The sequence below is a fragment of the Triturus cristatus genome, chromosome 2_1 (assembly GCF_964204655.1).
Source record: "Triturus cristatus chromosome 2_1, aTriCri1.1, whole genome shotgun sequence".
Classification (NCBI taxonomy): Eukaryota; Metazoa; Chordata; class Amphibia; order Caudata; family Salamandridae; genus Triturus; species Triturus cristatus.
This window is the reverse complement of record NC_140581.1, coordinates 1101789560-1101933738: the sequence shown is the minus strand read 5'-3', so window position 1 is coordinate 1101933738 and position 144179 is coordinate 1101789560.

The following is a 144179-nucleotide window of genomic DNA, read 5'->3' as shown; positions in this document are numbered from 1 at the left end:
CATTGGCAATTGCATTCTTGGATTTCTAGGCTGAATTTACATCATTTAATTGTCCTAGTGACTGCTGGCGAACAGCCTTGCACATTGTTTTCGTGCCATGATATTGTTAACCTTTACATGAGGATGACATGCACTTCTCCATGACATGCTTAATAATCTTGGCACTGTACATAACGTAAACTACCGCATAAATTCCTTTACAGGAGGCGACTGTGGCGTGATATGATACTGGAAGCAGAAAGGAAACGCATTATGGCCTGAACAATGTAGTTTGAGCAATACATATGTTGTGTTATGTTATGTTATCTAATATTGATTTGTATAGCACACTAATCACCCAAGAGGGTATCCAGGCGCTTAGGCAGGTGTGTAGCTTTGTGGTTACATACCATCACAATAACAAGTGTAGTAGCTCACTGTGGCTTGATGATGAGCAGCACGGTCCATCTGTTATCTTTCATGATATACATTATAACTTAATCATCATATTTTACTCAGTGGGTCTTCATAGTCCAATCTTCCCTCCCATTATCATCCGTCACACTTCTCTTCTGCCAGGCCTCCTGTATCTCTTTAATTTCAGCTGACGGTCACAGGTCACAATTTGAGTAGGAGAAGTAATGTGTAAGTATACATTTGAAGTAAGAGTCCACTGTGATGTTTAGGTAAACCAGAAACCTTTGATGAAAGTGTCACTACATGGGTTTCCCCATAACCTACTCTATGATCCCCCTCTATTTTTAAGATAGGGATCTCCCAAAAATTGCACACTCAGTGAATGTTGTCCGACAGGACTATACTAAACGGTACCATGCGGATGCATACTGATGGATGTATCAGAGTGCTGCAGTGTAACTAAAAAATAGAGAAAAAGACAGACTTCTTGGCAATGTAAAAACAGCTTTTTACTGTTGCGGTGACTGTCTTCAAACAAGCCAGTCTCAATTTGCTGCTTCTCAGGCAGGTATTTTTATACACAGTTAAACAATGCCAGTTACAGAAGTTCAAACAATGAATTACTAGGTAGTTACACATTGGTACACACAGTGGCGTAGCAAGGGAGGGCGGGTAGGTGGCCCGCCCTGGGTGGCACAACGTTTGGGGGTGGCGGCCTCAACCTCCCTCGGTCTTACTTGCAGCCGTCATAATGCAGAAATCACCTGCACCCCCCCGCTCTTACATGCTGTTGCCACTGGGCATCAAACGCAGGGGCAGCCACGGACGGCACACGGTCTAGCTAGGCCACTGGGTACCTATTAGTTATGGAAAAAACGAGGTCACACAAGGTCACCTGTGACCCTAGACTTTAACCTAATGCTCTACACATCCTTTAATGCAGTCATTGTACTTATAAGACCTCTAATTAGGTTCCATGTGCTCTTTGCTAATTCAATCTCCTGCTCCCATTTTTTAATCGTGTTTTAATCTATTTAAAGCACAAAATACATGACAGTGTGTCTGTGTGCTAAGGTCATAAATTCCTTCAAGCTTGTCAAACACAAGGTTCCCTTAGCTATGACCTTACAGGTCATGCACACTGTTCCCAAATGAACTCTTCACCTCTCTTTCATCAGTTTTTGGCCTGCACTGCTTTTTCATAACATATAGGGGTGTGAAGCACTGTGCTGATTCCCCCCTCTAGTTGATATTTCAACTACTGGATATAAACTTTAGTCTACACTTGGCACTAGGGGATATACATTGCCCTGAGCATCTGCGACTCGAGTTGGTGTCCTAACTGGAAACATTGCTCCAAACGTGGTACCAATCCTTCTACAACATGCTAAGACTAATTGGATAGCACAATACACAACTAGTAGGACCACAATAGCTGGCAACAAGGATCCCAACAGTCCGACATCCAGGATGGCAGAAAAGAAAACATCTGGTAAACCAATTCTCTGGGGCACCTCCTTCATCTACCATTTTTTTCTGTAGATTGTACAAAGTGTGTATAGCCTCTTAAAAAGTTCTGTCGTCTGCATCGCTTGCTGGGATAAAAGTACATCAAGCAGTTCCTATCTTGGCATAAACCCCTCCTGCCATGGCCATCATGAGATCAAGTGTATAACAGTGCTGCATCATCATCATTCTCATAGCATGCAGCACTTCTTTCATGGCATTGAATCCATCTTTTGTAGTGTTGATTCACTTGAGGAGCTCCCATTGAGTTATCTGCAGCCATTGAGCTGTTGCCTTTGCCTGAACAAATGGCAGAATGCTCCCAAAGAACAGCTATGCATCATTAAACAACCAATACACTTGAGGAATATCGTTCCACATGGTAGTGCCATAACACTCTGCAGTTCTCTTCCTTCGATGATTATGTATCAAAGTAATTGGACCGCTCATGAGGTTTTCATGTAGAGTTGATATATTCATTCCAGGAATTACCAAGACAGGGGCCTGCAAGGTGACCAATGTGCAGGGGACACCCCAGTTCGGTGGTAACTGGGCATACAGTAGTTCTCCACACTGACAATAATAGTCCATGAGGCTGGATGTTCCCCCTGCATGTCGGCGTTATTATCTATCGTGGTTCAAGATGTGGTGAGGGGGCTAGCAAACTTCAAGACATGAGGCCAAAAGCGGAGGTTGGGGGTATTTTGATGATGACCATCTTTTATCCCCTATTGTTCTATTCACATTGTCTATGATGCTTGGCGAGATGTTGGATTTCGACAAATATCTGCGAGGTGCAACCAAGGCTTTCTGACGTCTACCTTGAGAACAGTGGGGGTCACCATATTTACAGTGAATGGTCTGTCAAATATGGGTTCTCACTATTCCGTAAAAAAACAATTGATGGACAGAATGCAGAACAATGTCATACATTCACCCCAGTACAGAGATTTGGGCCTAAATCCATAGTGTTTTTTGCTCACCATGCCATTCCAGTTTGGACCCAACCATATGCAAATCAGTCTTGACCCTGTGCCCAATGGAAACAGTCCAGCCCGAACTTCCAGGCCAGGTCCTCCCTGGACTGGAAACAAGCGTCCTAGGACCGGTTTTGGGCTTTCAGCCCCCATCAGCTGGGATAGCTTGACCCCAGTGGCATGGAGAGCATGGGACCCACGTCTGGGCATACCCGTCCCACTCGGGGTGACAAATACAAAAAGAACAATTGATGGACAGAATGCCGATCAATGTTATACATTCACCCCAGCACAGAGATCTGGGCCTAAATCCATCGTTTTTTTACTCATCATGCCATTCCAGTTTGATCCAGCCATATGCAAACCAGTCTTGACCCTGCGCCCAATGGGAACAGTCCAGCCCGAACTGCCAGGCCAGGTCCTCCCTGGACTGGAAACAAGCATCCTAGGACTGGTTTCAGGCTTTCAGCCCTCATCAGCCAGGATAGCTTGACTACAGTGGCATGGAAAGCACAGGACCCATGTCTGGGCATACCCGTCCCACTCGGGGTGACAAATGCAAAAAGAACAATTAATGGACAGAATGCAGAACAATGTCATACATTCACCCCGGTACAGAGATCTGGGTCTGAATCCATCGTTTTTTGCTCACTCTCTAGTTCTGGACAAAATTGCGTAAAAACCCTTGTCACCTATGTGCATAATTAGGAGATCACTTTCAGCGGTGGCAAACTTCTCATTCCTTTGGGTTACCTGTTTAGAAATGAACTTTATAGTGTACAAGTCTGTAGGAGGAACATCTTCCCACTGGTAGGAACACTCCACAAACAAAAACAATATCAATTGTTATCAACAAATTAACTTAAATTGTAGTCCATTAAATCCATTGTGATTGTGACAATAGGTATAACCTAGAGTTCCCAAAACTGGATCATTGGTTATTGCAGTTTTCTGAAAATTCTCCCTCTTCTCTGGTGTCCATGTTATCTTGTCTTACCTGTCTTTTGCTTGTTTAATAGAAGCCAGCAAAGGTGCTTTAAAGTGTTGTAATCAAAACCCCATTGTCTCACATACTTACAGAGACCAAGAAACTTCTGCATTCCTTTAACAGCTTCTGGCGTGGTCATTTGACTAATTGATGTCACTCCTCAGCCACAAGCTACCAGCAATTGCCTTAAATGATGGACTTCCCCCTGGGAGTGTTGGACTTTGCCTCCCTCTACCTTGTAACCTTTCTGTGCAATAGTAACCAAAATGGATATAATATTTTTCCTACAACGCTTTCCTGTAGAATTGCAAGCTAGTATGTCGTCGACATACTGCAACAATGTGCTGTGACACTGAAAGTTTGGTAGGTCATTTTTACCATCTGCTGAAAATGCTAGGGGACTCACAATACCCTTTAGGTAAACAAGAGTACAAATTCTGAGTTCTGCGATAGAAGAACGCTGGAAAATAATGGCTGTCTGGATGGACAGTCATGCTGAAAAAGGCATTCTTCAGCTCTATAACAGAGAATTTATTTAGCATCTCACGGTATATTTGTTTGAATGATTGAGGTGTCAGGAAAAACTGGAAATTCTGGTTTCTGTACATCGTTCTTGGGTGTAGGTCTTGAACCATGCAGCAAGTATTGCCCTTGGAATTCTTAACTGGGTAAATCAGGGTGTTACAAGAATATACTCCAGGGTAAATCACTTCTTGCTCTAGAACTGGCTGTATAGTAGGGGCTATGCCCTCATCTGCTTCCTTAGAATGAGGATACTGCCTCACACTAGGTAAGATAGCATCTTCCTTTAATGTAATTCTGAGTGGTGTAGCAGTATGAATAAAGCCTACACCATAGAAACCCTTGATCCACAAGGTGCCTGGTACTTGAAAAAAATCTATTTCCCTACGAGAATCAAAAGCTTTACCTGGTTTGGGCGTCCTTACTTCTAATACTGCCCTCTACGGTATGTCATCCTTAAAGACTACAACAGTTTTCTTGGAATTGTTATCAAACAGTTGAGCATCCAATAATTCCCGAACCATTTTACCTGGCTCAATGAATATAATGCATGCCCATAAAACTTGGCTGATGTTACCTCTAAGGCCTCTATTTGCAATATTAATTCAGTGTCAGGTATCCAAGAATCTTGCCCTTGTCGTTGGAAAAGTAATTCTTTCGGTAACTTGGCCTCCTTTCCCAGTAACTCTGATGTCTCTGCTATAATTATATACACTACTGTGGTAAATGCCTCCACATCAGCAGGTCATGCACTAATTTGATCTGCAGTAGAGGAATCTACTGTTACTGCCATAATCCTTGAAGGTGAAATTCCATGGGTAGAACACATCATGGTAGCATCAGACTCAAAATGAATGGTCATATTCAACTTTACCATAAGAAAGTCTGGGTGAAAAAATCTCAGCTCCGCTCGCGGAGTTTACAGAGATTTCCGCACTCCCCGTTACACAGAGCTCACAGAGTTTCCCTCGCTCGCGTTTGTCAATGTCAAGTTGGCAAGCGCGAGCGTGGAAAATCACCCTCCCGGCGAGATTTTTCAATGCAGGCGGTCGGATTTCTCATTAAGAGTGGTCGCTTATGCTCGCGACCGCTTGCGTTGAGAAACTATCTGCTCGTGTTGAGAAAGCTGCTGCTCGAGTAAAGATCTACTCAAGCGGCAGAAAGGAAGCAGCGCCTGCTTGCACTGTGCATGGTGCCGTTCGCAATGATTGCACAGTGCAGACAAGCACCTGGCACTGCAAATCACCGCAAACAGCATTTATCCAACGCACTCTGCCCCTTGCGGTGGTCCGCGTAGCGGGGCAGAGGTTGTTTTTGCACTTCGCGGAGTTCGCCGTAGCAGAACTCAGCGAACTCTGCCCAGGCTTAGCCATAAGATCTCTCCCTAACTGATTAGCTGGGGCAGCTGGAGAAAACAGAAAACAGGCATCAATGTACCTCCCTCCTTCTCCATCTCCTCTGGTTCAGTAAATGGAACCCTCATTACTTCCCAAGAGAATCCTTGTGTGTCCATTGATCTATCAGAGATTGGAAAGTCTCCCACTCTATTACAGGATCGACTTGCTCCTGTATCTATGAGGAATGCATACCTCTTGTTATTGATAGCTACCCTCAGATTGGGTTCCTCACCTGGCCTGTGCATCACTAAGAATACTGGAGACATGGAAATACTCTGTGGGCACCTTCATTGTGTGTATCCTCCCACATAATTTGTCTGGAGATGATTTCCTCCTCTCACAATCACACTTCCCTCTTCACTTTGAGGTGGAGTCATCATTGGGGGTGCTTGGTAACTTTGCTGTGGCAGCACTTGTTGTGCTTGTAGCATTATTGATTGCTGCACGTTTTGTGGTGGTGTCTGAGGTATATATATTATTTGTGGTTTTGACTGTGGCTGTATTGCTGTATTTCCTGGCAGGTTGCAAACTCCTGTCCTGTCCAACTGAGAAATAGTCCTCGTTTGGCTGCAGTGATTGAGCTATGAGGGATCTGGCCTGTCAGAATGCATTTTCCTCAGATGATCCTAAACTACTATCCTAACTACGGTAAATGGAGATCCATCATATCTACTCTCAGTGAGAGTAACATTTGTCACTCCAGTTTTCTTGAAAGCAGTGTCTGTTTCATTTCCTGCAAGAGAGCAAAGCAAACATTTTATGTCTCCAACTGCTAATGTGATGCATGCCGTTGCTTTTCAAAAGCTCTAATCAATTTCCCTACTCCCTCTGTAAACGGCGGCAACAATTTCTTAAGATTCTCCTTGTCTATCTGTGTCCAAGGAACATAATGGGGTGCCCTAGGTCCCTTGTGTATCAGAGGGATCTGATATACGGGACTGGCAGAATGTTGGGGATTGTGCTACTTGGCATATTTGTGCCACACACGCAAACATTTCAGCAAGTAGGGATAATCTCTGTCTGGATCTCCCTCACCATAAAGAATGCAATCCTCAGAATTTGCCATGTCATGTGGATTAAAGGACCCTTATTGTGGCCATTGACTCATCTGTGGAGCTAACCCTTCAGTTCATTCTGCCAAATTATCAACATGAGGCACAACACTGTGTTAACTATTCTCTCCTTCCTCAACTAGCTCACTAGGGGTGAGATTAGCGCTGCACAAAATTGATTGAACACTCATCTGCTGCATTGGCCTATCATGTAGTGTCACTCCTCCCATAGCCTCACAAGATCGCATCCTGGGGTTTGGATGGCTATATGTTCTCTGGAATTTCAACTTCTTAAGCACTGTTGCTTGAGGTTTCCTAGCTTTAGAGAACATATCCTGTTCTCTTCTAGTATCAATGCGATTAGGCGTGATCTAAGTCGATAAGGGGCCTTTCTTGAGTGCTAATATCATAAGTAAAGTGCCTAGCCTTTAGGGATCTAAGTATATCACTCATATTACCTACACGCTGATGTACGGACTCTATTCTATTTGACATCCTCCCAAAACATCAATGGTTCTGAAAGGTTATCAAAATATCCTCATCTCTTCTCTCACATTTCTCCTTTACTCACTTTGTGACAACCATTCCTGAACACTCTCTGGTGAAACTATTTTGTTTCATTTCTCCTTCTGCCTTGGTGGTAGATTATCTTCAGTCTTATCTCTTTCTTGGGATACTGGCCATCGTGCCATACCAGCAGCCTTGTCCATATAGTTACGTTATCTAGCGCCATCTGTATTTCTTCAGTTTGGTGTAGACATTCGCTTCCTAACTATCCTTCCTGTTGTGTCTTTTTTCTGTAACAAGTGCGATGTGGCTGATGAAACATGTGACTGGTCATTACTGTCTCCTGGGCTTTGCTCCTCACCTCTCTACCCTTGGGGAGAGGCTGAATCTAAACTATGTGCACCAAGCTTTCTTTAAAATAGTTACAAAATTGCAGGATGGAAGGGGTTGCGGGTACTGCCATATTTGTTTTATCTCCCCTGCATCAAAAGAACAAATCTTAGGTGCAAATATGTAATTCTTAAGGCCCATAGGGTTGACCCTGCATGACAGGAAAATAATTGATTATTGACATAGGAGTTTGTGAGCAAATAGAAATGATTGTAGGAACTTTATCTCTGTAGGTCTTTTGTTCGAGAAAGATGGAAAATGCGTTTCTTTCAGACAGTCATAAATGAAGATTTTGAAATAAGCTAGTCCCAAGGGCATTCCATATTCAAATCATTAGGAAATTTAGCACGTTTTATGTGCCACAAGTACTTTTTGTAATATTGGACTATCAAACTCTTGGCGTAGGAAACCTCTAAGACGGCTGTGCTCTGCTTTCTTTCTATCAACCAGTATCTTGTCAGGGCACCATTTGCTCTCAGCTCTTGATCAATAAATCTGAATTCCAAATAGATTTGGGCTGGACTAGATGATTGTATAAGCTTAAAGATTTCTCTAAACTATTTCCTCTGCTCTATATTAAACCATTCATTAGACATGTCTGGAAAATCTTCGATGCCATAAGTTAATGATGGAATAAATTCTTTCTTGATACTATTTAAAAGTGGCAGGATTGAGGGCCCACCTACATTTTTAGATAGTTTTATCATATCTGATAGAAATCACCTATTTTTAGGCTTGCCAATTGCCTCTATTGGTGTGGAGGGTTAGACCAAAATAGGCTTAATTATGAACATGATCTAGTATTTGCCCTCCCAAACACCAAGTCTTTCACTTTTTTATGAGCCAAAGGACATTACTTTCCACTTATCATAATTACTTTCTATCTGGTTATCCTCACAGTATATACATAGATTTAGTAAGGTATACTGAAGCCCGATAATTGTATAATACATGGGAACTGTGCTGTCTGCAAATTAAATGATGGATGTTCGATGTCCGTTCAGTTTAGGGGGACACACCCTCGAATAATTCAGTGTCTCCTCGATGTCAGCAACATAGAAAGTTAAAAAGCAATGGGGCAAGAAAGCAGCCTTGTTGACTTCCAGTTTATATTGACTTGAATTTTGCCAGTGAGACTGCCAATTTACCCTAATTTAACTTGGACCCAAATTGAAAAATACAAATGTATAATTGTGTTCAATATTTTACACCATACACCCCACTGTGATCATTTTGCCTAAAGGAAGTCTCTTTTAGCAGAGTGAATGATTTTTAAAATAAATAACACATGCATATAATTTAGTCTGTGCCCACTTGCTTTGTAAATGACCAGACACAGTGCCATGATGTTAGTTTAAATGTATCTGTTTATAGGGAATCGACACATTTCAGTTTATATGTCTCTCAGAGCTTGAGTTAGCTCTTTTATCAGGCAAGGGTGTGTAACCAAACCTGGTTTCGGCTGTACTTAAATTTTTAACATAGTAAAACATGTTGACCATTGCTCAGCAGAGACACTATTTTTGCCTGGACGAGGATTATTTCCTGAAATTTTGTCAATATGCATCCACAGGCACCCCTTGTAGTTTTAGACAGGCAAGCTTTATGAAGATCGATCCACTGTGTTTTTTATATTTCTTCCTAAAAGATCTTATTTCAGTGTAAACTTTGTCTGTATTATTTGTTGTTTTTGTCTTTCTTGCTTTTATTTGATCATTCTCGTTTTTTGTTCCTCAGAACCAGGGAATACAAAGGGCATTTTAAATTCTCTGTTGGCTGAACTTAGATATTTTTTATTGCAATTCATTTTTTAAAAGTGTCTTCTTTGTGTCCTGTTGTGATAGGATTATTGACAAAGCGTTGTCTTTGTTGGAAATGGGAGTGGTACAGTTTTATGGGCTTGATCTTGGCAGTCACTTGTTTAATTGGAATTTGGACACAGCGGGCCATCTAATTCTTGATGACTTTTGGACCCTGGTAGATGTTCCTATGCTGAAGCTCTGGGTATGTGATAACTATTTATATCCAAGACTATCAATTGTGATCGATGGTCGCTCCCGAGTCAGTAGTGAATCTTGAAGTTGGAGACTTTACTCAGTAATTCAATGGAAGCCTTTGCACAATCTACAACTGCACACCTAATTGTGGCTATGAACATAAATGCCATAGGCATGTCTTCTGATATTTGTCCATTAAAAACTTTCAGTTTGTGAGCAGAGAGAGTTTTCAGTACTTTGTTTGCCAATCGCTCCTTTGCTGGAGCAGGGTTGCTTGTTCAGAGATTTTCAAAGTATAAGTTTGTACATAGAAGCAGTCATCTGCAGAGCCATCTGACTTAAGGTTGAGATTAAAATCTCTGGTGAGTAAAATCACACTTCATTCATTGCTGTTTGCAGTTGTAGAACAGATTTTGTTCACTTGGTCAATTTTTAATACCAAATTACTGGCTCTAGGTTAAAAATAGATGTTGAAAATTGTAATAGCCACATAATTTGAACGGAAAGTATATTTTCATTGGCAGTAGCCAAGGATGATTTATTTGAAATACTTCTATTTTTAGATGTGATTTTGTTGACAAACATCAGAGGATCTACCTGGATGCTGTCCTTGATGCCAGAATTTCATGGAATTCAATCCTAGAATGTTGGAGGCTTTGGTTCTCCACGATTCCTGAAGGCAAATTATATCATGCTTTGTAATGAATGATAAAGCACGTTCATGCTTGCTTAACTGGTCGCAGCCAGCTATACTTCCACATATCAAAATTTGACTAATATCCTCAAGTTCATTTCTTTTTAACAGCACTATGATACATTTTTCTCTTTGAAAAGGTCCTTGAATCATGAATCTTTGGTTAATTTCTTTGTGCAATGATGCAGTTAGCCAAGACCAGTCAACTTCTTGTTCTGGCTGGAGTTATTATAGTAGTGCCAAATTTTAGTTTTCGCTAATTCTATGAGAACGGGTGAATCGAAAGAGATTATATTGCAATATCCTTTCACCTCCTTAAGGGTCCCAAGTTGTACTTCATGGTGATTCTTTGTCGCTATTGTATTTTAATGCATGTGCAGAGAGGGCCCTTTAATGTCGCAAGTTGCAATCCTGGTTATACTTTGTCACTTTTGTATTTTCATGCATGGATGGTGGGGGGTGTATGTGGTTGCAACCCTTCTTTTCACTATTTACCATAATATATATTTAATTTTAATAGTAAATCAAAAACCTGTGTGTAGCATTGCAACTCTGGCACTTCTAGTGCAATTCTCCAGCTTTCTATTAGACTCTTGTTGGTTAAAAGATTTTTGTAATATTTCATATTAGAAAGAGTTCATTTCGTCGTTTTGTTTTGATCTTTTGATTTACTTGGAACAAATGACAGTCTATGGAAAATGTGTTAAAGTCATTCGGATGGGATAAACTTTCAAGCAATTTTAGAATGTTACCTTGATTAAGTATGTCATGTGATCCTTTTAAAAAATAACAAGGTGTAAAGTAAACAGCAAAATCTTTTGGAATTTTGAAGTTATGAAAAGTTTTTTTTGAGGTGCTTTCATAGTTTATGTTATTAGCAATTGTGAGAATTGGTCTCTTGAGTGACGTTCGGGTGGGAAGAGTGGTTAAGAATTTTCTGTGCTTTCCTCATACTTACTAACTTTTGGTGAATATGATCAATCATAGCAGGTGTTTAATATTCTATTTCTTGTGGAGGATTGCTTGGCCATCTCGTGTTCAAGGTATGTTTTTTTACAGGGGGTCCAGCATAAGACAGAGCTGTTTTTGTGGACTTTGATCGCGGTCTTGGTCCTCTATATTTGAAATTATGTTGGCTGAGAGACCTTTTGCATCTTATGTTCTCTCGCTGATGTTTATTTGATGTTGGTCAAATCCTTTTTAGACCTGGATACTCTCGATGTTAATTAATGGAGTGAGGTCTGGGTAGGAATCGAGCCTTGAAAAGGAGGAATTTTGTGATATAGAGCACTGCAACTTCATTCCTGTGCAACACTCGTTATATGGGGTCTTTCAGCTAATTTTTTTCCGATTTCTTGTTCCCATTGGGACCGGGACAAGAGGGAAATGTCATTCCCCTTCAAGTTGGAATTGGTTGTCTCGGCTAATGGTTCGCACTCTATTTTCTGATGAATGTGCCTTATTTTCCGCAGTAACTGTGTTCCTTCAGTTTTAGTGTTCTCTCATGTTTGCCTCTGGATTCAAAGGTTTTGAATCAATATGACTAACTATTGACAGACTTGATTTTGCTAAAGTGCTGTCATCCTTTGAATTAATGCCCCCAATAACTGACAACGTCGATTTTGTAGTCACCCTCATTATTTTGTCACGCTCTTCAAAGCACAACGCATACCAGAATTTAACAAGTGTAGCAGACATCATAACCCTTAAAACAACAAATCTAAAACAGCAAAGGGTGAGCATTGTTTGAAATAAAGTTATGTTATTGCCATGATGATGCTGATAGCAATTTATAATGTGCAAAGCTATTCCTAAGAGTGTCCCAGCTCGAAGCAGAGAGATCGCTATATGAAAGAGGCTTCGGCCTGCACAAAAACCCAAGTTTTAAGTTTCTTGGTAAACATCGCCGCATCACTTATCACCCTCAGCTCCAGAGGAAGCTGATTTCAAGCTGTCGAACCCAGGTATGCTAGAGACCTTCCTCCTGCTCTTGCACGTTGAATCCTGGGGATCTCTGCCAGCAATTTATTAGCGGATCTCAGCTGTCTTGTGTGGTTATAAAAATCAAATCTGGCTCTGAGGTAGGAGAGCCAGATTTATATAAGGCATCATGAACTAACACAAGAACCTTGATTTTGACTCTTTCCCTGAAGGGCAGCCAATGAAGTGCACATAAATGTGGCGAAATTCCTCTTCTCATTGGAACATTTAGCAGGAGAAGGGCTGTCGCATCCTGGATCACTTAGAGTATGTCCATCAGGTACTCCGATAACCCAAAATATAATGCATTACCATAGTCGAGTCTGGATGTTATCAGCACCTGAATGACAAGTGCCTACCAACACTTTTACTTGAAGCCTAAAAGATCGTCTGTTATCAAATTTGATGCCCAGATTTTTTAACTGAGTCTCTCTGGGGTCCTGGGAGAGAAGAATCATCTGGTCAAAAGGCTTGCCAGAAATAATTTGGATAGCATTTTCAGCCATTATCGTGGCTCCGTAGCACTATCATCCTCTGTGCAGAACTTAAGGAACCATCATTAAAAATGTGTGATGGGATTTGGCTGTTCCTAGTTAGTAGACATTTTACTCACTCTTTAGTTTTGAATAGGATAGTGTGAATTAGTGTAGTAGAAGACTATAGTGCTTTAAATGGACAGCAACTTACTGGTACTAGTTTTGATACTGGAACTCTCCTAGTCGAATGAGACCGAAGCGCTTCGCATGGGATTTCCAACGATGAGGGTTTTGGAGCAATGCTGAGATTTAATATCCTTTATTTGCCTCAGAAGTAAAGAAATTGTAAGGACCTTCTTTAACAGAAGCTTCTGTTTCTATTAGGGCCCATAATCATGTTTAATGACGCAACATTAGAAAAACAGGTTCCGAGATGTATCACTTAGCCTTTCATATAGTGAATACCCACATTCCGATTCGCTTCCTGTGAAATAAAAAATAAATACAGTTGGTCAAAGGCCAGATCTCTTAGTATTGTACAAAAGAGTAAAGCTATCGACTGATATGTGCATCTCAAAAAAATAATGCTCGCAATTGTCAGTCTTTCCTTTAGTATCCCAATCAAGGGGTATAATCTGGCCCCTGTTCAAAATAGTTTTTGTCTCTATCCACCCACCCACCGCTGCTTGTATAAAGGTAACTATACAAAAGAATGAAAATGTCACTCATTTCAGAAATAATCTATTATCAGTGCATGCAGAATTTATAAAGAAACTAACTCTTAGGCATGGATTAACACAAACAATAAAGACTTAATCTCCACAAAACTATAGTAAAATAGAGAAAGTGACAAAAAAAAGCAAAGGCGAGAGTTATTGGCTTTGCCAATCCTTGTTTCCACTTAATTCTACCTAAAAGTGATGTCCCATGACCTTAATGACATCACACCTATTGACATTGTAAAAGTTAACCACCCTTAATGAGAGCAATTATATAATAACACAACAGCTACTAACTGGGATCACCATTTCTCATTCCTTCACTGCATGAAAAGATAGGAGTTTGCTTAAAGGGGAAACACTGGGAACCCAAATTATTTAAACAGTCATGATTTATTGGTTCCTCTAGCGCATACCCCAAGAACATGTACTTGCAAATAGCATGAACACGCATAAAAAATATATCGGTTTTATCCACTGAAAATTAATTCATTTAGACCATATTTTGAGTGTAAACTATATTAACATTTTTTATCACAATTAACACATTTTCCTTGTGATCAGTTGTAAGGCATTCCCCAATCTGATAAATCACAGAGGTGACGTTATTTATTTAAACACATCATTTAGCATGTTTTTGCAATAATGAAACAGGGCCACATGTTGTATAAATCGTATTTCATTTTTATACATTCAGTAAAGAGTGGATTGCACTGCTGAATTTGATTATTTTACCGATTTAAAAGGTTAAATTCCCAAGTCGCATTGGCAGCTGCAGAAAGTAAACTATACCCATCAGGGCACTATTTACCTTCTGTTCTTGGTATTGCCTTTTCCACCACTGAGGCTACGAGTTGCAAAGACAGTGCCATGGGTGGCAAGGGACAAGCCAGGGGTCTGAATTGCGACCCGTGGCAACCCTTGAATAACGTCAATGCCAGTGCATTAATATCTCTTAAGATTGTATGGAGGAAAATGACTGAAAAAGAAACATTTTGCTTGATGTTTTGAAGACTGTTGTCTTCTTCCAGGGACTGAAGAATTATGGGTAGACTATCCAGAAGAGGGAGCTGGAGCAAGAAGCAAGAGAAATTGACTAAATCTACTTCTTTTTTTCCCCAATTCACCAGGGAATTTAGGTTTTCCATTTCCATATCTAATAGCTGCCAAGGCCGCATGAACATGGTCGAAAGTCTTGGCCAGTTTTTCTAGCATAAGTGTTTGCTTAGCTAATGCAGTTATCATTACATTAAAGGCCGCTGTCATCTCAAACCAATTCTCTAATTCCTCAGATTTAATAAGTTTCTAGGTGTTGTCATATTTATCAAATGTTTGACCCAGTGTTGTTCCCAGAATGCACCTAATTGGTCATTCATTGAGGCAGCGATGAGGTCCTCTTCGAGATTATTGTAATGTTTTGTCTCAAGTTGCATGGCTCCCTCAGGTGAGGCTTACATATGATTCTTGTAAGGGTCCTACATGTTAGACTTTTGTATAATTTCTGACTTTCACCCTGGTGCCTGATGGTCTTGCAGAATGTCTCTGGTCACAGGTAGTCAGATCTTTCTTGATGCTAATGAGAAAGTTCTCAATGTGGACACTGCTTTTAGCCTTAAATATTATGTTGTCTGGCAAGGTTGGGTGTGAGTTGAGCCTGGTTGTTCGGGCTGGAGCTATTGAACATTGTACAGTGTGGTATTTGACGTGCCATACCCCCATCCTGTACGAGTTGCTCGAGGCAGCTCATAGTCAATGTGATATTAAGTATGTCTTTATATCTGATAATGCTGCAATCTTCAATTATATTTGCTGTTTCTTGTATTTTGTTAAAAACTAATAAAAACAAGTTAAAAAAGATATAAATTGTGTTGCCTATTTGATGATTCGAGTTTGCAAGATTGGTGTTGCTGGGAATAGTGAGGATGGTTAGCTGCCTTTTAAATATTGATTTGGGTTTTGCAGTGGTTCGTCTGATAAATTGTTGTCTCAAGAGGGTGTAGCAGATTTTATCATGTATGCGCCAGCATCTCAGTGCACGTTGATGGTAAATTACCATTATCCTGTTTTGCCTGCTTTACCTAACTTTTATTATAGTTTCTGGTCACTGATCTGGACTATTTACCTTTTTATTTTTATCTTTCTTTTTTTTAAATTCTGATTGATGCAATCTTTGGGCTACTTGACATGGCGCTTGGCCTTCTTGTGACGATTGTGGCCTTGGCCCTGGATGCTTAATAATTTGCAATAAGTGATAGATACTCGTGAAACTTGAAGGCCCTTCCAATAATTTGAGCTTTTCTTCTTCCTTTACACTCCTTTGATGAACCAAATTAGAAAGGATGGCAACCAGCTTGCATTAGAAGGAGCTTGAAGTACAATCAGTGGGTATCAGCTCAAGCTCTGGGTGTGGGGGGGGGCATTAGCAACCTTTAGGGCCACATAAGAACTCCTATAGCTGTAGACAGCTGGATATAAGACTGAAGTTCAATCCATAGTTGGCTACATAGACTGACTTTTCACCTCTCAAAATGTCGCCCAGGCTTGCTCAGACCCACACCCGTGCCTAATTCAAAAGCTGCAGTTTGTGGAAATAGTGTTATCTGCTCTATTTCCACTGTGTTGCAATTCTATATTGGTTTGACGTGGCCCTGATCTGCAAACCTCACAGACGGCCGCCTCGCCCTCCCCCTTTAAATGTGCAGACCACCTACCTAGCCGCTTTGCTGCACTCACTATGCCAACTGGGTCTAACAGCTCTGCCCTGCCAATGCCGCACTTCCCCGCACACAGTGCACACACCATGTCCCAGCACATGACCGCTTACCATGGACCTTTACGCTTACCATGGACCTTTATCCTTACCATGGACCTTTGCCCCTGGAGCCTTGGAATGATGAGAAGCAAGGCAGGGCATGCCTATGGACAGGCAGCGAGCAGCAGACTGCGATTAAAAAGCGGCAGGCGAGCGATGAGCAGTGATGTTATTGGCTGCAGGACTGCCTTCTCAGCTGGTCAACAGTAGCGGTCTGCAGTTTGTGTTGGCCTTCAGGTGGCAGCGGAGGGCCTCCATGCACAAGCACACCAGGGCGCTTCCGCAGCTTCCATAATTTGGAATGGTACCTATAAGGACTGTCGCGACCGAGCTCCAATTTAGAAACAAGCTGATGACATACTACTTCCAATCTCAATTTATGGAAGCAGGCCTCACTTCTACTTTTACATCCATCTCAGGCTCTCACCAATATTAGGGATTTTTCCCTCTCCTTCTGTTGCCATGTTGGCTAAATTACAGCCAATATAGAATTTGGCAAAACACCTACTATGCAGGGCATATCATTTTGTCAATATTTTTCCTCTTCCTCAATGTATTCACTAGCTTCCAGTGATGAAGTATGTTCAGTTCAAGGTCTTGTGCAGTATTGTCACTCACTTTCTGAGGTCCAGGATTTCTTCTCCTAATACTAGGGTTGGTTGCATAATTCAACATCCACTGGTCTTTTCATGATAATCATTTAAGAGGCTGTTAAAAGCAGGAAGAACATGGTTAGTCCTGCCCCTAACCTGTGGTATGATCTTCTGACAAAGATTTGCCTTGTGGTTAATCTGTCGAGCTCCCAGAAAAAATCTGAAAAGGTGGTCATTCAGGTTCTTGTCTGCTGATTACTTTTACTAGTGTACGCTGGTCGCCTCCTAGCACCAGGACACTGCCTGACCATTGGGAGCTTTCCAAAGGGAAACGTTTTGTTATGAGGAGTTTCTCCCAGAGTATTGACATTTTTATGAAAAAGGATTGTTTTCGGGGACCCATTACAAGCGACCAGTAACCTGTATTTTTGGCTCAAAACTCTAGTTTCAGCTGAAATGAGAATACAAGTGACCCAGTATTTCTAGGCAATTATCCACCTACAAAAATTAGCTGGAAATATACCTGGAAAAAGGCCCAGAATGTGGGGAAATCAAACACTAAACAATAAACACTAAATAATGTGGTATTCACTGTTGCAGGTACCAAAACGTGTAATGGGTGTTAATTGCGTGAAAATACGTCCCGGTGTAAGTAATACCATCTGTGGTTTTGCTAAGCATTGTTAGCAGGGTCCTTGTAAAAGGGCCTATTGCTGGCTCTAATACAATGCAGCTACAGCAGGGCTTTCTGATGAGTACACTGGAGTCCCGGTGTTGTACATCACAGTAACACGTTTGACCAGCACGACGCAAGTATTGAACTGTTGCAAACACGTCACCACGTCACCCGTGGAGTGGCATTGAATCGGCCCCCTCAACTTGTAAATTGAGCTGAAGAATACAGATGGGCTTGCAGGTCTAGATGACACTTTCACGCTGACACCTGTAGCCCTTCACAGTGGCCTTTAATCTCAAAACTCACACCTAATCATCTAACTTGGCAAAAACTGATCATTAGCTCTCTATTGGATTTCCCATTGCGGCGCATCGTAACGTGTAGCTGCTGCACGAGGCATCTGACACACATGCACGGACAGAGAAAGAAGCATTGGCAAAGCCAATATGTTCTTGTTAGAATAACCCACTCCCACACCGGAAGGGTGGTGGTGGTGTTCTCCCAGACACGCTGTGGTAGCTTGGCTCAAGCGGTAAGGAAGGCACCGTGTTAAGCATACGCTATACCCATACAATAACCATGCGTGCATCCGTTCCAAAAACGACACTACACCTTAAAAATTTATGAAAATATCTCTGTGTTTATCTTCTTTTCTCTTAGTTGCTGATTAAATAAATAAATAATACAATCACAGTACACAAGCTTCTCCTTAGAAAGTGCAGGTCAAATAAATATTAACACTTTACAGGTGCAATAAATAGGATCAGGTCAGATAAATACTGTGAGGGAATAAATACTGTGCAGGAATAAGTTAGCTCAGGACAATAAATACATTACAGGAATAATTTAGATAAATACAATAAATACAGTACCCTCAATAAATAATATCAGCCAACAATGACATTTGTAAAATCAGATCACATTTAAAATACTATGGGCTGATTTGGCCCAGTCACAGCTTGTGGTTAGGTGGATGGCCTGAGGGTGTCTCACCTAGCTTGGGTAAGGCTGAGGCTAAAACTGAGGTAGATCAAGGGTAATCTAGGAATCTGGCTCTCCCAAACTACACAACCCCTCACACAGGTCACTGTATCAGTCTCAGTCCACCCCTAGCACTCCCAGGCTGGTTCTAACACCTCTTTATCCCTTAGGATGGTCTCTTAGAGCTCCACAGGGCCTTAGGCGCCCTCTATTCCACTTACTGCCCTTTTTATGAAGCTCCGACGCCGCTGGAGTCGTGTCGACGCCGTGAGGTGGTTCCGGTTCGATGTCGGCGGCCTCGGCTCGATGACAGTTCTTGACGACGCCGGTAGGCGGTTCCGGTTCGATGTCGGCGGCCTCGGCTCGATGACAGTTCTTGACGACGCCGGTAGGCGGTTCCGGTTCGATGTCGGCGGCCTTGGCTCGATGTCGACCTCCGGTTCGATGACGTCGGGCAGTCTTGGCTCGATTGTCGACTTCGGGCGGCTCCGGTTCGATGACGTCGTCCGGCCTTGGCTCGATGTCGACTTCCGTCGGCTCCGGAGTGCGATTTCCACTCCCGACCTCCGGTGCTCCTCTCCTCGGGTTCCGGCGACTCCGGAGTGCGACCTCCACTCCCGACCTCCGGCACGATTCTCTTCAGGTTCCGGCGGCTCCGGAGTGCGATCTCCACTCCCGACCTCCGGCACGCTTCACCTCGGTCTCCGGCGACTCCGGAGGGCGGACTTCACTCCCCCTTCGATGCCGCACACTCGACCTCAGGTGACTTCCTCCTCGACCTCTGGTACTCTCTACGACCTCCGTCGGCGCCCTCTCTCGACCTCTGGCGGCTCCGGGTACAACGTCTGCTTTCCAGTCAGCGCCGCTTCTCCACCTCGGGCTCCAGGTCTCTAGGCTTCTCGGCGTCGGACTTCAGGTAGTTACCAGTTACCAGGTCAGGAACTTGCTGTTCTTTGCTTTTAAGGCCTGTTCCTGCTGTCCAGGTCCTTAAGATGGTTTTTCTTGCTTTCTCCCACACAGGGCTCCAGGCTGGGCTCAGTCAGTAGGGACTAGTATCAAGGGTGGGTTTATGGACCCCACTCCAGGCACAAGTTTCCACCCCTGCTGCCTCACTCCTTCCTCCTTCAGGTTTCTGCTCCTCTCTCTTCACCAGTCAGGTGCCAACTGCCAGCTCCAACTGTCAACTCTGGCTTAACTTCCCAACATTCCAAACGGCCGCCAACTGTCACAGGGTTCCAGAATGTTGCAGAAGGTTCTAGTAGGTTCCAGTGAGTTCTGATGATGTCACAGGTGGCCACCATTTTGTGCTCCAGGCCCTCAGACAGAAGTTCCAGGGGTAGATAAAATGGCTCCCTGAATCTGCATCAATACGAAAAAGTCTGGTGGTTCCCAAAAAGGAAAAATACTAACAGGGTTTGAGGCAAAAGTGGGACAAAATAAATAATGATGAGGAGGGACCACCCAAAGGGCTGACAGGTCTAACACGCGTCCCCCCCAGCTGAAAGTGGGGAGAGCTACCCAACCCCTTGGGAGTTCTCATCACTAAGACGGAAATACCTTGAGAGACCGTCTGCATTGGCGTGGTCCACTCCACGCCGATGTTCCACCTGAAAGTCCATTCCCTGTAGGGAAATAGACCACCTCAACAACTTGGGATTCCCCCCCTTCATCTGCATCAGCCAACGAAGGGGTCTGTGGTCGGTCTGAACTAGGAAGTGCGAGCCAAACAGGTATGGCCGCAACTTCTTCAGAGCCCATACCACTGCAAAGGCTTCACGCTCTATTGCACTCCACTTCTGTTCCCTGGGAAGTAGTCTCCGGGATAGGAAGACCACGGGTTGATCCAGACCCTCTTCATTGAGTTGCGATAACACTGCCCCAATGCCATGTTCTGATGCATCCGTCTGGACAATGAACTCCTTGGAAAAGTCTGGGGCCCTTAAGACCGGGGCCTCGCACATGGCTTTCTTCAGTCTCACAAAGGCCTGCTGACAAGCCTCCGTCCAGACTACCCGTCGAGGTTGTTTCTTGGACGTGAGCTCCGTGAGGGGGGCTACGATGGTACCGTACCCCTTCACGAAGCGGCGGTAATATCCCGTGAGGCCCAGAAAAGCTCGGACCTCAGTCTGTGTCTTGGGGGGTTCCCAGGCCATGATGGCCTCGATCTTCGCCTGGAGGGGTTGCACCGCTCCCCTACCCACCAAGTGTCCAAGGTACACTACCGACCCCTGCCCGATCTGGCACTTGCTGGCCTTGATCGTCAATCCAGCTTGTCTCAGGGCCTGGAGAACAGCTTGCAGGTGACGCAAGTGATCCTCCCAGCTGTTACTGAAGACGGCTATGTCATCCAGATAAGCAGCAGAGAAACTCTCCATTCCGGTGAGGATCTGGTTTACCAGGCGCTGAAACGTGGCAGGTGCGTTCTTGAGCCCAAAGGGCATCACACAGAACTGGTAGTGGCCATTGGGCGTGGAGAAGGCTGACCTTTCCCTTGCTCCATCAGTCAAAGAGATCTGCCAGTACCCAGAAGTAAGGTCAAAGGTACTTGGATATTGGGTAGCTCCCAGCCGGTCAATTAATTCATCCGCCCTAGGGATCGGATGAGCATCAGTTTTGGTTACTGAATTCAGTCCCCGGTAGTCCACACAGAACCTCAGTTCCGGTTGGGCACCCGGTGGTGCAGCTTTTGGTACTAGTACCACCGGACTGGACCAGGGGCTGCTAGAAGGTTCGATCACTCCTAGCTCCAGCATCTTAGTGACTTCACTGTGAATGCTGGCCTTCACCTTGTCTGACATCCGGTAGATCTTGGACTTCACAGGTGGGCTGTCTCCTGTGTCCACGTCATGGACGCACAGGTGAGTCCTACCCGGGACAAGGGAGAACAACGAAGAGTACTGCCCCAGGACCTGGCGGCAGTCCTCCTGCTGTTCAGGAGTTAGAGATGGGGAGAGAATCACTCCCTCCACCGACCCATCCTTCTCTTGAGACGCAAACAAATCGGGGAGAGGCTCGCTTTCCACGTCCTCTCCTCCGTCAGTCACCATCATCAAGATGACTTTGGGCCTCTCGTGGTGGGGTTTGAGGCGGTTGGCGTGCAGCACCCGTAGGGGCTGACGAGGGGTTTTAAGGTCCACCAAGTAGGTAGCCTTACCCTTCTTCTCCAACACCTCAAAGGGTCCTGACCAGCGATCCTGGAGGGCGCTAAGCTCTCCTGGTTCGATCACCCACACCTTCTGGCCAGGCTCCAACTCCACCGGGTGAGCGTTGTGGTCATACCACGCCTTCATTACTGCTTGGCTGGCTTCCAAGTTGTCAGAAGCTTGCTTCCACAACTTAGCCATTTGGCTCCGGAAGGCCAGCATGTAGCTCACCACATCCTGGGGAAGCTTTCTGGGAGTTCTTTCCCATCCGTCTCTCACCAGGTTGAGAGGTCCACGTACAGGGTGCCCATACAAAAGCTTGAAGGGGCTGAAGCCCACTCCCTTCTGTGGCACTTCCCTGTAGGAAAACAATAAACAGGGTAGGAGGACGTCCCACTTCCTCCGCAGGCTTTCAGGCAGACTTCTGATCATACCTTTCAAGGTTTTGTTAAACCTCTCCACCAGACCATTGGTCTGGGGGTGGTAAGGAGTTGTGAACCGGTAGGTCACTCCACACTCCTTCCACATGGCCCGCATGTACGCTGACATGAAGTTGGTCCCCCTGTCGGACACAACTTCCTTGGGAAAACCCACTCGGGTAAAGATTCCCATTAGGGCCCTAGCCACAACAGGTGCTGTTATGGTCCTCAGAGGTATTGCCTCTGGGTTCCGTGTGGCATGATCCACCAGAACCAGGATAAACCTGTGACCAGCTGACGTAGGCGGATCTAACGGACCCACAATGTCGATGCCCACCCTTTCAAAGGGGGTGCTAACGACAGGAAGTGGTTCCAGGGGAGCTTTCAGCTTCACCCGTGTTTTCCCACTGGCTTGGCAAGACACACATGTCCGGCAGTAGGTATCGGACGACACTTTCATCTGAGGCCAATAAAAGTGTGGGACAAGACGGGCGAAGGTCTTGTCTTGCCCCAGGTGTCCTGCCAATGGGATCTCGTGAGCCAACTCCAGAAGGAAGGCTCGATAACGTTGAGGGACTACCAAGGCTCGTGACGATCCATGTAGGGGTGCCTTGGGTTCACTGTAGAGGAGGCCATCCTCCCAGTAAACACTGTAGTTCCCTTCAACGTTCCCTGCTGCCTGGGCTTGGGCCTGACGCCTTAGCCCCTCAAGGGTAGGGCACTCCCTCTGGCCCTGGCAGAGTTCCTCCCTGGACGGGCCTCCCTCCACGTGCCACTCGGCCGGGATGGGTAGGTCCTCCAGTTTGGTAACATCCCCCACCGCAGACTCCTGGCCCACCACCTCCGGTGGTCTATCCGTCCTACGGGGTGTGGACGCCGAGGCAGGCTCCTCCTGTCCTCAGTTCTTCCCTTGACTGGCAGCTGGCTGGGCCTTTGTTCCAGGCTCCAGCCGAAACGAACTCCCTCTCCGGGTAGTCGCGGACCTTGTGCTGACACAGGCCCAGTCAGGTGTACCCAGAATCTCGGCATGAGTCCGGTATTCCACCTCCTTCCAAGCTTTGTGCTCCATGTCATTCCCCAGCAGACAATCAACTGGCACGGCAGGGCTTACGGCAACTCGAAGTGAACCTGCAACCCCCTCCCATTCAAAGGGAACCTCGGCCACCGGATAGTGGCCTGTTCTGCCGTCAGCCATCGCGGCTGGGTGGAGTACATCGGGAAGTACCTGCTCTGGAGACACCAGTTGGCTACGTACCATAGTCATACTGGCTCCTGTGTCTCTCAGAGCCTCCCCTCTTTGGCCGTTGATGGTGACCCACTGCCCATACTTTACGGTATTTGCGGGCACCTGGATCTTAGGAACCATCTCCCGTTCTCCCAGGGACACTAAAGTGACACCCGCCCACTCCCTTCCCTTAGTTAAGGGCATCTCCTCCCCGAGCACTGCAATAGCTACTCCGGGGGTCTTTCCTCCAATGGGAGGGGGTGGTCGTTTCGGGCACTTTGGATCTCCCTTATAGTGTCCGACGCCACCGCACTCGTAGCAATGGACAACCCTTGGCTGCTGACTCTGGCCAGGATTAGGGTTTCTGGGTGGGTTAGCCCTAGGGGTGAATCCTGTTCCCTTTCCTTGGAAATTATTTTGGGGGCCTTTGGAGAACTCCTTTTTCTTTTCCCCTCCCTCTTTCTTCTGGGGGGCGCCCTGTCCGGCCTTTTGAGTATCCCCTCCAGTCCCCCTTGTGGACACCCGGGTACTAGCCCAAATGTCCGCCTCCTCAGCAAGCTTCCGGGGACTGGTCAGCTTGCTATCCACCAGGTGTTGACGCAGTTCAGGGAAACATTTTTCGAGCAGGTGTTCCTTCAGTACTAAATCAAACAACCCCTCGTAGTTCCTCACTTCACTGCCCTGAATCCAACCCTCTAATGCCTTCTTTGCATAGTCCAGGAAGTCCACCCAATTCTGTGTGCCCAGTTTGTGACTACCCCGGAACTTCTGTCTGTACTTTTCGGGTGTTAGTCCAAACTTTCTTATGAGCGCCAGTTTCATGGTGGGGTAGTGGTTCTGCTCATCCTCCTCGAGGGCCAATAATGCATCCCTACCAGCTGGAGGCATGTACTTGTACAATCCCCCTCCCCAGTACTTCTCTGGAACCCCATGGGCCCTTAACGAGACCTCATAGGCCGCTAGCCACTTGGCGATATCGTCACCCGCCCCATAGCTAGCTACTATGTCCTTCGGCAAGTAGGGTTTGGGTTCCCTAGTGAACTCTTGGTCTTTGCTGCCACCATTAGGAACAGTTTGTGCCCCGATTCTTAGGATCTGAAGATCTATTTCTTTCAGCCTTAACTCATGAGCCATCCTCTGTTCCTCCTTCTCTTTCTCCAGCCTTGCTAAGTCCCATGTGAGCTGTCTTTTCTCCCTCCGGTCGGTTAACTCCACTTCAGATAAGCCACCGCTAGAGACAGTGCTGCCCTTCCTGGAAATGGTTCTGGGCCCCGCTACTAGGTTCCCCACCTCAGGTTGGTACATCCCAGCCCCCTCGCTGTCAGGCTCTCCATCCCTGTCTTCCTCCTCAGCCTTGCTTTCTCGTCGTGTCTCCCCCCAAGCCCTTAAGCTGGTTTGTAATTCAGCCTTCTTGGCTCCTGGGGGACAATACACCCCCTCTCTCTGACAGAACTCTCTGAGTTGGGCCACAGTATAACTTTCCACATTTTCTAAGACAAATTCCATTTTGCCCACTCAGAACAGAAGACAGGTTTTGACAGAAGCAATGCAGGGGGGTACCTTATATAATACCTCCTCCCACCACCAGAGTAAATTTGGAAAAAACAAAAACTCACAATTAGGAAGGCCGCTTTGAGAAAACTCCAGGTGTAGGCCTATGGACTACCCACAGTTATTGTCGAGTATACGTAGGCACAGCTCAATCCCGCCGCTGAACACCAATCATGTTAGAAAAACCCACTCCCACACCGGAAGGGTGGTGGTGGTGTTCTCCCAGACACGCTGTGGTAGCTTGGCTCGAGCGGTAAGGAAGGCACCGTGTTAAGCATACGCTATACCCATACAATAACCATGCGTGCATCCGTTCCAAAAACGACACTACACCTTAAAAATTTATGAAAATATCTCTGTGTTTATCTTCTTTTCTCTTAGTTGCTGATTAAATAAATAAATAATACAATCACAGTGCACAAGCTTCTCCTTAGAAAGTGCAGGTCAAATAAATAATAACACTTTACAGGTGCAATAAATAGGATCAGGTCAGATAAATACTGTGAGGGAATAAATACTGTGCAGGAATAAGTTAGCTCAGGACAATAAATACATTACAGGAATAATTTAGATAAATACAATAAATACAGTACCCTCAATAAATAATATCAGCCAACAATGACATTTGTAAAATCAGATCACATTTAAAATACTATGGGCTGATTTTGCCCAGTCACAGCTTGTGGTTAGGTGGATGGCCTGAGGGTGTCTCACCTAGCTTGGGTAAGGCTGAGGCTAAAACTGAGGTAGATCAAGGGTAATCTAGGAATCTGGCTCTCCCAAACTACACAACCCCTCACACAGGTCACTGTATCAGTCTCAGTCCACCCCTGGCACTCCCAGGCTGGTTCTAACACCTCTTTATCCCTTAGGATGGTCTCTTAGAACTCCACAGGGCCTTAGGCGCCCTCTATTCCACTTACTGCCCTTTTTATGAAGCTCCGACGCCGCTGGAGTCGTGTCGACGCCGTGAGGCGGTTCCGGTTCGATGTCGGCGGCCTCGGCTCGATGACAGTTCTTGACGACGCCGGTAGGCGGTTCCGGTTCGATGTCGGCGGCCTCGGCTCGATGACAGTTCTTGACGACGCCGGTAGGCGGTTCCGGTTCGATGTCGGCGGCCTCGGCTCGATGTCGACCTCCGGTTCGATGACGTCGGGCAGTCTTGGCTCGATTGTCGACTTCGGGCGGCTCCGGTTCGATGATGTCGGCCGGCCTTGGCTCGATGTCGACTTCCGTCGGCTCCGGAGTGCGATCTCCACTCCCGACCTCCGGTGCTCCTCTCCTCGGGTTCCGGCGACTCCGGAGTGCGACCTCCACTCCCGACCTCCGGCACGCTTCACCTCGGTCTCCGGCGACTCCGGAGGGCGGACTTCACTCCCCCGTCGACGCCGCACACTCGACCGCAGGTGACTTCCTCCTCGACCTCTGGTACTCTCTACGACCTCCGTCGGCACCCTCTCTTGACCTCTGGCGGCTCCGGGTACGACGTCTGCTTTCCAGTCAGCGCCGCTTCTCCACCTCGGGCTTCAGGTCTCTAGGCTTCTCGACGTCGGACTTCAGGTAGTTACCAGTTACCAGGTCAGGAACTTGCTGTTCTTTGCTTTTAAAGCCTGTTCCTGCTGTCCAGGTCCTTAAGATGGTTTTTCTTGCTTTCTCCCACACAGGGCTCCAGGCTGGGCTCAGTCAGTAGGGACTAGTATCAAGGGTGGGTTTATGGACCCCACTCCAGGCACAAGTTTCCACCCCTGCTGCCTCACTCCTTCCTCCTTCAGGTTTCTGCTCCTCTCTCTTCACCAGTCAGGTGCCAACTGCTAGCTCCAACTGTCAACTCTGGCTTAACTTCCCAACATTCCAAACCGCCGCCAACTGTCACAGGGTTCCAGAATGTTGCAGAAGGTTCTAGTAGGTTCCAGTGAGTTCTGATGATGTCACAGGTGGCCACCATTTTGTGCTCCAGGCCCTCAGACAGAAGTTCCAGGGGTAGATAAAATGGCTCCCTGAATCTGCATCAATACGAAAAAGTCTGGTGGTTCCCAAAAAGGAAAAATACTAACAGGGTTTGAGGCAAAAGTGGGTCAAAATAAATAATGATGAGGAGGGACCACCCAAGGGCTGACAGGTCTAACAGTTCTGGCTTGCATTTTGCGTCCTGACTAAAATATTTTTGAAATGCCTTTTTCCTTTGAAAAACAAAGCACTAAGTGATTGCTTTCTGAATACAATGCATGTATGAAATACATAATTAAAAGTGTGATGATTCAGTGTATTTAGGTGCGAAATATTCGGATATGCATTGCAATACAATCAACGATACAGCAAGCAGGCAACAGCATGAGAGGCGGGGTATTACTCTTAAGGGTGAGCCCAAGCCATCTCTATGTATTTGTTGCAAGAATTGGTAGCAAAAGGACATTGGACAGCTGCACTCTCAGGCCAGGTGTAGAAATGGCAGCTGCTAAATGCACTCATTGGTTGCAAAGAGCTTTGCATCCTGTAACATGGTAAGGTAACAACAGGCATTGGCAAAACCAATAGGTCTGGCTTAAATGTGGCAGAACACGTACACAGAGGCATTCACAAATACTATTTACTTGTTGTTAGGCACACATACTGTTTATTACTTTCAAGCCTGACCTTTAGGCTTTGCCAGTGTTGGGGTTAAAGCAAACAAGGATTGCTTTCTGTATAAGATACATACAGGAGATAAAGAAATTAATTTGACAAATAATGTGATGGTTGAGTGTACTTTCAGGGTACACTCAGTCAAAATAGACCCTTGTGCATTTCAACGGAATCACTATCTGGGAGACAGAATGATACACTAAAAAACAACAGCATGAAGTGAAATACAGATACCCCTCTATGGAGCCAAATCCCCTTTCTATGTGTATTTTAAAGAGTGACTTTCAATATGTTATGCAGGCAGATGCGCTTTCAAGCCAGACCTACAAGAGCTGATTGTTGTCTTATAATCGAACACGTCTGGTAGGCAGCTACAAAATGTTTTAAAGTGCATGTTTAATTGTGAACAGGGAGAAAGTGTCCTAGTTTCTAATTGCCCGGTTACATACTTCATCATCCTTAGTCCTTCTCGTCCTCATCATAGTCATTAATTATGAGCTGCACCCACCTAATGACAGGAAAAAGAACAGAAAGTGTGACAGCCATAACCCCACCCATCCCATTGAGCACCCTAAAGGTATAGCCTCCTAGAATTCTCCCTGACTTTATCACACCCTAATGAAGGTCGGCAGCCAGGGTGGTAGGGTGATCATAGTGACTGGGATGATGACGGGTAATTCCAAGATAACCAGTAGATAATAAGGCTGTTATATCTACGTCCTTCATCTCAGTCATTACCTTCGAGTAGTAGTAAAGCTATTCTGGCCTTCTATTCTGAAGGAACACAACTTAATATATAGTCTTACCAATAATGCCAAACCAAAAACTAATAGAGAAAACAAAGTCAAAATAATACGCAAATGATGTAAAAACTTAAGTAAAAAAAAAAGTCGATACATTCAGGGCCTGATGTAAAGCATGGCAGACAGGGTACTACATCAAGAATGTGACAGAGTACCCTGTCCACAAAACCCTCGGTCCACCTGCCTCATTTAGAGTCAAGCAGCCCTTTAGTTTTCCATTGATGAAGCCCCTGTCAAAAACCTCCCTGATGGCCTACTGAAGTAGGAGGAAGGACAACTCACCATCTGCCCAGTGCAAAGTAGAAGCGTAATGTCTGTTTTTTTCCCTGTACGTTACCACCAGGAAAAATCTGGCGGTGAGGGTCCGAAAAATAATAATAACCTCTCACACCCTGGAAGGAAACTCACCCTGGGAGGGTCATTAGTTTTTTGTTTTTCAAAAATAAATCCACACTTTGAGAGTTTGTTTTTGAAAAACAAAAACTTTTCAAAAGTTTAGTGGATGGGTGTCAAAACAGATGGCAGCTGCCCACCAAACATTTTGTAAATTGAAAGGAATTGCTGTCATCGTGGTTCCTTTCAGTGGATAGAGATGATCGCTGTGCTGGACTTATCTCTAAATTTGATGGACATAATGTTCTCTTCCATCTGGTGGATAGAATACAATCCGTCAAACTCTAAGTCAGGACCTCTGTCTAAAAGAACAACATTTCATTCCCAATTCCTTAATTCTATAATAATTCTCAAATATGTGGAAGGAAGCTCATGTGACTATGCTACAAATTTCTGCTAAGGTGACCTCTTGAGAACTTCTGTCCAATATGCAGCAATCGCTAATGTGAATCTTCCAGAGTCATTTTAAGTAATAGACCTATCAGATAAACAATAGGTGATAGTAATTGTAGAACTGCTGCTAAAGGCATTTTAAGGCTGACCACATTGTCTTGCACCCAAAAGGTGACAAACAGTTGGTCATAGTTCCTAAAAGTGCTAGACTGTTCTAAATATTCCAGCATTGCCCTTTTCACATCCAACAAATACAACAAGCATTCTCAATAGGGAGAAAGAAAGAAAACTGGTAGCATACATCCTGATCTCTGTGAGTGATAGATGCCACATTGAGAATACTCTCATGATTCCGCTTCAAAATACCATGCTCAAGAATTGTTAAGTAAGGAGGGGTAAACCTTTGAACTCTGAAGGGGGTATTTTTGGTTGTGATCACTTAAACCAGAAGTATTGCTGAGCTATGTACTCTGAAATATCAAAAACGAAAACCCTTGAAGAGCTTTTAAAAGAAAAGGTAAATTACAGGGAGGTACAGAAAGTATAATTAAGAGTCTAGCAAAAGAAAATCCCTCAAGCATACTGAAAACCAGAATCTCTTTTTCTAAACCATCCCAAGGCTCACAAAATGCTTTTATTGCTCACTGAGACCTAAAGGCTGGCACTGCCACATTCTACTCAAAACCATCATATATAAATTGAAGAACAGAAGATAAATCACAGTCAATTGGAGAGAAATATTTCTTAAAACACCACCTCAGAAAGTTTTTCCAGTGTTTAGAATCAGCCTCAAAAGTAGAAGAATGTCAAGATCTTCAAATAGCATTGGCTAAGTGGATATGAATCCCTTTATTCTGAAGCCTGATACTTTCAATTTCCACACTAAAATAACCAGATTATGAAGAGAGAGATATTCCGATGTTTGAAGAGTAAAGGGACAGTGCAAAATTCTCTAGGGAGGTGACAGAGACATGGATTACAGAAGAGGAAACCAAGTTTTTCATGGCATGAATGTACCATTATTTCTGCTGCTTCTTCCTGAATTTTCAAAAGCAGTCAAGGTAGGAGATGAAAAGGAAGAAAGGTAGGACAGGGTATAGACAAGGCATCCACTCCCCACGTTTCTGGTGTTGAAAACCAAAACCAGATTTTTAAAAGATGAGCAGTCTCAGGGAAAAGCAAGCAGCTCTAGTTGAGGTTCTCTAAATCTCTGCCATATTTTTTCTGGAGATTACTGGACTAATAAATAGATTCTGAGAGGTTAGGAAGATTCTGCTCAATCTTTCTGTTTGTAGATTGTCCTTTCCCTGATATGAACAGTTCACTGGGAGAGTAGATGGCATTCTGTCTAAAGTCAACCTTCATTGCTAACAGATTGCGACTTGTGGATCTGGTAATCCCCTATATGTTTGTATCCATTCATGGCCTCCAGATTACCTGAACTTGAAAGGGAGCCAATGCCTGTAAAATTGTAGATAGCTGGCTCCAATTTGAAGAGTGTCAACTCACCTTATATGTCCATCTGCCATGAACTGACTAGTTTAACATAATTCTACCCCAACCTATTGCATTGTTTTTTATTGCCACCACCCAGGGAAGCCCTAAACGAACAAGAAACTCCCAGGTTAGTGACTCCAGTCTTAGCCACCACTGCAGATGCATGGAAATCTGGAGAGAAAGTGTAATTCTTCTCTTGTACTCGATAGAAGCTGGACTTGGGACTTGAATAGATGGACAAAGGTGGCGAATTGCCCATGGCATCAGAAATACACAGGTTGTCGTATGGCTCGGCACCTTCAGTCAAAGTCATCCTGAAGCCTGATGCCCGGATAACAAGGCAGAAATAATCTTCTTCAGTCTCTCCTCTCAGATCTAAAATGGGCTCCTATAAATATTCTATCCTTTGAAAGTAAAAATACAATTTCAGGTAATTGATGATCAACCCATGCAGAGTTAGACATTCGTGTACCGCACTCGGACCCTTCAAGACTTCTTCTCTTGATGAAACATGAAAAAGCCAACCATCTAAATATGGGATCATGTTTCACCCTGAAGATGTTCAAGGGAAACTAGAAGCGCGATCATCTTTTTACATACCACCAGCAAGATCTAATGCCAAAGGGCAGAACCTGGACCTGAAAGGGCTTCCCAAAAAAATGCAAACCGAAGCAATTGTGATTGCACAAGGCTAAAGGGATTTGGTAGTCTCATAACATATTATACCATAGTGTAAGGTTATCAAAAAATCTAAGGTTATTAAGGAAATAATCCTCTGAAGTGTCTCCATCTTGAACTGCATTTTCTGTATCCATGCATCTATCACTATTATGTATTCAGAACCAAGAAAATGATTGAATAAACTCTTCTCCCCTGTTAATGCAGTGTCACTGGTCTGATGTCTCTTTTTACTGTTACTGAATGTATGGTGGCTATTCCTGCCTCGTTTATTGGATTGAAAGGGCAAAGTCTATGAATGATCCTAATCTCTAAAGGAAGAGAAGAAAGTTTTATCTGATAGCCCTCAAGAGGTGAATTGTTTCCATGTTGATCTGAAATTCCTTAACCAGCCTCCTTCTTGCCTCTCTTGGCCATTTCCAGTCTAGTCCAGAGTGTTGTGATTTACTGGGTGAAGAGGGCTTCTGCTTATGGTTAAACTGACCTTTGAAATTCTTCATCTTCTGTCTTGTATTTGCAACATGGACCATGCTTCATTTGTTAGAACTAAGGGTCATGAAGATTAACAAAAAGAAGAATGCTTCTTTTTCTTAAGTAGAAACTAGAGTTTATTTTCCAGCTCTGGCCCAAACAACGTAACCCCTTCAAAGGTCATTTGGAAGACTGCAGATTCGGCAATCTCTTAAGTAGATATCCTTTCTTGTTGCAATCGCTGCACCTTCAGCCTGCGCAGATGCATGGGCCATGTTGAATGAAAATCTGACAAAGAACTCTGATATGTAGGGGTGCCAACAAAACTCCATGTAAGGTGAGGGAATAAGCAGTCATAAAGGCAAAGAGCCAGAGTGTGGTTTACCTGTAATTGGAAGGCAACACACTCAATGCCATATCCTTCTAAAATGCCTTTACACACAGTATGAAGTCCAAGTCCCCCATGTCTGGTACAGCGACGGCGACAGGCATAATGTTGGGTACCCGTGTCTGGCATGAAACCTAACCTCTGATCTATCTTTCGTTGTAAATATTTTATTGTGAACTAAACAATACAGTAAAATGAATAAGGTTTAGTACAAGTATGGTGCAGGGCAGTCAATGACCGATACACAGCAAGAATAATAAAGTATTCAAATTATGAATGCGATGTAAGGCTTCCATCATGAGATCTATGCTTGTATATATTTTGGTGGTTTAAATGTATCTTATTGTAGGAGCTGTGCAGGGGGCATATATGCTAACACTGTGACAAGAGTTTGATTGTCTGATATGTTCTGAAGGGTTTCCAGATGTCTTTTGGTTCTGACTGCGGGACTTGGGTAGTTTAGCAAATATTTCCGCAGTTTCAGGGAGTAAGCAGAATATGTGACCAGTCCTTCATGGTGGGGCTAGGTATTTGAATCCAGGTAAGGAGCAATGCTGTTTAGCCATCAGTAGCAGTTATTCACCTGATATGTTTCTGGAGTGACTTGACATACTCCAGTAATGGGGAGCATACTATAGGTTGGTCAACAATCTGGCCAATCATGCTGGTTATCTCTGCCCACTATGTCCTTATCGGCAGGCATTCCCAGGCCATTTGGAAGAAACCAGCCGGATCAGCAGAGCAGTGGGCACAATGGGTCATGGAGCTGGGGTCTTTAGAAGAATATAAGGGTACAGTAAATCCTATTTATGAACTTAATATGCAGGAGCTTCTGTCAACGCTGTACAGAAATGAATTTAGTTTGTGTGCAGCAGTACCGCTATTCAGTGTCGCTGAGGTCCTCTCCAATGTCCTGTGCCCATTTGCCTTTTGTGGAGGTGTAGAGTTTTGGAAGAATCTCCCTATTCAGTTTATACACCATGTAGTAAAATATGAAAATGACTAGGGAATTGGCCCGTATTTTTTGTTTAAAGTGGTCTAGGGACAAAAAGACTCCTTCTTTATATAATTTGGCCACTTGTGTGATACCCAGTCTGTGATTACTGTCTGTAATATTGGAATCAAGCATTGGAGTATCAGCAGGATTTAACAACTGACCCTTATCCAGTTACAAAACATGAATAAACACAGGAAGAATTCTCGGAAGCTAAACCTTTGTAGCCACCCAGCAGAACGGGCAGGGTAATCTCCTGCTGACTTCCAGTCCTTTTTTAGGTCTCGGCTCTAGGCAGCGCATGCGCTGTCTCAAGAGATACATGTTGTATCTACTTTGTGGGTTTCAGCCAGCCCAGAGGCTTCCCATTTGCTGGCTCCATCATTTCCCTTCTATTCTTTATTCCCATTTGTCTATAGCATGCATGCGCCATTCCACTTCCTGTGTTAAGCACTCTCCGAGGGCAAGGACCAATTATTAATATCCATACACAGCGGGCATCTTAGGAAATATTTTTCGGGGCTACTTTTTTATTGGTTAACAGCACTTTTTACAAACACTTGTGCTTACACTTGCTCTGAGCGACTCTCTAAACAGGCCTGTAAATCTTGTTCTTATCTTCTCATATGCTGTGTTTTTCAGTTTTGCTTGCTGGTCGCCCAACCCCTTCCCGATTTGCAGCTTCACCCATCCCCTACCTCATTGCTGTTTGCTTTGTGCACGAGTGCTTGTGAATAGGGTTCCCAGCTTTCATTTACTAGAACATATATTGGGCGATGGAAAAGCTAGTCAATTGGAATACATTATCTAACAAATGGTTTAATGAACGTGGCACCCATATCTCGACGGCTGACATGCTCCCCGCACGCACCTTTATTCACTTCGCAGAAATGGCGTCTGTGAAGGAAGTGCACTACATACAGAAAGCTGTTCATCAACATGACTAACATTCAGGAACGTGTAGACTGATATATTTTCTAAATTACACAAAATTTTAAACAAAGAGAATGCTAATGGATTTCGGATGGTGGGATGTACGCAGGATCAGCACCTGCGGTCACTAACTTGCGACTCGTGTCACATTCGCTATGCATGCTTTACAACAAACTCTTCCGGTGCAATGGATGTTCCAGCAGCGGGTGCACTAGAATGGTCCCTGCAACGCACAAGTGAACTGCTCCATGTCTACCATAAAATTAGATGTGCCATGCAAATGGAAGAAATACTCCAAGGCAGGGTTGTGAAAACAATTTGAATAACAATAACAATGACAAACGCTATGCAACACACAGGGGTGACATAACGGGCAACACCAGCTTCAGGGTCATACACAAATGCAGTAACGTTGCCAATGCCTATAGCCCTCAGATTGCTGAGACTTACAGGCTTTCCCAATAGTTGTCCTGTTATGAGGTGAGTCATCCTCAAAACTAATGATTTGGATGAGTACACAGGACATTAGAATAATGTAGTTTACCACACAAACTCTCACTCTAAAGATTCTCCCAATCTGCCATCCCAAAACGTTTCGTACTCTGTGAAAACTAATCATGGACATCGTATTATAACTCATCAGATCTAAACTTGTAAAAAAAAAATATTTTTGCAGAATAAGAACTCCCCAAATTACGCAGATGCACATGTGCGTTGTATAGAGTGAAACTGCAATTTCAAAAGTACAGTCGATTACAAACATTTTTTTCAGCGAGTTAAAGTATTTAACTTAATTATTTGGCCAAGTGTAATGTTCTGACTTTGGTGCCTCAGTTTGATGTCAACTCCATTATGGCCTGGTACTCCATAAGTCCCCTATTTCCTTTTTGGACCCTCAGCAGTCCTTGTACGGATGGGGTACCCCTCCCTCCTTCAAGGCAAGTAATAAGACCACACCATCTTACCCCCAGCCGTATTTATTACAAAATTAAAAAACATCACTTATTCACATTAAGTATAATTACACAGAAAGTCCAGATACATTGTTAGACGGATGACATAAAGTGGCTAACCTTAAACTCTAATTCACACAACACTCATTACAGGCTGCTGGTGACCCGGGTGCTGTGCCTGTGGGGAGCGATGGAACAAGAGACTGTTCTGCTCCCAGCACCCCTTTTTAAGGAGGGGGGGGCGGCACGGGCCCGACCGGTCTAAACCGATCGGACCCCAAAGTTGGACACCCCCGTGAACCGGAAGCACTAAAGTGCTTCTGGTTCACGCCCCTCCTCATGCCGTCTATTGGCCTCCTCCTTGCCCTCGGGGACCGGTGCGACCGCCATAATGGCGGCACACGCTAATTTAGCGCTCGGCCTTGCCCAGAATCTGCCCTCAAATGCATATAGCCATTATACATCACTATTTCCCTATGAAATTCAAGAATTTTAAGTTAAGTCAATGCAAAACAGAGGAACTGGTTTACGAGTTTAAGCATGAAGGTGCTCCTGTACTCTCAACCAAAATACTTTTTGCAGTGTCTCTATTGGTGTCAGTGTGGTTTTATTTTATGAAAGGAGAGGGAGGACACAGGCTTTGCTCTCACTCAGTGGGCTTCACTTCTATGACAGGGCTGGAGGTGAGGATTATGATCTGCTTTCTTTCATTTATTTCATTCGAGAAGACTTTAAAAACAATCAAAAAACGAACCTTCTCATTGGGCAAAGGGCGAAAACTACAAACGGTACAGCAAATCAGCATTCAGTTCCTCCCATATAGGTGGACATCTCTTGTATATCCTCCTCTTTCCTGCTTCCAGCAGCCAAGAACCACTGATGTATTTCTCTCTCATCTGGTAACTGTAATGGTGTATTTCTACATATTGTTTGCTGTTTTACTGTGCTAAGACGTACGGCTGCTTGCTGTGTTAAGGGTTTCCACATTCGTGCATTTCAACACTCTATTTGCAGCAGTGTGAGAGCCTCCGGGCTACGTAACTGTGGTGAGGATAGGTGCACGTCCATCAGGATGCCTTTCACTGCTCCATGGGAGACGGGCTGCAGTCAGAATCAGGTAACGTCCCTGCGGCCTTCCCCAAGCCACTTGAAAGCACTGATGCCCATAATACAGGTCTGTAAAATAATAATTTTTAAAAACACCTGATGCCCACAACAGGGGTCCCAACATCAGCGTACATAGCGCTCACATCGTGCTGTTTCAGGGGCTGGGCCCAGGCGTTAATCTCACCCTCAAGACATTCGGGCACCACACCCAAAACCTAGACTGGCTAACCCAGTGCCATAATAACCCAGTGCTGCCTTAAAGGTTTTGCATCCAAGGTGAACCAAAAGTTTCTGGCAGGCCTCTCTCTTTGATTGCCCTTTGGCAGTCCAGCACCCTTTTCTCTTGGCAAGCCCCACATAGGGCACTTCATAGATTATGGAGGAGGTGTATATAGAGGAAGGTCATGTCCTTCCCGTAGATGACAAATTTGCGAGGTGGTAGACGCCTCCATTCATCAAGCAGTGGCATCCTCTAGGGAGCCTCTGGAAAGCCATATGATGGAGTTAGCTTATGCCTGGCTGGTCCCTCTAAACTTGTCGGATGACTCCCACCCTATACTGGGGGCTCCCCTCATGCATAAGCATGCAGCTAAGTGCAACAGCAACGCTGGAGTGGATTTGGGTGCTTTTAAGCACCTTAAGAAGGGTTTCCTTTTGCGCTCCATGCCCCCAGGCATGGGTGACCCATTTGAAGCACCTTACGAACCACCCTTTTTCCCTGCCCACAACTATGGTAGGTACTCACCTGATGAAGCAAGGCTCCCACAACCTTGGTGCTCTTCCCTTATACCGATCCCCTCAGGCCCCTCAGGCCATCAAGACACCAAGTAAACCTCGGATATGTTGGTTCCAGAGGATTTAGTTCATCTCCGCTCAGCGGAGTTGGTTCCATTGGACTAAGTCACTAAGTATGTGGTGAGCCGTCTTCAGAAACCCCTATATAAGGAGGTCCGGGTGTGTCTGCGGGCTGAATGTCCCAATTCCTTTCTTCTTCTTCTTGGCAAGGTAGCTCTCACTCCAGAGCTAGATACCCGGATTGCCACCTTCTTGCAAAAACATATTAGGGATCTCAAGAAAGGGATAGATAGGTCCTGGCGCTCCTGCCGGGACAAACTCCTAGATATAAGTGGACTCCACCAAAAATACTTGACCTGGTGGAAGAGGCTAAGGTCTCGGTCAACCCAGTTTCCTCAGATGCCCTCTCAAGTTGGGCACAGGGCGCAGTGATCTTCCTAGGGAATGAGAACTACACCTTGCCCGCAGAGAGGCGCTGCTCCCTTTTGCTGAATGCCATTTATCAAAGAGCTCAGCCCTCCTGGTTTATGATGCCAAAGCTGTGAGAACAGCTCTCAGTAGAGCAGAGCTATGGGGATTCAACAAGGTCGATGATTTCTGTTGATCCGAGGACAAGTTTCTTTGGGATCTGGTGATGCTGCCCCAAAACTTTCCCCTTACTCCCTTAATGCTCGATATGGGCAGGCGGTCGATCGGCTACACCGCTAGGCTGCGTCCATTGCTTTTTTGGGCTCGCATAAGGCGGACACCCAAACTCTCTAACTATGCTGAAGCACTCACTGAAGTTACACGGATAGACACTGGCCGCAAAATAGGATGGATCTCAAATGTCAGGAAAATCATGTCAGCCTTGGGGCTCCAAGCGTATTGGGATAGGGAGGAACCGCCAAGGAAAGATGAGCACAAATGTTTGCAATGGGAATGGGTGGACCATCAGGAAATCTGCAAACCCAATGTGGGTAGACTAACAGCAGACTTTTATTTACATAAGCAGACTAGATACCTGGAGCCCTTTTTAGACACGATTCAGGTCTCTAGGTACACTTCCAGTTTGCGAGACAACAGCGAAATGGCACCCATCCAATCAGACACTAAAGGATTGCCCGTGTTGCAGGGTCTCGATGGAAAGTGTTGCCCATGTCATGTTTGCTTGGTCGGCATATAACATCCCGAGGGCCAAGTGGCTAAAACCGATCTGCCGGCAATTGACCATCAGGCTGCCTTACACATTCTTAGGTCTGATTCCAGACCTTTTTTTGCATGCTGCGTGGCAAAGTTCTTTAGCCATGCATGGCTAATCAGACAGAAAGCCCTGTCAGGAGTGGCTCAGCACTCCACCAAATGAAACTGAGATGAAACTGCCGCAGGGCTTTAAGCCCGCCCATTTAAGCTTCAAAACAACACTTTATGCACTAGCACTTTACATTTTAACCCTCCGTGCTGTTTTCTCAAGGATGGTTGGAACCATTTTGAACAAGTCTGATCGGGGTTTTGACCTGAGCCCATAACAAGGTTTTTAACAAGATGGATTGTCATGTTGCTCCCTCTTTTCTTTTTTTTCCTTTTTTTATCGTATTTAATGTGTGTGCTTATTGATGTAATGTATATTAACTTTCATAATTAGCTGGTCCTGGCAACTGCACCTCTCACAGAGGGTGCAACAGTGTATCACTATGGATTACCTGTGTACATTACTTCTTACTATGTTGGTGCTCATCTTTTGTTTCTTTTATAAAATGTCTTTTATAGCTTTTATGACTCTAGTTGTCAAAATAAAGCTTATACAACAACAACAAAGAGCTCAGCAAGTTTGTGGCCATATTTACCTCCTTGATTAAGGCGCAAGTGGTCATTAAGAAAATCTTAGATCCCTGTTTTTGTGTTGAGGCCGGCCGTGGCAGAGGGTGCTCGGCTGGCTGCTTCTGTACCAATGGCCCTCCCGAGGCTTCAAGAAGACCCAGGATCAGTCCTGTTAGTGAGAGTTTTTCACCTTGCACAGAGGACACCAAGTATGTAACTCCAGAGGCTATTCCAGAGGGCAATTCCAAACAGGTAAGAGTTTGCCATTCTTCCCAACTAAGGTTGGGAGGCATATAGTCATGGTTTAATAACTGGCAGAATATAACTTCCAACGCATGGATTCTGCAAACTGTCATAAGTGTCCACAAAACGTTTTATGGGACCCCAGTTCAGGATTCACTGCCAGGTATACCTGTATTTGCAGAGGATTAAGCGGCACTGTTAGATCAGGAGGTTGTGGATTTGCTGCAAAAAGAGGTGATTGCCCGGCACCACCTCCACTTCCGGGCTTTCCTCAGCAACATCTTTTAGATTGAGAAAAGAGATGGTGGACAACAGACAGTGATCAACCTCAGGGAGTTTAATGGGTTACTGGTATATTGCTACTTCAAGATGAAAGGAATCCATCTCTTACAAAATCTGCTCCACCAAGACAATCGAATAGTGCACTTAGACTTAAAGGACGCATACCTCACAGTACCCATATTTCCTCCTCATCACAGGTTCCTCCAATTCCAGTGGTGAGAGCTGGTGTACGAGTTTACAGCCCTTCCGTTCAGTCTATCATCTTCCCCCTGGTGTTTCACCAAGGTGGTAAAACCAGTAATGGAGAACCTAAGGTCTCAGGGATTTCGTCTGACAATATACTTAGATGATCTCCTCCTTCTAGACCAATAATCAACAAGCTTGACGGAACAGCTGCAGGCGTCGGTCCATTTACTGAAAAGTCTGGGCTTCATCATCAATGAACAGAAATCCCTTCTGTTTCCATTCAAACCGACCACATTTCTTGGTTTCATCATCAACTCAGTGGAAATGACCTTAAGCCTTCCCTCCCGGAAGATAGTCAAGATTCACAGAGAATTGAGAAGGACATTGTCTTGACCAACAACATCCCTCCAGCAGGTGGCCCGGGTGGTAGACCTAGTGTCTTCGTCCATACAGATCATATTTCCAGATGCCTTACATTACTGGGCCCTTCAACGGCTCATAGCCTCCCACCTTTGCAAGGGCCTTCAGTACTCAGAGCAAACTGCCCTCCCAGAGAAGGTCAAGGATGAAATGCGATGGTGGCTGGCACACATGGACGCTTTGAATGGGAGGGCCATCTTCTGCTTGGACTCAGATATAATTTTTAAGTACGAATGCTGATTGGCTGGACTGTTTGTAGTTTTTTCCTTTTGCCTGATGAGAAAGTTAGTTTTTTGATTGTGTGTTAAAGTCTGCTGGAATGAAATAAATGAAAGAAAGCAGAGCATATTCCTCACCTCCGTGTCCTTCAGAGAATTGAAACTTTCCTTCATGTTTATAAGGAAATCTTTGATTCTCCTCATGGGTAATTTTGGACATAAGTTTTTCTGACTGTTAGAATCTGACAACTGAGGGTTTGGGACTCAGAATGTGAATGGACCGTAATAGACCTTGGATCCTAGAGTGTGCAGTCAGTGTGCTCCTCAATTGAGTCCACCACCTATATGTTGTGTTACATCATGTATGTCGCGGCTCAAGGTGATATAACTCTCAATCCTCAGGAGCGAAGCTAGATCCCACCCTCTCCGAGAACACAGTAAGCCTCCTACTATAACACAACAGGAGGCTTATATGTGACCCCAGAGAAGGATGGGTTGACTCGGAACTTCCAGGAAGGAGGCACAGCCCAGGAGAGAATAACTTGCTTGGAAGCGCTAGTAGTAACTAAGAAAGGGAAACGGATGAACAAATATTAATATATGAACATTAGTATACTAAGGCATGTGGTAGCTACGTGGGTTATTAACAGATTGTGTATAGTCTCAACTCACCCTTATATATAGAGCCGTCTCTCATGCTAGCCAAGAACACCATAAGTCCAGGTGCTATCTCAGCAAACAACAACTGTAGCTCCAGGTAAGGTTCTCTCTAGAACAAGGTCTTTATAGGCTGCGTGTTAGATTGTAGAATCCTCACTGAGCAGAAGAAAAATGAAAGTACTGAAAGTCTTTACCAGATTTCGAAGTACACGAGTCTTGAGGCAGGATTGGCAACAAGTAAGGAAACTCACGTGCAAAATATTTAGCGTTGCGGCAGATCGAAGGAATTTACCTTTGTAGTGGTTCAGCCAATTATTTCTGAATTGCGACGTGGATGACGAAGTCCATACGGGTTGCCGAGGGAGTTGGTTTATAACGTCAGGGTCGAAAAGGCAACTAGTAGCAGCAGGGTTGTGAAGACAGTTTGTAAATAAAGTTGTTTGTAGAAAGACAGAGAGCGCGTCTCCTGAACCGTAACTACGGCACTGGGGACGCTGATACAGAAGTTCAGAATGGATACAGTTGCAATATTTGTCTGTGCATTCGATTTGCCGAATACGTCGTAAGAGGCAAGCAGGGATTGGATGATGGATGAAGCTGCCTTAGTAGACGTGTAAGGATTGGAAGATTGACGCGGACACCGTGACAGGCGTGGCAAGGGATTGGTGGTGTGGACGCCGAGATGAGGCTGCAGGGTGGTTGAGATAAGCGCATATGATGAAGCGCAAGAAAGTTGAAGACGCCGCAAGTGGCGTTCAGGTCGTTGCTTTAAGTTCTTCGACGGACGAAGAAAGAATCCAACAGGACGGGCAGTGTTCCACGGACCAAGATGCATCCAGCAGGACGGGCGGTATTCTCACAGGAAATGAGAAGTCAAGCAACGAATGAGAGGGCGGATCACTATTTGAAGGCAGCGAGAGCGGTGATTCGTCAAAAGGTGTCATGAGACCACACACAATCACGTTGATCATAGCATTGCATGATGGTATTTGTAGTGAGTTAAAAGAAGATGTAAACTAACTAGGTGTGGGACGTCTTGTGGGTAACAGTTCTCCCCCTTAAAGGTAATCTAACCGGGCGAGGTTTATCGGGATGTAGGGCATGGAATCTGCGTACTAGCTGAGGTGCGTGCACATGGTCTGATGATTCCCATGTTCTTTCCTCTACCGGATAACCCACCCAATGTATCAGGTACTGTAATTCCCCGTGATGTCTTCGGGAATCTATAATGTTTTCGACCTCATATTCAAGTTCCCCTTCTATTTCAATGGGAGGAGGTGGAGGTTCAGGACAGGAAGGCATTAAATATGGTTTCAGTAAGGAGATGTGGAACACAGGGTGTATTTGCATTTCCTGGGGTAATTCGAGTTTCATTACTACAGGGGAGATGACCTTTAAAATTCGATAGGGGCCTACGTATCGAGGTTGCAGTTTTCTAGTCCCTGCTAGACGGAGGTTCTTTGTTGCTAACCATACTTGATCCCCTATTTCATATTTAGGACCTTCTTGTCTATGTTTGTCTGCTTGTGCCTTCATCTGCATTTTAGTGTCGTTCAGTTCTTGTTTTGCCTGATTCCAGATGTTCTGTAGATTTGCGTGATGTTCAGTAACTGCCGGGATTTCAGATAGAGATGCTGGGAGATGTATAGGCAAACATTTGGGGTGATAACCCTGAGAGAAAAAGAAAGGGGAGATCTTGGTGGCCGAGTGCATGGAATTGTTGTAGGCAAATTCGGCGAGGGCTAACGCCATAACCCAATCAGATGAAAGTGTACTTAATAGACATCTAAGGTACTGTTCTAATGTTTGATTCGTCCTTTCTGTTTGACCATCCGTTTGGGGATGGTAAGCAGAAGATAGACGATGATCTATTTGTAAAGCATGACACAGTCCTTGCCAGAATCTGGAAACAAATTGGGGTCCTCTGTCAGACACAATGATTGAAGGCAACCCATGCAACCGAACTATTTGTTCTACAAAAATGTCTGCAAGTTCTCGGGCCTTAGGTACCTGTTTTAATGGTATGAAATGGGACATCTTGGAGAGCATGTCTACTACAACAAGGATCGTTGTGTATCCTCTTGAATTAGGCAGATCAGTGATAAAATCGAGACTGATAGAGTGCCAAGGGGTTGGTGGGATAGGTAATGGTTGCAGAAGTCCAGCAGGGGCGCAGTGCAACGATTTCTGTCGGGCGCATGTGGGACAGGCCCTCACAAACGAGACTACATCCTGAATCATTCCTTTCCACCAAAACCATCTCCTACAGAGTTGGAGGGTTTTATCTTGTCCAGGATGTCCACTTAAAGGTAAAGAATGACACCATTTAAGGAGTGTTTTACGAATTTCTTCAGAGGGTACATATAAACACTTATCATGGAGAAAGATACCGTTCTCAATTTTATTGAGAGGATCTGTTAACCAATCTTCATGAGACATGGAGGCGTATTCTTCTAGGAGCTTTGTCATGATTGAGTCAGGGACTTCTTGGTTCTTGTCACCTACTGCCACTATTTTGTCCTCAGGGATGATGGGTACGGGATTGTCTATGACCAGTTTGGACTCAATGCCTAATCTTGATAAGGCATCTGCCTTGCCGTGTTGTTTTCCAGGACGGAAGGAAATGACAAAATTGTATTCACTAAAAAAGGATACCCATCGCATTTGTCTTGGTGTAAGAGCTCGCGCTGATTTGAAGAACTGTAAATTACGGTGATCAGAGTAGATAGTGATCACATGAGGTGAACCAAGGAGGTAATGACGCCACTCCTGAAAGGCTAATTTAATAGCTAACAGCTCTCTTTCACCAATCGTGTAGTTTTGGTCTGCTGGTAGCAAGGTCTTTGAGAAATAAGCAATGGGATGGAGTGTTCCCGTCTTGTGGTCTCGTTGGGACAAAATTCCTCCTACTGCATATTGTGAGGCGTCGGCCTCTATGAAGTAAGGTCTGGTCTCATCCGCATGTCTTATTATGGGGGCTGAAGTAAATTTATTTTTTAATTCCTGAAACGCTGTTTCGGCAGCCTTATCCCATAGAAAGGGAATTCCTTTCTTTAATAGTCGCGTGATAGGACGGATCAGATCAGAAAAATGGTCTATGAACCGTCTATAGAAGTTGGCAAACCCTATGAAGGATTGCACTTCTTTCACGTTCTGAGGGCTTGCCCATTTGAGGATGGCTGATATTTTAGCTGGATCCATTTGTAGTCCATCCGCGGATATCACAAACCCTAAAAAGTCAACCTTATTAGCATGAAAAAGACATTTGTCTAACTTGGCAAATAGATGGTTGTTTTGGAGACATTGTAAAACTGTCTTCACATGGGTTACGTGCTCTTGTTCGTTTTGTGAATAAATAAGAATATCATCGATGTATACGATTACGAATATATCTAGATATTCTCTCAACACTTCATTCATAAAGAATTGAAAGGCAGCAGGAGCATTACATAATCCGAAGGGCATTACGCAGTACTCATACAGGCCGAACTTGGTGCGAAAGGCCGTCTTCCACTCATCCCCTTCTCGTACTCGAATCAAATGATAGGCTCCACGGAGATCCAACTTGGTGAAGATTTTAGCTTTACGTACTTGGTCTAGGAGAGTGGAGATGAGTGGAAGAGGGTATCTATTCTTGATAGTCACCTTGTTTAAGGCGCGATAATCCAAACACGCTCTTAACCCACCCTCTTGTTTGGGTATGAAAAAGATGGGGGAAGACACTGGAGAGGTTGAATGACGGATGAAACCCTTTTTTAGCATTTCATTGAGATATTCCTGTAAATATTTGGTTTCAGGTTCCGTAAGGGCATAGATTCTGCTAAGAGGTAATTCTGCCCCGGGGACTAGGTCTATTCTGCAATCAAAAGGTCTATGTGGGGGTAATTCCACCGCCTTAACTTAGTCAAACACCATACTAAAGTCCTGATATTCCACAGGAAGAGTAGATTGATATGTTGATCCAGCACAATACAAAGGTACATGCATCTGTATCATGTCTTGATAACAATGTTCTACACAGTAAGATGAGTTTAATGTGAGGGTTCGTTTTTTCCAATCTATGCTGGGATTGTGTCTTGGCAACCACGGTACCCCCACGATTGCTCCAAAAGGAGGGGTATCAATCAGATCAAAGATTATTTTCTCAATATGACCATTATCACAGGTCATAAGTAGCTCAGGGGTCTGGAACGTTACCAAACCTGAGGATAAGGCTGATCCGTCAACAGCTCTTACTTTTTCAGGTTGTGATTTTTGAATGAACTCAATACCGAAAGATCTGGCCAAGGCTATGTCAAGGAAATTACCAGTGGCTCCTGAATCTACCATGACAGGTAAGGTCTTTCTATGCTGTGGGGATAAAATAAGTACCACTGATATTGTCAGATGTTTGGATCGTATAGGGAAGGTGTTAGCTAGACAGGAGGAGACCTTTAAGCACGCTAGACTTGGAAGAATGGTCTCACGATCATCCAAGTCTACAAGTTTTCCGAATGGACTGCAGATAGTGTCTTGTTCACAGGAGGCTTTTTTCCTGCACCGGATTTGCTAGGGCATTCTTGGGCATAATGTCCTTCTTTTCCACAATAAAGACATAGATTCAGTTTTCTTCTCTTGTCTTTTTCTTCTTGTGTCAATGGTCCTCTAATGCTTCCTATTTGCATTGGTTCACTCGAGTCTTTCTTTTCTATTCTAGGGATCTGGATTCGTGTAAAGTCTACTTTGCCTTTTTCCCCTTTGTGTTCATGTAGCCGGTGTTCTAATTTTACAACTAGATCGATGAAAGACTCACAATCTTCAGGAGGATCTACTATCTGGGACAAAATATCCTTTAGTTCGTCTCTCAACCCTCTATAAAACAATGAAGTTCTCTTTGCTTCAGGCCATTGCGTCTCTGTAACCAGGCGGTTGAAAGTCGTTATATAGGTTAGTAGATCTTTTGAGCCTTGTCTTAACCCGAGTAACTCGTTATCACTAGCCTGCATATATGAATGTCTCGCAAATAAGCGTTTCATGCTGTCTTTAAACAAGGTAAGATTATACAAGATAGGGTCATCGTTTTCCACTAAAGGGACGGCCCATAATGCGGCATTCCCCGATAGATAGGATATAATGAAGGCTACTTTTGCAGCGTCATCAGGAAAGGCGGCCGCCTTACTGAGAAACTGTAAATGGCACTGATTCATAAAGACAGCAAATTTATTGCTATCACCAGAGAATCTCTCAGGCATGGCTAATGGGGTTTGTGGAGCTGTGACTACCGTGACGTTCACAGGAGGGGGAATCGGGTTTTCTGTGGAGGTACTAGGGAAGGAAGGACCATGAAAACGAGCAGGCTGAATATAGGGTTTCTTATACTGGGATCCACTGTCTATACCTAAAGTTTTCTGACTTCTTAACATATCTATCTCTAAGACCAATCGTTGATTTTCGGTCTTTACCTCTCTGAGTTCGGTTTGTAAGGTAACTAAGGCTGCAGCTAGATCTGTCATGGATGGTTCAGAATGCCCGGGAGTAGACACTCCCGGCATCGGAGTCTCTTTATCCATGCTTCGCTCGGGGGATTTGTAAAAACTTGGGCTTGACTTTTCTGTCGCGGCTCAAGGTGATATAACTCTCAATCCTCAGGAGCGAAGCTAGATCCCACCCTCTCCGAGAACACAGTAAGCCTCCTACTGTAACACAACAGGAGGCTTATATGTGACCCCAGAGAAGGATGGGTTGACTCGGAACTTCCAGGAAGGAGGCACAGCCCAGGAGAGAATAACTTGCTTGGAAGCGCTAGTAGTAACTAAGAAAGGGAAAAGGATGAACAAATATTAATATATGAACATTAGTATACTAAGGCATGTGGTAGCTACGTGGGTTATTAACAGATTGTGTATAGTCTCAACTCACCCTTATATATAGAGCCGTCTCTCATGCTAGCCAAGAACACCATAAGTCCAGGTGCTATCTCAGCAAACAACAACTGTAGCTCCAGGTAAGGTTCTCTCTAGAACAAGGTCTTTATAGGCTGCGTGTTAGATTGTAGAATCCTCACTGAGCAGAAGAAAAATGAAAGTACTGAAAGTCTTTACCAGATTTCAAAGTACACGAGTCTTGAGGCAGGATTGGCAACAAGTAAGGAAACTCACGTGCAAAATATTTAGCGTTGCGGCAGATCGAAGGAATTTACCTTTGTAGTGGTTCAGCCAATTATTTCTGAATTGCGACGTGGATGACGAAGTCCATACGGGTTGCCGAGGGAGTTGGTTTATAACGTCAGGGTCGAAAAGGCAACTAGTAGCAGCAGGGTTGTGAAGACAGTTTGTAAATAAAGTTGTTTGTAGAAAGACAGAGAGCGCGTCTCCTGAACCGTAACTACGGCACTGGGGACGCTGATACAGAAGTTCAGAATGGATACAGTTGCAATATTTGTCTGTGCATTCGATTTGCCGAATACGTCGTAAGAGGCAAGCAGGGATTGGATGATGGATGAAGCTGCCTTAGTAGACGTGTAAGGATTGGAAGATTGACGCGGACACCGTGACGGGCGTGTCAAGGGATTGGTGGTGTGGACGCCGAGATGAGGCTGCAGGGTGGTTGAGATAAGCGCATATGATGAAGCGCAAGAAAGTTGAAGACGCCGCAAGTGGCGTTCAGGTCGTTGCTTTAAGTTCTTCGACGGACGAAGAAAGAATCCAACAGGACGGGCAGTGTTCCACGGACCAAGATGCATCCAGCAGGACGGGCGGTATTCTCACAGGAAATGAGAAGTCAAGCAACGAATGAGAGGGCGGATCACTATTTGAAGGCAGCGAGAGCGGTGATTCGTCAAAAGGTGTCATGAGACCACACACAATCACGTTGATCATAGCATTGCATGATGGTATTTGTAGTGAGTTAAAAGAAGATGTAAACTAACTAGGTGTGGGACGTCTTGTGGGTAACAATGTAGTACCTCTTCTAATGAAAATTTCCTTCAAATAAAGTAGGAAAATTCTTTATAATATAGCCTCTGTAAAAGCAGTGATAAAACTAATAGCTCTGGTTCAATGTACCAGCACATATAAAGATAGACATGCACAAGTGCATTCATTGGAGACACAAAAGCATCAGAGGAAGAGGCAGGGAGATGCAAAATAGTCCCTCATGCATGGCAATGCATGCTCTCCCCTGGAGGTGAAAGGATATATCCAAACAGCCAATTGCATTAGATGAAAAAAGGTCTCTTGGAAGAGCCAAGATGTGATAGGCAGAGGCTCAAGTCAATGGCTGAAAAAGGCTTGTTAACAGAATCCAATGGATAAAATAGGCAGAGTCAAATAATTTGGAAAAAACTGGCCTGTTTAGACATCTATCGGGTCAATAAAATCAAATCAAAGAAAGCTTTATTTGATTTCTATAAGGAAAACAATCATAAAAGCACAAACAGTACATTAAATCACATTTCATTTTAACAGTTTAGGTCAATTTTCTTTACACCCCTCTTACATCTTTTTTGTCGAACACAGGCCAAAAAACCATGTCAGAAAATTGATTAACCAAAATCCAAGGAGTGGCACAAGTGAAATAAAGCTCAATTAAGTCCTTGCCCTACACTTATCATGTCAACAGTCCCCTATTGACTGCTGAGGTGCTAAGCTAGGATGAAAGAGCAAAAAGTACAGAAAATAATTCGTTTTTTTGTTCCTGTTTACTTTTTGATCCCATGGCACTTTCTTCATGACCAGGAGAAGCAAGGACAATACCAGAGTACGAAATGACAATCAAGGGTCCCAGGTTGCTACCCCAGCTAATTGACATAGATGCAATGAAACATGATCCCTTACAATGCACTATGGCATGTGCTTACAAAAAGAAATTCAAGAAAAATCAATGACATAAGAAAAATTATTCAGAGATGGTGTTAAAAATAACACAAAGAAAAAACCAAATGTGTGCAAGTTTATGTTCTAATGAGCACCCGATGGGCTGTAGGTTAAAATGTTGCTTGGAGGTGAATAACTGACTTCATAATCTATGCTGAAACACGCTTTGTCAAATTTGCCCAAAAATCCTGAGACAACTTCACTGGATTTCCCTTGAGGCAAGATTACATTTCAAGATGGACAAAATGAATCTCTTGTGACAGAAAGTAGGGAGCTGCTTTAAACAAGGGGCGCAGGAATAATTAAAAGCAATGTACTTTCATTGCAGGATGTTCCCAAGATAAAATGGAAGACCAAAAGAATCATATCCCCATTCCAATACCTGAAAACCAAGGTACTGTATATAGGGGAGGGTGACAAGGAGCTCAAGGAAGACCAAGGGATCCTAATCCTGAAGAAGGCCGAGAGACCCGAGAGGGGCACAAGGATAGCCGAAACATGTTGATAGTTTAACAACACTATATGTAAGGGGGTTATGGATACTAAACATCCAATGCACCCCCAAGATACTGTTTTAACCCTGCCAGAAGTGAAAAATAAAGTTTGTTTGAACATTCTTCTAGGTAGCTTTAATCATCGTTTGTGTTGAGAGGATCCCTATCACAATGGGGATTGGGGGTGTGATTTAATCCCCTCAATTATTTTTGAAAAAATTGTTTTTTCACTCCATCAATTGACGTCGATCTGCTTCTTGATGTAGATGCGGCCCTATGAGGAAGCATGAGGGCAGAATTAAAAACCATTTGGTTTTTCCAAAACGAAAAAGAAGCAGTACCCAGGGACAGATTGGACCCATTAAATCCCCCCTTTCCCTTTTTCTTTGCGACTATAGTATGAGTAGAGAGACTGAAGGGAAAGGAAGAGAATCTCTCGCCCACACCCTGAAAGGGATATTGTGTGTTGGATACATTTCAAGGTAGCCTGCGCTGCATTCAATGTCCTTCACTTTAGACTGAGCATTTGCAAGAATAATAAACTATCCACCAGAGCAGGAGAGGCACTAGAGGCAAAGACAATTCTTCTACTGTAAATTCCAAACACTAAACAAGCACTGGCAAGACCAATAGGTCTTCGCTGTGACTTAAGCTTTGTTTTAATTTTTGTCAGATCCAAGTTGGATTGGTAAACAAAAATAAAGTAACACAAAGAGATGGAGGAAAGAACACCAGGTTAGGGAAGCAATACAGAGGGCTGAATCACGGACAGCGAGAAAGCAACAGGAGGGTGCAATGGGAAGCAACATATAGTACATATGGAAGCACCACAGGTGTGTCAAAGGGGAAGCAACACAAGGGTGCGGCTGACGGAGAAGCTACACAGAGGGCAAGGGGAGGGAATCTGACACAGACAGAGCAATGGGGGGAGGAAGCAAAGGACCGAGGGAGAGTGCAACATGGAGTTAAAGTGCATGGGATAGCGGCCTAAAGGGTGAAGTTGTATAAAAGAGAAAGAAAGTAAGAGCGGCTTGAAATATAAAGTTGAGGTAAATGAAATGTTTATAATGTTATGAAAAGAAATGTGATGGAAGAAGTGGGAACATGAGAAATGCATGCACTCCTATGAGTGCTTATAGAAACAGAAAAAACGTTCCCCAAAAGATGACTTTTTGGAAGGATAATGGAGCCGATCAGACAGATGGTAAATAGGCTATGCCACACAAGAGAGACAAAGACTGGATGGTCCGGCTAAAACAAATAAATCCATAGAGCAGAATGCCATAAAATAAGAGTGACAAAACAAACAAGCAATGGCAATGTCAATAGGTCTTGCATTTGCAAGAGTTAGAGCTATTGGCGTTGTAAATGACAATGTATTTTACTCATGTGTTTTAGTTTGGAGTGGAGTAGATGTATGTGGTGTGGAGTGGAATTGTGTGGGTTGCATTGGATCTGTTACTTGTGGAATTGTATGGTGTGGAGTGGATTTGTGTAGTGGAATTATGTGGCATGGTGGATCAGTAGGGATGAGAGCTGCACAGAATTTATAGACAGGAAGACAGCAAGGGATAGATAGTTTTGTGCACAAAGTGCGGAATGAACTTCAGACAGAGGAGCAGACAGAGTGTGTGAGAAAGAGAGAAAGAAGGGTAGAGCAGGCGACAGATGCTTAAAGAGGGTGCACCTGTGTATGTAGAAGACACCCCATGAAGAGGAGGAGAGCATGGGATTGAGGGATGTAAATCTCGAAAAGGCATGGGAAAGAATCTGTGCTTGAAGATCTGAAATCGAGAGTTACAGCTATTGAAGTTGTAAATGGCAATGTCATTTACCCATGTTTTGTTAAGTGGAGTGGATGCATGTGGTGTGGAATGGAGTGGAATTATGTGGGTTGGATTAAAATTGTTAGTTGTGGAATTGTGTGGTGTGGAATAATGTGGTGTGGAGGGGATTTGTATAGTGGAATTATGTGGCATGGTGTGCAGTGGAATTATGAGGATGGTAATTATGTGGTATTGAGTATGGAGTCCCGCATTGGAAGCAACGCTGCTGTGCCCGGATTGCTGTTTACTGCCAGAAGTCGGGAGGTCCAGGGGTACTCCATTGCCCAGCCTGCTTCGTCCCGCTCGCATCATCGCCAAGCGCCCGGGGGCGCTTTAAAGCGCGGGTCCTGCATTGGAAGCAACGCTGCTGTGCCCGGATTGCTGTTTACTGCCAGAAGTCGGGAGGTCCACGGGGACTCCATTGCCCAGCCTGCCTCGTCCCGCTCGCATCATCGCCAAGCACCCGGAGGCGCTTTAAATCCTGCCGCGAGCTCCCGCAGCGCCAAGGGTGGGCCTGTATGCGCCCATCCACGCCAGACCAAGGCAGGGCAGGGCCACCCCACCTGAGCCCTTGGGCACAAAGTTTTTTAGCACCTGTGGCAAAGGATTTCCAAGGTACATTTCTCACTCGCTGTGAACATCGGATTTCTATTCATCGTTTCTTTCCTTGTTTTAACCGGCGGGTTTTAAAATTGTCCACAATTTAATAGTGTGGTACATTTTAGCATATCACTAACTGCTGTATTGTTCCTTATTCTACTTTAATGTGATCATTTGATACATATTATTTTTGTTTGATATTGTTAATTTGTTTTGATATTAATCAGTGTAATCTTGGTGCATTAGAATGGAGAAAAGAAAATCTGTGGATAGTGGGGAGAGTGGACTCATAAAGAAAGGCAAAAGATCTAAAAAAACAACTAAAACGCTGAGCAAAACCCACGCTGCTATGGATCGTATTCCCAACCTTGTTGGTGAATGCAAGGAGAGTTTACTTGATTCCTCTGGCCCGTGTAGTTCCACCACTGTTGCCAGTGCACCTCCCCCCATACTAACCACGAGTAACAAACAAATTGCCTCAGTCATTCCGGATATGTTCAAAAAGCAATTTTTAAAGGGTCAACAACCTGCTAACCCTGACATTAGTCAACATGAAGAAAGTACTAATTCTTCCCTGCCTAGCTCATGCCCTGTGTCAACCTGTGCAAATGAGCCCACCATTACCTGTTCAAACCGTTTTCTGCCCCTACTGCAAATCTCTCAGGCAGAAATTGTCCAGTCAGCATCTAAGGGGATTGAATATGTAAGTAATAGATGTAATGATATTTCGAATAGGGCTCATTGTTCTTGTTCAGCACAGTTTAGAAATCAGATAAATGACTTAAAAGATCAGACTAGGCATCTTATGAGGGAAGTTAAGGAACTTAAGGGAATGATAGATAGCCTCAATTTAGCGCTAAAAACATGCTCTGGCAAAGAGTATTTAGCTATTCAAGATCTGCCCCATACTCAAGCTTGCAGTGCACCAATTACTTACAAAGGAAACCCAAACTGTCCAATTGATAAGAACATAGTTAATGTACAAACGGAAAGAGCTCTCAAAAAACCATTTAGCGACCCAAATGCAATGCGGAAATCTGCAGTTACAAACGAAGTAGCAAGTAGATCTGGTAAATTGCCCAACATATTTAATAGAAGGGAAACTCAACCCCCGTATGTTCCTTTAAACCAGACTAGGACAAGTCCACCCACAAGAGTAAGCCTTACTGAAAATTCTTGCCCTCGGCCACTAAAGCCACATATTTTTCTAACTAATGTTTCCAAGACCCTGTCCAGTCTAATTGGAGAGAATAAACAGTCCTTGATTAACAAGAGTATCCAGTGGCTGCGACATGTTCGTAAGTTCAGATCATTAATCAGGGAGGATATATCCTCTGCTGTAAGACATCGTTCGAAGGATGTAGACTCCGACTATGTGTGCCTTACCCTTCTCTCGCCACTGTTGGTAGAGAACCTGCTGGCATTTGAGTTAAGAACTGCACACCTTATTAATACAAATATTAGGTTGAAACTAAACCCTCCTGACTTTGTTAACCATTTACCCTTTAATGCCTATCAATCAAAGCGAATTGGGGATTCATCCCTCCAAAACATAGACTGACCACCAAATGGCATGTATCTACAGGGAGGATCCTCGGTGACCAGCCCCACAGGAGGGGTCGAAAGCTCCTGTATGGGCAGTCTACCTGGTACTGGTTCAGTAGGGATAGATTGTGTCGATGACTTGCTTATGACTTATTCCCGATCACGGAGAGTAGCCCATACCCAAACGGGAAACTTACATCTCATAGTAAGGCACACTTCAGTTCCAGCCACTTCTGCAATAGGTACAACAATGGTGGCTAGCTTAGGTAATAACACTGTGTACCACGATCCATCTCTATTGACATTGGCATCGTGGAATATAGCAGGGTTGCCCAATAGGATCAATTCATCTGATTGGATAGATTTCATCGAAACACTGGATATTATAGTGTTTCAGGAGACCTGGGCGTTGGCCCCGGTCTTCCATCATGGCTACCTTACTTTCCACAAAGTGACAGTAGGTGGGCATAAAGGAAGACCTTCTGGAGGTTTAACAATATGGGTAAGGCAGTGCCCCGCTTTCAAGATAATTGAACTTGAGACTGATAATATGGATATTCTGGCACTGCTTATCTGTCCTAAAAACTCGCCTAAAATACTCGTAGTAAATGTTTATGCTAGGGGATTTGCGGGCGGCATGTCCTCAAAGACTATTACTGATCTTAACAACTTTCTAGTCAGTAAAGGAGAAGGGTATAACACAATTATTGCTGGAGATTTGAACACCACTTTTGAGCCTTTGGACCATGAGGACGGCCACCTAAGTGCAGACGAAGATGCCCAATGGGGTATCCCCCAATTGGAAATCCCACCAATCAGAAAATGGACCGAGGCAGCCCTACAGTTGAAAGCTCTTAGCCTAGAGAGGGGTGTGAGAGCAGTAAATGGACGTACACCATCAGGCCGCTCAGGATCACACACTTATAACAATGGCCTGAGAAGTAGTTGAATAGATTACATCCTTATAAATGTAGAGTACTGGTCCTCAGTAGTGGATATGAAGGTCTGCACAAGGATCGAAAGTGATCACAACCCATTACTACTAGAAGTAAAACGCTTAGCCCAAGTAGGACCCTTGCCTCCAGTCGAGGCAATTGAGACCGCCAATGCTATAATTAGTAATGACTTGAGGAAGGTCAAATAGTCTCAGGTAATCGAAAACGAAAGCTCCATTATAAGTATGAACGCTGAGGTGGTAAATACACTAGATCTCCTTGAAAAACTTACAAACCAGGATGAAATCAACCATAATATTACACTTATTCATGAGACCATGTTCGAAAACATCAGGCACTTTTTCACCAAACCTTATGAAACCCCTAAGAGATCGTTACCAAAGCGTAACCATTGGTACAATAAGGCATGTAAGATAGCATACAAACAGTTGTCCTGGGCTATAAAATCCAATGGTATAGATAGGATAAGATTAGCCCATAAGCAGTATAAAAATACACAATTATTGGAAAAAAAGGCATGGGACGAACAAAGGTGGAAGGAACTTTTGGTAGCAAGTAAAATGAATAATACTCAATCATTTTGGCAGCTTGATAAATGGGGCCGAGGAGGCCCAGGAAATGCCCCGTCTAATCATATTGCCCCAGACCAATGGGTATAATTTTTTGAGCTCCGATTTGCTGTTACTGAAAACATAGCCTTAAATGTAGAGACCCCAGTAAAATTCTCTTTAAGGGAATTCGAAATCGCTGTGACTTCGGCACCTAAAGGTAGGGCACCCGGTCCCGACTGTGTTCCAGTGGACTTATTTTTATCTGACAAAGAAAACTGGTTTAGGTATATTCTGTTTCTCGCAAATGCAATTGCTAGCGGAGCATCTATTCCTGACTCTTGGCGTGGGGCGGAAATCCTCTCTATTTATAAGAAGGGGGATCGTTCCAGCCCCAATAGCTACAGGCCTATCAGCCTGATCGATTCCACCCAAAAGATCATGGCTAGATTGGTTCTGAATAGAATACAGATATGGATAACGGAGAACAACATACTATCCCCCTTACAAGCAGGTTTCAGGGCCTACGTAAGCACGATAGACCAAGTTTTCTACTTTGTATTAATCTACTGGTGTGTTGTATTGCTGGTGGGTGGATCTATTTATGCTACTTTCGTAGATCTTAAAGCAGCTTTCGATACGGTCCTGAGGAATAAGCTTTTGGCCGTATTGAGAGATCTAGGAATCCCCCAGAACTATTGCAGTTGGTGATCAAATTGCACGAATCAAACTATGCGCAGGTTCGATGGGGGTGAACAAGGGAACACTACACCCAAATTTACAATCTCAAAAGGGGTACGCCAAGGATGTGTGCTGGCTCCAACCCTGTTTTCACTTTTTATAAATGGTGTGGTCAGTTATTTTTCTGATCACCCAACTGATGCTTCCTCCATTGTGGGCATCAAAGTACCAATACTCATGTTCCCGGATGATACTTTAATCTTATCCAAAACTCAAGTTGGGCTGCAGAAAGCCATGGTACGCTTTGAGACATTCTGCATTGAACATGAACTATTGGTAAATGTGGATAAGACTAAATTTATGGTGTTACATAACCACAAAGTCATCACGTCAAGGGTTGTTATGAATAATGAGTCTCTAGAGCAAACAGATTTATTCACCTATCTTGGAGTAAATATAAATCGTAAGTTAGATTGGAAGCCCCAAATAGAAATAATGGCGCTTAAACACTCACAAATAGCAGGGGTGATTTTGAAAGAACATAGGCTTTCTCAAACCAAGCCTGTTGGCCCCGCACTTAAGATTTATCATATTAAAGTTATGGGGTCCATTTTGTACGGGGCAGAACTCTGGGGGTTTGAAAATTTGTCCTCATTTGCTCAGGCCCAAAAAAGCTTCCTGAAAGGTTTGGTTAGTCTCTCCCACAGAGTACAGAGTCAATAAAAGCGCCGGGACACTCTATGGAGTAGCCGTGCGCTATAGAAGACTTAATTAACATAACATAACATAACCAAACTCCTCTTACTCCTCTATATTTTGACATGGAGTGTCACCCGCTAACCGAGGTCGCAAGGTTTAAACCATTGGCCAACTAGAGAAGGCTCTGGTCTACTCCGGAACTAGCCCATTATGCCTCAGCCCTTATGGACATCAGAGGAAATGACACCTCCCATAAGATCAGATGGCTACAGCAGGTCAAAAGATCCCTGGTGGATATGGGCATGAGGCATCTCTGGGATGATCCAGCACATAATACTTTTCCTTCCAATAAAGCATTCAAAGATGGATACTGGTCTATGATTAGATCCGGTATTTTGAGTCTTTCCGGGTCTATATCGTTGACCAGTGCCTTCTTGGATCATAAGCTGGATCCATTATATGAAGAATTTTGGGATTTTATAGCTAAACCCATTGACAGAAAACGTTACTTTCAGTTCCCGATAGGAACATTGCCTACCAAAGTTTTCACCAAGACCGGGCACCCTTCCCAAGATAATAAATGTCTATTTTGTCAAAGTATGGATGAAACAATCTCCCATATATTTTTGCGTGCCCAGCATATTGTTCTCCACGGAGAAAATGGCTCAAACCAATTTGTCTGAACTTTGGCACCAGGTCAAGTGTTGCTGCGCTAAGAATATGAAAGACTAGTACCCAAGAGGCAATTGTAATTGCCATAGCGAAGTTTTTGGGATGGGCCTGGAGAATAAGACAACAGATTGAAAACAAGCAGACTGCAACAGTGCTTACCAATGCTCTGTCTTCTGCTTAGTTTCCTAGTATTGTTATACATGGTTTATATATATTTATACATTTCTTATATCTGTATATCTGCATAGGGGTTAGTTGGCATAGTCCATTATATGAAATGTTTCTCTTCTAGCTTGTACTGTTTTAAAACTTTTTTATAGGGGATCTATATCGGTCAGCTTTTAGTGGATATTTTAATTGTTGTCTTTTTAATATGTATTATTATATTATCTGTATAGTCTTTGATGAGAAATGGATTTTATACATGTGATGATGTAAATATTCTTGTCTTTTATGATCAATTTGGTCGAAATAAAGACTAACAAAAAAAAAAGAGTATGGAGTGTAATTATGTGGATTGATATTTTGTGTTGTGAAGTGGTATGTACTGGAGTGCAATTATATGGTGTGATGATGAATTTTGTGGCATGATGTGGAATTCTGTGGTGCGGAGTTAATGTAAGTGGTGTCTTGAGTAATTGTGTTGTTGAGTTGAATTATGTGGTTTGTTGTCGAAATATGTGGTGTGGAATGAAAATGTGTGTATTTGATTTGATTGGCGTGGAACTGTGTGGAGTTGAGTGAAATTATGCTGACTGGAATTATGTGGCATAGTGTGGAGTGTATTTTTGTAGATTATTCTGAGTGGTGTTGAATTGTGTGGTGCTGAATTGCGTGGTGAGGAATTGTGTTGTGTTGTATGTCACATTAAACATCCAGGTATGCCACAAGGTGTCCAGAAAGATGTCCACTTTTAGTCTGCTGTAACGTGATACTAGATGTGTTTTTAAAATTGTTAATTTTGCTAGGGCTGTATTCTGATCAGTATTTTACAGGTCTGGCTTTTTTGATTCAATGCTATTAAAAACGTAGGAAAAATCAGAAGGAGCTAGTATTTTTCGCCTTTAAAATATAATCTAAAAACAGTAAATAAAAGAAATGTCTTCAAAGGTAGTTTAGATATGTTCAAACTATCCATAAATGATTATTAAAGCAAATAGAGGCAGGATTGCAGTGTTAGAAAAGAACAGAAGGCTTCATATCATCCAGTACACTATATTCCAGTGCAGTATTTCATCCTACCAAACATTTGCATCTGGAAATGCAATTCAAACAAATCATTTGAGTTAAACCTGGACTACAACTCCCATGAATGCATTTTTTTAGTAAACAAAGTCACAGATGAAGTGGATCTATTTGGTAACCTTATTTCCAGCCCACTTAAAACACTGCATGAACCTACCGGTGACAGATCCATGTTAATGACTACAACAGTCCTCAAGGAGCAGAATTTATTCAGAACGATGGACCGATAGGACAAAGTTGCCATCACCTGGTCAGCCCTAACTGACCAGATCAATTCTCCAGCACCACATTTAATGTTTACACCTATACTTTTCATTCACACTTCTCACTTCTACTTCTCACCTGTCCACGAACACCGGCTCCCCAAGAATATTCTCTGGCTGACTCCCGGTACAGCCATGCTAAGGAGTGTTATGATAACCCTGAAACAGACACTTGTGGGGCGGACCGGTACACTCTTTCCCAGAGCCCCTAGCCACCATCTTAACATGGGTTTGATTACAACTTAGTCATTCAACAGCCCTTCATAATCCTTTTTTTGTAAGTTAAGTGAAACCTAATACTCCTAATGTTTTGAAGCAGGTAGCATTATGGTATTATTTGTTATATTAGCAGACTATTTAAACAGTAGCAGCAATAACTATAAAATATGAAAAGTACTCCAAACTGAGGAGTACAATAAAAATGTTTTGTTATTCTTCATAATAATATTGTTTCAGCTCTATTCACCAGCTTTGTTCTATTTATGGGATAAGCCATAAAAGCATACTCATAATAAAATCCAATAAAATATGATAAAATTAAAAACAAAAATTGCTAAAATGCATATGTTATAAACACTTGCCCATAAACAAAATAAAACAAAGCGGGAAGACATGAATATGGAGTACAGGGCATAAATCAACTAAGAACATCAAGGAATGCCTAAGCTGTAATGAGCATTTAAGAAAGGTGGCCATTCCAAGACAAACCTTGGGTTTTGGGGGGACTGCAGATACAGAAGAGCTGGGATGTGTCAGGAGATTAAGGTGCCTCTCAACAAGGGAAACACCCACCTCCTGGCATGATGATTATAAAACCCGCAAAAGAAAGTAAAATGGGCAAGGGTTTGCAAAGATCGCTCATCACAGGGACAGATTAGGATTTCCTTTAAGTTGAACAGACCCAAAGAAAATGAAAGTTAAAGTTTCAAAGTTGTCTGACTGCCATTATACTAAATGAAAAATTCTACCACTTAGAAAATGGCCCATAAAAGTTTCCAAAACAAGCACAGTCTTGCAACTCTGGGTACATTGCTCCTTGTTCTTCCTGTTTATGGTAAGATAAAAAAGGCAAAATCCGACCCATATCCGCTCCACTGTGCCCTATCAAAGATGGCAGCCCCCACTCATAACAGTGTGGATGGGCATGCCTAAGGTTATTATGCCATTAAAGATACAAGCGTTAGCCTGAAAGCCAGCTCCTTCAGTGGTCTGTGCAAATGAAATAGTTTACAAGTTTCTCGCATCGTCATTCGATAGCGTGAAATAAGAGTTTATATAGGCAAAGAATAATATCGAGATGTACGGATGGCTATAGGAAATAGATATAATGTGACAGTGAGTCTGTATGAAGTGTCTGTATTAGAGGGAGAGTAGTATTTTCAGAGACACAAACCCCTTAATGAAGTATACCAACTTTAAATTAAAATAAGACTGTCCCCAAGACCAGTAGTGACTCATGGAGCGTCACTCAGGAGGCCAAAAGATGAACCTATGAGATGGGACAAGAAATTAGATAAGGACATGCTTTACAGCTGTCGGCTGCGCCCATTTGTTCACAAAGCCAAACGAGCCGCATCATATGAAAAAATAGCAAAATGAACATTCATAGGTAGAAGTGAAAGCCCACAAGAAAATAGGCTCACTAGCCATGGGCAGGAGCAACGCCCCAAGAGGAGGGACAAATATATGCAATTAACCACAGAAAACCAAAGATTTTCGAAGGGCACACGAAGGAACAAATAGAAAGCGATGGGCGTGGTCTAATCCCAAAGAGTAGATACAGCATGTCAAGAGATAGCGCATACGCGCTGCCGAGGCTCGACCTAAAACCCAATAGAAAACAATGGGTGGATTTGCTTTCTGGGCAATTGATCTAAATGTCCCCATTACGTTTTTTGAAGCTAGACAGCTGTGCTGTCTCGCAGGCTTCAACCTGAAAATCTAACCTGTTCTTCCTATCTTTTTGAAAGGACCTAAAAACTCATTGAAGATTGAAAAATGTTACACAAATTATTGCATCTTTGCTCTGTTACTACTCTATTTTAGATTTGGGAAGCGTGCCACTGCCCATGTAGACAAATCTGCGCTTTATCAATATATGAAATATTTTCTTTCTAAATTGACCCATAAAAGTTTCCAAAACAAGCACAGTCTTGCAACTCTGGGTACATTGCTCCTTGTTCTTCCTGTTTATGGTAAGATAAAAAAGGCAAAATCTGACCCATATCCGCTCCACTGTGCCCTATCAAAGATGGCAGCCCCCACTCATAACAGTGTGGATGGGCATGCCTAAGGTTATTATGCCATTAAAGATACAAGCGTTAGCCTGAAAGCCAGCTCCTTCAGTGGTCTGTGCAAATGAAATAGTTTACAAGTTTCTCGCATCGTCATTCGATAGCGTGAAATAAGAGTTTATATAGGCAAAGAATAATATCGAGATGTACGGATGGCTATAGGAAATAGATATAATGTGACAGTGAGTCTGTATGAAGTGTCTGTATTAGAGGGAGAGTAGTATTTTCAGAGACACAAACCCCTTAATGAAGTATACCAACTTTAAATTAAAATAAGACAGTCCCCAAGACCAGTAGTGACTCATGGAGCGTCGCTCAGGAGGCCGAAAGATGAACCTATGAGATGGGACAAGAAATTAGATAAGGACATGCTTTACAGCTATCTTTTTGAAAGGACCTAAAAATTCATTGAAGATTGAAAAATGTTACACAAATTATTGCATCTTTGCTCTGTTACTACTCTATTTTAGATTTGGGAAGTGTGCCACTGCCCATGTAGACAAATCTGCGCTTTATCAATATATGAAATATTTTCTTTCTAAATTGACCTCAAATTGAGGCATCAAAACATGGCTTGTCCATCTTTAAGCCACAAGGTAACCTGTACACCAGATTGAAAAACAATAAGCTAGGACTATGTGTGGTTTGGTTTTCTAAATCACTAAATCAATGGCATATATGATTCTCTTTTTGAAAGTGTGAAGCCAGGGATCACTCACTGTGACTAGCAATGTGTCTAAAGTGAGGCAGAATACAGAAATCATATTATAGTTCAAAGGCTTGTGCGAGTCTATGGGGAGAGCCCTTGTAGTTCTATGGGAATTCTTTTGATCATATTTTTTTTCATTACGTTGTCCTTACTAAGACATGGGACAGACACAATAACCTACTATGCAGGTGGGTGTTAAACTAATGCCATTATGCAATGGAAACTGGCTCTATTGGGATAGGAACATAGCCAACCAGAAGTCCCAGATGTGTAACTCACAGGTGCTGAATGTGTGCACTGTAAGAGAGGATAATGCGCTCATCTAATCCTTCTGAATGATGTATACAGCTAAAATAAACAGTGCACATTCAGTGGGAGGTGTATTCCTACATACATCCACATTAGGAGGGAAACACAGACAGGATGCCTATCAAATGAGGAGGTGGGGACACTTTGATAACCTCTCCCATGACCATACATATAAATGGGGTTTGAATTATCAGAAAATGGAGATGTGGAACTGAAGGAAAGTAGGTTGCCTGCCAACTTCTCTTCCCTATGGCATGTGGGGACCAGACACATAAGTTAGAGAAAGGTGGAGGGACCTAGTAATTAGGAGGAAGACAAAAGCTGAATCTAGAAGAAGTTGCTACCTCCAAAATGCATATATTGGACCAGGAGTGATGCAGATCCTTTATTTTGGTAGGGAAATTGAACTGAGAGGAAACTATGAGGAAAGGAAGTTTGACTGAGGAAAAGTATGAATACTTGAAATCCTACTGTTGTGAGGGAATAGGTCGAACACACCATTACATTTTTGGGTTTGTCCACAATTTCCTTTTTGAATTCGCCTATAAAACTTATGCTTTTTTTTAGCTAACTTGTTAGAAAATTGTGGTGTAATGAGCAATGTGGAAAAACATTTTTTGAAATATTTTTGCCAGGGACACCTCCTGAACTTCCCTCCACTCAACCCCACATTATAAAGCTCATCAATTTGAAAGCTCATTAGAAGTCCCATAATAAATAAATATCCTGAAAATCTGACGTGAATTCAGTGTATATTCTACACTCCTTACCCTTACCAGAAAGCAGGGTTCAAATAAGTTGCTGGTTGGCGAATGACCTATGGGATGTGTTGAATTGTGTAACGAGTGATCTTGAAAAAATCACTGATGTATCGATTTTTCCACCTTCCTCAGGAATGACAATTTATTAGATTAATGAGTGCACAACTTCAATGACATTTTCCAAGCAAGATTTACAACAGCTAAAAGAGATAAGTATACAGCTCTTGGTAGAATGAGTACTAAGGCAGGTGCATCACCTCCTCAGAAAATATTTCACAGTCGCCAGCCTGTGCACTCAAAAAACATTTTACACACAATGTATCCAAATGTAGTACAACTACCCAATGTATAATCAATTATTGATTCATTCAAACACACAGCAGCACAATATATGTGAGGTACCCGATTGGACACAAATAAGAGGGTGTCTTGACAATGTGGAGAACTTAAAAACAGTTGAAGAATTGATTGTACATTGAGGACATTTAATTATGTCTGGAGCTGTTATTTGTCATTATGTTTTTTGAATGTGCTACAGGTGGTGCAAGGTGGTTTTGTGCAAGATGTGGGCCTTGAGGTTCAAACTGGCTTCAATGTGGAAGCCCAGGAACTTTGCACAGTTGACAAAACAGGGAGTGAAAGCATTAGATGTTATCACAATCATCACAACTGTATGTGGTAACATCATTGGTAATGTGGGATAAGAGTCAAGCGGAGCAGAATTGCTAGAGCAAATGGTCAAATGTGTAGCCAAGATATTAAGACCATGATATTATGCTCGGATGATATGGGAGAGTCGATATTCTGGTTGAATATTACCAACCCACTACCTGGGCAATTTGAACTGGAATGCTCATTTTTATTCATATATCTATTCCAATGCCATATAGGTAAGTGTTTAAGGAGTGCTTTTGGCAAAACATCTTTGTAAGAATAATAAAATAGTGATTATTCGTTATTTTGTTTTAGGTACACATTTCTCTCCTAGAGTGTATCAGGGCGCATGTAGTTGAAGGTCACTGAGGAAAACGTCCAGTGGTTTGTTACTGATATGATACAGTCAGGGCAAAATATTGTAGTTGCTATACCACATAATGATATTTTCAGTGTATTCTAGGATCAGTACAGCACAAAGGATATGCTTATTTGCATTCATCCAGTAAAGTTTCTGGTGTTTTTCTACTTTGACTCACTTCTGGTTTCTTTGTCCCAATCCTCCTTCCCCCAGGAATATTCTACTCACTTGGATACCATGATTCAGGTGTCATATATCTTTGGATGAAAGGTGAAATCCATTTCAAACCCAGATATGTCTTCGGAGTTAGGTATAGAGTCTGACAGATACATTGAAGATGTTCAGTAGGGTGGCAGTGTTTTACTCGAAATCTCCTTCACATATTAGTACTGGATGACTGTGTATTCAGTGGCTTTCAGGAATAGGATGAGGGTGGCCAAGTCATCAGCCAGTGGTGGCTGGAAAGTTAGAGGGGTGGGAAAAATATTTAATACATTTTTTAAAAAGTACATAGATTCAATTAAATCCATAAAAATATAGAATGGTCCTAACCATTTTCCAGAGGCACGTCCTCCTCGCTCCAGTTGTCTTCTTCTCCTGACATCACCAACGTCACCTTACATCCAGCTGGGCTTAACCAATCCTGGCGCTGCATGAGAGCAGTGCCAGGATTCGAGGGAGCAGCATCTCTAGCCGCTCGCGAGGAGAGTTGCGACCTGAGCAGGGTCTCAACACGGTTGTGCTAGACAGCCGGGTTGAGAAGGTTATAGTGCGCATATCAGGCTGGCTGTCCCAAGACGGCCAGCCAAAGGGACATGCTCACTATAACCTAGTGCACAGTCATGGGTAAACAGCGTTTACAACGCTGTCAATACCACGCAGGTAGGTTACAACGGGGACATTACATCGTCCGCATTGCTACCACGCATGGCATTACATCGCAAGTCATTTCTACAACTTGTGCTAGATGGTGTGCAACACCAGGGAATGTGTTGGATTTTAAATCCAACACATTCCCTGCTGTTGCGCTAACTGGAGCTGGAATAGTAATTTAAACTATTCCTAAGTCCAGCGCGCCATCTAGTGCAAGTCGTAGAAACGACTTGCGATGTAAAGCCATGAGTGGTAACAACACGGACGATGTAACGTCCACGTTGTAACCTACTGCACGGTAATGGATGGCGTAGTAATGTCATACATTCACAGTCAGGCAGCCCACCACTGCTGCCACTCAACAAGCCCGCCCCGTTCTGACACTCTGTTCAGGACGGGTTTACGGAAAATAAAATGGTAATGAAGTAACTTCATTACCGTTTTATGTTTCGTCTCTGGGGCAATTAGGTTAGGCAACGCTCCTCCGCTCAAGCGGAGGAGCTGCCTCTGTCATCAGCTAGGAGGGTGATCAAGACAGACCATTTGGATTTGATATGGATAGGGAAGAATTATGAGTTGTCCCTATTTTGTCAATCCTGGCCTTGAACCATAGCTTGATTGCTGGGCACTTTTTCTTCGAGAAGGCGATTGGTGGGGGAACAGTGGGGTATACACAGTGCTTCATTGTTAATAAGAGCTCTTTGCTTTTGAAGGAGGTCCTATTGTTCATGGTTTGTACGCAGTGGCTTTTGACTCTCAGATTAACTTTGTACCAGACATTTTTCAGTGTCACTATGTCTTCTTGCGTCTGTTTTTTCCTCTTCTTCTTCTCTTGTGTTTTTTTATGGTGATTTTACTATGGTGAGTAATAATCTCTGCTACTAAGATAATTAAGCTTCCCGTGGGTTACAGTATGGCGGTGCGATCTTTAGATCACAATAACTGTGTGTTTCCTTCATGTGTTTTATCTTTAAACCTTTGCAAACACACGTATCATCGAGGGACCCACACAGTTTTTCATCTGAGTATGTGAATTATAGAGGATCTGTTTACACATTGGTGAGGACCTGGCCACATTCCAATTTAAAAATATACCAACGTGCAGAGGAAATTGAATTCCTAATCATCTTCTAGCCCATCTTGCACAAATTGGTTCTTCGCTGCATTTTTTACCTTGATGGACAGCCCAATTTCCCAGCAGAAGCACTGGAAACGAAAATCATGTACAAAGCCATACTCTTCATATTATTATTGTAGCTTTTTTTATTGCAATGCCATGCATTATTTCCTTATTATTCAATAACATTTGCATGATATTAAGTAAATGGAAACATGCTTTATGACTCTAAAATTGAAATATGTCATATGTTTCCCTTTGTCCTCTGCCATTGGTGATCACTTTAAGGTCCTCATTATGATTCACTTCTTAACAGGGCCAGTAATAGAAGTATTTTACTTTCATATGAAGATTTCATCTGCTAAAAACAGCCAAAACCTTCGAGTGAAAGTCTGTGGACAGTGAAGAACTATCAGAGGAATCAGACTCGGAATTACTGATTCCCTTGGATATTCCTAATTTATTAGTTTATCCTCAGGTTCTAACTCCCAATTGTCTATATTTTGCCTACCTGGGGCCCTATTACAGATAGGGTGCACTTTTCTTGTTTGTGCCATGGCACACCTTTAAATATGTGCACTGTGTGCAAACAGGGAAAGCGTGCCCTATTATGAAGATTGCGCTACCCTCAGGACAGCCGCAAATTCGTGCTGCTCTGAGGGCAGCACATTCAAGTGAAATACAGAGCAGCTGCTTCAAAAACACCCCATGTTTCACTGTGCAGGCTACAACCTGTGTGCACTGTTAGGAGGGATTGGAGAATTCCTTGTAGTCGGGTGCAGTGAGTGACTGCACCCACCAGCAAAGGGATGTCTGGGGGAACCCCTTCAGAGCGCTGCCATCAGGGGGTTCACTTACAGTACGCCACCTTATTGTGGAAGCCTCCGGACAGCTTCTATGCCTCTGAGCCAACGTCCACAATATGGCGCGGGTGAAGAGGAAGAGAGTTTCCCTCATTTGCATGGGGCCACACCCCTATGCAAATTAGGGAATGCCCACTTAAGATAGCGCTGGCCCTACATGTGCACCAGCCCTATCTGTATTACAGAAGAGGCCGCACAAGCGTCTGCGGCCCCTTCTGTGATACCAAAGTGCCCTGGGGTGCACAAAGCAGGCGCACATGCCTGTTGCGCCACCTGGTCACTTTCCATATTACGTCCCCTGGTATCAGTTACTCTCGGATGTGAGGAAAATACGGCCTATGTTGCGGCACACTCATAATCGGGGTCTGAGTCCTTAAAACTAAGAGTTTATTATTTTTTATCATGAATATTAAATTTTAGCATTTCTAATACGAACTTTAAAGTGGAATGGCTTATCAGCAAGGTCTTTGTAGATGAGCTAGCATGCATTCACTGTGTTTTGTTCGGATCATTTGACATAGTCTGCTGATGCCCTGAGTTTACTTTTTGAGTGGGCGATGGCAGATGGTGGTTCACGTAGAATACACACAGACTATGTTTGCACATTTAGGGTGTGCTCTGAGGAACAAGAGACATCACAGGAGTCTTTGGTTCAGCAGTGTTTTGCCTAGGTAAATAGGCAGGCACACGTTTGACTAAAGTATAACATACTATTTGACAGCTGTTCCGTGTTTGAAGTATCCAGAGTATATGCCATCATCATTTTAGCGACATCTTTAGGTGTAATCTATGCAGCTTCTATATTCTATTAGCTGCCTCAAAACTTCAAATACAAACCTATATTATGTAATTATAGTAAGATGAAACAACAACTGTCGAAGCCAGTCATTTTGGTTTTCAGTTATATGTAATAGTAGTGTCAAGATTATGAAGTTGGTTAGTGTTTAGCTGTTGTGCAGCAAAATGACTAGTGTATTTATTTTGAGTGCACAAAATGTATTGGCTTTGCCATTTATCCCTGACTCTCTGTATTTATACACATGAAGGATAAACTATTGTGAGATCAAAGGCAGAGCTGGAGACTAAGGAGAGTGGTGATGTAACAACCCAACCATCAGTTAAATAGGCAGATTAACATAGGATGGATTTCTCTGCTTGCCTTCAGTGTCTGTGTGAGTGTGAAGACAGTCCAAGAGGCAAGGTTCCTTTGAGCATGGCAGTAATGGGTAGTCTGCCACAAACAGCAGAATCACCACCATGCGGCATAGGCATAGCTGCCTTATTTAATGTTTTTGACTAGGGTAAAAGTACTGCAATGTATAAGCTGGCTAAGAAGAAGTGTTACAGAGCAGCCACACTCATGGAGGGCAGGGGTCTCAGGCACTCTTGTCTAGCAGTTTGATCACACATGTTGGATTTCTTTGCCTTGAACGCACCATAGTAAAAAGAAGGGCAACCGATGCCAGGACATTTATTTATCTATGTATTTATGCACCAGTGACTGTAAAGCTTGCATTGCTTCTTATCATTTTCCCCTTCAGGAAATTCCTACCTCCAACAGTTCTTAGTGGAGTTCTTAGTGGAGCAGTGCAAATTAGGCCCCACCCTTGCCTACGTCATAGACAAACATTTATGCACCTATATACGACATTTATATTCAAAATGTGATCTAATATTGTTAACACGTGTGGCACATTTTATCAAAATATTAATAAAATGTAACCAGTAGGATTGCTAGAGGTTTACACATACCTGCATTAGGCTAATTCATATATTGATATAAACATGTTCACATTTGATATATGATTATTTGCTTTCTGTTGATTTATAATACTGTAACGTGCATCCATTTTGATTCTCAAGTTAACTTAGTTTTACATTAGGACTTACTACTTCTGGTATTCACAGAATGAACTTACTACTTTTGCGATTCACAGAATAAACTTACTACTTTTGCTATTCACAGAATGGATTTAAGACTACTAACTTCACGTCCGCACTCGGGCCGGAAATTCCGGCCCGGAGGCGGTGCTTCCGGGCCGGAGGCGGGGCTTCCGGGCCAGAGGCGGAGCTTACGGCCCGGAGGTGGGGATTCCAGCCAGTGGCGGAGATTTAAAATCTCCACCTCTGGGCCGGAAGCTCCGCCTCCGGCCCGGAAACCCCGCCTCCGGGCCGGAAGCTCCGCCTCTGGGCCGGAAGCTCCGCCTCCGGGCCGGAATTTCCGGCCCGAGTGCGGACGTAAAGTTAGTAGTCTTAAATCCATTCTGTGAATAGCAAAAGTAGTAAGTTTATTCTGTGAATCGCAAAAGTAGTAAGTTCATTCTGTGAATACCAGAAGTAGTAAGTGCATTCTGTGAATACCAAAATGGTACTAAGTTTAGGATTTTGTCTTAAGTTTGTTCTGTGAATCGGGCCCTATATGTTTTACAACTATATTATTGAAAATGATATTAACAACAATATTCTTGACAACGATATTACCTGCAAAAACAATATTATAGACAACAATATTCCTGCATCACGATATTTATGCATCACAATATGTTTTCTGATAATTCTGTCTCCCAGTGTCCCTATGGGATGGCATTAACCATGCTAGGTCCTTCAATTGGGTCGGGAGAGGTTATGGTCAGGTGTGGCATCCAGCCCACTAGGGTTTGTTACCCAGACCTTGTGGAACAAGCAAGCAAGGAGAATAGATGAGGTAGCATATGCCTTACATGTTGCCTGAGGAAGCCGTCCAGAATGCAGACTTTGGATTCAGTCTTGTGACATGGCCTGCAAGGAGGAGGAGCACGTCATACTTTTGAGGGAGGACATGGGAGATTCCCAACCTTGTGGAACTCATTGGTCACACAGTTTTCCTACAGGAGTGTAGGAGCAGACACCCAAGTCCCTGGCAGAATAGGAGAGGACTGGGAGATGAAGGTCTCTGCAGCTCGACTCCCTATTAGTATGCTCTCTCTCTTCAGATGGTCAAGATAAGCAAGACCACATTGTAGTCTAACTGGAAACTGCCCTTTTCTTCCATCAGTCAAGTGAATCTTCCAAAAAATGGTGTGCTTTACCCAGGTTCGTTGATTGGGCAGGAGAATCAAAACAAGATGGCTGGCTAGCTAGCAATGCCAGGTGCACTGATCGCCACCTTTTCTTTCCTTTATGAACTATTGAGCCATCATTGGCACATGCCTCAAGGTTTCCTACACCAGGATTCACATTTCACAAATGATTTAAGCAAATTAGTGGATTACTCCTAAGAATCCCTAAGTTACAAGAGCGTGTATTACACATGATGGGCTATCCCAGTGTGTATGAGATAATGTCCCATGCGGAAGATTGATGGTTTTACCAAACAAAGGAATAAAAGATGAACACTATGGTGCATTGCTTTATTGGTGACATTGCCACACTCTATAGACATGAAAGGCAGAATCAGTCTTTGTGTGGCAGTGTTAGAAATGGGATTTCTGGTTGGCTAGGGCTTGCGCCAAAGCCAGGCAGAAACCACCACTCTAGTCAGGGCAAGGATGTTACACGCCAAAGATAACCCCTGCTCACCCCCTTGGTAGCTTGGCACGAGCAGTCAGGCTTTTCCCGGAGGCAATGTGTAAAGCGTTTGCGCGCGCACCCAGCAACAACACCCAAGGCCCACCACAAAAGAAACTCCACACAAGGTATTATATAAAAATAGCCTTTGTATTATACCAAAACACATTAGATAATATTCACACAATTTACACTGTGCCAACTGGCACTGGGCAGAATTTTACAAGGGACTATTTCCACGGGACAGGGCCACATGGGCCACTGTCAGAATTAGCACAAATCACCAAGTGTACATGTAGAACATAACACAAATTAGCACTGTAGAACACAACCAGTAACTACTGGCGCAATAATGACCTCAGCGTCATCACACTAGCATCAGGTATAAAACCTATCCTGCATCCATCACAGGGGCATAAACACATTATGCAATTTCTCATTGGTCTAACGCATTAGACCTAACCACCTACGTATACGTATACCTACACTAGGGGCGTATATCGCACAGGGAAGTACAATCTCCCTAACACCAACCTAAACAGGTAAAACAACCTCCTAGGCAGAAATGACCACATTTAGAGGTATAAAACACAGGGTGCGCAAAACATGCTATACACAGTACATTTCCTAGCACCCAATCACATTAGCATGAATCGCAATAACACCTCAATCACATTAGGGTCCAGGTCGCACCAGAACCTAAACGTAGCAGCTGCCCACTACTTACTGGGCAGCTGGGGACAAGGACAGGGCCTAAACGCTGCAGCTGGCACCAAGTGCTGCGCAGCTGTGGAAGTAAAATGAGGCATGGCTCTCAAATGGTCCTTGACACAATGTCACAACGTGGGAGCCACCTAGGCTCTAGAAACAACATGTCCCCATGGAGCGCACGGGCTCCTGAAATAATTGTGCGCCAATATAGCAAAGGAACTTGCCCCAAAGTACTGTGGAGTGCACTGGCGCTCTAAGACAAAGATTGCCCTCCTCGTTGGAGCCTCAGGGCTCTAAAAGCTAAACTGGGGACAACACGGGCCCCTCCGAGCCCTTCAACAATAATGTGCCCTTCGTTGGAGCCACGCAGGCTCAGAAATGCATTCTGCCCCCGTAGCGTTGGAGCCAGCTGGGGCTCTTAAAATAAACATGCCCCCATACGTTGGAGCGGCCCACTGCCATGTGGGGCTGCTCAGGCAGTAGGCACCGGTTGGGGCGAAGGCTGGACTGGACTCCTCTCGCGGCGCGGGGCTTCCCTCACTCCTGGGAGCCCCGCGCTGCAGTCTTCACCCGGGCCCCCTCCTGGGCCTGATCAGCTCGCGGAGGCGGGGTGGGCTCCCGCCCTCCGTGAAGGGGACAGCCACGTCACACCACGCTTCACCCGGTCCCCCATCTCGGGACTGGGACTTGGTAGGTGGAGCCTGCGAGGCTCCGGGACTTCCTCCCATAGAAATGGCGGCACTTCCGCTTCCGTCCCGCGGCCCCACCCACAACCAGGCGGCAGCGGCGATTTTCGGCAGCAATGAGGGGTAGGGTCCCTCGATGGAGAACCACAGTCCACAAGCGGGGTGGGCACCCGCGCAAAATACAAATCCACGGCGATCATGCGGGGTGGGCACCCGCATTGGAAATAGAATTACAAAGCGGCCATGTGGGGTAGGCACCCACTACTCATAATAATAATGCGGGGTGGGCACCCGCTACAGGCAGGGCAGGGGAATCAAAGACGGCAGCTCAGCACTGCACAGATCCCACGCATTCCCCTTTCCTTGGGGGAAACAAATAAAAGCATAGCACTCACACGGCGCAGAAGAGTGCTGCAAAGGACCTGGAGATGAAGGAAATAGATCCAAAAAAGGGTCCCAGAAGTCCTCCAGCACCCAGGGCATCCAGGGGCTGGGCAGGGCCCAGGGAGGCAAGCCTTCCCCAGGACCCCAGCAGCAGCACGCCCCTGGTAGATTCGAGTCAGAGCAAGAACATTTTCATGGGATCACAGCCCCTCTTTTATACACCAAATCCTTTGTCTCAAGGTGTAGGGAAGGGGCGAACCAGATACAACTGGTTCTTGAGCACTTTGTTTTGCTCAGCCCCTCTCCCTATTCAGAGAACAGGCCAAGGTCATCAGTCGCACCACAGGGGCGGAGCCAGCATTGTGTGGGGAAAGCCCAGCCCTATTCAGGTCCCAGGTATACTCCTCCCACTCATCAACATGCAGCTCTCTCCACCCACCACTGGGGCAGACCCATCCTGACTCCTGGGGCCAGGCACACCAGCCAATCACACGCCAGGCAGTCACTGCACATTTATGCCAGCGTCTAGAAGTGGCACTTCTACACTAGCTACATGGATGCTGCACACATCATCGCGCAGCATTTCATCACACGAGTCCGTACATACCAAACTCGCACCTGCACTCCCCACGCATGAGGAACTACCAGGGACACATACATTCCCCCATGCATTCCTATGGGAGGGCAGGTCAGTCTCACCAAACCATACACAGAGCGCACGCGCTTTCCACTGGGACACAATGTGAAAGTGCCTAGAGGCCTAAAACCACTAGTACAACACAGGAAAAATGCTAGGATACTGCAAAAGGTTCTAGGGGTGAACTTGCCAGAAGGGCCAAGTCCAACAGGCAGCATTATATCTGAGTGCTTGCTGAAAATGACAAGCTGTTGTTGGAGAAGAAATACACAAAAAAAATTAAATTGAATTTTAAAACACAAATACTGTTTTCCTCCGAAAAGTTATATGATTTTGTTTGATAGCATGCAACTTAATTATGTGGAACGAGAACATATTTCATTGTGAAACATCTACATTTTGAGAAATTGACAAGCTGAAATTTTTGTTGTTAAGAGTAATTTTATGAATGTATTTAAAAGCTGGTATTTGAAGGAGTATGCATATTTAGTATGGAAGAGTTAGGGGCTAATTACAACTCCGACCTCCCTTTCACGTTTTGGCAGTCGGACTGCCAAAGGACCACTGCAACAGCCGGGGACATGAGATCCCCGGCAGTGGCTCAGCAGTCTGATGCCTGCCATGTACTTGGCGGTGCTGCTGAGGTACTGCCAAGCATATTGCGAGATTCTTCACTGCCACAGTTTTCATGGTAGTGAGCACGCCATGAAAAGTGTGGTGGTGAGGAAACAAAGGGGGACCTACAGGACCCCCAGTTGCCTCACGGCCAGAGGATGCATGCAGGACAGCATATGGTGTCTCCCATGTATGCATGCAACTTCAGTTCAAGCACGGCATGGACTTGACAGTCCTTGCCACGCTAAGAAAGTGCTGTAGCGGTCCCACGGTGCCGCCTTTATAAGGCTCACATACAAGCCTTTGAAAGGCATCACCGTGAGACCACTGCCACAGGACCACTAAACCTGGAGAAAACTCCTAATCTGGTGGGCAGGTGGCAGAGGGCTTTAGCGGTCTCTCAGCGTGGCGCTGATGTGGCGGCCTGTTGCGAGACCGCAATAGTCGTAATCAGGCCCTTTGTGTTGATTTTAGATACTGGCTGCCAGAGGATATCTATTGATGCATTTGTTATTTCATGTCTTGAGTGCACGCATTTCATCACCTATATTGATAAAGCGTGTTATGATATTATCACTAATGCTGATGGAGGCATGAGAAAATACAACTGGTGTAATGTGTCTTATTATGTAAGCTTTATGCAACATAGCAGTCACAAGGTTGGTTGAGCCTGTAGAATTTCTGTAGCTCTGCCTTCGGTCGGTGATTGGTTAGAGCTGTATAGCTTTTGATTTTTTCACTCTGCTCCATCTAGGTAGGAATCCAGTCATAACATATGATTAGGAATCTCCACAGAGGGGCTGAATGGAACAATGAAATTAGTAAAGGCTCTGCATACATATCATATCAGTCACCAAAGTATATGATTTGCCTGGTTTATTAAATTATGCATGTACATTTCAACCAAAACACCGCTTTATATTTATGTATTAGTCTCTTCTCTGATTTATGTTCTCGCTGTTGTCTTTTAACTTTCAGTACTGCTGTGCATCACAGATTAGGGCTGCTGTTTGGTCCATATTATCCTCTTCATTCTAAGTAGTCTTTTACTGCCTCAGTGGTTTCTCCAAAATCCTTGTGAAAGATGAGAGTCAGCAATACACCGCTTGCTAGAACCAGTGCATCTCTGCTACCCCCTTTATCAAAGAAGAACTGTTCCCATACTGAAAGGGGCTCCTCACAGAACCAGAGAAAGACAAGGGTTTCTCAATATGATGCCTGCTAACATAAGTGCATCTTCCTTACTGCCTACATGAGGTGGGTTATAAAAAGAATAAGCTTCTTAAATGGTGCACCTTTTATCTCCGCCACCTCTTTTTGTTGGGTAGTGTCTGAGTTCACCTCCTTCCCTCTTGAAATGTCCCATGTGATTGGTTATAGATTTGTGGTGGGTGGTTGAAGTGTGGTAGAGCCCCACCCCCTTTATGGGAGTCTCTTCAATTGGGTTGTGCTGCATTCCTCCTTGAATACTCCACTGACATGATAGTGGGCCGCAGTGGCGTAACACAGGCCCCATATCCCCCATGGTGCAGGCTCCAGGGGGCCCCCTCAGCACATAACTCTTGCCGGAGAGCTTCCGATTTAGTCCAGAGGGGATCCCTCACTGTACCTTGCAGGGGAGCCCCCTCAAGGTTTCTTATGCCAGTGGTCGGCCTTTGCTCTGATGTTCATGCGTACATAGCCTATTCAACTATATCAAGACTGAGGCCTCGCCAATGCATGCAGATAAGAGCTACGAGGAGTGCCTTCGGCTCCACCACCTTTGAAGTGGGAGCTGGCAAATACAGGAGCAAATTCGGTCCAACCTCTTGTGTGCTCACCAACTCAAGCTTCCTCTATAGTGGTGAGTAATTATACCTAAAGACCAGGGGCGTAACACAGGCCTGTGCACCGCATGCAATGAAATTGGGCCCCAACCTTTCCAGGGACCTTCGTTCTGCACAACAGCAATGACTATCTGTGAGATATGGGAAACTCAGGAGCTCCTCATCATAGTTTGCAGGAAATCTCCATCATTTTGTGTTACGCCATTCGTAAAGACATGTGTGAGGACCCATGGGTTATGAGTAGAATTGGTAGAGGAGGTACTTCTTGGTCCAGCGTAACACCTGGCTATCATGATATTCATGTTTTCATATATCACCTAGAACCTCTGGGTTTTTAATCAAATAGTGAACCATTGAGCGCTGAGATACACCATTTGGTATGGATTTTCAATATTTTTTCGGGAGAGAGCTCCCAAGAAATCCCCCCTAGGTTTGAGCAATCCTGTTCTAAGCAGATAGCAGGTGCAACCTGGAGAGTTGCAAACCACTACACAACTAATATCCAAAAACAACTATAAGTAACATGCCCATTGATAACACAACATGTTCTTCCTATTTACCTTGGCTTTTCTAGAACTACTGTTCTGTCCTTTATCTAATCCAGTAATATTTGGGTTTTACCTGCACAGCGCTTGCGCTGTGCTTGCAAAATCTCTTCTGATGAAAAATGAATCTTAAAAGGGGCTTACAGCCCACACACCATTTACCTTAATTACCATTGGTGGGCTTCCACTTCACTCTCATCCCCTGGCTTCCTATTGGTCAGCACTCCTCCTGGCCTCTGGCTTCCTCCGGAGCTTCAGAGTTATCAAGGGTCCAAGTACCCATGAAAACTTCAGAGTTTTCATGGGTACTTGGACCAAGCTCCATGGAGATTGGTCCAAGCTCCATAGGTACATGGAGCTTGGACCAAGTACTGTTTCCTGTGGTCAGTGTCCTTTCACTGGCCGCAGGTTACTGCATGTACTCTTGTTTCCCTTTTCCACATGCACTCTCACATAGTGCATGTGTCTGCAGTCCCTAAACCCCCTTCTGGCATGCTTTTATTTTTCGACCTATCACCCCTCCTTCAATGTTTGTTGTTTGACCACTACCCCTCCTGTGAAGGTTCTTTAATCATTGCTCCCTTCCTCCTACCAAGTCGTTGTTTCATCACTACCCCCCACCCTCCTTCCATGTCATTGTTTGGTCACTGCAACCCCACCCTCCTCCTGTATCCTTGGTTTATCCCCCACCTTCTATTTCACATAACCCCACCCACCCCATGTTATTTGTGACCTGCACTATTTTAAGTACAAAAAGAACAATTGATTGACAGAATGCAGAACAATGCCATACATTCACTGCAGTACAGAGATCAGGGCCTTAATCCATTGTTTTTTTGCTCCCCATGTTATTCCAGTTTGAACCCAGCCATATGCAAATCCGTCTTGACCCTGTCCCCAAAGGGAACAGTCCAGCCTGAACTGCCAGCCAAGGTCCTCCCTGGACTGGTAACAAGCATCCTAGGATTTGTTTCGGGTTTCATCCCTCATCGGAGCAGCGGATGTCAGTATCTTGAATAGACATCAACAGAGCACTTCCACCATTCCGTGGTATCAATTTTGAAATGGCACAGCTAGAGTAGGGACACAGCTCTAATTGCCCGCGCTAATACTGGCATCCTAACTTTTGAGCATGCCCTGCCTCACACCTCCACTGACATACAACATAATGACTCACACCCCACTTTATGCAGCCGTAACCATTGTTTACATCCATTCATTCATTCCCTGCAGTGTGCTGCTCCTAACATCGCTACTGGCCTTTGACAAGATCACTGAAAGAAAACAAGTACATTGAGAATCAGTGAGCAATCACTCATGCTAGACAATGGAGCAGCCCAGAGTCAAGACAACAAAGCATCATTTGCATAAAGAATATGATTTCATCAATGCATAGAATGTATACTTTCCCATCCTTGGAGGGAAATGTAAGAATTCTTTCACAAGAAAAGGATATATGATGCATACATATGCATCCTGTCTAGCATATTTTTATTTATAAGCAGGTCCGGCTCTAGGGCGGTGCGACCGGTGCCACCGCACCGGGTGCTAACTTTGCATAGGGGCACCTGTTTTCTAGTTTATATTGTGTTTAAAAGCACCCACTGCTTCCTTCCTGACCTCCAGCACATTTCATCCAACAATAAAAATGTCAAGCCTACTCCCGTGATTGATGTTTTTCCTGGAGAGAGAAGGAAGTTTTGTCTAGTGGAAGGTTTGACTGGGGGATGTTTTGATTCATCATAAGGTAGTGCAGAGGGTTAATGTGCCTGCTGCAAAGAATATGTATCATGCAAATCACGAAGTGAACATAATGTAAATAGGTCAGTGGGATACTGCTTTTGTCAGAGACTTTGTTTTGTTACTTGTAGTTTATAAATTAAAATACTAATAAAAAACAGTGAGCTGTTAACTGTCATCAAAGAACTGAAATGCAGACTTCAAGTATAGATTTGAGCGCATGGAATTTTCCCCATACTTTCAATATTCTAATGTTGTACGAAGTGATGATTTGGGCAGAAAACAATTCCAATTATTAAAGATAATCCCTAACTATGGTCTTACGTTTTAAATTCGGAGTTTGTGCTTCTCCAGTCCAAGCCCCCCTAAACTTTACTGCCTACCAGCATGGATGACATATAAATTCTACCACTCTGTCTTATGTAACGTTTCCTATACATTGATTTACACACATATGATTGAGTAATGTATGTATAATGTAAAGTGCTCTGACAACCTTCACTGTTATGAGTGACACTATAAAACAAATCAAATGCAGCTGAGTGAGAGTGGTTATGGTGACTTAAGGGGTAGTGGTAGTGCGGGAATTCGTTGTGCAGGTGGTCGGGGGGGCACCATAAAACATTGTCATACTGGGCGCCACCAGTGCCAAAGCCGGCCCTGTTTGTAAGTTACAGTCTTAATAGATTAGCCTTAGAGGCGCTAAAAATAAAATGGAAACAAAAATTAGTATCCCTCAAAATAAGACAAGGTGGCAGCCCGTGAGAAGAATGAAACACCTGCCCGTGGTAAGTAGCACATAAAAAGTCCTGCCTCCATACTAACAAAGTTACAGACAGAAGTTGCGGAAAATGACCCGACACACCTATATCATTCCCCACAGTAATGTAAAACCGAGTGCTGCAGCCCTTTAAACAGGAACTATCTGCAAAGGATCCTCACACATCATCTCAACAAAGGTTGGGGAATATGAACACAACATGATCATTCTTTGGGCAGCACTCTCTCAGTTAAACAGAAACAGTCAATAGCATCACATATCCAGAGGTAATGCTAGAGAAACGTTGAATTCACAGTCGTTTTGTGATTTCTTCTTCTCAGTTCATATTTATTCAAATTACTTCTCCACAATACTAGATTAAGAATGTTGGTCAGCCAATGCGTTTCGCCCCTTTCTTGACATAATAGGGCTTCTTCACGGTAATAAACGGGATCACATGCGAAGGTGCTCATTCATCAAGTCCAAGTCACGATATCCATTTTGTTGTATTTGGCTGTGTGATCAGTATCATGTGATGGTAATGTTCAGTGATAGCTAGAGATCAAACTGTATTGTGTTTCGAAACAGGTGGTAAAATATACTTTGTCTATCAGAAGTATGTAAAAACCATTCATTATTATGTACCACATTCAATTTCAGATGCCATATGGTGCGGGCATTTATAGAAGATTTTACGACCTATTTTGGCATACAGTACTATATGGAGTAATAAAAAAACATGCTGGGATAGCTAAGCGAGCTAACCGTGTGTTGTTGAGATGTGTGCAACGTGTAAGTCTCAGGTGTTAATTTTGGCCGGACAGACTGAGTCATTTGTTCCCCTCAGGTTGAAAAATTCATAAACTGGTTAATAGTCACGTCTGTTGGTCAAAATTCTACGAAATGACTAACAATGTTTGTAGCTAGCGCCGCATCAAAACATCTATTTTTATAATACAATGTGTCAATTTCTAAGGATATTTAAGAGCACATAGATAACCATTTCTGGTATAAAGTTGGATTTCCATATTTCATATGGATACTTTTCCGAGTTATCTTGACCTTTATTTTAAGAGTACAATAAAATCCCCTCGGTGTCTGCATGCCAGATAATAAGCCATCTTCCTTAGTCTGCATCGTCCCTTACAATGCCAAAGGCATCGGTATATTTGGAAGTGTGCAGACACCCTGCAGTTCCTTTATGCGCTGACATGAATGCTTCGGTTATTTGCAACGCACATGGGTTTTTCTATTGTTCCTTTAGATTTGTTGTTTTCTACAGAAGACTCCTAACGGTATTCAGAATGTAGGATGCTCCCTCCCCACCAGTCGTTCCCTGCGATAACCTTTCGTCCTTTCATCCAGAAGTTGGTCTCTTTTTCTGTGTTTTTCGCGTGGCCTGCTCGTCTGTCCTTCCCGAGAGCCGGTTTGTACTGCGTGACTCACCCATGAGTCACCGTGCTCCCGCGAGGCTGCAACCCCCTCCGGTCCACTTCCGGGGAGCAGGCATCTGTCAGGTCTCCTCGCAGCGCATTACTCATTTCTCACTGTCATTACGGGCTGCTGATTGGCCGGGCTGGGGTCAACAGACGTGCTTCCAGTGAATGGAAAATAAATTATCTCTGAGAGGCAGCTTGTCAGAGGAGTGCTCGAGGCCGAGGGCCTCTCTGGAGTACAGAGACTGTGTTTTTTTTCCGTTTAGGTGACTTACCCGGGCAAGGTGTGCATGATGTGTTCGCAAATCCTTGCATTAGCTGCCAAATGCAGAGGGTCAAGTGCAGCCAACAGGATTTAGGGTCTGGTGTACAATCCCCGAGTCCATTGAGTGGTTTTACGAAGTGGAATGCGATTTGTGATGCAACCTATGTTCAAATAGTTGCAATTCAAATTGTCCATTCGGCTGGGGCTGCAAAAGAACCAGTCTAATGAGTATTAATTAAACAGGTCACTGAAAATGCAAGGATGGAGCCTGCAAGGAACAGCAGACATCTGTTCCTGCATTTGCTTTTACAAGCAGAATAAAAATAAATAAATTGTGAATACTCCAGAGGGAACGACCAATGACACGTTGAGGCCACCCAACATGATTCCCAAAGGAGAAGCTGTCCCTCAGAGACCAGCCCTTCAGTGACCACCGCAACTCGTGGGTTGGTAATTAATCAAGATTTTGCAACCACTCTGGGGTCCCAAACCGCTAATGCAGACCTTTCCAAATCGTAAATAAGAGGGCATGCGCTTTCTTGCACCCTGTTCTTTGCAATTCAGCGAGGGTTGTGTATGCCCCTTTATGTGTCACAACGGCTTTTCTGATTTGCACAAGGGGCTTTTGTACATTGTAAACAAGAAATTTTGGAACTGCAGACCCGGTAATTTTGCAACGACAAAGCGTCTTTGTACATCAGTTCATTGCGTCTTTCCTTGATAAGGGCTCAGTGTTTACATTTGCATGGTACGCTATTCTGCATTTTTGCTTGTTTGTGAAGCCATATTATTGAACCCGTGCCCCTTCACAGTGCCGGTGCTATTGTTAGGAAATACTGGGCAGCCGCATAGGTGAGCACCACAAATGTGAAGCCAGATCACTTCATAAATATCAAATATGAGACAATTTTCTGTTGCGAGGGTTAGTAAAATGCCTCTTCACTTAGGGTCTCAAAATCCACACACCTGCACTGTCCTCTGAGTGAACAGTCATGGACATTAGACCTTCAGGGGTCAAGGGAAGGTACCACTGAAGGGGTCACAGAGCCATCATCAAATATCAAATGCATGCTTTTTGTAGCTGGTAGGCATTCATATGCAGATGCATCCTGAATTGCCTGAGGGCATGGACCAATGCAAACCATAAACCTGATTGTTTGTCAGTGCAAAGTCTGGTATAACTAAAGAGCATGTGCAAGAGCTTTGAGACTGTGGGGTGCAACCTGGGCATATGCCATGTGTGAGGTAGGATACAGGCTCACTCAGAATGGCTGGAGTCGAGCTGTCAGCATCTGTGCTAGCACTCTGAGCACTCAGCCCTTGAAGGACGCCTAGAGGACCTCCACAAGGCTAAGTGCAGTCTGGGATAGCATCCACACACCAGGGCCTTCAAGGCTCCCGTCAAGAGCAGGCATTTTTTATTTATGTTTATTTACTTTTTATCTAGTGCATCATAGCCCGGCATACTTTGTCTGAGCACGTTACACGGTAATTATGTACACATAATATCCCATTAGCTGTATACACAGTATATCATATGGTTAAGATACATTCCAAGATAAAGCTATAAATGAGATAAAAACAGAAATTAGAGATTCAGACCGAGAAATGACACAGAAAACGTAAACAATTTCAGGTCTGAGGACATGCTTAACTTAAGTCTTCGCACAGGAGAGCAGCCTAATGCAAGTTGGGGTTCAAGGCCAGCCGTAAGGCTTTTGCTGTCCTATGCTAAAATACCCAAGCGTACCTATTCACACCACCTTTCCTGCCAGGTGTGTGCACACTCATGCAATTAGCCCACATATAAATATGCGTATCTAGTGCCATTTTCACTTGTACATCTTGTGTCTCTCTTTCACACTGAAAAAAGTACGAGCTGCAAAAATACCACATGTTCAGAACATTCTGTGCTTCTTGGATTTAGAGCACCTGTAGAAAGAACTAGCTGTTGTATGTAAAAATAAAATACAAAAGAAAGTTAATAAAAGCTATTGAGAATTAAAGCTCGAAAGTACTTCAAAAGAAGAACTCCTATTATTGAGGCACCGAAGCTATCTATACGTATCTGAATGTGAAGGACAATCTACACATCGAAATCTATCAAAGGAACATGACATTATTTCTAAATTGTTTACTGTACATTAAGGGGCATATTATTCAAACTTTCGTGCAGCGCTGGGCGGGCCTGCTTGAGTGGGAAAGGGCAGGAATATGCCAACTTAACATGCGGAGCGTTTCAGTCATTCCCTTGCACTGGAACACAAACTGCTGACTAGTGCCAACGCAGGCACTCTTGCGTCATAATGCAAGAGTGCCTGCGTGGCAGCCTGGATTGTTTTTGTGCTGAAGGCCCTGCCTGCACAAAAACAATCCTTGAGGCATTTTCCTCTGAATACAGCACACATAGAAAGTGGAAAAAGTGAGGAGAAATAAAGATATGTCTCCCCGTTACTCGGCTTATGGGGAGGCATAACATTTTGACACATTCCCAGATCTACCAGTAATGGCAAATCTAGGAATGGGCCAAAATCCATGGGGGATGTGTGGGAACACCTATGCTTCACCCATTAAATGTTTCCCTGGGGCAGACTAATGATTATGCAACGCAGCAATTAGTGCTGCGTCGCGTTACTCTAGATTTATCAAGCCATGCAGGTGGCCTTGTGTGGCTTGATAAATCTGACTTACTAGTTGTGTCGCCCTTGCATCCCATTGCATGATGAAAGAGCAACGCAGCTGAATGATAAATATGCCCCTAAATTCATATTGAAAATTCTTCCACTTAAAATTACTTTATCAAAAGATGAAAGACAACAGACTGTTTATCTAAATCAAGCAAAGGCATCTGTGGTGCAGAAGTTACTAGAAATATCACACACTTTATGTTGTTCTGCTACCTCTTTCAAGGACCCCCACACAAGATAGCTTGTTTCCCTTTTCTAAAAGATGTGGATTGAGCACACGCAGCGCCGGCTTCAGCGCTGGTGGCGCCCAGTGCAACAATCAGTTTTGGCATCCCCACCATTACCTTCTCCTCGGATTTCCTGATGACCACTGGGCAAAAGTGCCCCTTATCTCTCTATAACCCCACTCTCACATCCATTTCATTCCTTTTAAGCACTGGTAAAGGCTGGCTTTACAATTAAGAATGTATATCTATCCAAAGGAACCCCTTTTAGCAACATTAGCAATAGATAATGAAAGACTAGGGGAAAAAACAGAAGGACCAAACTATTTTATGCAGTTTCCATGCAGCTCTTTGATGACAGTTCATAACAGTCACTGTTCTATATTAGTGATGTATCTGATGTACTGCGGTAACACAACAATCTCTGTGACAAAAGCAGTAATACACCCAGCTATACATACAAAATACTGATTTGTGATCTGCACGGTACACATTCTTTGCAGCAGGCATATATTAATCATCTGCGCTGCTTTATGCCACTGGACAAAATTCGGATTTCTCTTTCTCTAACAGGAAAATTATAACAAGCGTTATCTTGACATTTTTATTGCTGCCTGAAAGCTAGATGCACAAGGAACTCTGCAGAAGGTGTTTTGAAATCATAAGTTATTGCTAAGCACAGCGCCCCCACTCAGGTCAGGGCCCCCTCCCCCGGTCAGCAGCCAGTGGCCACACCAATGGCACTGCCCTAAAGCCGTCCCTGCCTACACGAATCTATATTATCCGTCAAAACGGTTCGCAGTGCTGTATGCTGTATCTAGCTTCTTAAAGATTGCTGAGAACATACTGTATATAGCAAGGACGACATTGAATTTGACTTTTAGTCAAGGACCTGTTTTTACAATCTATAAATAATGGAAAGTTTGGAATTTGGTATATATCCCGTGCAAATGATAATAAATTTGTTTGTAAATGATATGACTAATGTGATGCAACCAATGATCCTAATAAAGTGGTTGATTGACGTAAGAACAATACAGGGCACAGATCCAGCCTTGGAAATCATGTGGTTTTAAACAAAATTTCTTTTAATTTTCAAACATATGCATTAAACTTTAAAAGTTTACAAGTTGTAAAAAGTAAAAATGCCTTAGGTTAAAGCTGATATGCATATATTTGGGAAAAAAATAGCCATTGCAAATTTAAATTAAAAAAACATGAAATGAAATCGGAAATGAAAGTTGAGATGGCCCACGAGCTCAGCTACTGAAGTGAACTAATTTTCTGGTGGATGTGAACAGATGCACAAGACAATACTATCACTCACAGTGAATACAGCCACAGTTGGTTGACTTATAGTACATGATGCAGTTATAACCTAAAAAAGGCAAATAAGTATAGTTAGCAGATTTACAACAAACACTTAGTACTGCCACTGGGTAACTAAAATGCATTGCTTTGATTTATTTTTTAAAACAATGGCTTGGAATGTTAAGAGACAGTAATGGTACACAAGACAATTGCCCCTTATTTTTCTTTTTAGGTCTCGCCTGAGCCAGCGCATGCGCTGACCTAGCGAGACATTTAGTGAGTGGGCTTCAGAAATCTGACCACAAGCTTTTGCTTGTGGCCTAAAGCTTGCGGTTAAGCGTGTGGGCACGCGCACAGCCATCATCTGGCTGCGCCATCTGACTTTCCTCTCTCGCTTGTGGGTACCCTTACACTCGCGGCACACTGCAGCTGCTTTCACTATTGCCGCCGCGCGCACCACTCGCATGTTTATTTTTAATTTCCTTTTGGCGCGCGTGCGCACACAACTCCCGGGCTTAGTGCTTTCACCTGATATTGTCCGATTACGTTACATTAGGCCACACCTGCTTGCCTGTCCCGCATAATTATAGCGCAAACTTGAACCAAGGGCATTATAGCGCTTCACACGGAAATCAGCTCCCCTTACAAAACAGTTTTCAAGCACAGTGTAACAAAGCGATTTGCACGGAATCACAAGATGCTGCACCTTAGCCAAGATTCTAACCTAGTTACCCAGTTCTAACATCTGCAGCCCTAGCCGCAACGGGTGTGATATTAGGTGATTTCTCATAAGAAGAAGCACTCCCTGAGCTGTGAATATGTAGTGCTTTCACCTGATATTGTCCGATTACATTACATTAGGCCACACCCGCTTGCCTGTCCCGCATAATTATAGGGCAAACTTGAACCAAGGGCATTATAGCGTTTCACACGGAAATCAGCTCCCCTTACACAACAGTTTTTAAGCACAGTGTAACGAACTCAGCGCCACCACAGCATCACTCAGGGCCACCACAGCATCACTCAGGGCCATCAGAACATCACTCAGCACCACCACAGCATCACTCAGCACCACCACATTATCACTCAGGGCCACCACAGCATCACTCAGCGCCACAACAATATCACTCAGCACCACCACAGCATCACTCAGCACCATTACTGCATTACTCAGCACCACATCAGTATCACTCAGCATCGCCTTTGCACTAGTACACCACCACATCATCATCACTCAGCAAGACCTGAGCATCATTCAGCATCACCTCAGCATCGTCTCCGCACCAGTCACCACCACCACCACCACTATCACCTCAGCATCCCTCAGCACCACCTCAGCCTGCTCTCAGAATCAGGCATCTGTTGATTCTCCCCTAGCGTCTGGCCGCTGCTAGTGTTATAATACAGGTACTAGTTCCCAACCTTCACCCTCCGATTGTTTTTGCCCCCTCAAAAAAAAGCTTTAACAAGCAACCATTGGAATAGGCAGAAACAACTTGCCAGCATTGCAAGAACAAAAGAAAGCTGAGGAATTTTTTTATTGTAAATACTTTTTTAGGTCGAGCCTAGAGCAGCGCATGCGCTGCTTGCTTGACTTTTAGTAAGGGGGTTTTCAAAGTGCTACCAGAGGCTTTTGCTGGCCTCAAGCTTGCGTGCATGTGCCCATGAATGCGCGCAGCCACCATCTGTCTTTTCTCCGTCACGGGTAATTAAGTGCATCGCGATCTGTTTAACTTTCGATGCCCGCGCGGCCAATGCTTTTCGCGCATGCTTGTTATCTCTATCTCGAGCTCTTAACTTGCATGTTGGTGTTGCAGTGTTTATGCTTGTTTTTGTTGTATATAGGTAAGCTTTTTTATGTGCAGCTGCTCCTGTTATGCTCCCGCTTCGTTTGTTGCTCTCCCGATGTGCTTTCACGTCCTCCGTTACACTCCCGCTCCCTTTGTTGCTCTACCGATGTGCTTTCACGTCCTCAAAGTACATTGGTGTTGCCAATGCTTGTTTAATGTTGCAGAGTGTATGTGCAGCTGCTCCTGTTACACTCCCGCTCCGTTTGTTGCTCTCCCGATGTGCTTTCACATCCTCCCAGTGCATCGGTGCTGCCACCAGTCTGACTGTTCCAAGTCAGTCATTTTGTTTGCTTTTATACATCATAAGTTAAAACCGTTTCTGCCGGATGCTGTTGAGTTCTACTGGTTGTGCTGTTTTTATTAAATTATTCAAACACAGGTGAGTTCACAAGTACAGAAAGAGAAAACCGAATACTACTGCCAAACAGACAGGAAATTGTAGTAAACCTTGCAAACTGAAACACAACTACTGCCCAATCAGCTGTCCTGACTTGAAATAATAAAATTATTCCACTGAATCTCGATGTTGTCACTCTAGTCTAGAAAAGGCATACGACCAGCAATGGCTTTTAAACGGAAATTTCCTTCAAGAAATATCACTCTAAGCTAAACTTGCTCTCGCTTGAAAGCCAAAATGCAAACAAACTTATGTTGTTACGTTGAATGCCCCCTCTTTTTTTTTAAACAATTAAATGCACTTCTACAGCCATGACATCTTTTCAGCATTTAGTAGAGTCCTGAACACCTCTTGTGATCCTTCTCCTCATGGGACCAAGTCAGTGTTACCCCCACGCCCCCTCTCGTATTCTGACCTGGGATCACGGGGAACCAGACAGGGCCCTTATTTATACCACCGACCCACGCAATATGATTTTCTCGCTAAGGACTATTGAACTTGAAGTTCCGTCTGCACATATTTGCTATTCATATCTTTTGCACGACTCCAATAAAAACAGCCCTGTTCATTGTTGCCACCTTCTTGGTTGTTGGAGGCTTCGTTGTGTATACATAGCCTCTTGGGGTGCCAGACATGCTTCCTTGAGTCCAAAAGTAATATCCACACTTTTTAGGTCTCTCATAGGCAGCACGTGTACTGCCATCTTCATACAGTAGACAGAAAAAATGCACTGCATGAAGCGTCGAGCTGTGTGCCAAAACCATAATGCTTTCCTCTAACCGCTACAGCCATCTGTATACATCAGGAAAAAAACCAGCATCTTTTTCACAAGCAAGAAGCAACTTCCTAACACAGGGATTTCAGTATGATTTGCGTGGAGACAAAGTATTGCACAAAAATCACTGGTTTTGTTTTATTTCTCCCTAGTGTATTTCTCTTTCTCTCTCTTTTCTTCTCGTTTCTCTTACCCTCTAGTTTTGTTTTTCTCTGCTCACCCTCTCCTTTTTCTTTCTTTAGCTGCCGTTTTTCCTTCTGCCTCTCATTTCTCTTTCTCTCCCTCTCATTAACCTATCAGTTCACTTTCTTTCTATCTCGTTTCTTTCACTTTTGTATTGCTTTCTATCCCTCCCATATTTTTTGCACTCTCGTTTGTCCATGATCATGCCATTTATATTTCGCTTGAACTATGATTCCTGCTTTTTCTCTCTTCGTTTCCCTTTCGCTCCTCATTCTGCTTTCTATATATTTGTATTCTTTCACCTTCAGTCTCTGCCCGTTACTCTTCCACACTCATTTCTTGTTCTGTCTAACTCACTTCTCTCCTGTCTTTGCCTTGTATCTATTTCTCAACACTTCCTTGTCCCTCTGTCTTCCTATTTATCTTTCTCTCATTTCTTGCTTTCTATCCCTCACATTTCTTTTGCACTCTCATTTGTCCATGATCATGCCATTTATATTTCTCTTGAACTATGATTCCTGCTTTTTCTCTCTTCATTTCCCTTTCGCTCCTCATTCTGCTTTCCATATATTTGTATTCTTTCACCTTCAGTCTCTGCCCGTTACTCTTCCTCACTCATTTCTTATTCTGTCTAACTCACTTCTCTCCTTTCTTCGCCTTGTATCTATTTCTCAACACTTCCTTGTCCCTCTGTCTTCCTATTTTTCTTTCTCTCATTTCTTGCTTTCTATCCCTCACATTTTTTTTGCACTCTCGTTTGTCCATGATCATGCCATTTATATTTCTCTTGAACTATGATTCCTGCTTTTTCTCTCTTCGTTTCCCTTTCGCTCCTCATTCTGCTTTCTATATATTTGTATTCTTTCACTTTCAGTCTCTGCCCGTTACTCTTCCTCACACATTTCTTGTTCTGTCTAACTCACTTCTCTCCTTTCTTCACCATGTATCTATTTCTCAACACTTCCTTGCCCCGCTGTCTTCCTAGTTTTCTTTCTCTCATTTCTATCTTAGTTTGCACTCCCTGTCCTCTCCCGCTCTGATTTTTCTCCCGTATGGTTCCCACTTTCTACCTTTTCAGGCTGCGCCTTGGACTGTTGCATAATGTGCTGTATAGCTAAATACTTATAAGGTCCCAAAAGCGAGGGACTGGCACATAACTTTGCACAGACAAACGGAATTTTGCTCTAACATTTGCACTGATGGATTGATGCACTAAATGTGTTTTTGTTCCAAACAGCTCATGCACATCTTGTTTTTTACACGTGTTGATCGATGTAAACTGTTATGCAAAATTGGCATTTTGTTGCAATCTGCACTGAATCAAATTAATGCATCCATATATGTTCATGTACAGTCCTTGCTACAGTTGTCAATTTAAATGCAAGGTGTCTATCTAAAGCGCACTGATGCCTTTGGACAAAGTTTGCGCTATATAAAACTGCAAGAAAAGTCCCTAAGGTCTATTATTATTATGCAGAAACAAGTTGCCAGCATTGCAAGATTAAAAAATAAGCATTGGCATAGCCAATAGGTCTCGCCTTGGGGACCTTATAAGAGTTTAACCATGCAACAGCTGATGTTGTTGCACCAAGGATATTGTGCTGCATAACTAAATACTTATAAGGTCCCAAAAGCGAGACCTATTGGTTATGCCAATGCTTGTTTAATATGGTCGTTCAGTTGTACATAATGCCTTCTTGGTCATATATAAGGTAACAAAATGCTTCTGACACTTTATTATTAAAACTTTTCAGCAAGTTGCACAGCAGCCACACTTCTTTACAGCAGAGCTTAAAGACATTGGCAAAGTCAATAGCTCTGGCTAAACACTTATAAGGCCCCAAATGCAAGACCTATTGGCTATGCCAATCCTTGTTTTAAAAGGCAGCAGGACATTTTATTTGCCCACTAACAACACACTGAAGGCTGCTATATGCTTCTCAAAACCAACTTGCATTAACCATTGCATAGCGTAACTAACTGATGCAACCATGTTTTCTTGGTCATACTAACTGTGTTTAAAGAGAATACCTGCTTACTACGCTTAGAGACTCTCTTTGACATCTTGGCGATCGACTGGAAAGTGTTGATTAGCTTGCTCAGCCAAACAAAGTTTACATTATTGTTGCTGAAGTTCATCTTCTCTTCTCATGATCTCAGACTCAGGCAGGCACCTGTGCGCTCCCTTTGTTTTCTGAAACCGTGTGATTCTTATAGAAAGCCTATTTGTAAAATATTATTTATTTATTACTTTACTTACCAGCACTCACTTTTTTATATTTGCATGGGAAACAAGCATCCCTGGGACCTGTTTCAGACTAGCTAGCCTGGCCTGATGAAGGGTGTTACCCAGAAACAGGTCCCAGGATGCTTGTTTCAGGTTCAGGGAAGACCTGGCTTGGCAGTTCGGGCTGGACTGTTCCCATGAGGCACACGGTCAAGACTGATTTGCATATAGCTGGGTCTGAACTGAGGTGGCGAAGTGAGCTAAAGAATGATGATGGATTCAACCCAGATCTGTCACTGGGGTGAGTGTCTTAAAAAGTTTCAGCGTTCCGTCAATCATCTCCTTGTGTAAGCTTTATATTGGGGCAGTAGTCAGTGTTAATCTACATGCTGAATTCCTAATAATTCCTAATAATGTAGATAACTGGTAATATGCCTCATGTCACATTTAATGAGATCAAAAACATTGCTGATAAAACTCGAACAGATTCACTTAATTCTCATACCTGTTTCAATTTTGAATAACATATATAATTTCTCCCTCTGAATGTAGCATGTAAGTGCCATTAAGTAATGGTCACACTTCTGTAAATGCCAAAATAAAAGCATAATATGTACCAATAATAGGGATAATATGTGAGACCATTAAACCATAGGTTTAAGTTGAACCTATCCATAATGATTACCCAATTCTGACATCCATCCATTAGAGCATCAACATAGCTGCTATTTTCAAATGAATTATATTGCATTGTTTATAGCCAAAAGAAATACATTAGAAAGTGTGTTAGCATGCCTATGTTGGAAACTAAAAAGTGCATGTCATTGCATAGTCCTAGCATGTCAAAAATAAGTTGCCATATTTAACTTCTGTAGCCTAAATCAATACAGATGCATTTAAAGGGCACAAATAACTAAAGCCGAGGGCAACGTAGTAATTGTGAGATGCCAACCCATCAGTTAAAAGTTGTAAAGTAGGTCAATTTAAAAAGTATGTCAAACATTTTTAAGCAGCTCTAATAATACTCCTATCACAAACCAAAGAAAACCTGTGGCAACGCAGCACCACAGGAGAACATTTTAATGAATGGCATACAGTTTAAAACTGTTGTTGTACTGGCAACAAGTCACCATGGGGGAACAGTTTAATGAATTTAAGACAGTTTAAGACACTTGTTGTAGCATCGTGCCAGCCTAGGCACTCGCCAGTAGGTATGCTACACACGGAGAGTAATTTTATATGTCTTTATTCCACTGCGAGTAAGTCTGAACTCAACATTCTAAGCCTGCCTTCATTTCATCTCTCCAACACTTACGTCACAGGCCTATGGTGTACAGTGTGAACCGAGAGAATTCCAGTGTTCTTTTATTGCGAGACACCACACCCGCTTTGTTACATAAAAAGACTCAACTTTCAACAATGGATAAACAAATAAATACATAAATATACAAGTAAATACATGAATAAATATATAAATGTGGCACCTAAATCACAAGCTCTGATCAGGTCACTGGAAACCAGGAACTGGCAGTCAAAGTGTCAGTGATCTGCACAGGTAAGGTGGAATCACCAGCAGATACAGAGTTATCAACAGTCTGTCTAGACCTAGTCTCTACATTAACATCAATGTTTGGTGCATGATGGGCCACATGTCACAAATGCAAGGAATTTCTCATAAGGACTTTCCAGGATGCTGGGCAGTTACCATGTATCCTAAGGTGTTAGTGATAGTACAGGGTTCAACCTCAAAAGGATAATTGGATTTCCTTCTACTGTATTGCCTCACAAGAACTCAATCTCGTCTTGTAAAAGTTGTGTATATAAAAGCATATATTTTCATCCACTGTCTGCGACCAAGATTTGTAATGTGAAAATTATACAAAAGCACGCTCTAACCAAGAGCGTGTCACTCGAATTGCTCAGGGGGATCTACTCGTCTGCACCCATACTTCGTATACTTGAATTACCTTGTTTGAACTAGAGTGCGCTTCCTCTCTCTTCAACTAATGTGAAAATTATGTCTTACTCATTCTTCGTTCTGAAGTTGGTCCATTGGGGCAGCTTGGTCGTCATGGCTCTTCCAAACATGAGAGTTGCAGGGCTTTCCCCTGTCGTTGAGTAAGGTGTCGAACAGTAAACTCAAAGAGTAGTGTTTAAAGCAGCTTTCCAATGCAGCACACTGAACAGCTTTCTTTAGAGTACTCATGAATCGTTCTACCAGACCATTTGCCTGGGGCCTAAAAGGAGTGCTCTTTTGATGCTTTATTTTGAGGTGATTTACAAAGTCTTCAAATTCTTGACTATTGAAATGAAGGGTGTTGTCAGACTTTAATACTGCAGGTACACTCCATGTCACAAAGATGCTATCTAGTTTTTGAATGACGTTTTCATTTAAAGTGAATGAAAGGTTTCCACCAATGGAAAACAGGAGTATTCATCAACAATGACTAGAAGATGATATCCGTTCTCAGGAGGACCACAGAAATCAATAGCAATTCTCTCCCAAGCCAGATGTGACAATTTCGATATTTTCAAAGGTTGCTGAATGACTTGAGATGAAAGACAGTTGCATATATGACAATACTTTAAATCTTTTTCTTACATAATGAGTCAATCACACATGTGCCAGCAATCTTAGAATAATTTTCAATAGCTCGATAGAATACCTTCACAAATAAAAAGAAAACTCCAAATGCACTCACCATATCGAAAAAAATCCAATGCAAGATGGGGAAGATCCAAGCATCTATCAAGTATTTTTTTGCTAAGTGAGTTGCTCATAAAGTGTATCTACCATTTCATAATGGATCAACCTTGAAAATATGTCAGCCACCTTTGAGTAAGTCCGTCTTAAAAATATGTCAGCCTTCTTTAGGAAGATCCAAATTATCTGGAATAATGCTTTCACAAATATAAATGTAAGTCTGAGTACACTACCAATATCAAGAGTAACCAGTGGAGAGAAGTAAAGGTTTAAACATCCACCAAATGTTGTAAAATAGAATATTAAAAAAAAAGTTTAGTGACCATTTCATGATAGGTTGACAATAAAGGTGTGGCCACCATCTCTAAATACGACCACATAATTTGATGGAATGCCTTCGCATATTTGAGTAGAAGTACAAATACACTCACCATATTTAAAATAACAAATGGAAAGTGGTGAAAGTTTAAGCATCTACTAGATATTTTAAAATAGGTTGTTCAAAAAGGTTTGTCATTCATTTTAAATTAAGTTGATTATAGAAATGTGATGGCCATCTTTGAATAAGTCTCAAGAAAAAGGAAAGGGACCCTATTACAGCAAAGGAGTAGGGTGCCAAATAGACCTGAGTCACAAAAATAGGCTCATTTGGGTAACTACACTACCATCACATTCATACAAAAAATAGGAATCTTTTATCACCAAAATATAAACAATGTAAATCCTACGGATACCAGGAAATCAGTATGGGTCCATGGACTTAGAAACGGTGGGCCAATTGTTTTCTAATTATTTTCATGTTTTCTGTTTCATTATATAGTGCAGAATATGATTCGAATTTTGGGAGTTATTATCTCTTTTCCTGAAGAAGGTGGCCGTCGCATAATAGTACCCACCGAAATGCGTCGATGCTCTGATGAGAAAGTCTTCCCTAGGTCTTGGGGACAACTGTTATATGAGACAAATTATAAGGGGAATATGTTAGCTCAATATATAACAATTGATTTGTGTCAGACTGGTGTGATGCTTTCAAGACTAGGAATAACATTCTTGCTTGTTCTCCCAAATCGTATTGTTGTTTTAATACTGTGTATTATTTACTTTTTGATTTTGCTATTTTTAGACAATGTATTGATATGCATGATATTTTATTGCCTCTTTTTAATAATAACTGTGAAAATAATTCTGTTTTTATGCAAATGTGACTTCACATTTTTTATCGTATGAAAAATAAATTTGTGCTGTCCAATTGACCCATACTGTTTTCCTGGTATCTGTGGGATTTAAGTTTTTTATATTTTGGTGATAAAAGGTTCCTATTTTTGGTATGAATGGGATGCAAGTGTAGTTACCCAAAGGAGACTATTTATGTGACTCACATCTTTGAATAAGACCAGATAGCTTGATAACCTTTACAGATTAACCATTTTAAACATGTCATTTTACAAAAAACATTGCTACTATGTTGAAAACATGATATTGAGCCATGAATTCTAAAATGATTTTCAATGGGGTTTCATGGTCCAACATGTGTCACATTAGATAGTAAGCTACATGGTGGTGATATTCATTTGCCTCATGCTGGCTCTGAAAACGTTCCCTATTAAAATAATCTGCATGGAGGTTGCATAGTTCAGTGTACATCTCAACATTTGGTAGCAGGCTAAAAAAAAGTGATATTAAATTTCTTTGTTAAGCCCATATTCTTCAGATCTCAAATCCATTTTGCCTCACATTGCATCAGAAAACGTTCCCTATCAACACCTTTCCCATCACTAGGTATGAAGTCAATACCATGAAAGCGAAAAGGATCCCTTTCAGTAACTGTGCAGTTATGAAAGGCCAGTGGATAAGTACTGTCTTTATTCTGACATTCTCTTATGTGTTCCATGATTCAAGATCTCAACTTTCTTGTGGTACTGCCCACATAACTTTTCTTGCAGCCACAAATGACTACATAAATCACATATTTAGTGCAACAGTTGATGGAATGTTTGATTTTGTGAGTCTGTCCAGAATTATACTTAAAACAAATGGTCCTATTAATACCCAACTTACAAACTGAACAAGTAGTACAGGTAGAAAACAAAAACCTGACGGTTGATCTGGCATCCAAGTGTTGTTATCAAGGAATAAAATCAGGACTTACATTTTCTTTGATGGTACGTCTCTTTCTATATGTAATCAAGGGTTTCTTTGTGAGTATATTTTCCAAGCCTGGGTCAAGCCTGGTACAAGGCCTGGTAGACGGACCCAGCATTTATTAGGGAGCTTATACATTTGTTAACTGGTAGAGGAAGAAGTTGTGCTTAAGGCCAAGTGGCTACCCCCATTTTTTGTATAGTAGTTCTAATAAGATTCTCCATTGGGATTGCTTTCAACCTCTGAATGGTCTTTTGCAAAGTGTTCAGAATATAGCCTCTCTGTGTCATTGTGCTAATAGCTAAGTCAAGGTTTTGTTTGCACTTTGCCTCTTCACTACAATTTCTCCGAATATTGCGGCATTTAATTTTGCAACTGCACATGGCATGTGTAATTTTTTCACTTTGGGTAAGTTACCATTATGGGACCGTACCATTATGGTAATTTGTTTTAACTGTTGAAGCGTCATTTCCATTGATTTTATGTTTAAAAGCCCGGTTTATTTTTGTGACAGCCCTGAAGATGTCCCATTTTTGTCTGGGATGAAACATATTAGCTGTCTTTACTGTTGTATTGTGCATTGAGATAAATAATTTCTTGTAATCACACATCGTTCTCTGGAGTTTGGGATCTCTTATTCAACTTTCGGGAAACCTATGAAGACTTATTTTGATGTTGTGCAAGTAAATTGTTATTATATTGCGGTGTGACCTTCCCATCTCTTTGTTAATCCTGTACTACAGATGCGTTTGTCGGAGCATACTATGGGTCAATACAACAGGCTGGGTATTACGCATACGCTATTGGCCAATACTACAAAGCTAATATTTTCAGCTGAGTTTATTGCCTAAGTCTTTTTGAATTCTTAGTAACTAAAATCCTACATTGACATGTGAGTGTACTTTTGTCAGTTAGCTTTGTGTCAACATAATCTATTTTTAACTTCAATATGTTTATATGACAATAAAATTAGAAACAAAAAAAAATGGATGTATACAAAAGAAAGTATGACAGATTACAATAACACTAGAAACATTGAGATGTTTAGGAATGAATAGACCTTTAGGTAACCAGGTGACAAAGCCCCCACAGAGGCTTCATGTGACAAATTGTACATCTTACACCATACACATGCATTGCCTCCTTTCAGTTTGGTAGGAGATTAGTAATAACATTAAAACAGAACTCCCTCCTACATATTCTGTGAAAAAGAAATTAAGGAAGTGAGAGCATTAGAGTTGTTATCTTTGTTGGGGCCATGCTGTATTGCGTGCGTACAGTGGTTCCCAGAGGTGTCAGGGAGAGCTATTTAAAACATCCGCTGTAGTGCAAAACACACAGACAAATGTATTTAGATTAAATAGCAAACTCTCCAACTTCATATAATTTTGCAGTTGTTGAGTGTGGGGCGGGGCCATCAATCACTAGAGGAAGACCTGGAAGATGCTCCTACACAAACAATGGTAATAACTAGCATATTACATTCTGAGCATTTGCATGTTGTTTAAAGAAGATCATTAACACCGGGATGTGAGGGGTTAAATTAGTGAAGTAGTGTAAAATCACATTGCAGAGGCGTCTTGACTATTAAATAATTGTTTCCATGGTTAATATACAATCTATGAGGCAGATTTTATCATGTCAAGTTCCCTCCACTCTGGTAATAAACTGCTATTTGACCTTTGCACTGTAGTAATAAATGTGTGAATGTGCTGTTATTCCTTTTATTGGGCCACTTTCATTTTTACATCATGGCATAAATATATTCATGCTATTGCAGTAAAGAAAAAGTGGCCCATTAACAAGGAGCTTCACATAATGGATTCTATGGGTACATTAAGCATGTTTTAAAATGGCTCAACCTATGTAAACGGAAAGATGGTTAGGCAGGCTGGAGGGTGCCTAGCAAACTTCATGTTCCTGATCTGCCATTTCTGTTTACAGCTGCAGCATTATACCACAGTTGGACAGAGAAAGAAAATAGTCCTGGTCTACACAATTAAAGTGGCATCCATTAGCGAATCAGACAGCTAAAAAGTGTCCCTTATTTGCACATATGGACAGTTTTGAACTTGCAAAAAACAAGCTATATAGGAGTTTTGTGCGATCTATGAGATTGCATGCATGCGTGCTTGCTACAGGCAATGCTTGTATTTTTCTTTTAAATAACTTTTTATTGGTTTTTCCACAACATATATAACAATCTGTGACATTGCATACAGTGGGGATCATTCCACAAGTACCTGCAGTTTCATTCCACATCAAAAACAGCATTACAATAATTCTCGAATACATTATCTCGGTTCTCCGAGTCAGTGCTCTATCCAGGACTTCAGCATTGCCCACCCGTCTCCCAGACAATCCCCCAACCCGCCTATTCACTAAGTTCTGAATCTGAGTTCTCCCTAGGGGGTTCGCATATATCCCCTCGATAACTGTTCCATTTCCCCCATATCTGTGTCCATTTTTTGGGGCACCCTCTGTGGATATACTCTGCCTTCTCCGCAATCATGATGGAACCCATGTCTCCACACCACTGGGGGAGGGTAGGGGCCTGTCTGGATCGCCACCTCTGTGCTATATTTCGTTTTACCACCATCATGCCTATTGTTACCCACGTTTGCATTGTGCGGTTAAGGTCCGTGGGTTCCCATACGTTAAGGAGACACCTCCTGGGTTCTGGGAGCGTCGTGATTGTTGTTACCTGAGAAAGTGTACGCATTACCGCCCTCCAGTATTGGATCACTATGGGACACGTCCATAAGGTGTGAAAGAGAGTCCCCTCCCGTCCACACTGTCGAAGACATAGTGGGGAGTCCGTCTGCTTGAGTTTGTATAGGAGAGTTCGGGTATAGTATGTGCGATGCAGTATTTTCAACTGTATTAATTTGAGTTTGGATGGTATCGCTACCTCCCTGGGGAAAGATATGCCCTCCTGCCACTCCGCCTCGTCAAAGTCTCCTAGAACTTCCTCCCACTTCGCTTTGAGGGCCACTAGGGGGTCCGGCTGATTATTTATAATTTTACGATATGTCTGAGATATGGCTCTTTTGGTAAGATGGTCTGTAAGGAGTCTATCCTCCAGTGGAGAGGCTTCCACCAGCAGCGTGCCTGGTGCGATCTCTGCCATAAGCGCATGCCTGACTTGGGTGTAGCGGAATCTTTCGGTGTCCGCCATGTCATAATCAGTCTGTAACTGATCGAATGTGAGCACTTCTCCCTTCTTCGAGAGGTCCCCGACTCGCGAGATCCCTATCAGGTCCCACTGCCTGCAATGCTTGTATTTATATCAGAGAAATCAACAGTAAAACCCATCTCATCAGACTATGAAATAGGCCCACAAACAGGAAAAAGAAAAACACTGGCCCACACAGTGATCTATTAGACCAGCCCTTCAGTTACTGCCAGATTGCCCTATAAGCCAGGCCGACCATGCACTAAACTATCCACACGAACCATCCTCTATGACCTCCCAGCCCAATACCTGAAGCAGAGCTTCCAAAGGGCCTCATGTAATATGTGACCACTTCAGACAGTCTTGCCTTTGAGTTAAAGAACCATTTGGGCTTCTTGGACTCGTAGTTAGTAGAGGCTTGGAAAAGCCCAGCATGCTGAGTGTTGTCGATAATAAATGAAGGAACGGATTAATGTGTCTGCTGTGAAAAGGAACCACTTGGCAGCTATGCTGGGCTAACTGACTTGTCATATTAAAGCCCCTGCATTAACACAGTCATGGGCACAAAATCTTCTCTGAGTGGGGAAATAACCACACTCATATGCCTTCACACTAACTAGCTAAATATTGTCAAACAAGTCATTTTTCTACACAGGTGGGCAGAGACGTTTTAAGACATGGGCAATTACCCAGGGCCCCCACTTCCCAGGGGGCCCCCTTGGAAAGTGAACTTTCTCTCTATTTGACCTCTATCTGCCCTGTTTCTCTATCTAAACCCATCTCCATCATTGCCTACCTCTAACTCTGCCTCTCTTAATTTTGCCATTTTAAGGATTTTTTGGGTCCCGAGCAAGATATATTTTGGTGTTTTTGTGTGATCTTGTTAAAGTTTAACATAATATATTATTGTTTGGCATCATGTGGGCTTGAATTAGCAGGAAATTGGTAATGACATTAAAATTTGGTCCATAAATGGTCCCCCAAATATTTAGTGCCCAGGTCCCCCAAAATCCTTAAGATGTCCCTGTAGGTGCAGAAACAAGAATTAGTCTGTATCTTCTTTCGTACATGTGGCCAAGAATCCAGGCATTAATAGCCTTTCAGATGCTTTCCAAGCTTAAAACTGTTCCAGGACTGAATCCATGGAATTACTTTTGTAATAGGCCCCATAGCCTGAAGGCTATCTTAATCCACTGCAAACCCTTTGTAAATCATGTTCTACCAGCTCTAATTAAAATGAGAATATTGTTGCTACATAACACTAATGCCCCCACCCCCACCTCCCTATCTGTGACTAAAGCCTGTTTCTGCCACTTCTTTTTCCCGCCATCCTCCGCTTGCGTCACCTAACCTTTTAATATTCCCTCCCACGCCCCTGTCTTTAACGAAATCAAGATCCAGGCTGATCCCTTTATTAGTCCGCACAGCCCCTTTTAAGGTCCCAATGAATTGCTCCTGAGATTGCTTAACCCTATTAGGCAGAGACTAGTTATCTACCTAATGTTGTTTGCCTACAGAGGCACATTAATGTAATGAGCGGTAGTTAACCAAATTGAATAAATGGCCAGCATCCAAGCCCCATATGAGGTCATTGGCAGGCGCCTTTGAGATTTTGCTCTTATTCTGTTAGGCGGATGGTGCATGTATTGTGCAGTTCATTACTGGGTGGTCTTTTGTGATGACTTGACTAATGGACCTAAAAAAACATACTGCCACTGCAATGTCAAAATCAGGTCGTCCCGTGGGCAAGGATATATTTAGAGGCTGAAAGAGTCTGGTTTGGAAAGAAGTTAAAGCATGTGCTTTCAGCCTGCAGGTTATAAGCTTGTGTCTTTGCACATTATTGGGACGCCGTCTAATGTTTTCTCCATTAGCCTTACTTAAAGGACTTTAGGCCAATTTGCTAAAGGAGGCATAAATGAAGGCCCTCGTCAGTTACACCTACTTCTTTTTTAAGTTACGCTTTTTCGGAGATTTGCTAAGCGTCGTTTGCCAAACAGGAGTTGCTTATGACTGACACAAAAACAGCTGTAATTGTAATCAGTGTTTAATTTGAGCCGGTGTTTTCCAGTGCTCGGCACCAGCTTTTTATTCTCAATACTGGCACTAATGATCTTCCAGCACATTGCAGCGCTGTTTTGAGATTAGCTCAACAAAAGTGTTTAATAATTCAATATACATTAAAACTGAATAATACGTGCCACCCACGCCATTCTTATAATTTTGAGGGCCTGAAATAGCCTGACTTGTCACACTTGTAGGGGTGTGGTGTCAGTAGTTGTGTTGGTGTTGTCATTGGCAGCGCTGGCAGGAGCAGCGAGCGGTGCAAGATGCAATGGCCTGCCAAAAAGGACCAGGCACCTACTGTTTTACAAATTAAGCACTGAATTGTATGGGATTCATACACACACACTTACAACTGTTCTAGCTCTACTTTTGGGTATTTCAAGCATTGAGTAAAATAAACTAGCCCCGAGTTCACAATTTATTGGGTGCCTTAAACTGTACTTGATACGAGTCTGCCCTGAAAATGGGGCATAACATGCAGCCTTTGGTACGTATCACACAAAAATCTGCATATCCTGGTATCTGCAGACAATTTTTCTCTGGAAAATTTCTGGAGTGCGACACTCGGAATTTTGATGTGCAGTGGCGTCTCCTCCACTAAGGCGGAGGAGCATCATCCCACTGCATTGAATCAGTGCAAGGAAGGAAAAATAAAATGATATTATCATTTTATTTTGTCCCTCTGTGGCAGCTTTTCCTGTGTGGAAAAACATACCCAGGCACCAAGTCCCTGGCTGAGCGCCGAACCACGACACTCAGACCAATCGCAATGCGATTGGTCAGGGGAGCCTGGCTGCCTGCTTTCTGTTCCGAGGAGAGACGACGGAGAGACACGGCAGTAAGGTAAGTTAAAACAAAATTATAATCCCCTTATTCCCAGCCTCGCTCCTCATCCCCCGCCCCACCACCCCCGTTCAGTGCCAGCCTGTACTGGATATATGATGGCCCTCCATACCTGGGGATGCCCAGAAGAACCACCCAGACAAAAAGCTACTGGAGCTGCAATGGGAATGACATGCAGGACAGATTTCACTGATAAAACTTTTAAGGCTAACATCAAGTGTACAAACTAACAGCAATGTAAAAGCGGCAAGGAATTCTCAAATTTCCTGCTTCCTTTCTACTGTTCTCATTCTGATGTATTCAGACATTTCCTCACAGTTCATTTTTGTTGTGTGATAGAAAAGATAACATCCTACAGCCTGTCCTCTCACATGAATACTCAGCATGATGGATTGTCACATAAATTCTCTCAATTTGAAGTCAGCAAAAGAAAGGTAAACACTGAGTGCCCTCAGAATACAAGACCTGACATTTGACTTCTGTCTTTGAATGCACAGCAAATGAGAACAGATAAGAAGAAGATTTATAGGCCTGTTTACAGATTTCAAGTACTCACAGGAGAGACAGCGTCAAGTTAAATAGACTAAAACAACAAGCAAACAACAGGCCTACATAGGAAAGATGTAGAGTGGCTCAACAAAAAGAAAGTAAATAGGTCCCAAAAGTGTGAGCAGTGTAAAGAAACAAGTACTTGGGCCATGTTCTAGGGAAGGATCACATGAAAGAAGTGGAAAGTGCAGACCGCAGAACTGGCCAGCAGGAAGCAAGCAATAATTGAGAGTGGCTTTGAAGCCCCCAATGGTAAGTAATGGGAGGGATCCGAACCCACTAACAGTAAACAAAATGCCTCGAAGAGACAGTGCAGGCCCTGTCTACATGAGACCTTAAAAGACTGTAGGATATTACACACAACAAAACGTAAATACCTGTAAATGAACTATACGCATTTCAAAATATATCAGCAATTATGAAAGCACAAATAAAGAACATTTTTGGTAATTCTGAAGTGTGATGGAAACAAAGATTTTAAAAGGATAAAAACAAATCAAAACACTTTACTTGTGGTCATTTCCCCAGAAAGTGTGCTGTCTATAAATGACAGTGCACTATTATACCAGAGTGCCAAAATGCATCACTAGCTACATACCACAACCTTAATTCTCTCCTGATGAATTGGTGTAGCACATTTGCAACACTTGTTCTTTGTGTGACGTTTGGAGTTTTACAAATACCTATGACTTCAGTAATAGAACTTTCATGGCAGCACTCTCACTCGGAAAATTGTTCCAGTAAAACTGATTACTGGAATGCATACTGGAGTGCATAAGGTGACGCTTTAGGTATTGGTCTCCTATGGCCTCCAGCGTTGTTAGAGGCTCACTTCCTGGTTTAGTGATGTCACCAGTGGCTGCCAGTGTGACTGTCGCAATTAGCAAATGCTTCTGATTTGCAATTGACAATAGGCATTTTGTGATCGTGACTAATTCCAAATCATTACTTCATAACCAATCCTATAAGTTTATATACATTTGAGAAGCACATTTTGCAAGTCTCACATTTCTCACAACTTATGAATCACAAATTGATATGTTCTTTCATCAGGGGCCACAACTGCCATTCATTTAATTACTCTTAACCATCAGAAAAAAATGCAGAAGAAACAGATGTACTTTAGCAACATAGCAAAGTATTGCAGTCAATGTACTGTTCCATCACCCAACACTCACAGCCTTTCGAATAAAGGCACTCTGCTCCACTTCCCTTCATTTTACTGGTTGATTAGCTCACAGACGGACATCCAGAGTAGTAAGCAGAAACACTTTAGCTGTATACATCTTTCAGTGCTTTCTCAGGGAGGTCTCTCCACAGAGAAGAACAAAATGCAACAGGTCTGCTGTGGCAGTCTTTGCTTTAGAAACCATCCTTTTAATGTGCAGATTATAAGTTCTTTGTAAGCAAAAACCCTTACTCCATCAAAGGCACATCACCCATTGAATATTTAAGTCTTTCCTTTTCATTCCAGATCATTGGACATTATTTTAGCTGTTGTTGGGACGAAAAAGTTCTCTGTATGGTAATGGATGGGCACCCCTGCCCTGAATGCCCAACTGTACTGATGCATGGATCCCTAATGCTGATTTTTGTTGCCCTAGGCAAACCCGGATCATGCATGTGCACAATGACTTAGGCCTGTCTCACGGATTGTGATTCTATTGGACCGGGAGGGATGGCCAAAGCGCTACCCTCATAGGGGTGGAAGGCTACTGCCTTGGCCAGGAGTTATGCAGCATGAGCATGGTGGTGGCAGCATACCGTGTAGTGATCAGTAGAAATGAGCAGGTCTCTTTTAGCATGCATTACTGGAGTGAGGCATACAGGCTCATTCACTTTTTAAAGTTCTGCTGCTGTCTGCTTAACTCACCCATTGCCTACATCAGGTTGGTGTAAATTGCAGTGCAGAGCAGAAGTGGTGTATCTGTGTTGGGTGTATGTGTGCCTGAGAAATGTACAATATAAGGATAGTGCAGTACTGAGCAGTGCATGCATGGCTTATGCATGTGCTGGATGTACATGTGCCCATGAGTGATACAGTACCAAAATGATGTCTTTGCTGTGGAGTACGTGCAGGATACATGCATGTGCTGGGGGTATATGTACATATGAATCATACAGTAAATAAAGGATACAGCGCTGGGTGGTGCACGCATGTTGAATGCAAGTGCTGAATGTATATTTGCCTCTGAATGGTACAGTACATGGACGACACAATACTGTGAAGCATGTGAATGCTGCATGCATGCATGCAATGGGTGTATGTGTGCCTGCAGATGGTGCAATACATGAGAGCCCTGGGTTACATTTTGGGAGACGAACCAGGGCTGCATGGTGAAACATGGATTGGAGGCAGAGGGATCCCCAGAAAGAGCAGTGGATTGCTGCATTTTTGTAAGCTGGGTGGGGCACACACTGCGGAGGGGAGGATCTGGACACCCCTCTATACTTCTTCAAAATCTGCTCTGTAATTCAGTGAGATGCCATAAGGAAGGGGCCTGGGCACATCTCAGGAAGGAGATGGGGTTGATAGGAGAATAAGAAAAAATAGGGCTGGGGGCCCTGGGATAACATTTTAATGGACATATCACTATGGCTGACATACATGTGTGAACTCTGGTCAATCCCACGACCTGTGTTTTGGGCCTCTCGGCATCAGAGACATATCTGCTGTGACGGACTGCTTTTCACGAGGAAGAGGGAGCAGAGGAGCAAGCACTTCAAAAAAGCAGGCCCCATCAATAAAATGTAAAGACTCAGACCCTAAATCACATTTAGGGGCCGATTCCAATCCTCGAAAAATCTCCCCCGTACGAATTGTATCCGGATTTTTTTCCGTACGAATTGTACAAGTAGCGTACTAACTGTGAAGTACGATTCGCATGGGAAAAACTCCATACGAATCACATCGGGAAAATTTCCCCACACGTCCTCGGGTCGGAAAATGTGTCCGACACATCCGACACATCCCCGGACGATTTACCGTACGAATCAGAAAAATGAAGTCCGACCGCGCAAGTACGATCACTCCCGTCCTTTCGATTTTACAACTGTACGGAATAAACACCGTACGGACCGAACTCCTATAGCAACCATGGAGACATGTGCCCCCATACGTGCCGAACACCCCACCCCAGACCCTGTATGTATGTGCAGAACACCCCCCTAGCCCTCGTATGTACACGCCGAACCCCCCCCATCCCCCGCATGTACGCGCCAAACACCCCCCCGGCCGCGGATGTACGTGCCGAACCCCCACCAGTGTATGTATGGAGCGTACCCCCACCCGTGTATGTATGAAGCGTACCAACACCCCACCAGTGTATGTACAGACCGTACCCCAACCAGTGTATGAATGGAGCGTACCAACACCCCACCAGTGTATGTACGGACTGTACCCCCACCCGTGTATGAATGGAGTATACCAACACCCCACCAGTGTATGTACGGACCGTACCCCCACCCGTGTATGAATGGAGCGTACCAACACCCCACCAGTGTATGTACGGACTGTACCCCCACCCGTGTATGAATGGAGCGTACCAACACCCCACCAGTGTATGTACGGAGCGTACCCCCACTGGTGTATGTACGGAGCATACCCCCACCAGTGTATGTACGGACCGTACCCCCACCCGTGTATGAATGCAGCGTACCAACACCCCACCAGTGTATGTACGGAGCGTACCCCCACCCGTGTATGTACGGAGCATACCCCCACCCGTGTATGTACGGAGCGTACCCCCACCAGTGTATGTACGGACCGTACCCCCACCCGTGTATGAATGGAGAGTACCAACACCCCACCAGTGTATGTATGGAGCGTACACCCAGCCCCCCCTGTATGTACGGTGCGAAACACCACCACCGATGGACGGTGCAGACCCACACCCTGCCCGTGTCTTTACGCACCCTACCCCAGGCCCCCACACCAGCACCCTCACCCAACATCGCGCATGTACGAGTCGTACTAAGCCATAGCAAAGGACAGCACTGTACAACAACATGGCCCATGTACGCACCGTACAGACGCAAAAAACACTCGTACTGAACCAGGACAAACCAAAAAAACACAAGGAGAGTCAATTCGATGCACACAACACCACAAAACATGTCCAACAAGCCCAAATACATCCTATACACTGACCTGCAACTGACAAACAGCAAAACAGAGGCCCAAACCACTACCACTCCTTATAACACACCCACCCAAAGTTCAAACACAGCCACACCCACAAATGGACCAATAAAAAGGCCCAGCACACACGAACCATGATCCTTTGCAACAGATCCACTACTGCCAGACCACAGAGACAACGCACTGCACCATACTACATACATCAATACACCTTACACTTGCACTCCTTCACACAACCCTCATCACATTCACACACACACACCTGCACAACCACACTCACACCCCCACAACCATCCACACCCACACCCCCACAACCCTCCACACCCACACCCCACACCATGCCCACTAACAAGAATCCAAAGTTCACAAAGGAGGAGCTGGAGGTCCTTGTCGACGAAATCGTCAGAGTCGAGCCACAGCTCTTTGGAACATTGGTCAGACGGACCAGCATATCCGAAAAATCCGCCATGTGGGAGAGGATTGTCAATTCTGTGAATGCTGTTGGGTCCACCAGAAGGACCAGGCATGAGTGCCAAGCCAGGTGGTACGATCTGCGGAGGACGGTCCGCCGCAAAATGACGGATGATCACAACCAGGCTAACATCACTGGAGGAGGGCCGCCCCGCAGACCGGTACACTACCATCCCTGGGAGGAGAAGGTGATGGCCACGATGCCGCCGGTGGGAGTAGACGGACTAGAAGGAGTCCGAGAGCCTGGTGAGTACACAAACAACTCACCTCATATGGGGGGAACGCCATACATAACCAAAATACCAATCATGCACGCAACCCCCCCAAAGCCAGCACCGTACACAACCACACTCCAAAAACACACACATGCCACTAGCGCCTCCATGCCCCATGCCCCAAGCAAGGCCATGCCAAGTCACAGGCCACACAAAACACCAACACAAGACAGGATGTCCCCGATGCCGGGAGGGTGGGCCTCAAAACTAACATAGAGCAACTCTGAAGCACACAACAATGCCCTCAGCCCATATGGCCTAGGGCACAGCCATACAAACAGGGTGTCCCCACACAGTACTGTGTTGCCTGCTAATGGTGGCCGCGTTGCAGGATGACATGGGTATGAAGGCACAATTTGCACATAACAGCAGCTAATGAAGACGCATCACTCTGAAAGAGTGTCAGCACACACCGCCACAGCAGCAGCGCAGACTCAGACACTCCGCCCAATGGGTGCCCGGAGATAAGAAACAAACCCACGTGAACAAGCCAATGGCCTTTGAAAGACCTGCAAACTGTGTGTGCCCAGGAAGCTGGACTGAGGTGACAGAGGGTGACACACAGAGGGAGGGAGAGGGGGAGAGAGAGGGACGGAGACAGAGGTGGACACAGGGAGACAGACAGAGGGAGGGAGGAGGCTGACAGAGGGAGGGAAAAAGGGAGACAGAGGGAGATGGACAGTGGGAGGAGGCTGACAGAGGGAGGGAGAAAGGGAGACAGAGGGAGATGGACAGTGGGAGGAGGTTGACAGAGGGAGGGAGAAAGTGAGACAGAGGGAGACGGGACAGTGGGAGGAGGCTGACAGAGGGAGGGAGAAAGGGAGACAGAGGAAGATGGACAGTGGGAGGAGGGTGACAGAGGGAGGGAGAAAGTGAGACAGAGGGAGACGGGACAGTGGGAGGAGGCTGACAGAGGGAGGGAGAAAGTGAGACAGAGGGAGACGGGACAGTGGGAGGAGGCTGACAGAGGGAGGGAGAAAGGGAGACAGAGGAAGATGGACAGTGGGAGGAGGGTGACAGAGGGAGGGAGAAAGTGAGACAGAGGGAGACGGACAGAGGGAAGAGGCTGACAGAGGGAGGGAGAAAGTGAGACAGAGGAAGATGGACAGTGGGAGGAGGGTGACAGAGGGAGGGAGAAAGTGAGACAGAGGGAGACGGACAGTGGGAGGAGGGTGACAGAGGGAGGGAGAAAGGGAGACGGACAGAGGGAGGAGGCTGACAGAGGGAGGGAGAAAGGGAGACAGAGGGAGACGGACAGAGGGAGGAGGCTGACAGAGGGAGGGAGAAAGGGAGACAGAGGGAGATGGACAGTGGGAGGAGGCTGACAGAGGGAGGGAGAAAGGGAGACAGAGGGAGATGGACAGTGGGAGGAGGGTGACAGAGGGAGGGAGAAAGTGAGACAGAGGGAGACGGACAGAGGGAGGAGGCTGACAGAGGGAGGGAGAAAGTGAGACAGAGGGAGACGGGACAGTGGGAGGAGGCTGACAGATGGAGGGAGAAAGTGAGACAGAGGGAGGAGGCTGACAGAGGGAGGGAGAAAGTGAGACAGAGGGAGACAGGACAGTGGGAGGAGGCTGACAGAGGGAGGGAGAAAGGGAGACAAAGGGAGATTGACAGTGGGAGGAGGGTGACAAAGGGAGGGAGAAAGTGAGACAGAGGGAGACGGGACAGTGGGAGGAGGCTGACAGAGGGAGGGAGAAAGGGAGACAGAGGGAGACGGACAGTGGGAGGAGGGTGACAGAGGGAGGGAGAAAGGGAGACAGAGGGAGACGGACAGTGGGAGGAGGCTGACAGAGGGAGGGAGAAAGGGAGACAGAGGGAGACGGGACAGTGGGAGGAGGGTGACAGAGGGAGAGAGAAAGGGAGATGGACAGAGGGAGGAGGCTGACAGAGGGAGGGAGAAAGGGAGACAGAGGGAGACCAAATCACCCTTGGGTGGTGTGGCCATGTCCGCTCGTCAGCAGGTGGACTGTGTGCATGTAGACAAGGTTTGGCAGTGCGTGAACCCCCCCTTCAACCTTTGATAAAGACCGGGCCATGTGTCAATCTGTGCACGAGTACATCCGTGCTGCAGGCACAAACATAAACTTACACCCAGTATACCCACCCACTGTGTTTGTCAGAACCCTGTCACAAATGGTTAATTTACCTACCTGCATTCTCAAATAGCATAGAAAAAGCACCATTTGGCCATGTACAGTGCAACACGTAAGGCAGCTCTGCATGGCTTGCTACGCCCGCTCACTACACTGCTGACTGCGTTCCCAAAAGATGCATCAACTAAGATTGTGTCACATATAGGTAAATTGTCGAAAGATGTGGCCAAGGGACATACCCATGCACAAGTGCACTGTGAGAGGAATGCTAGCCAAATCCAACCACCCAGAGGAACTGTGCCAAATCAAAAATGAATGAAACATGGATGTCGCATGTAACACAATTAACACTGTCTCTCTCACACACAGGTCAACGTCGTCGATCTCCCCCCAACACTGGGGGGGAAGACTCACAGGACCAAGCTCTGCGTGAAGAGGACCCCACCAGCAGCGACGACTCTCACCACTCCGTGGATGACCCAGACCAACCTGGCCCCTCTGGTGTCCAACCACCTGCAGCACCTGCATCAGGTACAACTGTGCCAACCACCACCCCCATTCCTGCCACATCCCAGGAGACACCCAGGAGCCCTGCCCGCACACAACAACACAGCCAGTCTGTCCAGGAGGGACAAGGTGCTCCGGGCACCCAGGAGGAGGCAGGCGACACCGCAAATGCCATCCCTCAGGGGTCCCGGAGACCCGATGTGCCCACAACGGCAGGCCAGGCACAAGTGGGCAGGGGTGGTGGGAGTGGAGGACAGCGGAGGTGCGAACCTGACCAGTTGGCTCAGGAACCGGTAATGTCACACGTCAGCAACATTCTCGACTCATACCGGCGTGACGCCAGGGGCATGGTCCAGATTGCGTCCACCCTCACAGACATCAAGGGGACCCTCGAGGAGATGAAGACCCTGAAGGCCGAGCAACATGCCTGTCAACAGCGACTCCAAGGACGGATGGAGGCAAGACAGGCTGAGCTCGTGGCGGTGCAAACGGACATGACCCGTGTACTCCGTCGGATTGCCGAAAACATGGGCAACCCTCCCTGTGCCACCAGGCGAAGAACATCCCCACCCACAGGGAGGAGGAGGATTCATCCGACAGAGCATCACAAGCATCGTCACGGCCTGCTTCTGAGGGTCCCCGCAGGAGGGTGGGCCGTCCACGCGAAAGACCGTGAGAGTCAGCGGAACATCACCATCTCCCAGGTCACCTGGCCTGGCACCTGGCCCTCTGGCCCAACAGCAGCACATCAGCAAATGACATTCTCTTCCACATGGCCTTGCTGGTCACTGTCTGACCAATGTAGACAAAGACTGTGGCATAGACTCTGATGACTTTCAATGGCAAGGATACCAACTCCCCCTGTGAACTTTGGATTCTACACTCCCGCCAAGCACCTCTTGTCATCCCCCCAAACATGTGCCCCACCACAAATAAAAATCATCACAATCACCAGATGATGCCGTCATTTTGCATTATTCCACTACATGTGTGTGTTGTAAAGTCAAACCATGCCTGATTTCAGTAGTAACTCCAACCATCCATACCCTGGGGTCTGAATCTGGCACAGGACACACATGGGTCACAATGTATCATCCAAGACAGACATGGAGCACCATACTCACCCGTGATGGGCCCAACCAGCTGAGGGGGTGCCCGCACAACTGTGCCTACAGACCTATTTAGAAGAGCAACAGTCATGCGCAGAGGTCAGGGATCATGTGGAGTGTCCTGGGGTGCTACTCCCAGGTATGTGTAGACACGTGGAAGAACCATGTCCTGCATGCTTGAGTCAGGTGGATGTGGAGAATGGTGGGCCGGCCAAGGTCGGATGCATGGAGATGGCACAATGGGGTGTTGGATCACAGTACCACAAGGTTGTGTTGTGGTTGTGGGCTGCATCCTGAGTGTGTGCATGGATTGAGAAGGTCATCCTGCAGCCGGCAGTGATCCACTCCCCCCATCTCTGTTGCACGTTGATGTGGCCTGGTCGCCGGATGTAGAAGCAGAGCTGTGCAGCTGCACCCTGGATGTGGACAAGTACCATGGGATTTGTAATGCACATGTCCGTAGAGTGCAGGGTAGGATTAGACACGGATGTCGTAGTTGACCTGGGGGATGGTCTCCCTCTTGCCTTGAGGTGGATGGAACTGGGGATCTTGTGCATAATGCAGAGTGTGCTGCCGCATGAGGCACAGATGCTGCTGATCAGCATAGCACATGTCAGCAAGCAATCCATGATGAACACCAGCTCGTTTGCGTGGACACTGGGTGCCCTTGCTGCAGGGCCTGCAGCAGCATGCGCCATGTCAAGAAAACAATGACACAAGTAGCACACAAAGACAAGGATCTCAGGAAGGAACTATGCAAAAGGTGCATGTCAAGGAAGGAATGTCTGGTTCAACATGGCACACACACACACAATGGATTCACATGCAGCACAGTGGCCGTCGTGGATACTGACATGCCACAATACCTACACAGCCATGGACATCATGCACAATACAGATTCTAATCCCTGACAAACAGCTTGCATCTTGATACTCTACACATAGACTCATATGCACCATCTCTGAGAACAATGCCAGACATGCCGCATGCACAGTGGCAACAGACCACCATTGACAGAGATGAGGCACCTTGGAGGCAGAGGGACACCTTTATTACTCATGTGTGTCGGAATGCTAATGCAACTCTGTCAACACATACACAGGTCATGTGGATGAACACGTGGGACCAACACTGGCACCCCCCTTTGCACCACAGATGCTGGAAATCCATAGCACTGGCACACAAGTGACGGGTTACAGCTAAACATCCCCTGCTGCTCACGGAGAGGCTGCTATACACCATTGAGCCCCTAATGGGGAATTCACACACCATGTCAACCCGGTGCAACCCGTATGTTTCCGAGGGCAGTGTTACACACATTGATGGCTTCATCACAATCCACAATCCCCTTACAGATGACTGTCACCAAGTCTGACCATCAATTCAGGTGAATTCAGCTCCATGTCATGTGCCCCATGGTGATTCTACATGTATGTAAAGTATCCAAACATGAACAGGAGCAGTGCACACACATTCAAAACAAATACCACTCCCAAAAAGCCATGCTGCATCCCTTACCCTAAGGAGATTTTCAAACTTGTCCGTGCATGTAACGCTGATTCAGCACATGTTGCTGTGTTCATGAGGAATAGCAGGAGCACAACAATGCCACCAGCAGACAGCATGCGCAAGTACCTGTGGATGAGAGACACACCAGAAGTCAGCCAAAAGAAGCACATCCGCATGCATGTGCATGTACTCGACACGTATAAGGTTGTCAACATGCTAGGTGACAATGATGACTCTGGAAAAACATTCTTCCATTGCACCATCACAAGAGTGACACATCCAAACACACCTCTGACTCACTTGGCAGACATGCAGATGGACACACACATTACAACACATGCCACACACGGCCCAATGCGTGCACACTCAGACACTGGAACTCACCACTAAGCAAAGAAGTTGCGTATGAGCCAACTCCGGATGTCCTCTACCGCCTCCTCCTCCTCCACATCACTTGCCTCATGACCAAGCCCTTCATCCTCCACGGGTGGATGGTCCTGCTCATCTGGATCCAGGATGAGTGGCACAGCTTTCTCCACTGCCATGTTGTGCAGCATGCAGCACACAAGGAAGATCTTGCAGACCTTCACCAGTGCATATGGGAGTGCGCCACCGGTCTTGTGGAGGCAACGGAATCGGCTCTTCAGGAGGCCAAACGTCCTCTCTATCACTCGCCTGGTCCGCCCATGGGCGTTGTTGTAGCGGTGATCGGCAGCCGTGCTGGGGTTGCGGAGAGGCGTGATCAGCCATGGCATGTTGGGATAGCCAGCGTCCCCTACATGGAAACATCATGGACAACAGTGGGTCAGGAGAAGCAGTAAGACAGGAAGATGACGTTAAATACAGGACTGCCAGAGTATATCCACCAACAATACATGCTCGTTTGTTGCGCAGCTGCAGCATAATTTCAGGCATCCTGCTAAGCCTCATGATGTAGGCATCGTGTGCTGATCCTGGAAAACGAGCACAGACATGTGAAATCACCATGTTGGCAAGACACACCACAAGGGCATTAATGGAGTGGTAATGCTTGCGGTTCCTATACGCTACCTCCTGTGCCTGTGGTGGTACCAAAGCCACATGTGTTCCATCTATGGACCCAATGACATGGGGCATCCCTCCCAGGGCATAGAACTCACGCTTGACACCTGTCAACTGCTCAGGAGTTGGGAATTTTATGAACTCATCCAGGTGATCCAACATGGCCTCTAAAAAATCATGCAGAACACGGCTGAACATGGTTTGGGACATGCCACCGACATGGGCAATGGTATGTTGAAAGGTACCCGTGGCAAATAAATGTAGGGCTGCCATCACCTTCATCTTGGGTGCCAGTGCAGTAGGATACCTGTGTAGCGGTTGGAGGTGTGGTGCCAGCCGTGTCGTCAAGTCCTCAATCAAATGTTGGGGGAAGCGGTAGCGGCGTATACAGTCATGTTCCCTCAGGTCAGCCAAGTCCGGAATTGGTCGAGGGAGAGGCGGAGCCCTGCAGTGAATTAGAAGGGACAACGAAGAGTGAGTTCAGTACACCACCAATGTCAATGTACTGAGCACATGTTCAACAGGCAATACACATATGCTACATACAGAGTCAGGTCTGGGCAATATGCCCTGGACACGTATGCCAGGCAGGTGACACTCCTACCAAGAGCCAGCTAAAAACGTAGATTCTCAACCTCAATATGCCATGCCATGAAACTAGCTGTGGGCCAGTGTAAGTGAACAGGCAGATGCATTACAGGAGTTACAGACATCCACATATGTGCAGAAGAAGGATGTTTATTGTACAGACAGGATGCGGAACACTAGAGGCACAGGTCACATGTCATAGAAAAAGGACAGACCACACACCTTGCCATGAAGGATTACATGTCAAGACTGATCACACATACATTGAGAGTATGCAGATATGTCCTTGTTTTGAAACTCCCTGTCGATGCATACATACACACCTTACGTAGGATTACACATGTGGGCTGGTGTGCGTAACAGTGTGCCATGCCCATCTACACACAGACACATGTTGGTTGCAGCAACTGCAGATGCATTTGACCAAACACCTACAGCAAACCTATGGGAACACATGACACACACATGACATAGTTACAGCATGCAACGTGGGCATTCACATGTCAGGGGTAATATTCCGTGTACCTGGCATCAGGGGACATTTGCGGGTGTCGGTGAATGTGCCATGCCAGTGACGCATGGCTCAACAAGTCTGTACTACATGCACACATGTCAAAGGAGTGAAGGGGATGTGTGGCACATAGGGCACCATCACACATGACATGTATGCACAGCTCATCATACTTTTATTAGCTTCACACCTCAGGAGTATAGTGCCACATCACAGCCTGACCCACTTGTGCCCGACACATGTAGTACTGCACAGACAATGCCTTGATGTCCAGCCTTGGCCAAGTATGACAGCTCAATTCCTTTCTGTGTGCCGCCTGTCACCACTGTCAGGTGTGAAACGCACCGTACATACGCTCTGAGGGCGTGTGTAGGGTCCCTATCACTGTGGGAGTGCTGAAGTATGCGTACGCCATAGTGATACGGACCGTACACGCGTGTGTAGGGTCCCTATCACTATGGGAGTGCTGGCGTATGCGTACGCCATAGTGATACAGACCGTACACGCGTGTGTAGGGTCCCTATCACTATGGGAGTGCTGGCGTATGCATACGCCATAGTGATAGGGACCGACCCTACACACGCGTGTACGGTTCGTATCACTGTGGCGTACGCACCTGTGACACCCCCCAGTCTAGTGGCACATGGGCAGAGTGAGGTTTGTACCCGCAGTTGGCAATGGCAGGTGATTGTCCTGTGCCTGTGTGTGTCTGTGTACTCTGCTGAGGTAGCATCAGTGGGCTGGGGCATGTGACTGCTTTGAGGTACTGTACATAATCCTTGTGTAGCTTGTGATGCACAGTGTGATCCAGGCTCATTGATTGTGTGGCACCCATCATGCCACCTGTGTACTTTCAATGCCACGTAGTGCATTTTGCCTTCCACAGTGGATTATGTCCCTATGACAAATGTGCAATGAGTTGCCTGCATACCATGGCCTGTTCAAAGAAGACAAATTGTTAATATGTGTGTCTCTGTGTCATTGCTCAGGTGAATTAAAGTATTCTCACTTTTGCATCCTCACAGGTAGGCGTCCCTGCCAAGGGGGAGATATGGAAGCAAGCCGTCAGTGCCGTGAGGAATACGGAGGGTCGGAAGCGGCGCCTAGCCCAGGTGAGGAAACGCTGGCAGGATATCCGGTGCTGGACGAGGAGGATTGCACGGGTCCTGCTGGGGGACTCACCCACATCCAGAAGCGTGTGCTGGCGGTGGTCTTCCCCGACTTGGAAAGGCGCTTACCGGAGAAGCAGCAGCAGGAAGGGGGTAGGTACATGTGTGTTTGTTGTGTCTCACCAGCTTTTGGAAGTGCGCAGTTGCATGGATACACTGCCAGGGTTTACATTTGCAGTGCATAACCAGTTCCCCAAAGTAAACCGGTGCTGTTCTTCCTCCCTTCCCCTCCCAGCCATGTGTTCCCTGGTCTGTGTGTAGTCACTCTTGCACAAGGTAATCTAGGCTGCAGTTAATCCAAGTGCCCAATGCTTGCAGCATCATGTGTGGGGGTGGAGTGTAACAGGTTTTGGGACCTTGGCTGTGCCCTGGCCAGTTCAGTCATTGTGGGGTCCATGTCAGTTGGCACTGATGCTGAGTCCCAACATAGGCGTGTGTCTTTAAAGTGTACTGCCTTCCAGCATGCATGTCCAATGTTGTGCCCTTTGACATGATGTCCACGAGTGGGATTAATGCAGAGTGCAGGGACGGTTGCTTCAGTTGCAGTCATATCCATCCAGGACCATGGAGGTGTGTGGCCACTACCGTGCCCTGGGGCACCTTTTCCTAGGTACCATGTGTATCATCCAACTAGGTGGACAGTCTCTGTGTCTTCGGCATAGGTTGGGCTCTGTGGCATTGTACCCTGGCCTCATCTGTATTGACGTAAACTGTGCTACATGTGTCCACTGTACAGTGTGACCCAATTTTGCTTGTGCATACTCACAGTGGGCAGTGCCTGTGTGTCTTGGTACGACAATCTGATGATGGTTGATTGTCAATGATATATGTGGACAGGCGCACCAGGGGTAGTTTGTGTACAATCAGGATTTAGTGCAGGCCATGTGTTTTTATCCCAGAGTAACAGGTGTAAGTACTTCCTCTGTCTCAATCACTTCGTCTCAGGTAGGGGGTGCTTTGTGCGGGCAAGGCCTACATGTCCAACTCTGAAGTCTCCCTGCTAGGTCTGGCCTGTGTGTGATGTTTGTCTGGACATACACTCAAGGTGCAGTGACCCAGTCATGTTGTGCATGTTTTAATGTATTAGCTTTGCAGCATGTGCAAAAAGTTAATAGCCATGGTTCCTGCTCATCCCTTTTTTGTCAACGCTGTGTGGTACAGATGCTGTGCACAATTGTCCCCAGAGCCTGGCTCCTCTGTCCTATTTGATATCAAGTAATTTGCTGTTGGTTCATGCTCTCCATTGTTTCTCAGTGGCATGGTGGGTCAACCAGCTGGGTGTTGCAGGGCCTACATATGTACCTTGTGTTGTAGATGTTACTCATGTTGCTTTTCAGGCTATGCACTGTGACCTATGTAGATTTGACTCATGTGACATATGTATACAGGTGTCTGATTATTTCCTGTCTCTTCACCTTGCCCACAGCATCGTCGGGGGACTCCGAGGGAGACACTGGCACGGACCGTGAGGAGGGAGCAGGCACCAGTGGCAGCAGTGCTGTCTTGTCTGGCGCATCGAGTGGCACGGAGGCCGAGGGGAGTGAGGCGGAGGACCTGTCCAGTAACACCACCGACTATGACGCTGACGGGTCCGAGGCTGATCTCCCAGAGGGGGCGGAGGCTGCTCCCACAGCTGACAGCAGCACTCGATCTCTACCCGCCCCCTCGATTCCCATCACCGGCCTCCCACTTGCTCTGGTCCCTTCCCGCCGTGCTAGGTCACCACGTGTCTCCTTCTTGCCAGGCACCGCATCCCCTGCCCCTGTCTCCACTGCTGCCGCCAATGCCGAGTCTGTGGACATCCTGCGCCAGTTGCAGGTTGGTCAGACTGCGATGCTTAATGTCCTCCATGGCCACACACGAGTGCTCACCCAGATGGAGGCATACATGGAGGGCATCTCAGCTGTGCAGTCTGACCAACGCCAGTTGCTGAGGTCCATTGACTCGACACTGACTGCAGCAGTGGGTCTCCTGCAGCGCTACATCCCCCCCCTACCCCTGCACCATCCACACTTCCCACTCCCATGCCTGTCCAAAGCACACCCAGACGTACCCATGCATGCACCCCACCAGACACAGGCACCACACCACCAGGGAAGGCCAAGCGCACACCTCCTGTCACGCACACACAGGGTGAAGTAGGCACACCCACTGGGTCAGGGGCAAACGGAAGACACGCAGCCACAGTGGGAGTCCGCATTCATCACAACCCACTACCTCCAAATCCACTCCCCTCAGCTCTCTTGGCAAGGATTCCACCAAAGAATCCTTCATGGCCGCTCTGTCCCTGAGCCCCAAAGTGACACCACCCCGCAAGCGGTCAAAGGAGTCCCCGGTCAGGGTGGTTGAGTCCCCCCCTGTCCACACCCTCCCCCAGTAGCGCTGCGACCCATCCCTCCGACCCCCCCCTCCTTGGGGCCTGTGGTTCGTTCGGGTGCAGGGGAGACACTGGAGGACCTTGCAACCGTGTGCAGCGCCATTCTGACCTCCACCTTTGGCGCTGCCCCACCCCCTGTGGTGGAGTCCTCCGTCCCTGCACCCACAACACCTACCCTTGCCCCTCCTGTCCCTGCGGTGCCTGGTCCTCCCCCCCACATGATGCCCCCCCCTGTGGAAGCAAAGGAGTTATGAACTGTGCAGGCAAGCTAGGGGACACGCGTCCCTATGTGTCCCCCACCAGGAATTGGACTATGGACTGCCCTATGGGCCTTGTACATATTCGACTTTTAATAACAAATCGTTTTTTTTTATGCTGAATAAAGCTATGTTTTTTTCCCTTTGCACACTACTGCTTTTCTGGAATTGCTGTTGGTGGTGCTGCTCCATGTTTGGGGTGGGGATAATGTGTTAGGTGTCTGGCAAATGTAGTGGTGTGCTGCTCATGGGATGGACCCTGGTATCTGTGTGCCATCACAAGGTATTTGCGAAATAACTTTGTTCATGTATGCTCTTACTGCATGGTGACATTGTCCCAAGGTGTGTTCCTTCCTCTGTGGACCCTGACATCTTCCCTGCAGGGTGTTTCCTAAATGTTGTGCTGAGCTGTGTCTACATATCCTTGGTGTGTGACGGATCCGTTCTACTTTGGCCATGCATGCTGGGCAATGTCTCCACCTGCATCATTGTGGCATCCTTGGTGGTCACTGTACTTGTGTGTGGAGTATATTGAAGTTACTTCATGTGGACATGTTCCCTTTTACACACTATGCATGTGTGTACTCCCAGCCTCGCACACATGTTACGTGTTCTGCAGGGTCTTTGAGCACCTGACTGACAATTGTGGGCATTTTTTACATAACGGAAGGTGCACTCAAAAAACAAAGTCCTGATCGGTATATATATTCCAAAAAGTTTCTTAGTCTTCTTTTATTTATTAAAGATAGCGGACAGCCAACGCGTTTCGTTCCTTTAGCACAGGAACTTCTTCAGGGCTGTAATCAATTATAGAACAACATGCATAAACAACAACATATATACTGCCAATACATATAAAAGTGACTAATAATTACAACATTAAAAACAAATCCATAGATAACAAGACCAACCTAACATACATATATATATATACACATATCATTGTGTTAAAATTCTGTGTGCATAGAATCTTTCTTATCTGAAATCTTCTATCTCAAATAAAACAAGATATATATAATGACTGTATATATCAGAATGACTGTGCAAAGAGAAAGGAAGAGAGAAAAATCAGAGACAAGAGAAAATATCTCGAGATCAGAAATACAGCTGCTAATACTAGAGAGTAACACCTAAAGAATAAAAAAAAGAACAAAAACAATTTCATATAGGACAAAGTAAACGAAAATTATGACCACAAACTATAAATAAATGAAGACAGAAAGGATTGACAGAAAGGAAAAAGTGAGGAAGAGCTCACCGTAAAGTTGGTTGCATGAAAATAAACTCATTCCATAATAGTTGATTCAAAATATTCACAAATCACAGTGATGTATCACGCGTTCGATATACGGACAAGTGTCTGAAACATAAGAATACAAAAAACCCAATAGCATCATGGGTATACAAAAGACTAATAGCCTCATAGTTGAAAAGCTTAGTACATGGCACAAGTGCACAATTCAAGAATGCACAACCACAGTGAGATACACTCACCTTTGAATATGAAGGTCTAGATGATACCACTTGACGGTATTTTATTGATATATTGCAAAGAGTAGTCACTCACAATAGTAAAAAAGTCCTCTGTTGGACCAAAATATCTGAAGCAAAAAGAAAAAGTGTTCTCACCACAACTATTCATCAAGGTGTTACAAACAAAAGTATTAATTCATCAGAGACAAATATATCCTGTCTTTAAATTTAAAAAATTTGTTGTCAATATACGTGTTAAAAGAGTAAACGTGTCATTTAACCAAGGTAGCAAATTCCTCACATTGTTCTCCACCGGCATTTCCAAATAAAGGCCACTTAGTCATTTAGAGCCAGCCGAGAGACCCCGTGTCGCACACCAAGCCGTTCACATATATAATCACCGCAATATATGGAGACCGTTTCAACCAAAGCAGCATTATGCACAATTGAAGAAACATCAAAAGATCCCTATTTTTCACAAGTTAAAAACCATAGCACTCAATACAACAACGTTCCTGTGGCCACAGATCGAGTCAGACTTGAAAGGGCTCACCTCAGAAATCAGCATATGCTGGACGGCATAATAACCGACAGTGAAACGACACAGCAAACAGACCCACATTTTCGGGTCGGTTTAAAAATACCGGTCAAACGTGACCCTGCGTAGCCATAGGGCAGTGTTATAGAAATCGAAAGAGGGACAAATCTAGTATGACTAATAAAGCGGCCATCTTAGAAAGGGCATACATAGAAGCGTAATTGTACACCAGGTCCATTTATGTCCACTGACAATCCTAAGGAAATATAACAGTATGCCTCCAGAGACGAGTATATCGATTAAATGCATTAAATCAACAAAAAATTGGTGACATGATAGCCACTAAGCTGTCTGTCGAAATAGAAATTAGAGGTAGTCTTAATAAGGTGTAATAGTAGCCATGACGCAATATGTAGAACACGAGAATAGAAAAATTTTTGGGCTCACCAAGCGGCCATCTTAGAATGGGCATACATAGAAACGGAGTTGTATACTGAATTGATATATATCAGCAGACAAGCCTAAGACCACAGCAGTGAGTCTCCCATACGAGTAATTCGATTCCATAATTTGAATCAAAAAGAAAAAAGCAACATAATAACTACAAAGCCGTCATTATTTAAATTAGTATTAACAGTAACGACCGTACGTTCCTGAAATGCAAAAAAACCCGCGGCCATCTTGGAATAAGTGTAACTGCCACATGATATAAGTATATGTAAAAAACTGCAAAGTACTAGTTACGGCGGTCATATAAGTAAAGAACCAAGCGGACATAGTGTGAATGCTTCTTGCTAATATACGAGGCTAATAACATGATCGCATGGTTAAAAAACAAACCCACAAAGCGAAAAAAGTGTAATTCAGTTTGCACGGCCTGTCTGGTATGCCGAATTCATCTGCACCAACACATGGCAAAACCGTAATGAATATATAGACCGCAATGTATTGAATACTATGGTCACTCATAAAAATGGAAGGAAGACCATCAATAAGAAGAAAAGAAGAGAGAAGAAAAGAAGAGAATAAGAAAGTACAGACAATCATTTGTCACATACCACTATGTGTACTATACAATTGTTTTAAACACATAATCATGAAACTGTAGAGTATCTACATCAAGAGAGTTGACAGCACATTCAGAAAACAGCAAATCCAATCAGGCAATGCCATTTTGATCCAAAACAAGCAAATTGCATCCTTGTCAATAGCAGAGACAATATTAACCTAGGAAGTAATGTAATTCCTTATCAGTATTGTGACCCACATATGTGGCCCTCAATCTGCAAATCCATTTTGCCTCCTTTTGTCTGACCAAAAGTTCCCTATTGCCTCCTCGATTACTGATTGGGACATGGTCTATTCCGTGGAACTAAAACATATCATTGTTAGGGTGCATTGACCTGTAATGTTCACTCAGGGGATATCTCAGATCTTTGTTTACAATAGCCCTACGATGCTATTGTGGGCATTGTATCTGTGGGTACTGCACCCTTTTCTTTCCATGGGCACTGCTGGGAGGACTCTGCACCCACGCCTCCTGTGTCTGGGCACTGCTGGGAGGACTCTGCACCCACCCCTCCTGTGTCTGGGCACTGCTGGGAGTGATAGGCACCCACCCCTCCTATGTCTGGGCACTGCTGGGAGGACTCTGCACCCACCACTCCTGTGTCTGGGCACTGCTGGGAGTGATAGGCACCCACCCCTCCTATGTCTGGGCACTGCTGGGAGGACTCTGCACCCATCCCTCCTGTGTCTGGGCACTGCTGGGAGTAATAGTCACCCACCCCTCCTGTGTCTGGGCACTGCTGGGAGGACTCTGCACACACCCCTCCTGTGTCTGGGCACTGCTGGGAGGACTCTGCACACACTCCTCCTGTGTCTGGGCACTGCTGGGAGGACTCAGCACCCACCCCTCCTGTGTCTGGGCACTGCTGGGAGTGATAGGCACCCACCACTCCTATGTCTGGGCACTGCTGGGAGGACTCTGCACCCACCCCTCCTGTGTCTGGGCACTGCTGGGAGGACTCTGCACACACCCCTCCTGTGTCTGGGCACTGCTGGGAGTGATAGGCACCCACTCCTCCTATGTCTGGGCACTGCTGGGAGGACTCTGCACACACCCCTCCTGGGTCTGGGCACTGCTGGGAGTACTCTGCACCCACCCCTCCTGTGTCTGGGCACTGCTGGGAGGACTCTGCACCCACCCCTCCTGTGTCTGGGCACTGCTGGGAGGACTCTGCACACACCCTCCTGTGTCTGGGCACTGCTGGGAGGACTCTGCACCCACCCCTCCTGTGTCTGGGAACTGCTGGGAGTGATAGGCACCCACCCCTCCTATGTCTGGGCACTGTTGGGAGGACTCTGCACACACACCTCCTGTGTCTGGGCACTGCTGGGAGGACTCTGCACACACCCCTCCTGTGTCTGGGCACTGCTGGGAGGACTCTGCACCCACCCCTCCTGTGTCTGGGCACTGCTGGGACTGATAGGCACCCACCCCTCCTATGTCTGGGCACTGCTGGGAGGACTCTGCACACACCCCTCCTGTGTCTGGGCACTGCTGGGAGGACTCTGCACCCACCCCTCCTGTGTCTGGGCACTGCTGGGAGGACTCTGCACCCACCCTTCCTGTGTCTGGGCACTGCTGGGAGGACTCTGCACACACCCCTCCTGTGTCTGGGCACTGCTGGGAGTGATAGGCACCCACCCCTCCTGTGTCTGGGCACTGCTGGGAGGACTCTGCACCCACCCCTCCTATGTCTGGGCACGTACGGTCGGGACATACACGGGTGTGGGTACGCTCCATTCATACACGGGTGGGGGTACGCTCCGTACATACACTGGTGGGGTGTGGGTACGCTCCATTCATGCACGGGTGTGGGTGCGCTCCATTCATACACGGGTGTGGGTACGCTCCGTACATACACTGGTGGGGTGTGGGTACGCTCCATTCATACACGGGTGTGGGTGTGCTCCATTCATACACGGGTGTGGGTACGCTCCATTCATACATGGGTGGGGGTACGCTCTGTACATTCCCGCACCCACGATCTGCAGGCCTGGGTACGTACCGTACCCACGCCTTAGGAGCGTGTGTACGGGTTGTACCACACCCACCCCTACGTCACCCCAACAATGGCGGTACGGCCTGTACCCACGTTCTAAAGGCCTGGGTACGGGCCGTACCAGCATTGTTGGGGTGATGTAGGGGTACGCGTGGTACGACCCGTACCCACGCTCTGAAGGGCTGGGTACGGTGCGTACCCCTACGGCACCCCATTGGGGGTCTGCACCGTACCCAGGCCTTCAGAGCGTTGGTACGGGTCATACCACGTGTAACCCTACATCACCCCAACAATGCTGGTACGGCCCGTACCCAGGCCTTTAGAACGTGGGTACGGGCCGTACCGCCATTATTGGGGTGACGTAGGGGTGGGCGTGGTACGACCCGTACCCACGCTCTTAAGGTGTGGGTACGGTACGTACCGGTATTGTTGTGTTGCCGGTTCGCATCAACATCCACTTCCGTTGTGGCGGACGCTTGCGTTGCTGGACACGCACCCACCCCCTCGAGGTGACCAGGTCCTGCAGGTCAGGTATGTCCAGGTATGTCCAGGGCATGTGTGATTTGTGACTTGGGTGGGGGTTGTATGTCCTGCCCCCCCCTTTGCCCCTGGGTGTTGTTCTGACCTTCTGCGGCGTCTGCGTCGGTTCCTGCTACTGGACTGCTATGAGGGCTGGGATGACACGTAGGTTCGGGTCCATGGCTGTCCATCGCGTACAGGTGCTCCTTGTGCGCGTCGTCCTGATTTCCCGGCAGTTTTTGGCAGGCGGAGAATTTTATCCGTGCGGGGTGACGTCGGTGCGGATCGTACTTCCTGGTTCGTGAAACGCAGCCTGAATGCGTCCCGACATCACGTCGGCGCTGTCTCGGATCACATTGGTATGTATTTTTTCGTCGGTCGGTGTTTTTTACGATTCGTACGGAAATGGTGTTTCCGTGGGAATCGTACTTGCATGTTTGTAATATTTATTTCCCGGGTACGAGTCGGACGGAGAAAACGCTCCGACCGACGGTTCGTACCCGGTTTCTCCAGGATCGGAATCGGCACCTTAGTGTCTGGAAATGGACTATAAGAAGGGAAGAGGGAGAGTCCAATAATTGTAATCTTCCAAGCAGCCAGACAGGCTGTGTGATGAGAGGAAGCTTTGCAAGACTTCTTCCTCTAAACCGGATTGGGGCCAAGGACTACTAGTCTCCCTGCAGGGTGAGGGGACATTACCCAGGGAGTCCCAGACCACCAGTCTTAGAGCCTGGAGCACCAGCGACTGCCTGCTTGCCAAGACCAGTGTGAACTGGGAGGAAGAGTAGAGCATTGGAGCAAGCAAGGTAACATGGAGAGCCCAGTCCAGTAAACTCCCTGTGCGAGGTGTGATGAAACAGCTTCTGCACCAATAAAATCATGCCTATGTGCAGGACTGAGTTTGTGACCTCCATGTGTCAGAAGAGGGGTGCCGTGAAGATAGCCATGTGAACAATGCTGTTCGGTAAGGGCTGAAGCCTTGTGCTGTAGTGGTGCAGGGACCCCACATGCCAGGAAGGACCACCATGGTATAGACTGCCATGCTGTAAAGGCCAAAGCCTTGTGTAGTAGCAGTGCAGCAATCCCATATGCCAGGAGGCGGTGGATACATTTGCTGTGTTGACCAGTTTAGACCCTGTGGACAGTCAGTCGTGTTGACCCTGTATATCAGAGTTCACTGGAATTCCCAAGGACTGTGAATTGTTCTACTTAGTTCGATAACGTAGGACGCTGTGGGAGCACTGTCACCCAAGCGTGGGACCAAGAACCAGATCATCATAGAAATCCCCCCCTCGTTAGCCTGTGGAAACTTACCCTGGAGGAGAAGCCGCAGGAAACCTAAGTTTGCTACAGGAGTGCAACAGCGAGGGAGAGAGCCTGTACCCACCGAGTGTAGCTACTGAGTCCACGTGCAGCTCAATCACCTAACTTAGGCAGAAGGCGCTGCAAGCGGCCACGGATGGTGTGCACTCCAGGATTCTGAACCCTTCCTTCCTGTCGGTGCAGGTAAGACTTGTTTCGGTACTGCTAAATCGAATGCGTGCATACTGGAACACTATTGACTTTAAATCAGAGTCACAGTGGACTCTTGTTATCTGACTACCCATAGGGCATACCCTGGATGTTACCAGTAATGACTGGGGAATAACCACGATCGCTAAGGCGAGGAGTGAGTGGGACAGGGCATCACCAGAGAGATATCTGAGCCCCGACCTCATGAGATAACTGTGTAATTGCATGTAAATGTTGTTTTCTTCCTTTGTGTGGTTAGCAGTAGTAATTAAATACTTCGCTTGTTTCATAAAAGTGAGAATTTGGCTGGACAATGATTTATTGTTGCTCCTGCATTCATTTGAGTTGTGAGCCCATGTTCACTAGCTGTATTCACCACTTCCCCCAAGAGACCGTTGGGCTGCTCAACAACTTTTACCACTGAGAGTCTAGTGCAGAAGGGGTAATTTGCCTAGGTGCTCAGAATCTATAGTAGACCGGGCCCTGGAACATCAGAAGTAAAAGACCTCAACCCCCACAGTGGGGCCATCAGCCCCTGCAAGGCCTGTGGCCCTCTGAGTGGGGTTCTGACAGTAAAGAATATTTTATCTTGATGTTATTTAATTTAGAATATTGCTTTAACATTTACATAAGCTTCTGAGGGGCATAATGTACACCCACTTATAGTTATATAGAGATGATATGTTAGCAACTTTAGGTGGAAAAAGGGAGGCTCGTAAATGAACCATTAGCGGGTGAATGACCTTTAATGCAAACTTGGTGGAGTGCTTTATTGACCAATATTTTATGTGAGACAGAACCGCTGAGTGTATTTTTTATCATACAATTTGGGTCTGACTGCAGTTGTATGACAAGTAGCACCATAACTTGTTTAAACTCCCAGTGGTATGGGTTGTTTACTGTAGTTCTTTTATTACTGGTCCTTCTAAGGAGTGTGTTTTAGTAATGGGGAACATCATATTTTCATTATATGTGAAATTGTTTCTGTATTGAAAGATGTGGGATGGTTTAACTAATGTGCTCTATTTAAGTTGAAAGGACTAATTGAGTACGGATCGCTGGATGTGCTGCTGGCGACAGCATCACTTTGACAGCTGGATCTCCTTGAGATTGTGTTCTGTATGGTCACCCCAATTCTTTTGCATTTATATGGGCCCTGTTTTGCTGCTACTAGGTTTTTGTGCCCTGTGAGACTGCTATTCAATAACGCAGTGTGTGTGCTGCGGCCCTCAAGTGGTATTGCTCAATTTGGTTTAATCAAAGTTTCTTGTTAAGGCCATGGTGGATGGCAGAAAAATTGAACCAGTGGTGTGAAAGTTAAGTATCATGGAGCAGATTTACAGATATTTGATGCAAGGCAGCGCAGCAAGGGAAGATGCCGCACAGAATCAAAGGGATACAGCAGAAAACCACCATATCTACTAAGATGTGGTGCGTTTCTGCTGTCTCCAAGCGGTGGTGCACTGTGTTCTCTCTAGGCATCCTTGCACCATGGTGCAAGGGTGTTTGTATTACAGGCAGGATTGGTTTTGTGCAAGAAGGGATACCGTTGGGAGACGCGCGAGCGCGCAATCCAAGATGGCCGCCGCGTGAGAGTCTTCGCGCGTTTTCAGCCCGTTTTTATTCCTAAAACGCCGATTTCTGTCAGAAAAGTGCCCTGGAGGAGGTCGCTGCATTTATGAAGGTCTCACCTGCACTGTGGAGCAATTTCAGTCGTTTTTGCCTGGGGAAGTGGGTTTTTTCACTGCCTGGTTCCTGCTCCCTGCACAGCATTCAGGTACAGCCAGGCTTTCAGTCAAGGGGGCGGAGCAAGCTTTTAGGAAAGGGCCTGGCTTGGGCCTAACCACTCCCCCAGCCCATTTTACCTGCTGCACCAGTCATTCCTTGGTGTTTTCCACAGCTTTCATTTCCTCCTTCGTTATTTTGTGTCTGCAATTATATTTCTGACTCTTTTTCACTAAGAGTTCTGTTAATAAAAGGAGGCAGCAAGTTTCTCCTCCTCCTGTTAAATCAAAAGTAGTGGAGTCTTCTGAACCTTCTCTGTCTTTAATATTGGAGGAAATTCAAGCACTTCGTGTCAATACAGATACTATTGCATCTGAAGTAAAAAATGTGCGTAAAGATATGGCCAGCCTGTCAATGAAAATATCAGATAATTCCATCAAAATACAAGATAATAAGGTCAAACTTGACTCATTTACTCCACTGGTGGCAAAAATTTCTCCTATGTGCTCAACATTATTGGATTTGGAGAATCGTAACAGACAATATAATCTACGCATATTTAATCTTCCTGAAAATGTTGAGGGGGATAACTGTAGACTATATTTGGAGAACTTATTACCTGGTCTTCTACAAATTAAATTCTCAGAAAAGTTTGAAATTGATAAAGCCCACAGGACTCCCTCACACAGGAACCCTCAGCACACAAAACCGCGACAAATGATTATTAAAGTTCTTCGACACCACCATTTGGTTCTAATCAGAAAAGCAGCTAGAGAAATACCTTCATTGATGGTTAATGGGAATAAAATATTTATTCATCAAGACTATGCCAAAGAAACTGTTTCAATTCACAAAGAATTCAATGCTCTTCGTCCGCAACTTCGCAGTTTAGGCTATAAATATGGTCTTTTTGATCCATCGACGATGCGCATTTGGAAGGATCATTTTTCGAAATCTTTTCAACGTCCAGAAGATTTGAAGCATTTTTTGGATCATCAGTCTCTGCACTCTATGGATACCAATGACTCTGCTACTTGATTTTTGCCGGTTGTGTTTTTTCTGACACAGTTCTGAAATTTCTCTTTATTGGGCTCCAGCGGTTTCGGTCATGCTTGTACAGCGTGTGTGCGTTTCACATTTCACATTTATTTCTTCTGTTTGTCTTTTTTTCCATGTTTTTTCATTTTTCTTTCCTTCTTCTTTATCTGGAGCTACCTGTTTCTCATTTTCTTGATCCTCTTTTATCTTCCACTTCTTGTACTCTTTTCTCCTTTCTTCTATTATGGCTAATATCCATAATATTAAAGTAATTTCATTAAATGTTAAAGGATTGCGCCATCCAGTTAAACGTACAAAAATTTTAGATTACCTAGGTTGTTGCAAAGCTGATGTTTGTCTTATACAAGAGACTCATATAGACGATAACATTTTAGATTATATGCAGAAGAAATGGGTAGATGCTATTGTCTCTTCTCCTGCCAATGGTAAAAAAAATGGTGTAGCTATTCTCTTTGCAAAAAAGCTACACTGTCAAATTTTGAGTAAAACTTCTGATAAGGATGGTAGATATATACTCGTTAAAATTAAAGTTCATGACTCATTTCTATTTTTATTAAATGTTTATGGTCCTGCAGCAGATGATCCTATTTTTTGGTCTAATCTTACAACAGAGGTTCTAAAGGTTGGTAATGTCCCTTTAATTGTTGGAGGTGATTTTAATGTTATCTTTGACCCTTTATTAGATAGATTATCTCTTACTAAGTTTCACCCTTCTAAAGTATATTTTGCTTTCAAATCATTTATTCAAGCCAATAAATTACTTGACATTTTGAGGTTACATTTTCCTACAGAAAAATGTTACACATTCTTTTCAAATCCTCATAATTCCCATTCTAGAATTGATTGTTTATTGGTTTCCAGGCACCTAATTAGTTCAATAACTGCTCCTAATATTGGTAACATTAATATTTCAGACCATGCTATGATTTCTTTGTTTTTGAACTTGGAGTCAACTTATTCTAAGCAATCTAGATGGCGAATGAACACTGGTATGATTTTGAATGAGTATAACAAGCCCAAACTTTTAGCTGCTATTCAAGAATATTTTATACTTAATCCTGAAGGGTCTACTTCTATGATAAATAGATGGGATGCTTTTAAAGCTTATATTAGGGGCGTAACAATATCTATTATGGCTCATGAAAATAAAACCTTTCATGCTACTGTGAAAAACTTACAAAAACAAATTGCGAAATTCGAACGACTTTTTATTACATCCAACAGTCCTCAATATAAATTTAAAATACAAAAATTGCGTTATGAATTTAATTCAATCCTTAGTAAAAGAGCAAGTATTCAAATTTCTAATGCTAAAGCCAGATTGAGTTTTAATGCCAATAGATCCGGTAAACTATTAGCTAATTATTTGCGCATAAAAAAAGATAAAACTCAAATCAACTTAATTCTTGGTCCTCATGGTAATATTGCTCTATCTCACAATGAAATTGTTAATGAATTTATGAATTTCTATTCGGCATTATATAATAAACCAGATTTTCTGGAGGTCTCCTTAATTGACTCCTTTTTAAATTCATGTAAATTACCCAAGATTTCACAATCTAATAAAATTGGACTTGATGCACCTATTACCAAATATGAAATCCTATCAGCTATAAAATCTCTTAAAAAGAACAAATCTCCGGGTCCTGATGGGATCCCTGCGGAATTCTACAAAGAATTTCAGTCACACCTTTTACCATTTTTGCACCAACTTTTTAAGTTTTTTGGATCCACTGGAACTACTTCTGGTTCTTTTACAGAAGCGTTAATTATAGTACTTCCAAAACCATATAAAGATCCCACCGAGTGTCTAATTATTGTCTTATATCTTTAATTAACCAAGACTGTAAATTATATGCTAAAATACTTGCTAATAGATTGGGCCCCATATTAGATTCTATTATACACCCTGTCCAATCTGGTTTTATGAAGAACAGATACTCTGCTAATAATACGAGAACTTTGCTACATATTATTGAACAAAGTCCTACTTTATCGGTGCCATCTGGAATTTTAGCCTTAGATGCTGAAAAGGCATTTGATAAACTCCATTGGCAATTTTTATTCCATACGTTGTCCTCATTTAATTTTGGAGATACCTTTATTCGCATGATTTCAGCTCTATATTTTGCCCCTACTGCTCGTCTATTTATTAATGGCCAAGTTTCAACTCAATTTTCGCTTTTTAGAGGTACAAGACAAGGATGTCCTCTTTCTCCTCTCCTATTTTTAATTGGCATTGAACCTTTTCTTAACCTAATCAGAAATTGTGATCATATTAAAGGAATCATTATTAAGGATGTTACTGTTAAAACCCTTGCTTATGCGGATGATGTGCTTTTATTTGTTAGTGACCCTATGTCTTCTTTTCCTCATTAATGGATATTATAAAAAAGTATTCTACAGTTTCTGGATACACTTTAAATACCAACAAAACTGAATTATTTCCCTTAAATGTTTATTGCACTCCTGATATGCTTCCCATGCATGAAATTATTTGGCAAAAGAATAAGTTAAAATATCTTGGAATTTTATTTTCCTCTTCCATAAAATCGACAATAAATCTAAATTGTGATTTTATCCTAAACTATATTAAAGACAAAACGTCTAAATGGTCATCATTACATCTTTCATGGTGGGGTAGGATGGATTCTCTTAAAATGACTATAGCTCCCAAAATATTCTATACCCTTGCCATGATTCCTACTCAATTTCCATTAAAGTTTTATAAAGATGTTGATAAACTTTTGTCAAAGTTTTTATGGAACAACAAATCTCCTCGTATTAATTATAAAAAATAAAAAGTTCCTAAACGTATGCTGGATTTGGTATCCCGGACTTTTTTCTTTATCCTAAAGCTTTTATTTTAAAACAAAGTTCACTATGGTTTAATTGCTCCTTTTTAAATAATTCTCCTACATGGCTCCGCATTGAGAAATCAATTACAAATCCATTTCCATTACCTACTTTGGTGTCCATGCATAATAATGCTCCATTTATTCAAAAGTCAGTTATTATTAAATCCACTAAAATGTTATTTAATGATCTTGACTTAATTTTTCTTTTTCCCATGAACAACACTGTTGAATTATCATTATGGTATAGTAATGTTATTAAATTGAACAGGAATGTTAATTTCTGGTTTACATGGATTAAGGCTGGCATTTTTTATCTTAAAGATGTTTATTCCAATAACACGTTTATTTCTTTTGAAATATTGCAAACAAGTTTTGGTTTATTTAAATCTGACTTTATTAAGTATCAATATTTGTGCAATTCAATTTTAGACTCCTTTTCTAAGGCCATCCCTTCTAATGTTACAGCTGACTTAGCAATTTATATTCAAACAGTTTCAAAATCCTCTCATGGGGTTTCTATTTTATATAAAAAATTATCTGCAATATAGACATGATTTCCACTTTTTGGAATAATGAACTTTCACTTTCCTTGTCAACTGACACATGGAAAGATATTTGGCTTAATAGTATATCTGGGTGGTTGCCTGTTTCAATCTACCAAACTAATTCTTATATCCTCTATAATCGTTTATGGACTCCATCACGTTTGTTCCAAGCTAAACTTCTCCCCTCTCCTGATTGTTGGCACTGTAAATCACACCCTGGTTCATTACAATATATGCTTTTTGATTGTCCTTTGGTTTTTAAATTTTGGTCTGAAGTTTGGGATATCATAAAGAAGATTTTAAAATTTCAAATCGATCTTTACTATCAGTTAATAATTTGTAAATCTGCTATTCTTTCACATAATATACATGATTTAGAGAGTAAACTTTTCAATTTTCTTATTTCTGCTGCTTTAAAATCCATTACTTTTTGTTGGAAAGATGTTTCTGTATTATCTGTTAATGCTTGGTGGTTATTTTTTCTAGAAGAGGTGCTCAATTATCTATGAATGGGATCACTCATAATTTTTTCTCTTATCAATCTTTTTGGTTACCTGTTGATGCATATTTATCCATTTAATGTTGTATTAATAATTTCAATTCAGATTTGAACTTAACATGATTAGTCTTATTATGACATATAGTAACTCTGTTTGCATCTTCTACGTTAATTGTTATATTTGTTCCTTCCCTCCCCCTCCTTCTTTTTGCCCTTTTTGTATCTTTTGAATATGTATTTTTTCATTACCTAAGATAATTTTTTCTATGATTTTGATTATGATATACAATGTTATCTAGGTATTATTGCTCAATCATAATAAATTTGTTGTCTTTCTTTTAGTTGTATATGATCAAAAATTCAATAAAATATTCTGAACAACAAGAAGAGATACCGTTCTGCGCAAAAGAAATCCTTAAAACCAATTTCCTCTTTCTATGTCTGAATGCAGCACGCATAAAAAGAGGGAGTGGCAAGGAGAAATAAAGATATTACTCCTCGTTACGCCTGCTTAAGTGAGGCATAAGTTTTTGGCAGAGTCCCAGGTTTCCTCACATTAATAAATATGGAATTGCAGAAAAACCAATATGTGGGTGCATGGAAAGGCCCATCCTTCACCCATGGAATGCTTCCCTGACGCAGAGTAACACGTGCGCTGTCTACCGTTACTTTTTATGTATTAAATCACACAAAGTGACCAGTGACCTCTGATATTCAGGGTCGACACGACTCACTGTCTAAAGTGGCTTTGCAAGGCTTAGTAAAAGTCAAAAAGGATTTTTCTTCGGGCTGTGCCATAAAAAGTAATGCAATCCGATACAAACCTTGGAAAATATGACCTTCTATGTGGGCTGCAGTGTGTGTCAAGCGGAGGTCGTCTTGGCAATGGTTAAAGGACATTTTTTCTGCAGATAAGACAATTTATCACCAGTAGCAAAACTAGACTCCAGGATTACACTGGTAGTCTGAGATTATCTCTGAAATAATTCGCAGAGGAAAGGGAAAAAATGCTGTGCTGAAAAAAACTTCCTATTACCCAGGCAGAGCTACAAGATGAGAAAAAAAGGAATACAGGAACAGATTTAAAAGCAAAGATTCCAGTCAAGACCAGGGAACGAGCAAGGTGGAAAAGCACTATTGTGGTGCAAGGGTGGGGGGGGGGGGGTGGAGCTTGCCTGGCTCCAAGATGGGCGCAACCTAATGGAGCTGGTGAGCTCTGCACCCAATAATCCATCGTAATCCTGTCCACCCATAATCATCAGCATAACCCACCTATGCCCCACGAACTCACTTGCAAGCGGACATGGCCTGGATCCAGAGATGACGGCACTGGTGGGCGAAGAGAATCGTGACATTGCGGACTCTTTGATTCCTCGGGGGGCGCGGCTGCACTGCATGGCCGGGATTGCAGCAGGAGCCTTGATATCGGAGCAGGTATACTCTGCGAGATTTTAAAGCGGCCGGAGCAGGTAGCAGTGCTAGCCTCGGCCTGAATTGAAGTGGGAGTCAGCCTCCGACATTGCCCTGTGGGATGATGTGCTGCCGCAGATATCAGACTTTGCCGGGCGGCCCCAATACATGTAGCCCAGCTGAGATAAGAGTGAGTCCCCCTCACACGGAATTACACAGCAGAGTGCGGTGGCGTGGTCCCCCCTACGAGGACGTTCAGTGATAACGGCAGCGGGGATGCTCACACAGCTGCCCCATTAAATATGCCCTTCCTGCTCCTCCCATCAGATGGCCTGGGACTATAGAGGGAGGCCTAGAGAGTACACAGGCCGGCGGGTGGCCCTGCTACATATATATCTTCTGGAGCTGCTGGGATTACTCTCTACGAGGTGCTCATTTTTATAGCAGCATTTGGGAGAATCTCTGCACCTGTGGGTCGTCCCATGGAAGTGGCTGGAGCTGCGTAATTCTGCAGAGCTCCTTTGCACAGTCCTATGGAGACGTAAAAGATAAAAAAGGAACGGCTTCAACACTACCAAGCAGCTGTTGATCTGCCTAGCCCCACAGAGAAGGAATTTAGCAGGGGCAGGCCTGAAAAAGCACAGACCAAACTGAAATTTGAACCATGCAAAACTCCCAGACAACAGGAGCCGATAAGTTTGTCTCCAATTTTGGATCGGAGTCCAATGACCAGCCAGTGGACTCTGATTTAAAACAAATCCTTGCAGCAATGCACCACAGCTTGACAAAAAGTGACAGGAAAATTGACGTCCTTTCCTTCCAGATGGATAGGTTGCCTGAAAGATTGGATAAGCACCAAAAACGACATGACACTGTGAAGAAAATGGACTCTGAAGCAGAGTATATGCTCAATGCTGAGTCCGAGGCTCATACTAAAATGGACAAATTGCTTCACGCCTTGCAAGCCAAAACCGAAGATTTTGAAGTGAGCTTGAGGCGCAATAATATAAGTATAGTGGGGATGGTGGAGTCCACAAGCATCCCCAATATGGAACTCCATTTTGAACACCTGCTGGCTTCACTACTGGTCAGAGAAAGATTTTTGGACATCTATCTTTGTGTTGGAGCGCGCACATCTCTCTTTTGCTCCTAGACCGATTCCCAGAGCAGCTCCTCGACCTATCATTGCACGCCTACTAAACTACAGGGATCAGGATGCATCTCTCCGCAAGGCTAGGGAACTCAAAGCTCTACTATACGAAGGGATTATCTGTCACTATACCTGGATTTTATAAAACAAGTGCAGGAGGCTTGACAATTCATACCCGTGAAAAGGAAACTTCGGGACTTACATTTGGATTACAGTATAATGTACCCCACCAAGTTACGGATCCTAGTCGACGGAAAGCCACATGTCTTCAACGATCCGCAGATTTTCACTTTGTTAAAAAGAGGGAGGGTGCTGGATCTTGACGGGGATCCCCTAGATCCTCTTCCAATCCTGACGACTGCGCTCTGAAATCCAAGGACCAAAGAAGTGCATCTGTGTGGGGGCCTACTGTAACAGGAAAGCTGGGATTTTGTTTTGATTGGGGAGTGATCTGGAACTATTCCATAGTGCTGGTTCTGCCTGCAGTCGCAGTTGAGATCTCTGCTCTAGACCTGTGATTTGTATGTCATGCTTGTCTGGGACCAAGAGAGACAGTGGTACAGTGTATTTTCTGGATCCAATTTGCTTTGTCTATGAAAATATTCTTGAAGGTTATTTGCCATCACTTCCTGTTCTACATTACATGAGTGTTAGGATACAGTGGCATGATATAGTCAGTGGCCTGCTCTCTTGCAGCTTGAACAAAAGTGCCAAGCTGTTTTAGATGAAGAAACAGCTGTGCTTTTGAATTTTCCCTCTCTATCTGGGAGCAGCCATATGCCACTGAAAAGTGAAGGCCCTATTGACAAATGTGCTCTCATACCATTTTCTTTTTTTATTTAATTATTATTTCCATAAAATTTTGTTGCAGAAAACACATGGTACTATGCACAGTGAACTTAGTACAATGCGCAGACCATTTGAGCAATCGATTGTTCTCAGTAACTTAACAGCACATGGTATTTAAATTGAGCAAATGTAAATTTCGTTGATAACTCCGAACTAAGAGGTCATTAAATACGACACATTTAAATGGACAAAAACCAATAGACAAAGGGCCCAGTTCCAGTGTCGTTCTGTAGGCCTCCGAATCAGATTTGGCTTTCCCGGATACGATTCGTAGCTCTTGTTTGCAACCGAATCGTACACAGGTCTGAACGACCAAGTACAATGCGAAGAGCATGTACACGCCTCCTGAATCGATTCCGGGACCCGAACCTGACCGCACGACTCGTTCGTAGCTGAATCGCGCTGCGCTATGGAGCTGAAGTCCAACCGAGTGAGTATGATGCGCGATTCAGACAGTCGCTTCGCCTCGGTCTCAGCAAGACGAAATGGCTATCGGAAGTGTACTTCCGGGGGCTGTAGCAGGCCCCCCTTCACCCAGGGCCCTTGGAATCTGTCACAGGTGTATGCCCATGGTTCCCCCCGATCCAGGCATGCACAGTGTGGCACACAGGGTGTATGCTTTTCCCCACCCACCCCTTTTTGCTGTGGGAGCCTGTGTATGCGTCTGTACACAGGCTCCAATAGAGTTCAATGGGAGTCCGTGCAAACCGAGTCTGTAAGCATACGGCTGCATCGTTCTCGCTCGTTTGGAGCAGGTTTCACTCGGAAAGCCCTCCGATCCGAGTCGTACAGAGGGCTTTCCTAGCGAGATTGGAATCGGGCCCTAAGCATTAATCACATTGCATTTAAGAAATGCTAACAGTGATTTAAACCATGAAAACAGTTCAAGGCGAATGTATAGAAAACAAACGAGCAGAGTGAAAGGAAAACAAAAAGAAGAGAGGGAAAAGAAAAAAGGAAGGAAACAGTCGACTGGGTGACTATTGTGAAAGTAATGATTCCTGTGGGTACCTTGATTTGTAAAGCCCTCCCCCATCACCGAGCATACAGGGCTGGTCGCCCTCCTTTACCGACAGTATCTACATGGGAAGTCTGAAGACCAGAAGAACCTGAGTGAATTAGCCTCCGCCACTAGGGATACCTGGGTTATTGATAGTCAGATGTGAGCTCTTCCTCCTGGGCCAAGACCTCAGGGGAGCTCAGGTCACAAAGACCTGAAGCATGATTAAGTTTCGGAAGGCGGCCAGGTCCCAGACCAATTCCACCCTGAGTTTTCATGAATGTACGGACAGGTGCCCCATATTTTCTCAAACTTAGGGACGTCATCCTTTATCACTTCTGTCAATTTCTCCATAGAGTATAGAGGCCACTCTACAGATCACTACATTTTGTATCGTCGGGGGTCCCTGAACTCGCCACTGCCGAGAGATTGTCATTTGTGGAGCCAGAAGAAACCGGTTGAGAAGTTGGCCTCCTGGAGTTGTCGATGGGTAATAAGAATAGTTACCTGTGTCACGTAACAGTAAAGTTGTAGGATCCATGTGCAATGTAAAATTTGCAATGGCCTTAACCTGCTGCAGTATCTCTTTCCAGAATGACTGAACTCAGGTGCAAAACCACTACATATAGGCCATTGTGCCTCAGTCGGTCTTACAATGCCTGCACTCTGGGTCGGAACCATAGATAGCCTCCAGTCAAACTGGTGTGAGATACCATCTCAAGAGAATTTAATAACTGTTTTCTTTATAGGTAGAACAAATGGACAAGATTGTGGCTTCCGTCCAGCTATGTAACCATGAGGTGTCATCTAGCGTGGTTCCTAATTCCTGCTCTCATTTAAGGGCATATCAAGTTTTGACATCTTGTCGATAGAGATTTGTAATGCCCTTCCTAGATGAGTGGTCTCTCAAGTAGATCTTAGTGGCCATGAGGGGTCTCCTGAACTGTGATCAGTTAGAGGGTGAGGACGCCCAAAGCAATAATTGTAACATGTAATGGGTGGTCAGTGTCTAAGGAGAAGCAGCGAGCATGAGTGCTAGAAAAGAGGACTTTACCTTTGGCATAAAGATCAGCCAAATTAGCTGGCTGGTCTGTTAACCATTTACATTTAATCCCTGTAGAAAGTCAGGGTTATTCAGGACTGAGTTTATTGGTTAAGGAAAATTCACTAACCTTAAACTACGGATGCTGGCCACCCAATGTGTTAGGGTGGTGCAGGTGGAGAGCAATAGGGAGGAGCAGTGGTTGTGATGCTGGGGGGGGGCAAGGTAGTGTGTAGATTGGGGGAACCAAGAAGTGAGTCTCAACATGCGCCCAAAGCTACCCAGTGTTAGGATTGGTGACGTCCAGTGGGGGCAAAGCTGAGCAGCTCAGATATAGCGATAAATCTGGGGAAAGCTCAGTCCACCCTGAGACCTATGCCTACACATCATTTTGTAGGAGATCCTCTGTGTTTTCCCTCCCCACGTGTAAAATAGGAGTTTATTGCGAATGAGATGTATTGTGTCTACTGGTATTACAAGGGGAAGCGTCTCGACAATGTAGAGCAGTCTAGGTAGAAAATTAATTTTAATAATGGCCAGCCTTCCAAAGCATGAGAGTTCCAGCTTCCCCCACCTGTATTTATCTTTAAAGAGAGTGTCCAAGAGAGGAAGAATATTGGCTGCATACAAATCTTCAATTTTGGGTGTGGGGGTAACGTCCAGGTAGTCAAGGGAGGAGGAAGATCTAGTTATACCATTAATAGCTAAAAGGGCAATGCCTTGGGTTGTATACAATGGAAGCACAAGAGTGACAGATTTGGAGTGATTAATTTTAGATTCAGAAATTTGGGAAAAATGGCCAAGTTTTTCAATCAAAGCCAGAAGTGATATTTCCGGATTAGTAAGAAAGCATAGGATGTCATCGTCGAATAACACTATTTTATAAGTGAAAGTTCTAATTTGCAGTCTCTTAATTTTAGGATTATGGTCTATTTTTTCAAGCCAAAGGTTCCAGGCCCAGAGCAGAAATCGTAGGGGAAAGGGGGAATCCCTGGCGTGTAACCCTCCTGAGGGGAATTTGTGGGCTGTCATGGTTATAAATCTTGAGTCCAGTTGACAGTTTGACAAATTTGGTTAGCATATGGGCTTTGATGTGGGAGTCGAGGGACATTCTACCCAGAACCTTAACCATGTATCACCAGTCTAGCCGGACAAAGATTTTTTGGCATCTAAAGACAAAAGATTCATGTGAGTATTTGTATCTTTTACTATTTGCTACAAATTGAGAGCCAATGGACTATTGTTTCCTGTATGTCTGTCATAGATGAACCCTGATTGCGCTGGTCAAATCAAATTAGGCCATATGCACTCCAGCCTAGCACACAAAATTTGGGTGTATATTTTAGAGTCTGATTTTAAAAGGGCTAGCAGGCAGTAGAGTGGTGCAGTTCTTTATTTGGTTTGAGTAGCAAGACCGTTTGTGATTCTGATGTGGAGTCAGTAATCACACCAGATTGGAGGAAAGAACCGGGCTAGGGATGCAGCCAATTTACCTTGGAAGGTTTTATAGTATTAATTAGGGAAGCCATTGGGGCCCAGGGCCTAATTGCTAGGAAATGACCCATCACATTTTCTAACAGTATCAGGTCATCATCATCTGATAGATCTACTTAGAGATCAAGAACTCTGAAAAGCCAGGACACATTTCTGCCAATTACAACCTTGTGCTCTTAAGATCTAAGGGCCTGATTACAAGTGCAGTGGTCTTCTTACCCCTATACTCGAGGTGGCGCAGCAGTGGCAGTCCACTGTCCGTCGGATTATGACTTTCAAAGTCTTACTGGCGGTGAACCACTGGCTGCCCCCAGGGAACTGTTGTTTCCTGGTGGTGGTGGAGGGCGCCACAATGTAAAATGCACAGCGGGACTGCTGAGCATATTACGAGTTCCTGCACTGCCAGCCATTTCATGGCGGGAGCCCCGTCATGAAAAGGCTGGTGATGCAGGAACAAAGAGGACCCTACAGGGCCCCAATGCCCCCCTGCACTAGGGATACATTCAGGGGGGCACAACATGTGCCCCCCTGTCGGTATTCCCCAAAAGGTCCAGCACGGCTTGGACATCACCATTAATGCCATGCTGGAACTTTTTTTGCTGTTCCGATTGCGGTGTCTGTTTTCCAGGGACCACCATGGGAAAAGCAAAGGACCATCCGCCTTACACGAGTTCAACTCGTAATAAGGTAAGCGGTTCTTGCACAGCTTTGACGCAGCTGTGCTGGCAGAGAGCCGGCACAACTGCGCCAAAGTCATAATCAGGCTCTAAGAAGCACTACAAAAGCCAACAGGTCTGGTGTTGCCTTCTGGTCTTTCAGTTTTGTCCGTGCTTATTTTGTTTTTAATGGTTTTGCCAAACTGGTAGGTGCGCTGCCATACCCTTGTAAAAAATATGAAAACAATGGCTAAAAGCAAAACCATTTTTGGTCTCAAAAAGCACACATTGCCATAGTAGTCCCTAGCACTAAAGAAGCTATTTTGTGCACAAATAGGTTCCTTCTGAAAGAGCAGAATGCCGTCAATCACAGTGAAATTAGTTAACAGCTGAGGTGGGCTGGCTCACTGCCCCATACTGTATACTATAATGGGCAGAAGAAAAATGATCCTATCAATGGATGTGGGTGACTGAAAGTCGCTATAAGAAAGTATATGATATATATTATTTTAATAAAATCTAATCATGGCTAATGCCAAATCTAAAAAAGAGCACTCATCCACCTTGTCTGACAGCAACTCATGATACCCTGATTAAAATGACCCACAGTCACCAAATATCTGAAGGGAATTGTAGGAATCCTTACTTGATGCTATGCATAGGTCCTCTTCTTAAACAAAATTAAAGATGGCTTTGTTGATAGTCGTTTGCAGTTATGGGACTGTCACAATGTGATGACCTACTCGTGAAACAGTTGTAAGTGGAGAACTCTCATCTACTTAAGTAGTGCTGGTGAATTCCCATATAAATCCTATGATTTGCAGGGATGGAGGAATTGCGAACAGGGGATGAATATATCATACCCCGGGTCAAGAAACCACATGGGACCCATCTCAGTATCAGAGTCGTAGTAGTAGTAAAATGTAGTTTATTAGTTAATAACATCTATAAACATATTAACCCCCAAAGAAAACGGGGCATACATTTGACTTAATAATTAGATCTAAATTTAAAAAAATGTATGCATCACACCTATTCCTAAGGGAGCATCGTCTGGGGTCTCCCCTTGCCTCCCTCCTTATAAATGCTGGAGAAGACCCAGCACAGCTATGGTCTGTAAAGTGCAAGATGCAATGCAGCGTGGTCACCAGAAGGGCCTTCCTATGACCCACCTGGTATAATAACACAGATTTGATAAACCCCCAATTTAGGGACTAACGATAAGACTCCTAAAACTTGGGCACCTTGCCATCGTTTTGACAAAGTGCATAGTGCAGGTACTTGGTGGGTATTAACATACCTGAGCAACTACTTACCCTCCCAACCTGAACTCTACAGTCAAGCTTTTCACTACAAATGTAAAGAACACCCATACGAGACCTTAAAAAAACACAGCTGCCATACACACATGATAAAATATTGCAAAAAAATGGCAGCCAATGTGCTTAGGGCAATAAAGCACTTAGTACATAACAGGAGTGAGATCACAAGGCCTAATCTTGGCGGGATAGGGGAAAGGAGCATTGTTGTTCTTACTGCACACCTAGCAACCAACCTACAGGGCGCCATCTGTGCACACCCTCAACGCACCATTTGAACTTTCCTAAGGCATAGGGCTTAAGGTCCTACTTAGCAGAGTCTTTGGCCTTAACCATTTTTTTAAATATAAATAAACTGCATCTGCCATATATTCAGCTCAGTGTTTTGAGGAATTAAGAACTCCATAGCGGATGATCTGCAAGTTCTTATTCCTAGGGCTTTATATTTTTTCCATCAGCAGGGCCCTCCGCTCCATGGTTAGGTAGGGGCAGAGACAGCGGATGTACAGAAATGTTTTCTTTGTCTGATGGCATAAGCAACACCTCCAATCCTCCCATTGCACTTCCTCCTGCCATTTGGGCTTGAAGTCTAGGGTGAGGAGCACCCTCAGTCCCATTGACATCAGCTTCCGCTTAACATTCACAGAGTAGGCGGCCTCAAGGAAGGACTGATCCTGTTGCTCATATGAGTTTAGCACCAGCCATCCATGTGCTTGCTTGGTTAATGTTATTTTGTCTTCCCAATGACTTTTCAGCCTAACGCTTTTATTCACCATTCTTTTAAAGACTTGTTCTCTTGTATCTGACGGCCAACGTTCACTGAGGCTAAGCCTCTTGATACAGTCCTGTAAGTATCTCTTAAAGCCACGTTTCCCTCTTTGTAGGTTGATTTCAGACCAAACATAATGAACTAGTGTGTCTTTAGCGGCACCCCTCAGTTTGTGACAGCATTTTACAAAGGCCCCCTGACCTGGCTAGGCATTGCCTTACCAGTGAAAACTCAAGCCTGACTTGAGAACAGGAGATGAGCATACAATACCTTGGGTCAACTTGGCTTAACGCTGCCTTGTACATAAGGCACCCTTTCACGCTATGGATAGCATGAAAGGGGCGTGCAGTAGGTGTTGTGGTGGGCGTTCCACCGCAACACCCATTTTATTTGATGCTGCCCCCCTATGTACAAGGGTGGTGGACAAAGGAGGCAGGCCACAATTAAGACCAGGAAAACCCTGGTCTTAAGTTGGTGAAACGAGGAGAAATGCATTATTTCTCCTCGCTTTTGCTTTTTCCATGTGTGCTGTCTTGTGCAGCACACATGGAAAAAGCAAAATGCCATGGTTTGTTTATGTATAGGAAGGTGTCCCTTCCTGTACATAAACAAACCTTTAAAAAAAATGCCATTTTGTCACTTTCATGTGTGTTGTATGAAGCAGCACACATGAAAGTGACAGAATGGCATTTCAGGATTGTTTATGGGCAGGAAGGAACACCTTCCTACCCATAAACTCTCCTCCCCTGCACGCAGACACCCTTGCACTCTGGTGCTGGGTGCCTGCGTTCACGCTAAGTTGTTAAACTTAGCGCCATCAAAGGGGCAAATGCAAGGCTGCGCCACATTCTTGTAAATATGGTGCAGCTTTGCGTTTCAGAAGTGGCGGAGTGTGACGTTAAGCCAAGGAGGCTAACGACATGCTCCGTCACTTCCTAGTACATATCCCCCTAAGTTCAGTCTGAAAGATGGTTGAGTTAGTATTTCCTAATTCCCTTATACGTCTCACCTATAATGGCTAAGGGGCTGGTGGTGCTTGTGACTGCCTCAGGGCACTGGTCTCCTCACTCAAGTCTACATCGACCGGTGCTCTGAATGGTAACAAGTGGCCAGACGGTAGACATGTTGTGGAAGGGTCAAGGTGAAAGGGCCTCTGCAAGGAGGGGAAGAAAGGATGGAAGAGAAGGAGAGATAAGCATAGGAAATGATAGATGAAGAGGATGGGGCAAAAAGAATTCCAGTTTCACTAAAAGAGTAAGAGGTTAGGCAGAAGAGACAAGTCAGGAAAATGCTCTACAAAGAGAGTGCCAAAATCTGGAAAGATTGAAAGGATAGGGATGGATGCAGGGGTGGATTCTCCATTAGGACTCTGGGGCTGAGTCCCCTGAAACTCCTTCACATTCCTGTACAATTATAAATAGATTGATTTACTTAGCGATACGATCATATCTCTAAACAAATCAATGTATTTAAGTCTGGGCTGTCTGTCCCAGGCTGCCTGCCCCACCTCACTCTGAAGCAGGAGACGGAAGCCAGGCAGTAAATCAACTTTCCAAGCTGTGACACGCAATACAGGGTTTAATGTTCTAAAGCACTTCATAATGAATCAATGCCATAGTAGTCTATGGCAGTATCCACTAGTATATGCCAGTGACCCTGTCAGCGTCATGCTTTGGGGAGTTAGAATCTGCCTCGCTGCGTGAGAGCAGCCGCCCGTCATTCCAAGGCATAGATCCCACCCTTTCCCATTTGTCAAACATAGGAGTGGATGTAAGCACTGTGAAGCACGTGTGTTTTGCTGCCTTGTCCTCAATAATGGTGAGTGTTAGAATGCTAATCTTCTGTTATGAATATTGTTCTGAGATGTATCAAACAGGAGACCCCTTGTGAGAGGAAAAGGGGTACAGGGGGGACAGGGAGGTAGTTCAAAAGGTCTGGAAGCCAGTGTTCCTATCAAGAATCAGGAAATTCAAAAATAGGGCTAATGTTTCCTGAGAGGAAAGAGAGGAGGGGAGAGGCACGATTTCTCAGAACTTGGAGAGTGCCTGGGACAGAGTAGTGGAATGGGACAGTAAGGTAAGGGGGACTGTTTACGTTGCCCTCACACATCCCCTAGAGGATGTAATGCTTTCTCATATGGCGGTGCTCCTCATTGGGCCAGTGCTGCAATTCCCAATGGGTCCCCCGAAGGGTCGCTTTGGCAGAGATCTTTTGCGAGGCTGCCGTATGATAAGTGCAAGTGAGGTGGCTTGTGGCGTGGGGTGGGGTGTGGATTGAAGATTAAAACTGGTAAGGGTGATCCAACACCATCCTTTAATGATACAATTGCCCTTCCAGGGATAAAAAACCTATGGTAGGTGAGTGCTACCTCTGGGTTTATAAGGAACCCGGGTAGTCTGAGTGTTGAGATCGAGTAGAAGACCTCACAGCAGTTGAGAGAGGAACCTAGTTGTGGTCACTCCTTCATAAATGCGTCAACATGTCTCCTGTCTGAGCTGATCATAAGGATCTGGGGTGCTTCTTCAGGACAGAAAACAAAAGACATATTGTGAATAAACTACCCCACACTGAGTGTTGCCCTTTGGTGCTACCTACTGTGTGTGTGCTCCGGGTCCGCCCTAAAGTATGTTGGACTCTGGCATCATCAGGGGACGCGGAGTCGGGTAGGTGCAGACGAGCTGTCCACACGCTGAAATGATAGCACGCGTAGAACGCGGCACCTCCCCGTCATTAGATGATGCCAAAGTCCAACATATTTTAGGTCAGACACCCCACGTCCCGTCACAAGCCACCTCACTTGCGCTCATCATACAGCAGCCTTGTATGAAGATCTCCGCCAAAGCGGCCCTTCGGGGGACCCATTGGGCATTGCAGCACTGGCCCAACAAGGAGCACCGCCCTATGATGAAGCATGACATACTCTAGTGGATGTGTGAGGGCAACATAAACAGTCCCGCTGACTGCCCTGTTCCACTACTCTGTCCCAGGCACTCTCTACGTTCTGAGAGATCGTGCCTCTCCCCTCCTCTCTTTCCTCTCAGTAACATTAGCCCTATTTCTGAATTTCCTATTGTTCTGAGACACCTCGCCACCCTAATCTCCCTCACTGTGACACCCCAGGCACTGGCTGCACTTCGCTGGCCCCGGTAAAAGTGGAGTTGCAGCATTTGTTCCACCGTGAAATGGATCCAAAAACGAGCAGACCAGTCTGAGTTTAACAAACATTACAGGTCTGCAGCTGACACTGAGCAGTAAATCTGCTTTTCTATCCCCTGCCCAAACGTGTCTGGAGAATAACTCATTCAAATCAAACAAGCAGTGCAAACCCTGTAGAAAGTATCTGTCTTGTTCCAAATAATGTTTGACTCATGTGGCAGAGGGACCTATGCTTAAAGGTGCTTCTAAATGAATGATGTCTCCAAGCATTTCAGGACCCCAGCAGATGTCAACAAACAGAGCAATGCTCTGTAGTGACTATTGTTGGTGATTGCTACCCATGCTAGGCTGGTAAACAGGACTGAGCTTTTTTCTCTACACTGCATGGCCCCTTCTCAAATGCATGCATATAGCTTACAAAGCATACAATGTTTTTAGTTTTTCACCGTCGCAATATCTGCCCAAAGCTCCAGGCTTTGATGGAATGAAAAAACAAAAGTAGCATCGCCAGTGGTGCATTTCATTGCAACTCACAATCTCAACATTACAATTTTGTGTGAGCTGCAAGGAAGAAGGGCAGCAAATGGGTTTCCCCTTTTTCATCAAACATCAAAGAAAATTTATCAATGGTCTGCAGTTGCTTCTGTGGTCAGAAAGGACTGGTCATTTACTGGCTTGCCTAATCAGTTAGTTAGCAACAAAGGGGGTTCTTGTTCCCTTGTGAAGTTGATATCCAAGTCAAGCACAAAGTGAGAGATCTGTGCTTACAGTAGACAGTTATCTGATATATGACATTAAAACTGTCCCTATCTTCATGTCCTTAACAACGTTAATGCCAAAACATGAATTGATTTATGAACAATGTGTTAAAAAACGTAATGGCAATGCATGTTAGTGATTTAGTTCCTCTCTTAGTTTCAAGTTTTACTTAATCTTGCCTTCCTCAAGAGTTAGCTATTTAATCATAAGTTTCTTTCTGTGTTTCTTTTCCATGCATAGTTTGGGCCATACCAGGTGTTTCTGAGGGGGTTTGAATGAGAG